Source organism: Ambystoma mexicanum, chromosome 3p (assembly GCF_040938575.1).
Source record: "Ambystoma mexicanum isolate Mex_15411 chromosome 3p, UKY_AmexF1_1, whole genome shotgun sequence".
In the NCBI taxonomy this organism is placed as follows: Eukaryota; Metazoa; Chordata; class Amphibia; order Caudata; family Ambystomatidae; genus Ambystoma; species Ambystoma mexicanum.
Window position 1 is genome coordinate 1045491355 of NC_090925.1, and position 144179 is coordinate 1045635533.

At 44.3% G+C, this 144179-nt stretch overlaps 1 protein-coding gene across 1 annotated transcript; it reads right to left on the reverse strand.

Annotated features, from left to right (window-relative positions):
- Positions 1–10889: 10889 nt before the first annotated feature.
- LOC138579689 (BPI fold-containing family C protein-like) lies at positions 10890–66966 on the reverse strand. Its single transcript, XM_069649929.1, has 16 exons — positions 66900–66966; positions 52488–52635; positions 51537–51645; positions 49960–50088; positions 37826–37981; positions 34896–34959; positions 28441–28501; positions 24864–24955; positions 23734–23907; positions 23593–23643; positions 18326–18487; positions 17136–17224; positions 14255–14321; positions 12873–12936; positions 12173–12249; positions 10890–11405 (listed from the first exon to the last, which is right to left on the reverse strand). The coding sequence occupies exons 2-16, from the start codon at positions 52591–52593 to the stop codon at positions 11349–11351; spliced, it is 1458 nt and encodes a 485-aa protein (XP_069506030.1). The 5' UTR covers positions 52594–52635; positions 66900–66966; the 3' UTR covers positions 10890–11348.
- Between the last annotated feature and the right edge of the window lie 77213 nt (positions 66967–144179).

Genomic DNA, 144179 nt, shown 5'->3' on the forward strand with positions numbered 1-144179 from the left:
CCTTAAACTAACCCTAGTCTGGCAGATGTGCAAACCAGAAAGAAAGAACATTTGCGAAACTGCAATTTCGGACCGACCCTGTGTCGGTGTAGGATGTACGACTCCTTTAGCTGCCACACTCCTTCATTTACCATGGCTCTATTGCCAATCGCTTCGTCATTGACAAGTTAATGGTTCCATTGCAACTTGTTCAATGGGCCCATAAAAGCCTTCAGTAAAGTTGCTCAGTAAAGAGTTACTCAGTAAAAAGCCTGATATCCTCTACAAAGTGCAACAAAGCTCATAAAAAGACATAGCCCTGCTTACCTTGGCACAGAGACCTTGAATTTTCATATCTACAATGCAAATGTCACTCACTGGCCTCAACCTTCATCTTGTCTGTGTCTCATATGAGCATCTGTCGCTACCGAAGCAGTGACAAATCTGTGCCCATCAGTTTCTCCTTGTGTGTGTCTCCATAGTTCTGACATGCGCATGCATGTGTTATTAGTGTGCACACATATTCTTGTTGATGCATTTATGCATTCGGCATTATTATAATTATTGATTTTGCGGGGTGGGTTGTATGTATCCACCACTCCAAGTTAATTGCTTGAGTGAAGGGATCGTGCTGTTATTGGTCCGGCCAGTCCGGCCAGTCCGGCCCCACCATGATGAGGTTCTCTGCGAGGCAGAGCGGCCTGTCTGGCACCATCTCGCATGCTGCCCCCAGCACGGCCGCAATGATGTAAATAGATAGAGAGTTGGAAGGCAACTGGCGAGTGAGAAGCCACTCGCCGCTTTTATTAGCAGCATACATGCGACCACAGCATGCATATTAGTGGTGATGTACTGTAGTCACAACATCCCATGCAAAGGGTAATAACTCTGAAACACCTATGACATACATCATCACTGAGCCCATGTTAAGCTTTAGACGACCTGCAGGATTTCAGTGTCAGACACACCTCACTGTTCATCAGTCCGGGATCTTAGGACACACACATTTGGCGTTTGCTTTACTAGTTCATTGTCACAAGTTGATGGTACAGACAGGCAAAGATGCACCCGGGTACGCAGGGGGCCACATCTGCTGCGTAGGCACTGGTGGTGAGGTTCATCGTGCTGCAGGGCTACTTGGGGTTGTCACAGGCAGCACTGATGATGACAGGGACTTTCACAGGGTTCACTTTAAGCATCAGAAAAGATGCAGGAGAGGAGTTTCAAGTATCCATCATTGTTCAGCCTGCTCTTGCGCATAGTTTGGTCCATGCAACACCTTCTTACTCTGCAGTTGGACGGTTTTAGCTAGGCCGCACTTCAGGAGAGACCCTACAGCCACAAGAGCTTTGCAGCTCATGCCCGTGAAGCATGGAGCCTCTTCGGGCAGGCCGACTGTGTGGAGGGCACTGGAGCCCTGGGTGCTGCTACAGCTCTGGCAGGAGCAAGCTTTGCCAGGTGTTGGGGAAACCGGCCCCATAGCAGGGGTAAGGCTGCATCCAATTTGGCCGTGTACAAACTTTGCTCTGGGGAGCGAGCTCTGCCATGCTTGTGCCTTGGTGGGACAAGCAAGCCCCTTGATGTGATGGATCGCAGGGGGCACATCCCATCCTTGTTGCTAGTTGTTATAGGGGCCGTCCTGTCCAGCCCCACTATGATGAGGTGTTCTGGGTGGCAGAGCAGCCTGTAGGGCAACATCGCGCATGCTGCGTTCAGCAACGCTGCAATGATGCAAATAGGGAGTTAGGAGGCAACTAGTGAGCACGAAGGCGCTCCCGGTTTACATGTGACTGCAGCATGCACCCAAGTGGTGACATGCTGTAGTCACAACAGGCACTATCTATGTTGGCGACCTCTTTCTGTGGGATATATTGACCTACTCAGATGTGCCTTACCACATCACTTGTTGCATTGGTTCAAGAAACAGCAAACTGGCCGTGCTGACTCCTGTGCGCGCCAGGATCTCAAAACTGCATTTTTGCAACCACCATAAAAATGGCTGCACCACCCTGCCACACACATTTCAGTTGGGGTGGAACAGAGTACTCACTGCAGGAATGTGCCAGTGTGCTCTGCAACATTTAACATGGAGTGAAGTGAAAGAGGCAGCATTAGTTTGCTGAAAATCCAAAATGCCTTATTACAATGACACCTTTTTCAACCTTTAAAAGTGCTCATTGGCGCTAAACTCATCCAGTCCTTATGAACCACTGTGATTAAAAAGGCCCAGCAATGCCCAGGATCATCCATTGTGCCTCAGCAGAACCAGCCTAATTCTTGAATGACAGCTCTTGTCAAAAGTATCTTTGAAAAATCAACCAGGGGCTTTGTTTTCATTTTATAGAGGAAACGCGTCTATATTGCAAAAGTATCTAAAAATCAGCTGTTCAGAGAAAGACTTTAAATAGATGCCTGTTTAAATGTATCCATGCTGCAAAACCACTCCAGCACCCAAGAAAAGAACTATAGCTGCATAAAGTGTGTATTTGCTGGAGATGAAAACCAAATTTAAAGAAATAGTAAAATGTGCTTTTTCTGACTGAAGAGAAAAAATGGCCTATTTAAAAGTAAATTGTTGTGTGAAGGCCTGCTTACTTAGCAATGCAGAAAGATTTGTTGCTGGTAAAAGTACATCTATAAACTGTTTTGATTCCACAGGTTTTGTTAAGTCAAGATTTAAAATGAGGAAATGAAGGTTAAAACTCATAAGCTAAATTGGCAAGCTATAAAAAAACTTTCTCTGCCAGTTGCTAGCCTTGAGAAAGGGTGGCACCTCATAGACTTCTGGCAGAGGAAAGAGCTAATTGCCAGCTTGAAAGACTTTGAATGCACCAGGACAAAGAAACTTCACAAGCTCATCAGACATTCGTCTTTGCTCCAAGCTGGGACAATAGCAGGCTGAGACGCTCACCTGTCAAATGTGAGGGGAAATAAAACCTTCGATCAAGAGAGAGGCCCCTCATCCTGCTTCAAAGAAACTGACAATTGACAGCAGTTGGGGGAAAGAAAGGAAAAAACGGATCAAGTGACAATGGACTTCCTTTTGGCTTTAAAGGCTTTTTTGTAACTGAACTTTAAAGGCATTTAACTTTGAAGCAAGAATTAGGAAAAATATGAAATGTTCGTAGTTCTAAATCTAATTTCATGCTCTCTCTTTGAAAACTTGGTAGAACTCATTGCTGCATAAGGAACAGAATTTAGAAATAATGACAGAATACGGGGAAAGTATTGATGTTGCAAACATAACATTTTGTACATACATCCCTGGGGTAAATGTGCATCTGTATACAAAATTGAGGAATTTTAGGCCAAATCTTTCATGTTTAAAATTAACAAAATGTGTCAGCAAGGCGAAACCAGGTCCCCCAGACTTGGGGTTTGGATTGAAAGATGACGCTTGAAATATGTAACCTGTGTATCTGATTTTCTCAGAGGTTGCAACTGCATAAATATGTGTTTATGGAAAAATTAGATTTTGGTTCCAGTAGGTAGGGGAGGTTTCTAAACACTGTAAAAATCACCCCATAAACATGACATCCCTTTTCTGTGATCCAATTAGCAAAGAGCTAGGAGGAGACTTCTACCTTGCCTAATCCTGTTATTAGAGGCAGGAGTGGTAAGCCTGCCCCTGCCATGTGCTGTAGTGATGTCTCCTCGCATGATAAATAAAGGTCCCTGACAGCACACAGGACACACACTGATTCCTGACTTTCTTCCTGAATTCCTACGTGGCATCCGGTTCCTGATTTCTTCATCCTGTTTGATCCTGATTCCAGATTTTCATTGCAAAGCTAAGGCCTATGCATTGCTCACCCCATTTTCAGCTAGGGCTCAAATTCTAAAAAAATGCCAAACCCCAAGGGAAGCATCCTGATCCAGCCTGGCTTGCTTCTACTAGATGCATGTCTGCTGCAAACTTGCTACCCCGCTGATCTGTAGTATCCAGTAACCAGAAGTGTCAGTCCAGTGCAATCCAGTGACCAGATTTACCCAGCTGTCCTGTGTTAGACCAGATCCGTGTGGTGACCAGAACCCTTGATGGTCCAAAATTCTTAATTAAAGTGGACTGTAGGTATTTATAGGAATCATAGAAAACCAAGGCATACCTTGCCTTGCCTTGTCCTATCCCAATCTCTAAACCATCCTATCAACTTAATAACTTGTCATTGTCAGAATCCTTTCTGTCATCCTGTCCTTGATTTATCTTGCTAAGAGCCATTTCTTTGGTCATTTTTATCTTGTGTAAATCCTAAACAATCAATCCTATTTCGAGTGATCCGACTGGTTCCGCCAGGGCGGGTGCTGGCGATCTGGGGTTGGAGTCATGAATCAACTGTAGAGCTTACTGTGTCCCTCTTTGTTATTCTAGCCGGAATGCTCTAGTATAGAGTAAAACTTAGAGTAAAACTATTCTTCTCCAAACTGAGTTTCTTTTCTGTTTTCACTACCCGATTTATCTAAAAACGCCTCTTATTTTACATTGCATATCTCCCTCAGTTTAATAGCTAGAGACCTCTTTTCAAACCGCACTCAAAATCAGTGAATTTCACCAATTTTTATAAAAAAAAACGTTTGGTTAATTTCAGGCGGGTATCTACATTTTTGCAAAGTTTTACACGTGTTATTTTTATTCTAAACCTTCCATTCAAATGCGAATTGTTTACTTTTGCTGAAACTATTGCTTATGACTGCTAGTATCTTTCCAATGTTTCTCCCATAGAAATGTGTACTGATTTAGGGATTTTTGCACACTTTCAGTGTTTATTCAGCCATTTCCGAGTGTCACTTTAACATTGCAAAGGTTCAAATCCGTTTTTCTCGCTTGTTTGTGGAGGGAAGGTTGGATTCGAATTCTGTTTCTGATTCCTCATTCCTGAATACTTGCGGCTTCCTTGCATCTATTTAGAATTGCTTATTTGTCTGTTGAGGAATATTGCAGGGGGAAATCCTAACTTAAGTGCTATCTTTCCAAACAAGCCAAAAGTTTTCTATTCCCTGGTGTTTTTCATCTGTGTTGCTAAAGGGTTAAATGTTTGATTTGAATTTTAAATAAGTAAATAAATAAATATTACCTTTACCAACCAGCCTGATACCTGGTCCATCGTGAACCGGGGTATTTGAAAAGGGGTGTGATATGAGGGGTTTATCTCTCAAATATTGAACCTACATAAGTAACAAAATAAGCATTTTGGTTGTGTGCTGCATACTAGGCTGAGACCAGGGTGTATCGCCTGATTGAAATCCTTAACATTTCCATTCAGGTACATGCCTCACCCACAGAACATTTTTCAATTAACATTCATCTTAATCATAAACTTTGAGCGGTTATTAATGAACACCAAAGATTGAGGAAAAGCTAATGGATGGTATGGCCTACAAATATAATGTGTAAGGATCTTGGGAGGTGGGAAGGAATCAATTTGAGCCCATTTTAGGATGGATGGCGCAGACAGGGAAGCAGAGGCATAAGGGAGAAAATTGAGCCCTTTGATAGAGTGTGTGGCATTGATGGAGAGGAGAAAGATGTGAGGGTACATGACAAAGAAGTACTGGTGGGGGTGAGGCAGAGCAACAGTGGGACCATTGGTAGAAAAATTGTTGAGGTAGAAAAGGGCAGCAAGCAATGTAGGAAGCCGCTCAGTAGGCATAGAATACGGGAACATACTTAAGGTATCACTCTATGTTTGGGACAAGGACCTTGATGATTTCTCAGGTAATTACTAGTCCCCTCTGACCCCCCAAAAAGGCGGTTATAGCTATTAGCATTTCACAAACTTTTTCTTGAGTGTTTATAGTATTTTTTTAATAAGGGAAAAAGGTCAGTGTGATTCGCAAATACCCCTTTTCCTTCAGGAAGCATAACATTTAACATGACCAGCACTAGAAACAGCAAATGATCTTAGTCCTTCTGCTGTTCTAGGGCCATGATGCAAATGGCCTGTTAGGCGAACACTGAGAGACAGCAGGATAGGTAAGGGAGGATATGGGGTCAGGGGGAGTATGGTCACCGGTACTGAAACTAAGGGAGAGTTAGACGGGGCGGTTGGCACAGCAACAGGCAGAGCCTAGGAGCAAAGGTCAAACAAAATGGTGGATGGATAATAGGGGCTGAATTAAGGGGTTTAACACGGGAGGTGAATGCAAGTGTACACTTGCATTCCTGGCCTCCTCATTGGGGAGCTCCTCTACACTGCATGCTAATCTCGGATGTTGGCCGATTTCCAAGCCTTCTGATTGGGACAGCTGCACCTCCCAGATGCTAACAAACATTGGTCAGCATATTTCTCTGCTATGACTGCCATCATTGTTACACTTGTCAGCATGAATTTATGAATGTGTAGTTTTCATTCATTGCTGATATAGATCTATATGGTATAGGCCTGCCTACTTTATTTAAAATGTGCCTGCAAACTTCTGCAGTTCTCATCCCTGTGTGCCTGACTTTTAATGGCCACAGCTGTGTGTCGGTGAAAGGTCAGCTAAGAAAGCAGGGCAGGAGGAATTGGGGGTGATGCTGGAGGTACATCCTCCTCTTTAATTCCACAAATTGCCAGAATTACCGCTTGCGACAATTCTTCCCGGATCCCCATGGAGTCTAAAATTGGGACTAACACTAATCTAGCAACTCTTGTAATACTGCGGTAAACCCCTGGGACAAGTGGCGGTAACATTAACAAATGTTGGCAATAATCAGTGGATTTACCACTGAATTACCGCCAAACTCAGAATGAGGCTCCGAATATCTGATTATGCCATGAGCCATAAAGTAAAGTATATTAGCACTCTGCATTCAGGGATTGAACATACAGGGCATTCAGATTATGTGCATTACGAATTGAATGCTACCTGCATGTTGTGTGGCATGTTTAACCTATGTAGATCTCCTCTGTCTTCACCCTGTCTGAAAACATTGCTCTGTTGGCCCCCTCCTACGAGCCTGATACCTGAAGCCACACTCTGCAACATCTCTCCTACCGTAGAAATGGATGACAGAATCCCACGGAGCACCAATTCTCCATTGCTGTTACGTTACACATATTTTGTGTTATTTGTAAAGTTCATCATAGGCCACCATTGACTTCTTGGAGCTTGAGGAGTAGACCAGTGAGGGTACCAAAGTAATGTCTAGTTGTAAACTGATTATGCGAGTATCTCTTTTTGGAGAGCATCACAAATTACCGTAGAGTCTTAATAGTGAGACGAATATTTTAGAGTGAGGGCATTAACTAAGCAGTCATGTTTTTAATTGTTTACTGAAGATGATTGAGTTATCTTTAGTTCAAAGAGCTATTGGTAGGCAATCACATTAGCATGTCTCCAAATAAGAGAAGAACCGGCCACCAGAATAACTCCTATTGATGGGTCACCTATTTAAGCATTTCACATTTTAGATCTCCAAGGCCAATACAATAATGTATAATTAATCATGAGGAGAAAAAGGAGAGGACCGGTTTTATGGGCCAAACAGAGTACCTTGAACTGAACCCATTTTTCCACAAGTAGAGACTGTAATTCACTAAGCACAAGACTGGTGTGCTCTCTGAGGGCAGCCTTCATCATTAGCATTCTGAAATCTCTGAAGTTTAAAAAATAAATACATTGTGGTGTGCCTGCATAAACGTCATTTGAATAATTCAAACACGATAGGACTGGAGATGTAATTGCTTTAATTTAAAAGGGCCATTCCAACTATAGGAGTACTCCCCTCAGCATGCAGGTGAGAATAAAAAACACATTTTATGACATGATTGACCTGCGGTTCTAAGGATAATTTCTCTTCTACATTCATACCAACACTTTTGACTGATGTGGGCAGAATGGTGTAGGTGCCCAATGATGGGGACCAGAATGTGTAAAAGTTCAGTTTTGATGCATCTGTATTCAATTAATTGGTCTTAGTGGAATTGAGCTGTAAGAAATTTTGGCTCATCCATTTCTCGACCCAAAGAACATAGATAATAAAGGTTTTCTTCAGTCCTGTTTTAGGAGTGTGGGTGTCCATTTCAAGATGATTTGTGTGCCATCTGCCTATTTACAGTACTTAAAGCTGAAAGTGTGAATTAAGGGTGAAGGAATATACTAAATATGAGTGGCGACAATGCCAACCTCTGCAGTATTCCACAGGTAACACATGTATAATTCGAGGAAGGTAGGGATGTGATTACCATCTTCTAATGATCTGCCAAAAGGGAGACTAGAGAGTAGAAAAGACGCTGATGGATTCTAGCTAGTTAAAAGGATGCAGTATGACACAATTTGGGGGACAAGAATCTATATACATTCCTGTTATGAGGGGTGACCATATATACATTAATTTGAAAGAGTGACACTGCAACCGGAGCCCTCCTGATTCTCAATCAGGCACAAAGTCTGTCATCCAACCTGGCTCTCTTCTCACTCTTTTTGTTGGCATTGGGCCGTCTCCTCATCACCTTCATTGGTTCCTACTGACACCCCTTCACCCTCCTCTTCTAACGACAGTACACTGCCCTAGCTGTTTCCTTCACCACAAGGGACTAACATGCCTTCCTCAACAATTACAACTCCATTCCTAACAGCAGAAATTCTCTTCGGGTCCAGGAATTTGCTTTCCAAACACTTGTAAGTAGATCTAGGATTACAAATCAACACCCAATCTCCTACCTTCCACACGCAATCCTTCACGCTTTTTCCATAATCAAACACCTCCTTGCCATACCTTTGACTCTTCTTGATCAGGTCCATTATGGACTCCTGTCTACTGCATCAGAATTGTCTGAACCCAGCAAACCCGGACACACGTTGTTCGTGGGCTCCCTTCCTTTCAATGAAACAAATGGTGCTACTTTGGTCACTGAGTGTGGCCTGGTGAGATAGCCCCCCAACATGTGATTCAGAATCACTTTTCATGGTACGCTTGATATTAAGGTCAATTGGATTCTGCCCTTGATGAACCTGTTAACTCTTTCCACCAAACCATTTGCCCTGGGATGATAAAGGGCGGTGCAAGTGTGATTAATGGCATAACTATTCAAGAATTTCTTTATGAAATCAGAACAGAACTGCACCCGATTATTTCCTGCTTTCCACTCCCTCCACCACTCACAACCCCCACTCTCCGATCTCCCAAGCCTTCCACGTTCCATTGGTAGCAAGGCTCGGGAGATGGAATGCAACAAGAGTATAAGCCAGTTCCCTCATTGCCTAATTCAATCAGACTCGGTATGAGGCTAGGGGTCCTTATGGTGTCAAATGATGCAGATAAAACCAGCAGCACCAGGACTCCTAAACATTCTCTATCTTTAACGTTTATAATTAACACACTGGCCTTTGTAAGTACCTGAAAGGGCATGCATTGCTGAAATCTTGCCCTGGCTGTCCTATTTGCTGGCTTGGCTTTGGGTTCTGTTTTTTTCACATTACAGAATATTTGAGTACAAATTAAACCAAGAGTGTTGTATTCGACTACACTTCATGTTTTTCTGTTTGTTCTTGAAGTCCTTTAAATAACTATTAAGATTTTTCGACTGAATTCGTTTTTTGAAACCTTTGGTCAGTGAGGGTTAATTTGTAAATAGTGGTGCCAGCATATGTCAGTGTTTGATGACATTAGGGCCCTGCAAAGCTTCATGTCCTTGAAAACTCCATGCATAGACCTTTTTTAGGATAAACATTGAGTATTTAAAAGGCACCCATCGAGATATGTTGTATTGAACTGCATTTTCTAAGGCTATGAAGTAGCACATGTTGTTGGTTCAGCTGTTACAAATCGGACATGGAAATAGCTCAGTTTATATTGTCCTCATTGTTGGCATGTGTCGTGAGCAGCCAATGCAAGATAGAGCAGGTCGTGGACCATTGAACAATCTCTACTACATTGTAGAAGGTCCTCTGGGAAAGGGCAGTCAAGCAAGAGCATGAGAAGTCATGGGAGCACAAATAGCCAAACAGAAGTTACAGACTGAAAATGGCATGGGAAAGAAAACATGATGAGGGGATTGTAAGGAGCCAACCATTTCTGAAAACATGCATGGCACATGGATATGATATAATTGCATTCTTGTCCAAAACAGCAGAAGCGTTACACACATTCACCATGTCTGAAAACCTCTATGTACCCTCTTAATGTAGATATGTTTCTTTTAGATAATAAGACAGAGTAAACAATTGCACGCAAACAGCCATGCACATCACCCCCACACACACAGTTTAGGTTAAAAACATAGATACATTCCATCATCCCACACAAAGCTTGATGTGAGTCCTTCCTAATAAAAAGAGAAAATAAGTAATCTTTTCTCTCCAGACCCTATAATTTAAAATGTAAACACGGCGTCACACTTAACTGAAGTCAATTGGGAGTACGCAGGGGTTAGGGGATGCAAATTAAACTTAGATTTCTATCAGGATTCTGTCACCTCGACTCTAATTACACTTATACCCTAAACTATCTTGATGAAAGTTGAAATTGATCTATGGAAGGGAATCAAAATGACACTGAACCATTACAATGAAGAATGAGGTACTGAAGGGGCTGGAAGCATGGTCAATCAGGCATATGGTACTGAATGACACAGTGTTATAAACAACCAAGAATGGGATACCGAAGACCACTACTGGATATGGAACCATTGGAAAAAAAAAACTTTAATGACGAGGGTCATTCAGAAACGAGCTTTCCGGATTATGAGGCTGAAGCAATGCATCAGGGCTATGACATCTGCATGGACTTCCCAGGACTGCTGCACTCTGATACATATCCATATAATACATTTGACATAGCCAGCAAGAGGTAGAACAGAACCTAATAAAGTGAGCTCGACTCGATAGGACTACATCCTCTCTCTACAGTTTAAAAGACCAATATACTATTATTTGTTTATTTTATTTTGTGTTTTTCTTCCCCATATTATAGAGATGATTCTTACACATTGTGATATTCGAACATCCAACTTTAATTTTAACAATTTAGATCATACAAACATTGAAGTGTGACATCTTCTCCATATTATAGAGAACATTCCTACAAATTGTGATATTAGAAAGTCCAACTTTAATTTTAACAATTTAGATCATACAAACATGAAAGGGTGACATCGCCTGAGATTGTGGGTGCCCTTCTTCTGCAAAGCACATCATTTTTGTGATCTAGAATCCTGGCTGAACCATCAGTAATTCTTGCATCTTTCAGGATTTCCCAATTCAATACAAAACCACTTGTTTTCAGCGGCACATGCATGTTTCCAATGACCCTCTCCATGACGCAGGATCACACTTTGACGCCATATCTCGGGCTGACGTCCAGTTTCAGAGTTTTCTCCATAAAAGTGTTTTTAAATACACTATGTAACATTCTTGAACAGGCGTTAGTGAAATGGCGGCAGCATTAGTTATATTTTGGGTGTTGGTGGTATAAATTGAACATCTCCACACAGGCTGCAGAAGCCCTAATAAAGACAAAGAAAGAATAATATTATTATTTAAAACAAGCCCATCTTGTTGCGAATATGTCTGCATCAGTGATAAGAGTGGGGGTCTGGATAATCAAGTACAACCAAGCATTAACTACATCGTAGTGTCTTATGGTGGCATTTGTGTGCCCAGTGGTTACTTAAGGACTGGCTCTCAGAATCGTAGCTGGAGAATTATGCAAGGACACACCTCCCCCACCTCTCAGACCTTAGCTGTCGCTGATAGCTGAGACCAGTAGTAATGAGCAATGCATGACACTGTGTTTGTATTGGAAGAAATGGCAGCAGTCACATGTCAACAGAGAGGAGAGGATGAGGAATGAGGCCTGTACTGTAGCCCACTGCTTCTTCAATGTGCCTTTTATTAAAAACCTGTTTACCAAAGTTGAACGTTTTAAATATCATCCTCACTTTAGTTCGTGGCAGCCTTGACCTGTCACTTGTGTAGTTCAAAATATATAAGAAACATTATTATAATAAAAATGCATACAAATGATCACACGTTAATATATCACATTTGCATGTAGCACGCCATGGTGTATCCTAGCATCTTCAGAGCACAGTAAAAATAGCTGTTACTAACACCCAAATGATTGACATCGGAAGCATGCAGGGCTGATTTGTCCCTGCCAGGATTTGAAATTTGATTGGACGGCTGGCTCCAAGTCCGATGTGAGCACTTAACACATTTGCTATCTCCCACAAGACATACACAAATACAAAAATGCAAATGTGGGTCTCACCTGGTTGATCTTAAAGGAAGGATCGATTACTGGAAAGTAAGGCAGGTTTGGGATTGAAATTCCATGCCCCAAGCGGTCTATTAAAAAAAAAAAAAAGTCACATGGTATTACACTTTCTAGGTAGGTATTCTTTTGGTATATGTATAGCTCCATCGCATGCAGCCAGCCCTTGCAGCGCTTGAAAACATCTTTACGGCATTCTAAATGTGCACTTCTATTTTTAGCAAACAATATTAAGTTTGGTACTTTAATATGGAGAGAAACAAATCAACAGTTCTTGACGTTTAGCAAAAAAGTTCAAAAACAATATAGCAAAGGTTCTAGCAAAGAGCACTTTTAGATATTGTCTAATGCAAAGGCAGGCTTAATGGCAATTTCGTCTTTAGTACTTGTTTTTGTTTTAAACATTAAATAAATTATTAAAACAACCACAGATCCCAACAGACGTTTGGGAATATTTTTCTAATTATTTGTACCTGGACATCTATAAAGGGCCCTCCTCTTGCAAGTGCCTTCTTTAAATGGCTGAGGAAAGAAAACCCCACCCCTTCACTCCACCACACCATCAGCACCAGAGCCAGGAACTGATAGTTCCGGCAACCTTTACATACCACAACACATAACAGTACATGTTGAGTATGAAGTGGAGATCTTGAGCACTTCTACACATCTCTCTATGCAGTCATTGAGCAAATCTCACCATTTATCATATCCAGCACTCTCCCTTCAGCCAAGGTTTTGATCGAATTCTCAAGTTTGGAAGTCTAGAAAATAGAGATAACATTATTATATGAAATGTATTCCACAAGTGTTTCATTTGGCGATAGTTTTGCATTTCTACCCCCTGCATCCCTCTCCCCTATCGTACTTCACCAGGAAACGGGTGTTGCAAGGTCTGATTTAATTTGTGTCATGTTACTCGTTGTTGTGTTTGCACCTACGCCATAAAAATGTTCTTAAACAATTGCTCTATTGTTTTTTGTAAATGGAGAGTTTAGTTTGATGCAGAAGTAATTGCATTCTAATCAACTGGATTGATACCTGTGGTGATAGATAATCATCAATGAAATATGAAACTGGTTGCCAGCAAACACTTCCCATACATAATTGTTCTTTTCTCAGGTGAGCTTCATAATGTCGCCAGATCGCACTGCGCCCTCTGCCTGCACCATGACCAAAGAATGACCCAAGATCTAAGTTTGAAGCTGTAGTTTTAAGAGTATTCCCCCATATAAACTGCACTGTGTCGGATGCATTACATCGTGCACCCAGAAATACAGCATGCATCCACCAGAGTGCCAAATATTCATACCAGCACCACACTCCAAAACGAATGTGTGCCTCTCTTGTAGGTGAGTCATTTGCAACAGTAATTCAGACTCTACACTTGTTCTACATTTGTCGATCCAATAAACCATGGGTCTGCAACTTCCAGCTCCCCATATGTTTTGAACTACATATCCCATGATCCCTCTCCTTTGACTATGCCTGTTAGGGTTGATGTGAGTTGTAGACAAAACCATCTGGCGAGCCAAAGGTTGAATACGCCTGCAATAAGCAGACAACCACCAAAAGCGGAGGGATTGTGGCTGAGGGCTTGGCACAGGTCTGGGTATTCTCACAGCACCCAAACCCATGTCTATGCCCCGTGATCCGGTGGTGTGGCAAACCCAGGTAACAGTTCTGTGAAAACGTGCACTTCCAGTGTCATTTATGCATCATTGATTAAGCTGATAAGCTGATAGTTTGCTTTGTGTTTGCGTGTGCCCTGGTAACCGTATACCAGCACATGTAGCATGTGTACAGAGTTGTGATGCAGCTGGACTACACACGTATCTTTGGAAATGGAATGGCCCTGACATAAAAGACACCTGATGGTCCAGAAACAGTGCAGTGAAAGCAAATGCATGATCCCCATTTCAACACATGGATTGACATTGTCATTGCTTGTTAAGTCTGTTGACTAGGCTTCCAGGGGCTGCCAGCCTACCCATGTCTGCTATACGCCACCTATGCCAATTTAGCAATGCCCCTGCAGACTATTGGTCCTCTTCACCCTGCACACCATCGCACGACACTTACCTCTGAGACTTTGCCCTTGGCAACAGATTGCTTTTGTTTTGTGGAGACAGAAGGCTGGATCTGGAATCTAAACCGAACACAAACAGGGGAACAAACACATATATCTAATGTAAAATATCAGGGATATGAGAGATCTCCAAAGCCAAAACATAAACCCACTTTAATAAGGCCCTCTTGCCAGTACAGTTTCAGACTTCTGGCATGACTCCATACACATGCTTGGCAATATGCCCATTTTCACTGGGTGCCATTATTTTGAATGTAGCGGTCTGATGCCCTAGTGAAAATGCAGCCTTAATGGTTGGTGCTCCACAATGGATTCTCATTCTGTAGAAGCCTTGTAAACCCTAGCATGCACCCTCAATTACCGGGGACGCTATTTTAGATTTAGACTTTCTTGATGAATTATAAATAGAGACATAACCCAGTACCAGTGTGTTCATTGGGAGAAACAAAGATATAAGCTGATTCATGGAATTTGTGCGCCGAAAAACGTGGCTTTGTGCGCCATTCTGCCCGCAAATCCCTATTTAACAAATGGGGATTTGTGGGCAGAATGGCGCACAAATCCCTGTATAGCAATATGGTGTTATTGAAATGTGTGTCGCCCTAATTACGTAAAACACTATGGGTTGCTGTTCATTTAAAGAGTGCACACTTATTTTTTCCCCCTGAAATTGACCATCATAAAACAAAGCTAAAGATTCAATGAACCCCCCTCCAAGTTGCTGGGTTTTGTAAGTACTTTTAAATAGGCCATGTCAGACCTACCTCAGTGATTAGGGATCTCTACCCTCTTCAACCAAACCTATGTTTGAAGCAACAGAAAACTAAACAAGAGAGATGGATGATAATAGGATACAATGATAGGAACACACATGGAAGGCTAGACTATTTAGGGTAAAGTAAGATGGATATGTAGAGAGAGGATAACTAATATCTTCCGCCGCACCAGTGATTCCCTCCGTCGCCTTGTTCTGCTATGAGAGATGGCCCCAAGGTATTTGTCTACAATGTTCTCCGAAGTCCCTAAATAGGCCACATCATTAAGCACCTTCTCCCACATTTTCATTGATCTTCTCTGCTACAAAGGTTCCTGCTTAAAACATTCAATGCTGTCATTCTATACTGTCATTATCATGATATAATGATATCATGATATCTGAATTATCCTATGGGGCAGATTTTATAAAAAGTTCAATTTGCAGGCGCAGGACCGCCAACGGTAGCGCATGCGTACTGCTGGTACACCCGCATGTAATCTTCTTCCTTAGCAAAATATGATGCAGACGCAAAGAGTGCAAGCTGGTGGAGTGGCCTGTACGCCTTACTTTTCCCTTCCATTTTGCTAAATATGTGTATGCTGCCTGCCAATTATGCTTGGCAGGCAGCATTTACAATGGATTTCTATGGAACCCGCACGCTTTTAGCAGGTCCTAAATGGAGGCCGATTCCATGGGAATACGGTCGTTTTACTCCGAGATACTCCGGCCTGAAAATCTCATGCGGACATAAAACAAAGTGCACCTTGAAGACAGGAGGAAAGCACAGCAGAAACATGAATTCCGCCTCATGCCCCTACTCCGCCTTCAAAGGGGAGGAAAATGCCATGGAACAGTAAAGTAAAGCGTAAACAAATTTACGCCTTGTTTTTAAGCTCAGGGGAAGGTTGAAGGCGGACATACAGCCAAAATATTTCATGGAATTTGAAATTGTGAGTTGTTTTTTGTTAACTGAGCGTATAGCATCTCCATGTTGGTCATATCAGCTAACAGAGGTCATGATTACCACTTGTTTGTAAACTTTCATTCAAAATTTTGGGGATATTTTTTTGGGGAGAGGAATTCCATACACAATACAGTATTGTTCTACTCCAAATCTACCATGTATTACAGTTGTGTCTAACAAAATGATTCTGACCAATTTATGTATATGTGCACACGCCTGACAAAACGTTATTTGATGTGCAACAAAAGGCAATGAAAATGTTTGCTTTCGAAAAGAAACTAATCTTGTAAGATTTCCCATACATACTAGCAGTGCTCTGTGGGCCTCTGGACAAAAATTCCACTGGGCTATTAAAAGCCAAACTACATGTTTAAAGTGAATGTCCCTTCTCTATTACTTAGGCCCAGCCAAGAAAATCTTAAAAAGCCTTAGAACAGTGTATCGCTAGATGTATATGGGTCGCCTATATACCAGTGTTTTGAAGAGTTTCCGAAGAGCTGACGGAAATGCATGTGATATTTAAAAGTCAAACAAAATTCAATAAACAGAAAGAAAATACTGACTCAAAAAGAGATCCTGCCTCAACCTATGCTAATCGTATGTTCACCGTCTTGTCTTATTTAGTAATGTAAAGGAAAGAAAGCTGATTTGAACAGAGATATACGAGATGCTTAAGATGTAGATCCCCCTCTAGTTTTTGGGTCCTCTAATTTCTTATTCCAGATGTTTTCTTCTTTTACTATTCTGGATCTTTCTTTCTTTTTTGCTACTCTAGACGTCTTCTTTCCTACTTCTTTGAATTTTTCCCGTTTTCTTTTTAGTTACTTTTAGCAAATGGTTTTCCTTTTGTAAAAACTCACTGTATTCTTATGTGTTCTCCTTTATTCTTTTAAGAGTTATGATAATATGTATCTTGAAGCTTTTCGATCTTTTTATGGTGTAACACAAAACAAACTATTTTTTTTCTTTCTAGGTGAATGTAGTCTAAATAATGTATTCTGTGGTGCTGTATATGTTTTATGGTAATGTGTGTAGAAAGTCAAGATTTTGTTTTGGCTAAGACACAATAACATTTTTACAAAATTAAAATGAGTAATGTTTTCATACTGAAAGAAACTGCAGAGGATTGGCTGCATAAGAATTGGATAATCACCTGTTTAGAGTCACATAGCCAGTCATATTTAGCTTGGTGTACGAGGACCGTATGCTTGAGACAGAGAAGTTTCCGCTGATGCCGATGTTCTGGAGGAAAGCAAAGGACACTGTGAGAAATCAAACATTTGGCTGATACAACCTGCTGTTTCATAGTTGTGAGCTATGCCATTATTTGTATACCCTGGGGAGTGACATGGCACTCCCTCATTGGCACATTTCCAGGCCATACGAACCGAGCAGCTCAGCAATTCAATCAAGGTCATGGAAATTGGCCTATGGGGGACCTGCATGGTTCCCCCAGTCACCGAGGCTGGCAGAGCTGTCAGCATTGTGCTCCTGAGATGAGAAGGAGCACCACGCTTATAACCCTGCTGCTGGTGAGGGCTGCCAGCATGAATTTCCCTCTCATCATGGGATTGCGTTTGAGAGCTGTGCCTCTGGGCCACACCGTTTATTCTGCCCGGGCCTCACCTGTCAGATACAGCCAGAGCAGAGTGAATCCCAATGTCTCCCATGTCCTCCTTGTTATGTTATAAAGGTTCAGGTGGATGGCTCTGACCCCTTACCAAATGTACGCCGTTCCACACCAGACATAGGTGGCCCACCTTCTCCTTTACCACGGCACCACCACCACTCACTCACCTTGCTGCCCACACCTCGCAGATGTGCCTCTGCAGCAATCGTAGTCCAGCCCCTCCCTCTCGCTTTCCTTAACATGCTGTAGATAGTTCCCTTCACCCCAAAAGATTAAAATAGCTTTTTAGACCACGCCATCTGGCCATATTTGGTGTTATGGGACTGTAAACCTGGTTAAACGCCCTCTCTGAGCTTGAGCCTTTAACTCAGTCTTGAGGGCCCATAACTCCCAGTACGGCCCTCGGGCCAGGTCTATGAAGCTTAAATATTGCTTACTTTGGAAAGGGTCACAAGGGAAGACACTAAAGTAATGAATGCCAGAGGTCACACTGTTACTGGAATGAGAAAGAGTATTTCCCTGTGCTACACAGGTGAGCAAATACAAATTACCGATGGACACTGCAATCTAGCCAATGGAGAACTGGGGCGGGGCGGACTGCTATGCTGTGGTGTCTTGGTTCGGTGGGCCACTCTGATCAGCATTGAAAATATACAACCTGCACTAAAACCTTCATTTTCTCCAGTTCACCACAGATGTACTCGTTCACTTACCATGTCTTGTTTGACGAGTAGTTTTGTGACCTGGTTTGGCAGGATGGCAGAGAGCTCCACGGTGAGAGAGGCTTCTAAAGACAGGTTGCCCGGCGTTAGGGTGATGAGCGGGGCTTTTGTGGCTCGTAATATCCCAGTCAATTGGCACTTCTGATTTGAAATCTGATTTTGTATCACACAAAAAAAGAATGCATGAGGACAATGATTTTGTCGGCCATCTTGTATAACCCTTGAGTAATTTTTCATAAATACATGGCATCTATCAGAGGCTCCTGGCTCTCTCTAGTAACTGTGTATAGTTACATAACTGTATAGTTATGGACACATGCTGCCATGTCGTCTCTCATGGAAACCTCGTATTTACTATTGCATAGTGCTCTCCTGCTGCCTGACTTGGTTTGCCCTTGAGGAATCCAAACATACGTGATGACATACTACAGCTGCTGAAACAGTGCTGTACATCCTAACTGTTATATAACCAGTAATAACGTGTTGTAAAGTGATTGCTGCCAAGGTCTTGCCTTTTCAGATAACCGTAAACGACAAGCTCTACTATTTCTCACTTACTGACTCCTGAACCATGGGATGCTCCCTAACCACACAGAATGTAAGCTTTAGAGGAACCTGGTGCACACAGATCTCTACAACCTGTGCATTGTCCTGCTGGGCTACCTACCTGGCATCTATGTAGCCTGCAGATCAAGTAAAGGTGCCACCAAAATGTTGTATCATTTCCCTAGCCACCACTAACACTGAATTCTAGGACACTGGTGCAGTATCCTAGAATTCAGTATTACCAAATAGCTGTATTGATCAGGAATTGAATGCTCAAATACTTGCATCTATACGAGCGGCTCAAATTCCGGTTTGAAATTGTGCCACCATTTCGAGCATCAGCTCCAAATAGTTTGAATCTTTTGAGCCGCGTTGAATCGCTGTTGTTTCTTTAGGCTATCATCTTTTTCGAGCCGGTAAACTCACCCTTAGCACACACATTTGGGCATATGAAGGGTGACATATTTAGTTAGGAAAGCATGCATTCTTTTCATGACATTTAAATCCAATCATAATTGAAAAGAATTCTCGATGTCAGGCCAACACAAACAGATTTTAGAATTTCAAGAAATTAGGGTGAATTGAATGAGACTCTGTTCTGAAGTTTACTAGTTTAATTTAAAAAACAACACCTTGGCTCTTGGTAGTCAGGCTCAGAGTGGTCTACATGGTAACAAAGAAAGTTCAGGTGTCTGCAGCCTGAGGCTCTCCAGATGTTTTGGACTGTCATTTGCATGACTACTCACTATTCACTATGCTAGCTAGGGATGATGGACATTGTAGCTCAAAACATCTGGAGAGCAAAAGGTTGCAGACCCTTGGCACTAGGAGTCAGTCCTAGCAGGCATTTAGGGTCATTGGGTCTCATTATGAGTGAGCCGGTCCGGAAATAAAGGTGCTGGTAAAAGCCTTTTCCAGGCCGGCTCGCTCTGTGTTTGCCAGTAAGGGCTCTGAGCTACTGGCAGGCCTGACCGGGCGGGAGTTCAGGACCCTCGCGGCATATGTTTCACTAACGCTAAATGCTTCAGGATAACCATTCCCATGGGAATGGAAACTTACTGTACCTCTGCCACTTGCGATATCCCGGTAGCACCAGGATGTCAGGCGTCGGCAACGGTAATACGGGGATGGTGGTAAGCCGCCGGTAGCGCCGGCGGGTTACCACCTACCTCGTAATAATGGCCATTGTGAGCTAATGGAGACACTTTTTTATTTTATTTTTATAAAATGTAAGAAAGAAAATGAGAGTGTTTAGGCATGATCTGTCATAACATGACGAATGACACTGGAGAAATGATTGCCTATTGAAAGTAAATAAAAACAACATTAAGATAATTGTGCAGTGTGCCCTTGCAGGTGATCTGGAAGCAAGAAGTTGCCAGCCAGTGTTCAACTTTGGTGGTACACAGCACGGTTCATCACAATGCATAAGAGGTTAATTTAATAAAATATGTTGCCTTATCTCTGAGATTCCATATTGTCCCTGGTGTTCCTGGGCAGGCCAAAGCCATCAAAACAAGGTTCTAGCATCCATTTGGAATTTCCTCCCTAAAATCCACTTATCATTAATGAATTCCTTGTACAGGGCTGCTACACCGGATCAAAGACATTAGACAAATGTGTGTTCATGAGGCCTACTCCTGATCCAATCAGGTCGCCTAACACTATTACAAACCTATCAGTGGGGGTTGGATACTGTTTTCAACTTTTCAAATGGTGTACCACTAGCGAACCTGACCAGCACCCCCTTACATAAGTAAATAGGACAAATAACTAGTGTCCAATACCTGAACCTTCTACTTTATCTTGTTATATTCATTAGCACACTAATGTGTTTCTAGCAGTATTGCCATGTTAATGCTGTGATTGCGTAAGAAAAAAAACACACTATGCCTCTTTGTGCGATTATTCAAACTGCAGATCTTCCAGGACATGATGGTAGCACCACCCATCTTCCAGCCATGCTGCCTGCCCCCTCGCCATCAAAGGCACTGCACAAGGACCACCAACATCAGGTGAAACAGAAATGGTCTAACCGTCCTAAATCTGCCCCCTTCCCCTCAGACTAGTGTAGAATGCATAACTTGTCCCCTATTGATAATCTATGGGGCACCATTCCGCACCCCATTTTTAAAGACCATATGAGAGCTGAACTTTTTAAGAAGTGATAATGTGTTGTACTAGGCTGGACTCGCGTTTCATTGTTTGTCTTGCAAGACTGGGCATGAGCTTGCAGTCGTCAAAAATACCTTAATTTGGCGAAACCTCAGGCATTAGTGAAATCAACGATAACTCCTAAGGGAGCAGATAAAACTGACTGAAGCCCCTTAATTCTGCCAGCATGCAATTGTCCCAATGGTTCATAGCCCAGCAAAGAGTAGACAGGAATTGTGCAGAGCATTGCCTGAATTCACATTGACAGTTGTAATCTGATGTGCACCAAGATAGCTTCTTTATTTATTTATTTATGGTTCTTATATAGCACACACAGGGGTATCTAGGCGATTTCGTTTAAGGGCATGGTTACAGAAAGTGTTAATAGGATACAGTTACAAGGTTACAAAGCAGGCAGACAGGGTGCCTGGATGTGCATAAGATACATACTTAGGGAAAACTCGCCTCTTGTGGCGGGGAGCTACATCAGAGTACATAAGTGACATATCAGGTGCTTGAGATACATACTTAGGGAAAACTCGCCTCTTGTAGCGGGGAGCTACATCGGAGTACATAAGTGACATATCAGGTGCTTGAGATACATACTTAGGGAAAACTCGCCTCTTGTGGCGGGGAGCTACATCAGAGTACATAAGTGACATATCAGGTGCTTGAGATACATACTTAGGGAAAACTCGCCTCTTGTGGCGGGGAGCTACATCGGAGTACATAAGTGACATATCAGGTGCATGAGATACATACTTAGGGAAAACTCGCCTCTTGTGGCGGGGAGCTACATCGGAGTACATAAGTGACATATCAGGTGCATGAGATACATACTTAGGGAAAACTCGCCTCTTGTGGCGAGGAGCTACATCAGAGTACATAAGTGACATATCAGGTGCATGAGATACATACTTAGGGAAAACTCGCCTCTTGTGGCGGGGAGCTACATCAGAGTACATAAGTGACATATCAGGTGCTTGAGATACATACTTAGGGAAAACTCGCCTCTTGTGGCGGGGAGCTACATCAGAGTACATAAGTGACATATCAGGTGCTTGAGATACATACTTAGGGAAAACTCGCCTCTTGTGGCGGGGAGCTACATCAGAGTACATAAGTGACATATCAGGTGCTTGAGATACATACTTAGGGAAAACTCGCCTCTTGTGGCGGGGAGCTACATCAGAGTACATAAGTGACATATCAGGCGCATGAGATACATACTTAGGGAAAACTCGCCTGATGTTGCAGGGAGCAGCATCACGTACAAACGAAAACATAGTAGGTAAGTTACATACGCATTTGAGAAGGTACCACACTCATACCACAGGAAAGAGGCTGGAATGCCATCAGGATGCCAGTTGAATGTACATAAAGGAGGGCATAGTCTGGACAGGGAGCCGACCCAATGTGCGCCAAGAATATGGGGTGAGCTAAATAATAAGGTATGTTTGTTATACAGGTTATTACAATCTAGACAGAGCAATGACTGTAGGAGCTACCTTTGATAAGCCATGATGTTCTAATGTTTGAATGCCAAATATGATGGTGAAGTAGGAAAGCTATGTCAAAGGGCTCACAAGGCAAGACAATGCAGACAATGACAGTGCAGAAATTGTAAGGATCGCTGTCTCTTATTTGGGTGTGCGAACCAGGATGAGGGTGTGGAGCACATTAGATAACTCGATGTGGAATGGAGCAACAGAGCCATAGACACAGAATCATCTAACACAACAAAATGGCAGGAGAAACAGTAGATCTGAAGGGTCCCTGCTGGGCTATAGTGGTTGTGGTGGTCTGCACTTCTGGCAAAGAGGACCTGCAACCCCCAGCAAGAGTGCATGTGGCTCCTGCCACATTAACACAACCAGGGGTTGGGGGGCACATCCGCTCCAGTCAGGAACCCACTCAATAACGGGCTACGCAAGAAGTCCACATCAAGCATGTTGCTCTGGACGCATTGTGGGGATCACGCGAAAGGGAGGCCCAGGCCCCGCTAACAGTCTTCGTTTACTTCGCCCATGCATCACCAAACACCTCAGCCATGACTCTCCACTGCACTTCCCCTTTAGGCCTTTAGTACCAACTTCACTCAGACAGATGACCCGCGCAGTCCTGCGGCAGCGCCCTTCACCTTAGGATCTACAGCGAACTCGTCGGTAGGGAAAAAGGATTACGCTGCAGCACAGGACCACATGCACTATTTTGGATGACACGTTCCAAGCAGCTGCCTCTCCAGTTAATAATGTAACACATCCTTAGAGGAGAAATCTTGCCACCGATAGGTAAAGCACAGCTTCCAAGCACAGCAGTACCAGTCACAATATTGGGAAGATGAACCGTGACGTCTTTTCTTTCAGACAGCCCCCTGCTACTCCCGTCTATGATGTGAGTGGACATCAAACATGCCCATGAAATAGATGCATTGTCATTTGTAACATTACCTTGAAGGTGATGGCACACATCATCTTGTCGATGATGTAGAAATAAAAGAGAGACGTTGTGCAATCTTGCATGTATGTACATACTGGAGAATACGTGTCAGAACTCACCTCTGGGAAGGATTTAGAGAGTCCAGTGCTGTTTATCACGACTTCAGAGAGCTGGGAAGAAAAAGCACAAGTTCAGAAGGCGGAAGTCAATCTGGAGGACCGCAAAAGGAGGTCTCGAACACGGAATATATGGGAACTCACCAAAGAGTCCAAGCTGAGAGTGAAAGCACCAGATCTGAAGTAGGCTTCGCTTGCCGAGTTTAAGACACATTCGGAGACCCCTACACACACCATGCGCTCGTTTTGGACTGGCAGGGAGAACGGCATTGGGGAAAACGGGGCATTTTCTTTTGTTTTCTTTAAGAAGAACTGGCCCTGAAGAAGGACAAGCAGAAAACACATATTTATCGTTTCACAGTTACTCTTTGAATGACATAATAATATACAGCCACCCCCACAATCTCATTGTTACACCACAAACTCTGATTCATTTGACTGATGACCAAAATGCACTAGCGTGTGCGGTCTGCACCATGAGCTGACTCAGGTGAACAGAGGGAAACACTGCTATTGTAAAGGCCAATCAAATGTCCCTAAGGACCTGCTGTGCAAAATGCCAGGCATAACAGCTTGGTAAATAAAACGTGTGAAGCTGTTCGCCTAGTTGTGGCTCTCTCCCCTCTGGTGGCTGAAGACCCGCCAAGGCTAAGGCGTCTTGGATTCCTCCCACTCCATCTCTGCCTTGAACCGGATTGGATGAAGTTCAGACTGGCATTGAGAAGGACCAACCTCTCCTCAGCTTGCATTGAAGACCGGTTTGCCAGAACAACCTGGTGACGCTAGCCGGCATTTCTTTAACATCACCCCCACACACATGCATACTCAATTCAAGTCAGATTTTCTTTGTGGGGTAACCAAAGGAATGCATTTCTAAAAGAACATAAATAAAATGAAGAAAACCAGTTGCTAGCCTCTTCCCCACATCTCTCTCCCATTTCACTTCTCTCGCCCTCTTTCCCCCATTTTACCAGACCGGTAGTTTTGCACAGACCTACCACAATTTAAATTCTGAGATGAATCTTCTCTCAGAAGGATTGGTGGGATGTTGACACCCTAAAAACCTCTCCCTATCAACAAGCTTCCAGTGGCCCGAATCCAGTATTACTGTGCCATTGAGTGAGATGGAGTAGGTAACTAGTGGCACTCAAGTCGGGGCATAGCCTTTGGCACCATTGAAAAGGAGATTCGTAAATGCCACCCGAACTTCCATGCAGGCACTTTAAGATTAGCATCTTGGGCACATTGTGAATGAGATGATGTTAATAATTTACCTTTGAAGGGATTGTTAGGCACTGCTCAGTGGTTTCAGGATTCCCCACCAAAGAAAAATCAATTCCAATATCTTCATTTATGTCAACAATGACTGGAAAGGAAGTAGAGAAGTATTGATTAAAAACACAGCCCTTATATCTATTGGAAAAAATCAAAGAGCACATGTTCCATTCTCCTTGGTGAGAAATGGAGGAATCACCCAGAAAATACATTGATACATAAACGAATAAATAAATAAATAAATAAATGCAAAACAGTCCAGGAAGCCTTGTGTGGCAACATCACAGTGAGTGTGCTTACATTTCTTTATTTGAGCAACGTTAATGCTTCCTCATTGCACTGGACCAGAGTACCTGGAACCAACTGTTTTACACTGCTTTGCAAGCAGTGTATCTTTCAGTGGCATAATGGCACTGCTATGCAGTCACACTTGTCCTGCATTGGAGTACCCTGTTTATTCTTCCCCTGCACTTCCCCCCTCCCCTGCACTTGCGCGATCTCAATGTCACCTGGCCTAGTAAGATGGCTGTCTTCGTCTTCCCTCTGTTCTCCCTCCCTTGCCTCGTCGCACCGTGAAGCATTTGTATATAGGCGCGTTATAAATGCCATATCATATCATTGGGCAGGCCTGACTTAGTCTTTCATCTTTTCAAGGTTGATACATTGAGTACTATTATATTAGGTAATAATGTCACCTATCAATATAGTTCTTAGACAAAGGGAAATTCAGCCTCAAGCTCTCCCACCTATTGCCAATTGAGAGCTCTTCCACTCTTCTCCTCACGATCTCAACCACTGACCTGTGGTGTCTCCCAATGCTCTGCCCCCTCTCCACTTTTCTTTAATTATGGTATGGTGGTTGCAGCCCTATATTTAGGGTGTGACCTTGAATCATAGGAAATCCCAAAGTTCTATTGCTAATAACCTTTGGCTTGCATGACGTAATTAGATGAAATTTTCTAAACAAAAGGTTTGTCACGCTCCCACCAAGACTGGAAATGCTGGGGTAGATTCATTAAGAAATGAAAAAGTTATTAAGAAAGCAATAAAACACTGTTTTCGGCCTAATCCCATTCATTTTTTCCATACAGAAAAAGTTCAAATTTTGTAATGCAAAGCGCAAAAACTACCTGGCGGATTTAGACCAAATAAGAAACAACTTGAACACGAAGCATTAACTTTACTTCGGGGACATATTTGGGGCTAATTCGTCCAGTAGTTTTTAAAATATTTCACAGGGAAGGGGGTGCCCATGGCTCCCAAAAATATAGCTACATCTCCCATGGTGCTTTGCATCAGTGAGGCATTTCAGAAATGAAAAGCCACCTTTTAATTTTTTCAAAGGAGGAGTAGTCCTGCATTGGAATGACAGAAGCAGGGATCCACTCCAGGAAAATCAAGGCTACACCGCCACCGGGCGGTTGGTTCTGGGTTCGGGGAGGATCTTGTAAGCATTAGGAAGGAGAGTGTCAAACCTCGTGACAGAGCAGACTGTGAACCAAGTCTCTGTGGAACCGAGTACATCCAAATAAAGGTCTTCCAGGAGACGGCAGATGTCAGAGGAATGTTTGACAGCTGAGCGAGAGTTGAGAGTAGCGATGTGGAGCAGCTTGACACATTTGAAGGGCTTTTGTGGAGGAGAACAGGCCAGAGGTATGCCCTGCAGAAGTGTTGCAAGTGTCTGAGGATTGGCAGAGGAGGAAGGAAGAGAAGACAGGGTAGTCAGAGGGGAAGAAGAGAGTGCCAGAGAGGTGGCGGAGGAAGGATACAACAGGGTGGCCGGAGAAGCAGCAGGGGCTGACGAAGAGGTGTTATAGGAAGGAGCCAGCAGAGGAGCCAGAGAGAGGTAAGTAGCCCTCTTAGACAAAGACAATTTCCTGGAGAAAAAGGTTTGCGTTTGAGCTAATTTGCATATCCACAATGCCTTGCTGTTGTGGCTCAGAACTTGGGGTGCACTTCCAGCGATGGCTACGAGGTGGCATTGTGGAATATGTGACTTGGAACAAATGGACTCTATAATATGTCATGGTGATTTATCAGGTCACACACAGAATAATGACATCGATTTTCACTGCATGTCTTTCAGACATTGACCACTAGATGACAGAGAAACACCACCTCCTTTGAAGGTCAAAACCTGTGAGTTATATTAGTTGACAACTCACAAGTTTCCAAAGGTCGTACTTCTATTTTGAATCTCCCAGAGTAAATGATGTCCAAAGGATTTAATCTGCTGTAGTTCAAACACTCCTTAAGATGCACAATAGGTTCCTGTGGCTCTGATGATACAAACAATTGCGTTGTGTATGAACCATTGAGGAATCATTTGCAAACTGGATCCCTGAACAATACCTTCATTCCACCAACACATTGCTATTGTCTGTCAGTATGAACAAATCAAAACATATGTTACAGCAGACACTGCACATGTAGGCACACCTGTTAGCAATTTACTACCAACACCCACTCAGAACCATTTCCCCTCAACTGAGATTCAAGAAACACATAAGCACTGTCCTCACCAATTCTGTAATCCAGTATGATTAATACACAGCAATACCAAGTTGTTGATCGAACTGCATACTTTGTAACATAACTAATATTCATTGAGTGTAGGCAGCATTACCACTTAGAGGCAAATTTACAAAGAGGTTGCCAGTAATGCCTGCGAGTAAATTTTGAGTTAGAGAGAGAGCGAGAGAGAGAGAGACTACTCCAACAAGTTACCTTTAGTGTCTCTGACTTACTACTGACTTACATCTAGAAGAGGAAGAGCAAGTCAAATGTAAGTCAGAATTACTACCACTAACTTTTTGAGTTGAAGAGTCCCTCACTTGAAGGAGCTCAAGGGTTATTCCTGTGAATCTGCACCCTTGTCTACTACACACTGGCCGTGTCTAACTTATCAGGGTGTAAAGTGCTTAGAGTTACTTAGTCAGAATGTCTGGAACTAGAGCACTCTCACAGTCTGTCAGGCAGTAATCCTAATACACGAGTCTGCACAGTCAGAAATCTATCAATAGATCAGCCTGCATGTCACTCAGCTTTTTTCGCGTGACTGAAACAGCGCAGCATTTACTATATCATAGGGATTGTTGACATCAGGGTCTAGAAAATGTAATTTCTCCCAAAGTGATTTAGAATTGAGACAGTTGTCCTAAAATGTGCTTTGCTATGATGTGTGAATCATTTCCATTTGGATTATCCTTTCAAAGTTTACAAACACAAATCAATTCCTTATATAAAAGTTTTTTTTAAATGTATTTATTTGATTTTGGTTACATATACATAACCATCAAATAAGAAAAACAATTTAAATTACACTACAATCAATTCCTTATATAAAAGGTTTTTTGTTTTAAGTGATTTTTTGGACAAAGTCATTCTTCCCAATTTGCCTTGTATAAAGAAAGAAACAAGCTTTCATCCACCATGTTTTGTATGCACCATACTGAGCACTAAGTACCAGAGCCAAATACATTCATTTTGTTTACAGCAACAGTAAACATAACCAACTCAATTAGGTTTAAGTTCACTCTCACAATTGAAAGCATATATATTTTGTTTTTGACTCACAGCTTTGCTTGTTAAGACCAGTTGTCCAGTTCTTAATGTACTCCTTCATCATTGGGCATAACTGCAGAGACAAAAAAGTTAATGAAGAGAACCATAAACATGAAAGAAGTCATTTCTCCCTACATTCCAAAATGGCGTCATTCCATGTCCCTCTGCATCTCACTTCATGTACCTGAACTTCCGTCCACCTTCGTCTCTTTAACACCTTCCTTATTCCACTCTAGGTGATACACCATGGAAGCAATGTTGATCCTTAAATATTCTCCAGATGTGTATTGTTTTTGCAAGGAGGTGTTTTAGCAAAATGGAGGAGGGTCAGTGAGACAATATGGTATTTTGGCGTAACTAGAATAGTGATTCTACAATAAGAATGAGACAGGTTCTTAGGGCTACATATCATAACTTAGACTACCACATTATGCGCATCTCCACCACAGGCTGTCTCCTTGTTACTATGTGTGTCAATTACATATCATTCAACCTCCAGAACATGGTTAACTTACTTAACTGTTCTCTTATGACAGGCTCACTGCAAGGTTGTGATGAACTGACTACTCCCCTGCAGCACTACAAGAATGACTATTGAACCTCCTGCTCAGTCCTCACACTTCTACAAAGCAACAGTGATCCCATTCATAAAGATGAAACAGGCGGAGACAAGAGATATACCGCCTTCACCTTTTGTAATGAGTGCCGAGGGCAGGTTATACTGTTAAGAGCGGTGTAAATGTGAGAGAGAAGCAACCCAAGCAGCACTACTACAACATGCAAAAGAAAGGAATGTTCAATCTATGTTCTAAAGGAATGTCCCATCAAGGTTCTATAAAAATATATATATACTTTAATTAAGCACACTAATATGCAATATGTATTAGAAAACACTAACATAAACCCACCCCTGTAGAATAAGACAGACACGTGCAGAATGTAATGATGGAAACAATCTGGACACCAAATATGGAGGAAAGGGCAATACAGTCACCACAATGTCCAAAAAGCATGTTTCCTTTGGCAAAGGGTGCAAAAGGGGCTTAACCAGTTTCTAGCATCCTGCTATTGGTGGTTCGATGATGTCAAACCAGGCTTCAAGATGCAACGATTGTGGGTTGAACGGGTATGAATTTGCCGAGTCGCATTCATCTCATCGATGAGTCTGCTTCAAGTCAGATACCAGCAGTGTTCAAAGGTAGCATCGGATGATGCAGTTTACCAGGTCACCAGAATAGATTTGATGATTGAGTGTGGTTCTAAACGATGAGTACCGCATTTGGGTCAGCAAGTGACGAGATGCTCTAGTGATTTGAGTCAAGCTGTGATGAAAATCCCTGCAGTTTGATGTTTCGTTCAGTGACGTGGTTCGTTCAAAGTCATCTTCACGGTGTGATGATGCTTGAGCAGACAGGTGATGGCGTCTGCTAAGGCGACTCAGCATCGAACGGGTTCCAATATGCGAGGGGTGGCTAAAAGGTTGAAGGCTAGTACCAAAGGCAACAATGCGGGTACTAATGGTTCAAAAGCAGAAAACACAGAGATTCCTTGTTACTTTGCTTCTCTAAATGCTATGAGTGCCCAATCCAGGGGATCATAGACAAGATGTGTCCCTGTTCTCAAGGGGACGCTGGCTAACACCTACAGGAGTCCTTCACCTGCGGTGATATCCTGGGTGCCAGTGTAGAGTGCAAAGAGTCAGGTCTTGCACCAGCCACAGTTAACCCACAATGTGCCCCGGATATGAGTACTGACCAGAGGTTGCCTTTGCCTTCGAACACTCCTTATTCACTTCTCTCGTGGAGGATTTTGGAAAGGTCTGCTCTACCAAAAGAGGTCCACATGAATTTTGGAATGCATCGAAGGAAGTTGGGGAGGCCACTTCCTTATAAAGGCATCAAGGCACAGGGGATTTAATAAAAACAAGCCTGATTTAACTGGTCCAATCTTCTGTAAGGTAAGAAGTGACTTGTGCCTTTTTGCATCATATCCAAAGTGCTTTGCTTGTGTAAGGAGAAAGGAGACGCCCAAAAACAAAAAACAGTTCATGCCTCCTTTTTGTAGTGCTCTGCCTGCCTGTCTGAACCCTCCCCCTTCTTCAGCCCTGCACTTCAAAGACCCTTTGGTCTGCAACCCCCTATTGTAAGACATGCCTTTGTTACAGACTTGCCTCTTTGGAGCTAGGCTCCCAGGAGATCTCCTGTTGTGAGCTAATGGGCCAGGCAGCAACAGCTACCTAATGTCGCAGAGGCAGTCATACTGTATTTTGTTGCATTCAATGAGTGCAGAAAGTCAGGTGCCTGGAATCCACATTACTTCTTACAGCTGGTCTGAGCTCACAAGGTTGACATCAGTATGCTACACATCAGATGTGACTTTAATAATTATTCTAGTTACCAGCCACCATACCAAAACCTAGGTATGTTTTATATTTTCAGATTGTCCTGCCACCAGGTCATAGTTTGTCATAATTATCATGGTTTTATAACCGGTGCAGATTTAAATGCAACGGCTGCACTGCAGTGATGTTACTGTCAAAGCAGCTGCCAAACAGGACACCTATGACATCTGAACCTCCTTGGTGCGGCAGGAGAGCAGGAGCTGAAGATCAGGATACTGATGCAGCAGGGCACAGGTGCACACTATGCTTTCGGCTACCATTCCCATCCGGCCTGTACAGCATAGTCAATGTCAGGAGATCATGGGAGTTGTAGTCCGAAACATCTGGAGAGCCACAGGTTGCAGACCCCTGGAGGAGTTTAATAAAATGGAGGTCTGCTTAGTAAACATCAAAAAGGCTAGGACATCCTCAACCTTGCCAGAGGGCAATCCTTCCCAAAGGGTTGATAACATGTATGTGTATTGTCATATATTCATGACTGAATGACAGTTCTTACTGACCACTGTCATGATGAGGTGCAGCTCCCTCGCCATTGAGTTTTAGAAGGTTCCATCCCATCCACGACTCAATAACAGGCAAACAGGTTTCTTATGAACTGTTATTGGTTTTGCCCATTCATGCTGCATTGCAAGGGCTATATACAACCAGCAACCTTCTAGAGAGGTCAGAGGTAGCTGTTGGATAGGGCGGGTCAGGGTGAGACACAGGAGCTCGAGGGATCTGGAGAGGAATAGGCCAAGTCTGAGTCAATGAGATCAGCTGACGAAAAATAACACAAACCGGGGAAGGAAGCATTAGAGATTCTGATTACATCAAAAAGGTGATAGGGCAGAATGTTGAGCTCTACCGAGAGATGCTGAGATTTAGAATTACAAGCTGGTCTATGTGCTTTCATCAGCAGATTTCAGTGGCTCATTACAGACATTGGAGATGGCTATATCTGATGCTAAGAAGTGAGGAATGGAAGCATCTCTCAGCATCATTAGACACCAGCAGTGAGTTGGAGTGAGCTGTGCCATTACATAAGGGAAAAACTGGATGCACATAAATCCACATTAATCCCACCCAACAGTGGCAATCCTTCCCAACCTATAAGGTCTACTTCCTTCAGCACAGGCCCAAGAGCAATGGAAGACCTGCCTCTGATCCTAAATGACAGTGTATCAAGAGCAAATCTGCTTCATTGAGATGGGCATCATTATGCCCTGTTCCGACGCATGGCATGGAAAGATGTTGGCAAGTAAAATGAACACTCAGGCGCAGAAACATCGTTCTGGTTCAGTTTTATTCGTGATTTCGGGTTTCACCTCCAACCAGAAAACCCTAGTATATATATGGGGCTTCTGGGAGATCTGCTTAGCGACTCCAGCATCCCCGTCCACAACTATGCAGATGAAACTAAAATGTCTTCTCCTGCAGATGTTCTTTGTCTACATTCTTGCCTGGTTGTCGCAGTGGATTGGATGTATTTATTTTCATTAATGTAAAACGCATTAAAACTGATTTTTTTGTTGATCTCTTTTCCTTCTACCTCACGCCAGTAAAGAACTGGCTTGGGTTTCTGTCCACCTTTGGAATGGCACCGTCTTTGGTCTCTGTTCCTTGGCTTTCTTTCTCCCACTGTTCTTTTTTTACTCTCTTTCATTAATGAAATTTGTTAACTACTCTTGATTTTCGAACTACAGTCCAAAGTATGGTTATTTTCAGAGTGGAGGATGGGAATGTTTTTGTATCTGGTCTAGAGGATATTACTTTATTTCTGCTTAAATATCATCTTCACTCCAAAGCCAGATTGGTAGTTGGAGCATGGAAAAATGTAAATACGATCATATTGCTCCTAACCTTGTTGAATATCATTGGCTTCCCCTTACGAAAGGGGAAGGGGCTAAACAAATGATTTGGTGTAAGCGTTATTGCTTAACACACAAGGCTGTTATCGTAGGAACGCCAACGTATGTGGCACGTAAACTGCTTATCTCCTGGTGCTCAAGAGCTATCAGGAGTCGGAAAGTATACAAGTTTTATATTCCAAAATGCAAACACACTGAACACACTAGATATGCAAGCCAAGCATGTTTCTGTGGTGCCTGCATGGGTGTGGGCCGCCTGACCCATTGAGATACACTGAGCTCCTTCACTGTTCTGTTTCAGAACATCTCTCAAAGCTTATCTCTTTAAACTGGCTCTTCCTGACTATGCGTTTGAGTATCTTATTTTTTGTTGTATTTTTAAACGTACGTTTCAATTATTTCATGCTTTTTTTTGTAAACTGCTGTTACATTTTTGATAACTTGTTTTTACAGCATCTTGATGTCCTTGGGTCTGTGGCAGCTTTTAAAATAAAATAAAGTAAGTATGGATTCTAATACATTAAGTTGTAGGAAGGATATATTGCTATATAGCACACACCACAATTGGAGTTGCTTCCTGGCAATCTCTAAGGCATGGCTTCACAGATCTGTGCTACTCATTGTATCTATTTCACAATGATGGAACACTGAAAGGGGGCCATGCTGGCTATCCAGCTGGAGGGATTCCAGAATTCCATCTTTCTGCCCACCCTTAGCACTTCTGAATACCTGGGATCAGCTTCAGACAGAGACTACCCATCCATCTTCCAATGCCCCAATGCCATCATTAAACTGAGAGATGATATTAGTGAAACCCTGGTCCGGACACAGGCGGATCTGAGTGCCACCTGTAAGGTAGTAAGGGCCGAAGGAGAGAATACGATTACCAAGGACGTGACAAGATGAAGATGTTACATGAGATAAAGGGCAAGGCAGTACCTTGAGGGAATCCATACAAACTTGGAATATCTGAGATTTTGTAGTTGTAATTAGTTATTTATAATGCGAGTAATACCCAGAGGATTCTAAGCACGGTCCCAGGGATCGAACCTGTGCTGCCTCTGCATCGTCTTGCTTCCAAGGTGAGCACGTTGCCCCTGAGCTATCCTCCCGAGACGTAAACATAGAAAAGGGAACTGTGTGGGTTTGATGATCCATATCAGGCAATGGCACCATCATTGATTCCTAACTTAACAAAGTGACTGAGTACAGTATCCGCAGCTACTGGGAGATCTACAATGATCCGATAGATATCGTTTTTGTAAGGATGTCTGTGTATAAGGGAAGTTGCATGTGCACAGCCCCAACCAGGCAGACATTGTAATTCTAAAACCCAGCCCCTCCTCTTTAGAAATTCTGGGAGTATCCTTAAAGAAGTTAGGCTCTATGCCCCACATGGAGCGATAGACCTTTCACCCACACATCCAAATGCTGTGGCTGTCTGAATGAGTATATATTGTTAATGATTACAAACACTTTAATGTCCAAGGGGGTGTTGTGAAAAATAAAAGGAGCACCAAGCCCAGTGTGCATTATGTTCTTATAATAAGGGTATTTTGAAAGAGTACCATAGGAGTGTGAGTATAACACTTTCAAAAATAGCAAAAGAAGATTGTGGAACCTGCAGTCTGGTCACCTGGTCCCATACAAGTCTGCTGGAATCCCAGGACATCCAAAGAAGCTATGTGTGCCTCCCATTCACCTCCCCTGTATCTGAGATGAGCCCTCAGTGTGATGTTCATATTCCTGCAGGACAGATGCAATGACAATCAATATTTCCAAATCCCAGGCTGGTCCCCGTTGCAGAGGTGACTTTGTTGAGGATGTGCTCATTCTACTGTCAATCACAAAGAACACATCACCCTGCTTCAGGAGAGCTGTGTTCTTTTTCTCTTCACACTGCTGTCAGCAACAGCAGGAGTAGCTCTAACAAACGTGCACCTGACAACATGAACCTTATTCACAGAAAGAGACAGAGACATAGAGTGAGACGGTGGGATAGAAAATAGACAGAGATTGAGAGTGGAGAAAGAAAGAGGCTCCGATCTCAGGGAGAGATAGAGAGAAAGCACTACATCGCCATATTGCATGCCCGGTGCAGCTTGTGATAATTATGATTAGCTTTGTTATCATCATTATGTCTATTTTAATTATTATTGATTGTTTAAACTCCCCAAGTGGTACCCTGGACACCACTGTTCTGGCCTTTGTTTTACCTCTTGCTTCATCTTCTCTCTGGTGACCTTCTTCATAGGTTCAATCATCAGGCTCTGGATCATTCTGCAGAGAAAAGCAATCACTTTTAGCATGACATCGGCCAATGAATGTTCAGGTAGCTTAGCAACAGCAGGTCCGAAGACTCTGAATTGGTAAACAAATGCATGTTATGCTATAGTGCATAAATATCATAGGGGGAATGAGTAGTAATGGCAATTGTTTTTGTACAGTTCTCTGGTGCAGCAATTGTGTATGTGGTCGAATTCATAATGCGTGCATGACAACCTCTAGACAAGAGCCTTCTTCTGATATGTTCTACATTTAGCCGTGACCCTACACAAGAGATAAGGACAGGAATCCGAGTGCCAAAAAGTCAATGCAACATCCCAAAGCAACACAAGAGGTCAATTTATTAGAAAGATATGCCTGCATCGTTTGCGGATGGCGTGCTAATCTGTTATAGGACGCACACCCCACAGTCAATGCAATAATGTGGTTTGATGCATGTTTACAGGATGGGGGTTGAAGATGGCATCTAATGTTCAAACGGGGCAAGTACAAAGTCTTACAGGTAGGAGGAGCAATGAACATGATGTCTAAATGTTGAGGGGCCGGAAGGGTAATCTTAGGTCAGCATATACCATGCCTTGGTGTGATTAAATAATGTGGCAAGGCAGTGGGAGGAGCAAAGGTAATGCTCGGGTGCGTAAGCAACTTAAAGCGCAACTTTGCAGCCTGCGCGGCACAAGAGATCCCACATAAATAAAGGGCCAAAGCTGGCCACAGACCTGCGTATATCTCTTTTTAGAGGCTCTGCACAACCTTTTGCTTTAGACTCCTTGCATGGTGTGTCACGAGAGTGTGTTTATAGAAAGTACTGAACCAGAACTGGGCAAAATGCCCTAAAGGATAAAGCGGAGGACTATGGGGGGTAACACCTGGATTGTGCACTTCTCCCCATTCTTGCCAACATCCTTGCCATTCTGCACAGCCCTGTCATTCTGCCTGGGAACCTATGAGGACACTGACTGCTATAACATGATGCTACAGATCTATACGGGTCTTAGGGTTTATGGATTCATGAAGCTGAGGTTTAAAAATATCATTTTAACAAATTCGTTTTTTCGCCTGATATTTCCTTGTATGGAGATCCCTGAAAATCCCCCCTTAAATTCCCTTTGCAATCCACATTACCTTTTCTTCACCCCCTCTTTTGTTTCTTTTTTTGTTTATGTCTCTTCATTACATTTTTATGAACATGTGTTACAAGCACACATTTCATTAGCATACATTTGTTAAAAACAGTCTCCTGATAATCATTCTCTTCGTTGAGTGACTTGAATACATCTTCACGAATCTCTTACCTTTAACTGAGTATCTCTATTATTGATAGCCAAATTGTTTTTGGACAATCTGAATTTTGGACACAATCTGATTATTGTGCATTTTCAGAACACACTCAGTTTTGTAAAACTGCCTATAAAGTGACTTGTAAACACACATCTTTAAACACTGAATTGTTTAATGTCCAAAAGGAATTGGATGCATATACTAAACCACTGCCTGGTAAAACACATAAATTCACTATCTACATGTTAAAATCTTCTAAAAAATACTTTACCAATTTGCAGTGTGAAAAATGATATGAGCATTTGTAAAGCACTCAACCGTATAAATTGTAAGTGTAATTGGTTATTTATAACATGCTTAATACCCAGAGGTTTTCTAAGCATGGACCCGGGGATCGAACTTGTGTTGCTCAAAATCGTCTTGCTTCCAAGGCGAGCGTGTTTCCCCTGAGCCATCCTCCCTAAAGGTGCAGTTGATACACAGAATGAAAAATCAACAGAGGACAGTGCAGGGATCAAATTCAACAGAAAGTAGGGGAAATATTGGGTCCCTAATGCCCCCACCTTCCCCTTATTTTTTTTTTAAAATGTGTAGTTTTTGAGGACTTTCTGAAACTGATGAAGAGAGTCAAAGGCTCTAATTTCTCAAGGAAGGCTGTTTTAAAGTCTGGGCCCATAAACGGCAAACCTTCTATGGCCCCTGAAAATACAGGCGGAGGATGGAATTATCAACAGCAGTTGGTGCCCTGAATCTAGCTTCCTTGTTGGTTGATACCAGCTGATGTTGTCCCCCAAATAAGACGGGGCAAGTCTGTTACAATATTTCTATATCAGACAGGCCACTTGGAAATCGATTCTATCCTCCGCAGCCTGCAAATGAAGGGTCCGGCGGGAGGTGGAAACATGGGAGGACTTACCCAGCCTGCAGACCAATTTTATGGTGGCATGTTGTGCTTTTTGCAACCTTTGCTGCTGTTTGGCCGGAATACCAGCAATAAGGCTGTTGCAATAATCCAGGTTTGAACTCACCAATTCTCCAACTACAACCACATGGTCATAACCTGGAACAAGCGGCAGGACTTGCCATAGTAGAGGCAGTGAATTGACAAGACTTAGAAATCAGAGGGTCAACTGTGAGGGTCGCTAAATAAAACGAGGCAATCATATGGTATTCTACTGATGTCACTGTGTCATACATCTCTCTGCAAAAAAGTACAACCTTAGCAACACACATAGTTACTCAATAAACAACTCCAGTCCATTTTACAATGAACCTATGGAAATATTCAGAGTAGCTGAGCTATCCTCCCTGTTGTCCCGGGAGGATAGCTCAGCGGCAGCGTGCGCATCTTGGAAGCAAGGCGACACGAAGCAACACAGGTTCGATCCCCGGGTCCGCGCTTAGAAACCTCTTGGTGTTTAAGCGCGTTATAAATACGTAACCAAGACAAAAAAATAAAACATAATTAGCAACTAAGAAAAACAAACAATTCTTGTAACAGCGCCTCGATGCCTGCGGGCTGTGTGAGCGCTTTATAAATGTAAAAATAAATAAATAGCTGCGATGTTCTGCTACTTACTGCATTCTGCCATTCAGCTCGACCCCAACGTCTCTGACATCTGATTGGCATTTGCCAATGGTGATGGATGGGACCCCGGTGCTGCTCTGTGTGACATTGAGATCCGCTCTGACGGAAATTCCCTGCAGCGTCATAATGCTGGATCCTTCGTCCTTGCTGCAGAGAGAGAGAGAGAGAGAGAGAGAGAGAGAGAGAGAGAGAGAGAGAGAGAGAGAGAGAGAGAGAGAGAGAGAGAGAGAGAGAAGACACATCACTGGTTGAAACACACAGCAGCAGTGGAACTTTGATTCCTTTTGGGGTCGACCCCACCATGCTTGAGCTCTGTTGCAGCTGTTGACCTAATGAACTGCTTGGGCCTGAAATGCATTGTTCGTGAAAGTTTGATCCATCTGTTTATACACATCGCTTTTGGGTTCAAAGGGATTTTACAATGTCTTATAAGGAATTGAAATGCATAGGAGTATGCTCGTCCTATTTGCATAGTCTCGACAAAAATGACAATCTAGGTGTCTCCCGGAACAAACTTCGAGAGTTACTTCTTGTACTACAAGGGCCTTGGACAGAGGCAGACTAATCGGGGCAGGGAGTTTTGCAAAAATAACTTTTTTTTTATTCTTTATACACATCATAATTTCAAATACAGATGAAAAAATACTAATAATCAAAAACTCATTTTGATCATACTTACTTTGACACATAGAACAAGTAAAGGATCAGTGGAAAGGGTCCACTACCAGAAATAAAGTGCAAGGTGCAGTGCACTATCCACTGATAAGTTGGTAGTAGAGTTTATATCCATTTATACTACCCAACAACGTTTATCCACGACATTTAAACCTTAAAAATGCCGATAAGTGTTTCCAAGTTCATGCAATACTCTACCATGTAAATGTATAAAAAAATACTCATCATTCATCATTGTGTATACAATCATTTGTCAAAAAAAAGACATGCAACACAGTCATTTGGCATGCATGCATAACATGCATCCCTAACTTTAAAGGTCCAACCCGAAGTTCACTGAGGCCTTGTGCCCTGAAAGTTCACAAAGTTTCAGGTAGTTTTGTAAGGCAGGAAAAAGTTAGGAGGAGGGTCTTGAGGATGGGAAAACAGTTCCAGAAGTTAGATAAGTGTCTATTTTAATGAATAAAACTGTCCCCAGTTTGCGCAAACAATCAAAATATTGAACAAGTTTTAAAAGTTAGGAAAACTTTTAAAGGGGGAGATAAGGTTCAGGTAAGTACAACTGTAACTCAACCCCCATACTCCGGTTTCTCTTGGGACTTGGCAGGTCTTCAGAGGGTCATCAGAGGTCATGTTTACCTCTGTTTCCTCTGGACCTTGGTGCCCAGGAGTTGCACAATCAAGCGAATCCCCGCTCAGCCACAGATGCTGCTCCAATGTGCTCCATTTTAAGAATGCAGCTCAATTGGGTGCAGGCCTCCTCTCAGCACACGACTGGATGTGGGAAGGCAGTTTCTGGCGATTGTCAACATTACTCAGTGAGAGGAGAGGACACAGTTGTTGTGGTCAGAGTCAGCCTCCTATCTTGGGGCCCTTAGATTCTGGAACGCCAACATTTCACAGAGGTAAACCCTCTTCGAGAAGCGGTGGATCCTCAAAGCAAAAACCTTGTGGCCATAGTTAATAGCCAAATGCGGTAAATGCGATAGGGCTAACAAAATGTATTGCAGAAATAGTCAAAATGCAACTGCTACCACCAGCACGTCTTTTAGGCACACCCAAAGTAACCAAACACTGCTTTGTAAGATGCATTATGCAATGATAAAGTGTTACCCACAAAATAGATAACATGTCACAAGAAAAATTAAACATAGTTTCGCCAGTGCTGACAGCCTTCAGGACTGGTCAGTTTCCCCATAACAATGAGCAAAAGTGCAGTGGAGTGCATCTGAAGGCTTCACTTCACTGTAAAAAGTTAGGACAGAGTTCAAAAATCAAAGCAAAAAGTTTGGGGCTTGATAGAATATGGAGGGAAAGTTGCTAAAAGAGAAATCTTTCCTGACAGAGTGCTCATACGTTCAGTAATGGAGTTTGAAATATTTATTGCAGACTTAAGGAAATCACAGCCAGCAAATTCCAAGGTTTTAAGTATATTAGACTATAATATAATGGCGAAGGATCAAGTACTGCACCGTCTGGACTTTAAGCAATATCATTTTAAAATATCCATATAATTGAGATCATTAATCTGTTTAATTGGAAACTAGTCCAAATTCCTTCGGTTTGAATACAGGCAACATGACGGTATTTCCACTTGATGCTACCAATTATTGGGCCCTTGTGGGGTCGAATAAGGTAATGTCCCCGCACCTCTGTCACAAAACCCCTGTAAACTAGTCCTGCTAAACAATGGCGCCTGCAGAAGCTGGCCCAATCATGCATGATCGAAGATGTTTGCCGCAACCATGGGTTTGAACAAAAAAAAGCACCCTCACCCCAAAATGTCAATGGCGGAAAATATGAGCTTCTTTATAAACGCTGTACTAACAACTCTCATTCGTTCAAGGACTCCCAGCATCCCGACTGAACGTGCAGACAGAAGATATGAGGTAGGACTCTTTGCGATATAAACAAACAGGTTAGCTTTAATGCAGATTGTAGAGATTTCACGGCTTAGGGATTGACTCGCCGGCTTACCACACTTCATGGTTTACCTTTTACAGGTATGGTATGATATGATATGATATGATATGGCATTTGTAACGCGCCTATACACAAGTGTTTCAAGGCGCGACGAGGCAGGGGGGGAACAAGGGGAGACAGACAACGATCCTACTAGGCCAGGTGTCATTCAGATCGCGCAAGTGCAAGGGTAGAGGGGTGCTGTACATGGTTAGTAGAATACAAGATAAATAATAGGGCCAGCTGGTGGCAAGTGCAAGGAAAGTGCAGTACATGGTTAGTAGAATACAAGATAAATAATAGGGCCAGCTGGTGGCAAGTGCAAGGTAAGTGCCGGGAGAAGGGGCTGTAGGATACAGAGACAGTCCTGTAGTGCAGGTAGGTAGTGCAGGGAAGAGTGGCTGGGCCAAGGACCGAGATCGGTGAGTGCTCCAGTAGCAGATTCAGTGCAGGTTCAGTGATTCTAGCAGGGGAGAGAGGGAGAGAAAGCGGAGGCAAAGAGGAGGGTTTTGAGGTGCTTCCGGAACCGGAGATGGTTCTCCTCAAGTTTCAGGGAGGCAGGAAGGCTGTTCCAGAGGGAGGCCCCTGCTGCAGAGAGAGATCTACCCCAAGCTCGTTGCTTGGAGAAGCGGCTGACCCTGAGGTAGTTGGAGGTGGACGAGCGAAGAGCTCGAGAAGGAAGATATTTCGGAAGAGAGAGTTGAAGGTATTTTGGCCCAAGGCCCCAGAAGGCCCTGTGGACAATGCAGAGGGTTTTTAACTTAATCCTCGCAGCCACTGGGAGCCAGTGTAGTGAACTATGCAGCCTCGCTAAGTAGTGGCGCACACCCCAAGTGTGAAAAGAAGCAATCACCCACTTGGTGACTAAAATGATTTGTACAGATAGTATGACAATGGGAAAATGTAGTGGGTGGTGACTAATGGGGGGGCTTGGATTTAAAATGTATTCCCTCTTTTCCATGTCTGCTTATGTTTCTCTATACAGGTTACATTATGTTACTGCCAGATTGATTCTCCTAGACTCTTAAGTTAAGTAATGGACTATAGGTAGCTGGTCAACCAATTCATTTTTGTAACTAACCGATTCATTTTTTTGCCTGACCATATTGTTGTTAGTAAGAATGTTGTGCACTTCATGGCTCCTGAAGAAAGTGTGAGTAATCTCTTATAGAAGCCACTGAAACCGGGCAACCGCTGGCAAACAGGATCTCCATTAGTGAGTGGTACAACTGCACAAATACATGTTTTTAGACCTGTTTTTAACTACAGCTAAATTAACAGATGTGAAGGAGGAGTAAAGTTGTTAGTGGTGACCCCTTCCATGCTCAACCTCTTGCTTTTTAGAAGGAGTATTTTATCTATGTGTGTATTTTGAAGTTGGCTTGAGTAAGAATGTAGAGTTAGTCCCCTGTCTATTTCCTCACACTAGATAGGCGGCGCATCATTGCATCCTAGGGCAAGACAACCTTTGAGGTTCTGTTGGAGGGATATGAGAGCTAGTTAATAGCTGACTTAAAGTAAAGGACCACTTCCCTTTTTGTGGGAAATAACATGATGTCAATCATTCTACCTGTCCGTGAAAATATTTGTGCATGTGAAAGCACCACATCTACTAGAATGCTCGACGATAGTGCAGCTGATTGTATTTGGCAAAAATTCCTTGGCCGCGTATCGCTGGCTGGTGGACTCTTACCTTTCTTGTTTTAGCATGGGAGAGGGGACCCCCTTGCCTACCCCATAGACAGTGGTGCTGCAGGGTGGGCCCTCAGGGTGGGCCGGTGCCTGTATTGGAGGTAGCTGCTGGTGTGTGTGTGTGTCGCTGCCTAGACGCTCCAGCATTCAGCATGTGAGCAGGCAAAGGTACCGGTCCCTCTCGAGAAGGAGGGAAAAAAGCAGGGGCCATGGGAGGTCCAGGAGTAGGTCCCCTTCCTACAGTTGGCATTGCTTCCCCCTTCTCCAACGGTTGTGGCAAAGGATCCACCTGGGCCTGTAACCTCCTCCACAGCTACGGTCTCCATCACTTTGTCAGCAGCTGAGCTTAAGTCTTTTACCACTGACCCTGTGAACGCTGCTATTGATGCTCGTTTCCAACTGCCTCGCCCCCACTGCCTTTGTACCCAGCCCCTGTGACACAGCCCAACCTGTGGACCCTCCAATTGCTTCTGAGTGGGATATGGGCAGGCCATTTCTCAGGAAGGAGATGGTGGAGGAAGTCATGGTCCATCTCCTCCTGAATTTAGAACTCAAGGATTCCAAGGCCCTGGCTGCGGGAGATGACGTCCAGGATGCCTACAGTATATACTTTGTGTCACCCCCCATCTGGTCTGCACTTCCTTCAGAGCATGAGAAATATTATTCTGCATGTGTTGAAGGAGCCTTAGAGGGCTGACATCCCCCATGGCTGGACCAGATTGTTTCCTTTTCAGGGGTTCAGCGCAGACTTCCCGATACTCTGAAGGTAGAATCCTTATGCCTTCTTTCTCTGGACATATCTCTGTGGCTACCCAGGATGCCTCTCCTGCTGACCCCACTGATAGGAGGGTGGAGACAGCCCTCAAGCAGGTGTAGGCAGCCTTTAACTGTGTCCCCCCGGCCAACACGTACCTCAGCTACACCTCTCAATCTCTCCTTAAGGATGTCCACCTGCTCGTCTCTCTGCCGGAGGGTGCCGACTGTGCAGACATTTTGGAAAATGCAGAAAAGGAGATTATTTTATTCTCAGAGACTTCCCATGATCTCTTCAGAGCTCTTGCACTCCAGAGTTTGTCAGAGGTACCTGTTGGGTTTCTCACAATGAATCCTCTTACTTCGCCTCTATCTCTTGGCACAGCTGCTATTTGGTTCCCTTTTGGGGGAACTGGTTAAGAAGGTACAAGATAGGAATAAAACGTCAGCTTATTTGTGACCAAAAGACTGGGCCCTGCATAGGGGGGCTACTGGTACCATTCCAGATGTGGTCTTCAGACACCCAGGTGTCTTAGAGGGATAGCTTCCAGGGCAGGGGTAACTTTAAACCAATCTCTGCCAATACTAAGGTTGTTCCTGTCCCACCACCATTCTGACTGCAGGCCAGCCCCCAGCCCAGCACTCTCCAACTCCCATTGGGGGTCACCTGTGGGCATTTGGCAGGGAGAACTATCCGACGGCTGGGTACTGGACATCGTCAGGTGGGGTTATTGCATTGAATTCCTTACATCCCCCCAGAGTTAGGACTGGTTATGACACCTTGGCCCGTGGGCCCTTTGAAAAAGCAGGCCCTTCAGAAGGGCATCAGGCAACTGCTAGCAAAGGTGGCTGTGGTCGCAGTCGCACCCTTGGAAAGAGACTTGATTGTGGTTGTGATTGTTGTTCTGGTCCAGAAGCCCTCAGGTGCATGGAGACCCATTATAGACCTCATGAGGGTGAATGTGTCAAGAACATCCCCTTTCAGATGGAGACTCTTCTGACCATCATTTCCTTTGTGGCACCAGGGGACTTTTTAACATTGGTGGACCTCGAGGACGCATGCTTCCATCTGCCTCTCCATCTGGGGCATCAGAAGTTCCTCCGCTTTGCAGTGGAAAGCCTCCTGCTGCAGTTCCATGTGCTTCCTTTGGGTTTGCGGTCGGTGCCCGGGGTGTTTACAACGGTGCTGGCCCCACATGTGGTCTTTTGCACCAGAAGGATATTTCCCTCCACCCATGCCAGGATGACTGGTTGATCCATGCTCCTTCCCAGGAATTATGTGCCCAACACACAGAGGAGGTATGCTACACCCTGGCTCAGCTGGTTTTGGCTACTAAACCTCGAACAGTTGTCTCTTTTCCCTTCTGAGGAGTTCAGGTTTTTGGGAGGTCTCTTTAGCATGGATGTGGGGTTGGCATCCATCCTCCGTCAACTCCTTCAAGCTCCAGGCTCACCGTTTGGCAATATTGAAATCCAGATGTGATCCTGCTCGTCAACGGTTGACAGTGCAGTGATACCTGGCTGCTATGGTCTTTGTCATCCCCTGGGTGAGACATCTCCTCAGACCCCTGCTAAATCACCTGTTAAACCGTTAGCAGGTGTGCTCCTACAATTACACCTACTGGGTTTGGATGTACATGCGTCTGGCCAGTCAGATGGGTTGGTGGCTGTCTGACTCAAACATCCTGACTGGGTTCCCCCTGGCTCCTTGGCTCCCGATCATTCTCATGACGGACGCCAGCCAGAAAGGCTGGGGAGCCAATTGTAACCAACATCCCAGGGTAGATGCCAATCATGGGACATCTTCAGGTCCTTCAACTGAAGGAAGCTTTCTGCGGTATGGGAAGCACTCATGTCATGGCTCCCTATCTCCAGGGGAAGGCAGTGCTGGAGCTGATGGATGCTCAGATGACCATGTCTTACATCAAGAGACAGGGGGATTCGGCCTCGATCCCTGCAAGAAGTGGCATTCCGAATCATGGACTGGACAGAATGAAAGATTCTTTCACTGAAAGCAACATACATCCCAGGAACATTGAACATCAGAGCAGAGGTTCTCAACCGCCAGTAGACCTTCTCGGTGGACTTCTCACTGCCAGTTTGAATGTTCTATGTGGTCTGCTGCCGCCTGGGCTTTCCTTCTGTCGACCTCTTTGCCACCAGCATGGACGCTATGCTCCTGTAGTACTTTTCCCTGTCATGGAGCGCGACAGCCGTAGGGGTGGATGTCATGTCAGCACCTTGCCCCTGCCTCTATGACTTCCCTTGTTTCTCTGTCCTTCAGAGGCTCATGATTCAGATAGACAGGGAATGCCCATGGATCATTCTTACTGCACCTCACCTGCTGAAGAAGGCCTGGTTTCCTCTCCTGCTGCGTTTATCGGTGTCCAGTGTCCCTCTTCCCCTCAGTCCTATCCCCCTGTGGTGGCCGTCTCTTCCAATGTCAACCCTCAAGCAACTCCATCTGATGGCCTGGCTCTTTAATGGTTAGGGCTCAAAGGGGGGACCTGTCCACCAAACAATCCTTGGTTGGCCAAGGGTCCAAGCATTCCTTCGCTCTGTTTTTCTATTCAAGACATTGGAAATCTTTCTTTAACAGGTGCAGAGAAGGATCCAGTGTAATAGGATTACCAGTAAGTAATCATAACATTACCCCCTGGTTGGTAAAGAGCAGCTCATAACCCTGCTTGGAACACCGTCTGAATTCAGTGGTAAAGACACATGTTCTGAGCAAGCTGTTGTTTCCCTGTAGCTAGCACCCACTTATTCTTTCAGATTAAAAAAGGACAAGCAAAAGTTCCTACTTGGCTGCTACCTCCTAATTTCTTGGCCACCATGAGCCCTGCTAGCTCCGCCCAACACCCAGCTGGGTCAAGGGTGGCTGTTTGGAGCCATGGCTGTGGCGTAGCATAGAGGAGCAGATTAGGTCACGCCCCTTCCACTACATCACCTGGTGGAAGACCCCCCCGAGTGGTGAAGCCCGGCTGGGTCAATGGTGGCTGTTTGGAGCCGGTTGTGCCATAGCACACAGGAGTAGATAGGGCCACGCCCCCCACCACTACATCACCTGGTGGAAGGGCCCAGAGTGGTGAAACCTGGCTGGGTCAAGAGTGGCTGTTTGGAGCCATGGCTGTGGCGTAGCACAGAGGAGCAGATTAGGTCACGCCCCTTCCAATACATCACCTGGTGGAATGCAGTGGAGTGGTGAAACCTGGCTGGGTCAAGAGTGGCTGTTTGGAGCCATGGCTGTGGCGTAGCACAGAGGAGCAGATTAGGTCACGCCCCTTCCAATACATCACCTGGTGGAAGGCAGTGGAGTGGTGAAACCTGGCTGGGTCAAGAGTGGCTGTTTGGAGCCATGGCTGTGGCGTAGCACAGAGGAGCAGATTAGGTCACGCCCCTTCCAATACATCACCTGGTGGAAGGCAGTGGAGTGGTGAAACCCGGCTGGGTCAATGGTGGCTGTTTGAAGCCGTCAGCTGTTAGGAGCCGGAGCCTGTACTGGAAGATTGAATATCCGAGTCCCGATACGAAAGATAACCGCATAATCGGAGTTAAAATCGGTTACAGCTTTACTTGTCTCATCCAGCACCGGCTCTCGCTGGAATTCCAGCTGGAACTGTGAGCAGCTGTGTGCGTGGCAGAGTGCAGGGCGAGCCCTGTTTGCTTTCTCATAGTGGTTGCTATGCTAACTGTTGCTACTTCTCACACTGAGGCCCTTTACAAATGAAGTAATTGATGTGCTTCTAATTATTTTATTTTTAATTGTTCTATTTTATTAATACTTTTAATTGTACTTGTTATTATTGCTTATATTCTGTTCTTTTGATATTTTCTTTGCAAATAATGTGTGTATAATGTTATTTTTCCCTATTTGATTGATGTGCTTAACGTTTTGTATTAAACTAAATGCACAATGAAAAAAAAATAAAAAATAAAATAAAAAATGTAGTAAAAACGAAGGACCGAATGTGTTAAAGGGACTTTTCTGGCAAATTCCATTCGTATTTGCCTTCCTTTCATTTTGGTTGCAGGTTGTTGTTCTATCTATAAACGTTGTGTGCAGTCCACAACAAGCATTTTGTCACGAAAAAAGAAACCATCAGAACCCTGTTCATTATGCTTGGTAGCCAATGGGAATAATAATGACGTAAGCGGTGGGCCCTATTCAGTGGTAACAGCCTCTCAGCCTGTGTTAATGGCCCTTTGCTTTGCAGGAGCATGTTAACTTTGGCTACTGGTTACTAACACATGGTACAGTCCACCACTTCCGGTATTATTGCCAAATTACAGATGTGTGTCTTGTTGAAACAGGAAGGAAGGCATTTTAAAACAGGCTGGACCACAATAAAGGCGTAACACCGTGTAATGCCTGTATGCCCTCATTTTGCACTCCACCCAATGCACTTCCTCTCCTAACACGTAAGTGGGACACGAAGCAGAGTTTGCAACCCTTTTGTGCTTTCCTCCTCTGTGTTGGAAGAGCACTGCACTTTACACATGCCTGAAATTTTCAATTGTAAAACGAAAGGATTTCTGTGGAATCCACCTTGAGTTAGCACCTGCTAAAGAGCAGGAGGATTGCATCGGAATCAATTAGTAAATGCCATCAACAAACGGTCATTTGCAGGCAGTGTTTATTTTGTAGTTATTCTAACCAATTATTTTCTATGCCCCATGTGGATAAATAACCGCTGCGTGTTTTTTCATACAAGTATTGCACTCACTATCCCCATTGCACTTTATAACCAGCACTGGCATTGCCAACAGTTTTGGCTTTTGTGTAGCCATGCGAAAGGCATTTGCTAAGCACTGCCACAGTGGTAGTAATTGACCATTGATGGTAGCAGCTTCAAATTGACGAGTGTAGCTGGGCATATAATAGCAGTGCCTGGCAAATGCCTAATACACAAGGTAATACTGTTAACTTGGCCAGAGCTTGATTTTAAGAGGACTTCAATTAAGGACATGCTAGTGCTTATAAATCAAGTGGCAGACTATGATATCACAGACCTGGTTACAACATTGTTATTACACCAGTACTACCTTTACAGCTCCAATTAAGTCATTAGCCTTCAGAAGCCTGCTTTAAAAGAAACTTAGCAGACACTTCCAGTGCAAAGTTTGATGGTAGGGATTGAGAAACCTTGCTCAAAGAGATCCCAGGGGGATGTGTTTTGTACAGGGATAGGTAGGAAGTTGGTGGGAATGACCATAGGGATTAGCATGGCCATGGCCATCAATGGGTGGGTAAATAACTCAACAGCACTTACAAGCTTTGTGTCCTTCCTCAAATGCCATTTCCACCTTCGTGTACTCTAATGCAATAGTTTTGGCATACAGGTGGTGCTTTGGCGCCGCATAATAGCCAAAACTCAAAATTGAGACTGAAATGTTTTGTACTGTAAAAATATTATGTAGGATTTTTAACGTAGGTGTTTTATGATTGTATAATGAAGCAATGTTGTGATAAGGACACAGGAGTCAATACTCCTATGAAAAAACCCAGATGGGGCTCATTTTGCAAGTCCCAATAAATCGTCGGCAGGGACCCGTTATGTTTAAACTTTCATGGACGTGGAACCCGGCCACCGAATGTTCCTCATTTGCATGGTAGAATGCAAAAGAGGAGAGCAAAAAGTACACACTTGCATGCTGCCGTTTGGCGTTCCGCTGTGCAAATGAAGTAAACATCACTTGCCATGTACGCATGGCAGGCAGGGTTTACAATGGATTCCTATGGATTCCGCCTGCTTTTTGCTGGTGAAAAATGGAGGCACACCATTGGAATCCACAGCATTTGTGTCGGCATGAAAACCCATGCCGGACCAAATGCTGTAGTATTTGTACAGGAGAGAGGAAGGGACCGTCAGAATCATAGGTTACGATCTGCCCCTGCTCTCTGCCATGCAAATAAAAGAAATTGAGCCACGATGCCAATCTAGTGCGTATAATCCTTATGCCAGGCTTTTATGCATTAGATTCCCATTGCAGGCTCATGGAAAATAACCTCCGTACACATCCACAGGGGCACAGAACATTAGTTGATCAGATTAAGTAAAAAGATTGTAGAACTTTTTCAGAAAAAATGCAAAAATCTGGCTCTCCACACAAGAGAATTAACAACCTGTCCTTCGGATGACTGTCTTTCCTATATTCTGCACTGAATTGAAACCGATTCACCTCATCAACCTGTACCGCCATGTAACCTGCATGTTATGCAACCTCTTGTAAACTTCCTGTAATTTAATGTATGTATTGCTGTAACCCCTCATTGTATACAACCTCTTGTAATTTATTGTAACATGTAACCAATTCTTATGCAAGCAATGAGCCTAGATGCCTCAGGGCTTGGTGCGCTCTATAAATGAACTAAATACAAAAATACAGCATCCCTCTCTTGTTTTTGGTGTTTGATGAGTAGGCTCCCATGATGAGGGGGCAAGTTGTCCCGGTGACCGCTGATATTTTGTATTGTTTACTTTTTTATCGGTGGAGTGTAAACGTAAAAGGTAACGACAATTTCTTCTGGTTTTACTGTTTTGTTTTGTGCTCTGCCTTGCAAATGTTGAAAGTGTCATGCAGGTGAGACAACAACACATTAATTGTAATCTGGCCGCCCTCTGCTTTCTATTTGCATTTAATTTCGAATGATCGCAAAATGTCTACTTCTCATCAAGAATTTTAAAAAATGCCACTATAACGGTGGATATTCAAATGATTTACTAGCAATAATTACATTTCAACAAATATCTTTGCTAATACTGCAGTTTTGAGCTAGCAGGGCATTGCTAGAAGAAAGGCAGTGTGCCTTGAGGGGTCTCCTGTAGCCACCTGAAAAGATTCCCATCTCCGAACTAAGACCAATGATTTGATTTGATTTGATTTGATTTGATTTGAACCGCGCACCACTGACCCTGAGGCTTAAGGGTGCCGACAAACAATCAACATTTAATAGATAGCCCAGATACTAGCACAACATCTAAAAGACACAGGTAAATAGAAAACATTGAGAAAGAAACAAAATCGATGGCGATACATACATTAACGAGCTGCTTATCTTCCAGTTGCAGTTAACGACCGCCATGCTGTTGCTGATGGATACTTGAATCCCTGTCCCAGGGCAAAAGGTGAGATCCACGCCAGAAGCATTGAACTGTGACATTTTTATGCTACAACAAAACAGAAACAGAACCATTAAATTAGATGGCTTTTCCGTAATGCAGGTGCATGTGACAAAAAGACCCATACCTGCAACCTATGTGTTTAGATTGATCCCAGTTTACTGATGATTAAAATAACTAGAATTAAAATGTTGAATAAACTTTGTCAGGGGATCACAGAAAATTGTCTCTATGATATATACAACACAGATTTTGTGTAGAACTATTTTGGTTTTAAACAAATTAATTATCAAATAGCACCTGGGGCGCAGCCAATCCGGTTCCGTGGATTGCGGGCTGAAACCTCTAATCTCAGCACACATTCCACGGAATCCGCCGGCTGCCTCCCATGCCGCGCAGCTGTTGTGGCGGCGGGTGCCACGGACTCACCGCCTCTCGCTTTTCCAGTCCGTCATGGTAATGAGGGCCATTACAATGGCGGCCATCTTAGCAAGGGATTTTCATTCATTGAACAGGACGCGTGCGGCTTCCTGTTCAATGAATGAAAATCCTTTTTTTTTAACACCCCGGTTTACCGCTTTGGTAACCCACGGTGCTAATGGCATTATCATCCCATTCCAAGGGCTTGAACGGGGGTAACGTCCCGGTGCCCTCGTTATAAGCTCTTGCTTCGCTCTGACCTATAACTTGGGCTACCAGACTTTTACTACCCACTCCGCTGTTTAAGCCCTTGGAACGGGGTGATTGCACCATATTGAAAAACTTTAGGCTAGTCATTGTTTTTGAATTTCCATCTTTTCACTTGCAGAACAGTTCTAGGAACAAAAGAAAATATCAAGACATGAAAAGCAGCTACACAGGGGCCATTTTGCACTGGGTGTAGTGCAAAATGGAATCTTCAAAGTGCATTTATGCTTTCATTTTGCACTCCACATATTTTTTGTCCCTTCCCAAGGCACGGGTGAACAGCAAAGCAGAGATGTCCTCTTGCGCTTTGGAAGAGCACTTGGTTTTAGGCCGACACGACCTTTTCAGGCAGGCGGGAAATCAAAAGATTCATATGGAATACACCTTGCATTTACACCTGTGGTATAGCAAGCAGATTCCATAGGAATGCATTATAAAATGCCACCTGCAAAGCATATATATTTCTCATTACGGGAAGAGCAAATGTGAAGAATATAGGTAACTAATTCTTCATATGCTCTTCACGATTACTTAATTTGCTTTTCACGATTACACTCCTCTTTCTGAGTGTTGAAAATTGCATGCAAGAGACCAGCAACAAGCAAGTGCAATTGTTGGCGGTCCCATGCGTGCAATTAGTGCTTACAGTGTGTGAACCAAATAGCGAATAAGTCAATCATAACCAGGAGACGACTCAGGTGGTGATAGTGCATGGTATACATGTCCTTTAACATTAACATGCCACCTAAACGAACATATACTGCATGGTGATTGTTTGGCAAAGGTTGTCTAGTGGCAATATTACTCACTCTGTGATATCGTAGTCCACGTCTACCGACATGGAAGTCTTGCCATGAACATCCTCAATTGGAACTGATGTCAGCCATTGCGCGAGGTGGTTATCTAAAACCACTTTAACTGTAAAAAGAACAAGCATGAATAAAACAAAATCAGCCAAACAGCCAAAGCTTCTGGATGAAGCGGATAGATTAGCTGTGTTGGTTAATAGAAGCAAAAACTGTGATTTTTCAGGCCTTAGCAAGTGGTACCAGAGCACCACCCAAGTTGACAAGGGTCCCCCCCACACACCCACTTACCTTAGTACGGTGGCGGCTAGTACCGCCGTGGCATCCGCTCCTTCCCTTTGTTTCCCACAGGCCACCATGCAAAGGGAAGAGGGGCTAACGGTATACTCAACGTATGATATAGCAATTGCATTTTATGGTAAGTGTACAGTTTTATCAGGCATAGTTTCTTCCAGCTTACCACCTATAGCAAAATCACCACTGGCGGTAAATGCATTATTGAACCCATTCATTTTGTTCTCACCATGATACACTTTGCAGAATAAAATGTTCCCAAGAACACTAGCTATTGCCGCCACACTTGATCATCTATACGCTAAGCTAAAAAGAGTACATCCATGAGTCTTTTCTTCATTTTACGTGTACCTTTAGCACTCACTATCCTTGCACATATACATAGTGTTCGTGGTTATTCAATAATTGTAATGTATCCAAGATTATACCATCCAGTAGTGGTAAAATTTTAAGTTTGCTAATTTACTTCTTTTATTAATTAGTATAGCACAACGGCTGGCTGCAGTGTATTGGACCTAATATATTGTTTTTTCTTTAATCAATTGTTTCACGTGGAGACTCCTAAGGGTGCATAATCACAGACGGCAATTACAATGCAGCTTTCAGAGTGTCGCTCTCCCGCGCATAGTGCAATAACTTGAGCAGGAAGGTTGCGCTTACCATAGGCTAGAGCTTTAGGGGAGAACTTCGCCTGCAGTCCTGGGTTGGCGTCCATGGACCATGTTGCTTGGCAACACAGGAGAGTGACGCAGAATCGGAGCAGCATCTTTCACTGTGTACGCTGTTTTTCCCTGTAAAATATAAGTCACTGACAGAAAAGAAGCATATATAAGTAATTCAGTGAAAAAATCATATCTGCAATGATTTTACCCTTCAATCAGAAGCAAGCAGAAGGCAGTTGCCTTAAGACTTAAGAAATAGGCGACGTTCATACTTGCCGGACTACTAACTTCATGACAAGCATCTTACCCCTCTATAAAGGGATCTCATTAATGGGGTATATTGGACAAATCCTAAAACAATCCATGAAATCTTTAATAGACACCTAACAACTAGGGAAAACAAAGTGGCTTTGGGATTAAGACATTCAAGCCCCCTGAGCTTTTTCCTACCAAAGACAGCCATTTTGTTTAGCTTTGTGTTTACTTGCTAATCATTCCTCACATGCACACAATATAGAATGAAAGCTGTAGGGCTGTCAAGGCCAAAGGATTTCTAACTGTATGCTTTCATAGAATGTTCCCTAATTCTTCGAATGTATACTTCATGAGCCTGTCTGTGGCCGGCAAGTCAATACTTTTTCTAGAGGTTGTGTGTTACTCGAAGAACCTTATTCTGTGTATGTTGAAATCTATATCAGACATTATAAACATCTTAGACATTTTAGACAGTGCTTGTTATTGTGACTTGTCAAGTGCATTCCTCGCAATGCCATGGGCTGATGTTGTATGATAGAAAAGCAACAAGCAGAGCACTGAGATGAATATGTTCTACCTTCGCTGTCATTTTGATATTCTGACTGAATGGCAATTTTGAGGGAAATGTCAACTCCTGAAGTTGAATTATGGACTCAAGAACTCCGGCTGCACAAAAATTATCCGTCCTAGGTTCAGTCGTTAAAGGCAAGCATTTGTGCCTTATTTCCATCACAATAGACACCCGCTTGACCGTGCAAGAAACTCCTTCATAAAAGATCTGCTCCCAGAATAATGGTGCACGTTGCAAAGAGGCTGGGTAACAACTTAGGGTCAGATTCATGGAATTTCTTGCACAGTTCAAAGTGACTTGGCACTGCCGGCACACACCCCGATACATGGAACTGTGCAAAGTGTATTTGCGCAGTGCAAAGTCAGTACAAAGTCGTTTTAGCAGTACAAATTTGCAGACCCCAAACTCTCACAAATCCTGCTCTCGTAACCTACCCACATGTTCCGCAGCCTCTACTCGAGCTATGTCTGGGGTGGTTGCTTGCCACTGTACCCCCTAAACATACCATTTTAAGAATGTATTAGTTTTATGATCCCTACTGCATTCATTGTTTCTCTTTATGTATTATTTAATTGTTGTATTCTCAAAAAAACTTCAGTACACATTTTATTTTCACTAAGCACCTTTTTGTGACATGGTGTAGTTTATAACAAGGCCACTGATCATCTTTGATATGTTGTAAATTACACTTTAACTGCTACAGACCTTCCATTTACATTGTAACACAGTAATAATATCATATGTGATGTCATTTCTGATGTCATCTTTGATGTCCTGGGTGTTAGTGGTGCATGGCGGTGGCATGAGTTATGATTGCATAGCTTACCATAACTGGCAAATTTCTTGGTTTTTTCGATTTTACTTGTAACCAAAACGTCCCTTTAACAACAATGTTTCACTGCATCTATATATGCACAGAAACTCAATGCAGTAATCACTGTATGATAAACTCAGTGTTTCATCTAATATGTGATCTAATGCTCTTTGTAGTCTTTGTAGTACAACTGAAGATCCACTTCTGGCCGATTCCCTAAAAGGGTTAGGAAGCAACTTCAGGGCTTCTCGCCACAGCTTCCATGGGTAGGAAGAATCGCCAGGCCTTACACATTGGTGAGTGTCGGGGACCCATCCATATCCCCCATCCAGGGCTTCCCAAACACTTCCACATTGTTTGCTGTGTCCTTCCTTCCCCTGCCCTTGAGCCTCCCTCGCGCCCTCACTCTGTCCACTCCCATGCCTCATGATTGGTTGTTAGAGTCGATTAGCTAACCCAGGTCCATAACCTCTCAGACCATGCCAGGGAAATCCTTCCTTCCCTCGCTGGAGCTGCCAGGGCTAGGATGCATCTCCAGGCCTTCACCCCTCAGCTTCCATGGGTAGAAAGCATCGCCAGGCCTTCACCCCTCAGCTTCCATGGGTAGAAAGCATCGCCAGGCCTGATACTTTGGTGAGTGTCAGGGACCCGTCCTTCTGCCACCACCCAGAGCTTTCCAAATGCTTCTGCTTTGTTTGCCATGCCCTGCCTTCCCCTCCCCTTGGGCCACCCTCGCTGCCTCCTTCTGCCCTCCCTCCTGACTCATGATTGGCTTTTAGAAATAGTCAGCTGATACAGGTCCACAATCTCTTAAGTGAATCCCCAGGGCAGCCTTAGCAAAGGGCTCAGGCAAAGGGCGCCTTAATTTGGGCGCGTACCATCCCTGTTTGCCTGTGCACCCTACCCCCACCTGCCACCACGCCTTCTGCACCACGCTAATTCCAGGTAAGGGACGTCTTCAAAGATTCTTTCCACTGGGGTTGCTGCTACACTGGTATTATGGTTCTCAGAGGGTTCCAGGTTTAGCTTTGATTAACTCAAGCTGGCTATTGTTTATATCCGGCCACCCATACATCATCCCGCAGAATTCAAGAATTGTAAGTCTGCTACTCTAATCCACCTATTGTTGTGTTCTGGTCAGACTTTGTGGTGTTGGATTTGCATTCTCTTCCCATAGGTTCAGGGGTGTGGGTTTCCCACTTGAACGTTGCTACTGTTTTACATTGCCTTATTTTTTCTTCCAATAGGGTCCAGGGTGTAGGTTTTGCACTGGAACTCTGCTATTGGCTTGCATTAGCACACTTGCATTTTTTTCTTCCAATAGAGTCCAGGGCGTGCATTTCCTGCTTTGAATATTGCCCCTGCATTGCATTGTCACACTTGCATTTTCTTCCCACAGGTGTGTGTTTCCCATTTGAATCTTGATACTGTTTTGCAGTATCAGGCCTGCACTTGGCCTCCGATAGGTTTCGAGGAGTGGGTCTCCAGCTTTGATGTTTGCGACTGTTTTGCATTACTGCACTTGCATATCTTCCAACTAAAGTTTTCCGGGTATGATTTTGTTGTTGTGAATTGCATATCTAACTATGTGTCAGTCTTTCTTAACCGGAACATCATGCACTACATCACACGGAATAAAGCTCGTCCACCCACCTCCATTAATCTGCAACAGACACTGCTCGACCACACCCACCCAAAACACACATCACCACCGCTGAGTCGCATGCTAATTTAAGTCCTGCCATTGCCATAATCTAACTCTTTTGACTCTCCTGTCTTACTTGTCATTTTGTAAGAGCACCTGTTCTCTCAACTGATAATTATGGGCTGCCGTTAAGGAGACACTCCCTGCCTATCTTTGTGCTGCCAAAGAATGACAGACATGCATTTGGAACTCCTTTCACCACCTCTCAAATATCTGACTAAGGTCTTTCCGAAGTACGGTCATCCCCACAACACTTCAAGTCCATACCTATGGCAGTAGGCGCTATACAAATGCCATGTAACATAAGATTTTATCTCATGCCGGGGAAAGACCTGTTGATATAAATGTAATGGAGCATCAAACCTGGCATTCCTTCTCTTGAAGAAACGTATAAATAGGTTGGCTTAGAATGTGAAAATCTGAACCCCCAATAAACTGTGGGTCAAACATAAATAGAATCTGCCAAGAAATTAACGAAGCCATCTCAATCATCTCAGCCACGTTCCAAGGGTGCTAATGATACTTTTTAAGTATGGCTTGTATCTAGTACAGTCGTTTTGCGACTGAGTCCTAAAAAACAATAGCAGGTGGGCAGGCAGGTGGGATAGATTTGATAAAGTGTAGAAATGGGAACTGTTTCATATTTGTTTCTAAAATGATGACGTTAAAAGATTTCTAGTGGAAGGGAATTCCATGTGTGGGCCCGTCGGTAGGAAAGGGGGTCAGTTAAATTGTTTGAGTTCACAGCATTGTGGGCAGGGCGGCCATTTTGCAGTCAGTCGATGAAGTAAGAACTTGGACATTGGTTGCTCTGTTTATTAAGTGGCCTCCAATACATGTCTCTAGGTGCGGGGTAACCAATAAAGAGACCACAACGCTTCATTAGCTGTGCAGTATCCTGAATGGTTATTTTATTTATTTGTATTCATTAATAATAAATATAATCCAGCTGACTAAGGCTTTTTATACACGAGTAAAAGCAATACACACCAGTGACACAACATACACTTTCAAATATACACATCTTATCATGAGTCCTCTACATAACATACAAGTTAGAATACATCTATTTTCCTAACAGAGAGAGAACTCCATGATGGCAATTCTAACTGATTACAGCCCAAAACGTATCATCCTAGCCACCCATTCAGCTTAAGGGCAGATGCAACTGAGGTTCACATAGAAGTACCACATATTCCTTCTCTTTGAGTAGTATATCCGTGGCATATTTACTAAGCTTTCTATTTAGGTCTAACCATTCACTAAAACAAGTATTCATTTAGTTTAAAGATTAAAGGGAACCTGTTCAGACTGCAAAACGGTGACACGGGGTTTTATAGATTCTCCATTCGGCGATTCATGTCTTGTTCCAACTTGCCGAACGTGCCCATCCCCGTTACCAACCCTGCTACAAGTCTAGCAGCACGCAACATTGGTTGGAATATAATGAGGTAATAACCGGTGAGCCCTAATTGTGATGTTTTTAATTGTATCCTCCTGTTGGGTTCAGTAACAGATCATAATGCACAATAAGACATGCACATTCAAAGTCCTATGTCCATTCAAGGCATAAATAACATTTAGGACAAACTGTAAGATTGCATAGCATCTATGGTTTTACATATGTAAAGCATACTAAGACTGTTCTTTAGCAGACCTGCTATGCATTAAGCGCACCATGTGTGCGCTTCATGGAAAATACATGTGGGTTTTTTTTTTGGGGGGGGGCATAAGTTTATTGCCAAAGTGGGTGGGAGTAGAGAGTATAAACTCTCCACTAATCTCAATGTGACAAGAGCGTGACATGCGTTGGCAGTAACTGTTTATACTCAGTCCCAGAACTTGGACGACAAATATAGACAGGGAGGAGTCCGAAAAGAGAAACCAGCTCACACCTGTCACAATTGTGCTGCTGGGAATCTGTCTCGGTGGAGGATATGCACAACACTGCAGGACCCCATCAACGCAAACACAATGTGGCAGGCAGAACCAACAAATACTATAAGCCTTTTAAACATTTCCCACATGAAATGATGGTCTCGACTTCCAGTCTAACTAAGAAATGACAGTATAACCTGCAACTTCCTGCAGACTTACATTGCAACCTGACTTAATTCTAAACTGACACATCCGTCAATATCAGAATGGGGCATTCATATCGTGTGTGTGTGGTGTCAGTTTCTATGAAAGTCAAAGGCTTCTCCATCAGTCTTGCTAAACAACACCGTGGAAGGCTTAAAGTCTGCATGCTGACATTGATATCAGGGTGACAGCAGCGTAGTCCCTGAGGCGGTTGGAAGTCGTTAAGCCTTCCAGCAGCCAGAGAGAACGGTGCCTGCTTTCCTGGAGAAAAATGGGGAAGCTCCTGCTTCTCCAATGCCAAGTGGAATTGGTGGAATTACCACACAGGCGAAGAAGGATCTTTTGGCCTATTTTAATGAAAGGAGGCAGAGCAATTTGGGGACTGTTATGAGCACCAGTCTAGAACCTTCACAGACACCGTGAAAAATAGGCTCCTTCAACCACACATATTGTTACGTCTTCTCCTTGCATTACTGCCTTCCTTGTAGTATAGCTGTTTGTGTTAACCGACACCTTACAGACAGTAGCTCTAGTAGGACCTGGTGTACAATAGCAGTATTGCCTATATCAGAGGGACTTTCGAAGACAGGAGTAGGGTATGAACTCGGCCAGGGCTCCAGGACCATCCCACCTTGTTCCCCTCTTAGAAAATACCTGGGATCCCTCCTAAACAATTATTACATATGTAGCAATGTCTAGACAGGAAGAGATCTACCAAGAGGAAGAAGAAGAAACACTCAGCGAATCTTGAATTGTTGAAGCATAGCGCAATGTTGACATTGATCTGCGTAGTCAAAAAGAAATCCACTAAGTCAAAAGAAGTTGAACTATTCCTGAATCCTGAAGGATTGAGGTATACATAATTGCAGAATACCTACCATGATTCCTCGTGTCACATATTGGGATGAGCACCAACAAGCAATGATGAATTACATGCATACCTTGAGTCATGAGCAATTCCATACATTGCATCGAGAGTTGATAAACATTCATTGAATTTTTTAAAAGGAGTAACAAATATGTAGGCACATTTTTGCTTGATGCCTTAAGTCGCTGTACGTGTTGCAAGAACACCAAATTAAGCGGAAGTCGAAGGGCTTCAGGGAAGAAGCACAATATTTGAGCTTTTTATCCACTTCCCTATCTTCTATTGAGATAGAATCGGAAAATGTTTACCATTGGTGGAAGGTCTCAGATCTTTTGATTAAATATTTTATTGTCATACTTACATTAAAAAATGACCTAAATTCTTATTGAAGCTAATTATTTAGCTCAGGAAAGCAGTTATATCCACGTATTAATTTATTTTGGAGTAGAAAAGTTAGGAATCTAGGAATGGGATTCATTGAAAAGCTGTCATTTTGGAAGTTTGTCTTACTTCAGTTATTATCAATAACTGTGTATTGCCTATTCAGTATCTGGATTGCTCTATACTGAAGTAATTCAGTTCATTTTGTACTGCAAAAATGACTTTGCACTGCAAAAATACTCTTTGCACAGTTCCATAAATCAGGGTTTGTGTCGGCAGTGCAAAGTCACTTTTCAGCAGTGCAAAAAAAAAAACTCCATGAAACGGGCCCTAAGTCTAACTTGCTGTATTAGAAAGAAACACATTCCCAACTCATCCACATTTTCTTAAGGTTGCGGGTTGACTATGTTTCCCAATGTTTTAACCAGACAAACATGACACTTCTTTACTGGTTCCATGTCTTAAAATCGTGACAAAAATGACTGTGGATACAAAATATAGCGGTAAAAATGGAGGACACCTCAGCAACCCCGTTCCCCTTAAATGGTAAAATGGGGACACCTTTACCGGGTCAAACCACAATTTATTTTACCGGCAACATTTTTGCCACGATTTTATTACCTGATACCTTCTTTATCATATGCTATTTGGTACCCGAGTAAAAATACTTGACAAATAAGGTTCAAAGTCCACTCTTTTCCCCAGACAATGGCCCTACACACATGTAATAAACAGGTACTTCCCTCTGAATTAATTTGACATACAAGACATTATACTTGTCTCACTGTTTTTAACAGGCACGTTGATCTTTCAAACAGGGGTGTTGCTAGGTCTGGAAAAGATCTGGGGCTACGCTAATGTCGGAACTCGGGGCTAGGTAGCCTTTTGGTTGTAGCCCCTGAGATTCTATCTGGGGCTACAACCAAAAGACCTGGGGCTATAGCCCCCTAAGCCAGCCCCTAGCAACGCCTCTGCTTTCAAAGTTACTTTGCCTGTGTCTTTCTCACTTGCCCTTCTGTAAGCAGCATTCAATGTATAGGACCAGTCCCACCAATATCTAAAAGGATGCAGGTCATACGATTCTTGCAGGATCCGCTCTATTGCAACTTCTCATAAGCAGGGTCTATTGAGCTCACCGTTCCCATGTATTGGCAGAACCCAGCTGCGAGGCCTGCAAAGGCCTAGCAATGATGTGATGATGTGATATCCAAACTAAAAGACGTTTGAAAGACTCTAAATATATGCATATCAGCACCCGGGTCCACGATAAGGCGGTCCTTGATAGATTACATACTGTAAACCCAACTTTCACACAATGTGAAAAAGAAATGTGGGGGATAAAGGTATATTCAGCCACACGTGTCCAGGATTTGTTTGGAATTTCTTAAGTCCCCAGGTATATAGCAAAATGTAAACCAGCCAGGGCTTCCTCCACTGAAAGTCTCAGTCAGTTGCCCAAAGAGGTTCTTCATTGAATCTCTCACACCAAACCATGAACCCTGATTTGATGATCCCTATAGCTGATCAATGGAAAGTCACCTTTCTGTTTGTTATGGGTAGAATACACGGGGATGCAGAGGGAAATGTCACCACTGGGAGAATCTGGCAGAAGACAAAAGCAAGGACTTGAACATCTCTGCCAACCAGACACTGTCACCACCAAGTGCCAAAACGTTGCGATGCAGCCTTTGACAAGCTGCTTACATAGTGAGTGATGGCTAACAACGGCAAAGCACATATATGAAAGGAGAATGTCTGAGTAGTACTATTCCTTCGCACCATACAAGGACATGAACATAAAAAAGCAGACATCTTGGAAATAGCAGGGGACGCAATCACTAATGATTAGCACAATTCCTTAGATTGGGGCACATTTAAAATAGTGGCCAATGCGTTGGCATAGCAACAGATGGACATAGTGCTGACCTAGAATCACAGCCTAACACAGACAAACCCATGGCACTCTCTTACCCAATACCGACATTGACCCACAATGCATGCGGAAGTGACACTGCGCCCAACACCGCAAAATGCTGGAACGCCCCGTCCAATCTTGGAGATCATTGGGCCCTGAGCTCACAGCATGGTAATGTATGTGGTCAGGCCAAACATTTACTCACAATACTAATGAAGCAAAGCCTTCATTTCATTCCCAATATTGCCCATGTTTGTTTGCCTAGTATTTGCATTATTGTATGCTGTGCTTCAGAGCAGCCGTGCCTGAATTGTGCAAATCCTTTCCACTGTGGAAATGGGTTTGCTCTATTCGGCATCCATGCACACGCTGCATCAATAGCCTACACATTGGTAGTCCGGATAATGTTGCAGCATTTTACAATCATGTCTCTGAAGTCTGCTCTCTTTTTTTGCCCTGCTGCCACTGTTTATGTCTCTTTTCCTGGCTACTCACCAGTTTCTAAGTACATGTTGGCTTCACGCCAAACCTATTTTTTCCCAGCAAGACTCCTGTATGTTGACATCTTAGACTGGTGCCAAGTATTGAGAAAGCAAGGTAACTCCTCCATGATGCAATACATTACTTTTTGCAATGATCTTCCTACTGAAATATGATGAATATTACTTTATTTTGACTGCTATCATTTATTTTTTATTTTTTATTGTTTAAAGCGCAGATCTAGCTCGAGAGCAGCGGAGCTCCGTGCAGAGTGTGGGTAGCCAGCTTTTAAAAGTTGCACAGTACTTTAAGGTCTGTGCTTCAGTATGTGCGGCAGTGGAATTCGTCCTTGGTCATCTGTTGTTGAAAGAGCCATGTTTTGAGAGATTTGCGAAAATGGAGTATTGTGGGGGCATCCCGAGTCGACACGAGGATTAAACATGAATGCACTTTAAGGAGCATGTTTTCCCCCTCTGAACCCAGTGAAAACCATTTCATTCAGCATAGCAGACTGCCATAATACAAAAATTAGATAACATAGTGCAAATTGAAAAAGGAGCAAATTAAGTGCAACATGAAACACTGTGGTGGCCAGCTAGCTCAAAACATCCTAAAATGGAGCACGTAAGTGAATGAAGGGGTCAAGTGGTCAATCCATATTGAAGCATTTGAAAGCAGTTCCAATCGATGTACTCTGCCCAATGGATCCCGTTGACAATCTACTCAAAATATTTTCAAAGCTTAGGATAACGATATGCACATGTAGGCTACATCTGCCATTCAGGAAACACAATTGGAAAAATCAAATGGATAGATGTTCTTATAGATCACATATTGAAAATTATTTGAAAGAGTAAAAAAGCTCTGCACTGTAAAGAATAAAAAACACAAAGTGCTCCCTTTCTGGAATAAAATCTCCCCTTTCCAAAGTGCGATGACAGGAAAGAGGTACTAATAAGAAGTCCATTCACGTGTTTGGCCCGTGCACAGATAATGTTTTTTGTGATATGTATATCACATACTTCAGATGAAAATAATTCCAAGAAGTAATAATCCCCTTTTAAGATATTTCCACTCTAGGGAAATAGTCTTTATTGATTTGATTCTCCTTTGAACCCGCCAACCTGCGAAAATCGAAGATTTCTTGTGCACACTACCTCATCTCCACTGAAGAAGAAGTGTTGCAGTAATCGATAGGAAAATCATTAAGTAAGAGCATATCAAACATGAATACTCACAATCTAAGACCAATCTGAAGAGCTTCTGAGAGAGATAACTATTGAGTTACTTTCTTGATGAAGAAAAGGAATGATCCCAAAATGAAAATCATTAGGTCTCTAATGGGGTGTCAAGATACTCTCCTCCAACTCTTGCACCCCTACTTTCAGGAATACTGTAGAAGACCCAGTATAATACAAGGAGAGGTTTCTTCAACTAGTCCGAAAAGATAAACGCACTCTTAATCAAGAAAAAGATTGTCTAATTTATTGCACTACAGACTCAATCGCCATTTCTGTCTTTTACCAGCATAACTGTTGAGTAGAATAATTGAAATGGGCCAGTGCAAAATGGAAAAAATCTAAATATTGGTAAATGCTATTTTCTAACTAGTTTGAGAGCTGACATTGGATCTACACCTAACAGTTACAGTTTGGGATCCCCATTCATTCTTTGTCTCATTACTTTAATTATGCTGGGGTGGTAGTTCACCCACCTCCGCTCCCGGCTACCTTGAATAAACCTTATTATTGGCTGACAAAACTACAGAAATTCTTACTGTGATTCTTTCAAGGAATGGACTTTCCTATTCCACTCTCTTATCTTTAGTCTCCAATGTCAAATGAAAAATATATTTACAAATGAAAACATAAGGATGCATGGAATGGTCAAACCATTTTGATCTGGCATCCCAATATTAGTTTAGACTTTGATGTCAATTGAGTAGACTGATATGCACAACTTCAAGATATAGTCACATGGGGATGGTGGTAGTGTGTTGTATGATCCTCAAAGCAAGTCAATGCAACACTATGCCCTGTGTCCATATGCCTCCAATCTGCCTTTTTAAATCAGAAAATCTCCTACTCAAGTTTCTAATACACATCTTTGCAGATGGTTTGAATGGACACTGATACTCTCTGGTACAGACACCTCTATATTGGGTTCCTATTCTGCCATAACCATCTACGACTCATAAAACGAGAGGGGCCTTCATAATGAACTTATAAAACATTATACCAAAAATTATTAAATAGAGCTGTTGAAACCAGCAACATGTGAGTCTCCAGGTAGTTCTGAAAATCCTTAATGCTCCTCCTTAGTGTTCATGAGGATTTAGAAGTGATGGCAGTAATAGACTTGAGTAGTAAGACCCTTTACACATGACTTAACAACATATCTTTGAATCTTAATAGATGCTCAGGAATGTAGTTTACTTCTACACCATGTTCGCTGTTACAAGTTACATACTTCTTCAAGACTGGGGCCAGGTGAATTGCTTTATTTCCGTCCTTATGGGAAATCAGTTGAGAAGCAATGCTTATTCTGCCATTTCAATGATGCGCAGGTTTATGTTTTTTGTTCTGGCATTTGTAAAAGGTGAAAGATGCATTTTACATAAGGTTGACACTTTCGTCATTCACGTGTACCTTGCAGTTTGTGAATTGTTATCTGAAAGGGTATGTGATGAAAATGTAACATCAAATCAATACATTTTCACAAAACCCCCACACATTGTTTGTTATCAATAACAACATTGATTGCCATACTCAAGCCATGAATGCATTATTTTGTGATGATTACAGTTCAAGGAAAGTGGAAGAGCTACTAAGGATCCTAAGATTTAAGCATGTTTCCAGAGCACGATCACGCCAAAAGAGGTCACAGTGAAGTGTGTTGGGTTTTTGTTAAAGATTGTTGCAAAGGGCTTCAAGGTTCTTCTGTTAAATGTTTTGATGACTTTTCCTTCGGTTTCGCCAGATTTTATTCATCTCTGCACTTTCAAAGTCTAGGCATGAGGAAGGTTGATGCTGACCAAAACATAAGCAGGTGCTGCTCGTCAATGAACCCCAGGGAGCATATCCATTGCAACAATGCAACATGCAGGGCCTGAGGAGTCTTCCCAGCCTTTTGTGGCTTATTGGGGATGCAGGTGTGCTGCCTGTAGGCTTGAATGTGCCAACTGGGTGCTCCTGCACATCCCTGCACATTCAGGGCCCATGCAGCAGTGCAAAGGAAGCGCTCTGACTCTACCATGCATGCCCTTGGGATCCAGGAAACTCTCTCTCTGCTTATTGGTTACCATTGCATTGTGACAGGCGGAGACAGGACTGGGGCTGCAGGTGAGAAAAAGAATGTGCGTACTTACATATACAGGTCTGCATCTGTAAGTGTGCACAAGTGAATTAAAGAGAGCATGTTTTTGGATGTGCCTGTAAATGAGAGTGTATGAATGCTGCATGGTTGCGTGTGTGAATGTATATTAATATGGTATGGGTGTCATCTGAATGAGAGAGTGAATGTGTTTGCATGAATGCTGTGAGAATGTATTTGTACTTGGCTGGGAGTGGGCATCTGTTTGGGTGAGGGGGGGTCTACACAACATGTTGTCTTACTGCGCCATGGCATTTTCTACTGGGCATAAAATATCAAGCCAACATGATGAGTGGTTTTGTGCGTGTGTGTGTGTGTGTGTGGAGGGTTCATGTGATAGCATGGCATTTCTTACTGGGCATCTCTGGTAAAGCAAACATGATACGTGTTATTACTTGTCTTGATTAGCCTGCATTGGTTGCAGACATTCTAAATAAATATTCCTAATATGGCATGGCATTGTTTACTGGGCATCAAGGGTAAAGCAAACATGGTAAGAGTTATTATTTGGCTAGACTGACCTACATGGTGCAGTCAATCAAAATATATATCTATTGTGGCATGGCATGTTCACTGAGCATTATGGTTAAAGCAAACATGATAAGTGTTATTGTGTGACTAGACTGGCCTATATTGCTGCTACAGCCACTTGGGATGCAGATGTATTAAGATATGGCATTTTTACTGGGCATCAAAGGTAAACCCAGCATGTTCAGTGTTATTACTTGACTAGACTAATTGATATGGTGTAGCCAGTCAAAGTATATATTTTAAATGGCATGACATTTTCACTAGGCATCAAGGGTAAAGCCAGCATGATAAGTGTTATTACTTGGCTAGACTGGCATATCGTGGTGCAACCAATCTGGATGTATATTCACTATGGTATTTCATTTTGTACTGGGCCAGGAGGCTAAATACAGAATTAAAAGAGTTATAATGTGGCTAGATTGTGCTTATTAGTACAGCAAGTCTGTATATATGTTTTCTACTGAGGCATGTTATTTTATAATGGTCACCAAGGTCAAAGCTAGGATAATGAGTGGTATTATATCACTAGACAGTCCTACAGTGGTGCAGCCAGTCTGGATATATTTTCTTATTGTGGCATGACATTGTTTGATCAACTGCAATGGTAACACAAACATAAGTGTTATTAAATGACTACACTGGCCTATACTGGTGCATCCAGTCTGAATATAGTTGTTTACTAGGCAGGGTATTTTTCACTGAGCAACAAGTGTTCACTCAGCATGATTAATGTTATTATGTGGCTAGTCTAGCCTAGACTGGTGTAGCTAGTGTGGATACTTGTTCTCACTGTGGCATTGCCTTATTTACTTGTAAAGTCAAAAGGAGTATGTTCTTTTATGGTAATATGGGCATATCATGGTGTAGCTTGCGTGAACATATTTTTATACTGGCATATATTTGGACAAAAGCATCATGAAAATGTGTTGAAAAATGTTCACGCACTTGGATCAATTGGATTATTTATATGCGTTACCCAACAAAACCATGTGGCTTTTTATCCAGTTTTTCACAAAAAGTGTGTTCTAAAATTCACCATGTCAAACAATTATTTTTTAAATTGTCCAAGGTGTGAGATCTTACTAACACCCCCAAAAAAACTTGCCTCTTCAGCTCCTTGCTGCAGTTAGTTGCTCCTGCATATTTGGATGAAACCTTTATGCCCCTCCAATTAAAAAAATTCACCAGCCGCCTCTGACCTTGTGTAGTCTATCATATTGTAAAACACATTTTTAGCAGTAGACATCAAAAATACATATCCATGTACTTCTCCTTTTGCTAAAGGAAGCTTTGGTTTCTCGTAAGAACTATACGCAATAAATGACGTTTTAGCTGGATCAAGCACTCACTCCCAAACTTGGACAAAAGACCGGTACATCACTATAAGAATCACAGAGAGGAGGGAAGACATCAGTGCCCTGCATTGCTCCACGTACCTGAGAAAATGCCCCGGCCCACAGTCCTTCCCGCAACAGCTTCAGGTTCCCTCAGCTGCCTTTGAGTGAGAAATGAACCAGGGAGCTTGCTAGATATACAGGTCATCAGAGACTATAATTATGCTAATGACAATTATTGCTCTTAGACTGCAGGGTGTGGAGATGGATGAGCAGGTAGGAGAGATGAGGAATCGTGAGCTGGGGAGGTCAATTGCGGCAAAGGGTGAGTGCAGAAAAATGCAATTGACATGATTGAGATTGTCAGAGAATGCAGACTAGGATGCTATATAACTGGGATTGTGTAATATTACTGGGATTCTGCGTGTTAAACATCCTAAATAAAAGTAGCGCGCGTGTGTGCGCGTGTGTGTGTGTGTATATATGTTAAATGTATCTGATGCTTTTTGATAGACTGTCTACAAAAGCTTTGCAAATGAAGTTGTGAAAATGAAGTGACATGATTTACACAATTTGAAAAAAATAAAATACTCGTGTTTCTAGAAAATGGACACAGTGACACCAAGGTAGTTCTTCATAAGAAAGAATCCTGTAAAATGTTTGTTAACATTTTTACTTTCTTTTAACACATGTTTTTACATATATGGCAACTACCCTGATTCATCAACAGGCAAATAGCCTATTCACTAAAAAGCATAAGGACATCCACCAATCCCAGGTCATGCAGAGAGAAATATGAACAATTCTACAGAAATACTGAAACACAAAGAAATATTTGGAAAAAGGCCTTTCACCACGTAAATTCATAGTAGGGAGTTGACAATTCCTCTTTGCATCCTACCAGGAAGAGGCCCAAGGGCTCAAATCAAACATGAAACCAAAGGATCCCTGCAAAACACGCATCCACGGCAAGGACATGGCATGCTTACACATGCACACACATGAGTAATCCACTGTCAGCAAGTAAAACCTCTAAAGGCAGCTAATTTGCAATACTCGATATGCACTAATCATTGTCTCTCAATGGGCCTCATTATGACCCCGGCGCTAAACCATTGTGCTATTAGCACCATGGTCCATGCCGGGGTCTGCCATGGTGAATGGCGGAATTACCGCCCCATTCCAAGGTTGGCGGGGCGGTAATTCCCCATTCACCATGGGCCCTTCCCCATTCCCATTTTTGCCCCATAGGGCTCAATGGGAATGGGGAAGGCGCTAAGTACGGTGCCGCAAATTGCGGCACTGTACTTAGCACCAAGGTCCCTTTGCAGCACCCTACTTTAACGGCTGGTAAAACCAGCCGTTAAGGTAGGGTCCCACAAAGGGACCTCGCAATCAGGCGGTAAGTGTTTAACGGGCCGTAGCCTTTTACGGCGCCGTTAATCACTTACCGCCAGGGTCGTAATGAGGCCCAATGTGTCCCTGTGTCCTTACATCCAGCAGCCAGCGGTCAGAAATGATAGCACTGTGTCCTAAGCTTCTCGGTATGAAAATCAACACAGAAGACATGGTGCCCTATGTGCTGAGAGGAAACTACAGTGAGCCTCTAATCACAGCTGCTGTGTATCCAAGAGCATGTTGGTGGATCAGGGAGCAAAGGTGAGTGGAACTCACTCCCCATCAGGCCTTTAAAAAGTCCAACTGTCACATGTTGACATATATCACATTGTCCCATACCTTTACCCACTTGATTTATGGCACGTCTAAGTCACAGTGGTCACAGCACAAGATGCCATTTTATCAACTGCATGGAGGCAACATTATGTGTGGGCCCACCAAAAACTTCAGGAAAATGTCTGGCTCAAAAATCACACACCGAATGTAAAAACAATCTACATTTTATGAAACTTATCAGTGTACTTTGGTAATTACAATTTTACAAATCCAGCAGTCATAGTAATCTATACCATAAAGTACAGTATATTATGTAATACATACAAAAACAATCAAAAAAGGACAAGAAACTCGGCTCCTATAAATTACACCCATAATGAAAACCTTATACATGTACTCATTTCTAACACTCATACGGCTACCACAATTAAGAAGTGAACGGAAAATAATTGAAAAAACAATAATTTACATGGGTATCAATATCTCATTTCAATTGCTCATGCAAAAATCATAAGTAATTGTAAATGAAATGACTGATCACAACAACAATCTATAATGTATTTATGATAAGATATGATATGATGTTTTATTTATATCGCGCCCATACACAAGTGTTTCAGGGCGCGATGAGGCAAGGCAAGGATACAGAGGAGGACAAAACAACGATCTTACTAGGTCGAGTGACATTGAGAACGCAAAAGTGCAGGGGAGAAGGAAGGGGAAAGTGCAAGGGGAAGGGTAGTAGTGGCAAGTGCTGAACAACTGAACAAAACAAGTAGTGCTTCCAGAAGGTGGCAAGTGCAGGAATAAGGCAGAGACAACGGGTGTCAAATAAGAGTCGGAAGGGGCTCTAGGGTTGCAGATAAAGACCCAAGTGCAAGGGTTGCCAGGAGGTAGTCCGGGTATGCGGCTGGGTGGGCAGGGATCGGGGCCTGAAATCAGAAGGTAGCCCGGTGCCCAGTGGCGAAGCAGGCAGAGATCAGCAGGAGAGAGGGAGAGCGAAGGCAGAAGCAAAGAGGAATGTCTTTAGGTGCTTCCGGAACGGAAGATGGTTCTCCTCAAGTTTCAGAGAGACAGGGAGGCTGTTCCAGAGGGATGCCCCAGCTGAAGAAAGAGATCTACCACCAACTCATTGCTTGGAGAAGCGACTGACCCTGAGGTAGTTGGAGGTGGAGGAGCAAAGAGCTCAAGTAGGAAGGTATTTCTGAAGGGAGAGTTGCAGGTATTGCGGAACCAGGCCCCAGAAGGCCTTGTGGACAATGCAAAGGGTCTTGAACTTAATCCTTGCAACCACTAGGAGCCAATGCAGAGATTTCAGGGCTGGAGAGATATGATCCCTGGGCTTGAGGCCAAGGACAAGTCTTGCAGTCTTGTTCTGGATGAATTGCAAAGGGCGGAGAGTAGATGCAGGCAGATTTAGAAAGAGGCTGTTGCAATAGTCCAGCCTGGAGAGAACCAGAGCTCTAGAGACAGTGAGCTTCTGGGGGAAGGAGAGGAAATGAAGAATACCTCTGAGGAGGTGCAGTTGGTAGTTTGACTTCTTAGCGACGTCGGAGAGGTGTGGAAAAAAGGAAAGCGTGGAGTCGAAGATGGGAGCAGGGAGAGGGCTAAGGGAGGCTGGCAAGAGAGTGACAGGAAAGGAAGGTGCAGGTGTGCCGATGAGGAGGATCTCTGTCTTACTGGCATTAAGGCAGAGGTCATTGGCGGCACACCACTCCTGGATGGCAGACAGACAGTCAGAGATGAGGGAGGGAGAGGATGGTTCAGAGGGGAGCCTAAAAACAAGCTGAGTGTCATCCACATAGCACTGAATATTGGAGCAGAGAGAAGCAATGTGGTGGGTGAGGAGTGCCAGGTATTGATTAAAAAGCCATGGAGAGTGGTTAGACCCCTGGGGAACACTACAGGTAGGGAGTGAGATAGAGGAGAGGAAGGACCCAAGTTGGACCTGGGAGGCTCGGTTGGAGAGGAAGGAGGTCAACCATGCCAGGATCTGATCAGTGATACTATCACGGAGACGGTTGAGCCGGATGGTATGGTTGACCATGTCGAAGGCAGAAGAGAGATCGAGTAGGATGAGGACAGAAAGGAGATTAGAATCAAGGTTGGAGAGCAGGTCTTCATGGATGTTCAGGAGAGCAGTTTTTGTGCTTCTGGCTGCTCTGTAAGCCAACCTGATGGTCATGGAGACAACCACCAGAATCAGTGTGAAGATTTAGCTGGGAGATAGCCAGCTTTTCCCGGAGTTTGCCCAGGAAAGGAGTGATAGAGATGTGGCGATAGTTAGCCAGGCAGGAAGGGTTGGCAGTGCGTTTCTTGAGAAGAGGGTGCACAAGAGAGTGCTTCAGAGGGGAGGGGAAAGCTCCAGAGGTGAAGGAGTGGTTGCAGAAGTCAGCCAGGGCAGGAGCGAGGGTGTCAATGTGGTCCTTGATGGTTTTGGACAAACAGGGAAGAACCTGTTTTGACAAGACTTTCATAGATCAGACTTGTCTGGAAATCTCGTCTGGGGAGAAAAGAGGAAAGGAAGAGAAAGAGGGAGGAGGTGCGGCTGCAGGGGGGCCAGGGGTAGTGGGGAGAGAAGAGGGAGGAGGAGGATTGCAAATTGAAACAAGGGGTCAAGAACACAATTTATGAAACACAAAAGCAGTCAACTAGGTACAAGTTTGTGTCAAATAACCTAAGGTCACATGTTCTTCTAGACAACTAATTCCGAGGACACGACCCACACACATCATTTCTTTGTCTACTTCAGGACCAATGTGTAATTGCGCAAAAAAATTCAAAACACTAATGTAACCAAAGTGCACCAATGGTTAGATCTAATTAAAAATGTTCTTCGGTCACCAAAGTGCACCAATGGTTAAATCTAATTTAAAATGTTCTTCCGTCATAATTAATTAAATCGCTAAGTAGGACAATTCTCAGTCGGAGCAGGAAAACCCCTCCCGGTAACCATGATGATTAAACCTATTAATCACCCTGGTTGAAAACTGAATTTAAACAAACACACACTTTATCACAGCGTCCGAGCAGCAACATTACTTCATGTTCAAATTGTTTTGTGATAGAAAATTAGGCAGAGCCACATCAATAGATTGAACAGAGTCACGAGTGTGTAAAAATATCCGTAAAACATACAGAGAGCCACTTCAGGCAAAGACATGACTGCCATCAACTCAGCAGACAACTGAGTGACCGTATGACCCAGCAGCAGGGACTGTGATCCATGAAACAAAGGCCTCTGACAATGTGAGCTTGACACCGTTTGGTAGCACGCACATGCAATCCATGCAGACATGAGTGAGCACCAAGCCCGCAGAAGTCGCAGCTACCTCTGCAGCAAATGAAACGTTGCAGATGGCTGATTTCACAGGATCAATTCTACGCTACACCGTTTTTTAACATCCATGCTTGCAAGACAAACCATCACATAGCAGCACTTCCACCCAACACGCTTGTCACATTGACAGTAAGCATGCATAGGAAAGTCTTCCTTTCCTGGTCAGGATGCTACACATTGTAGCACTATTATTAACGTTATAACCACGAAATAACGCAGACTATGGCTGCAAATCCAAAAGTGTCGAATTTGTAAACCCCCATTTCATCGCATCTATGTGGGGGAACGGGTAAGTTGATAATCAAGTTGGGCAGTATAGGAGGGGTTGTGAGGGCCCCCCCCGTCCCCCGCATATATATGTGGTGCAATGGGGTAAAAGAAAAAAAAAGACAGTTTGGGATTCACAGTAAACAATGCGCAGAGATCACACAGAGTCGGATTAACAGACATGTGCATTGCCGTGGTCGGCAAACTCGGTAATTTCACGCAGATCCCAGATGACATATACAGGAAGTGCAAATTGAAAAGTGAGAAGCCCTCGAAACAGAAGCCAAACTCCGGAGAGCCCGAAGGCTATGGCAGCCCATTCATGAAGCCATCACACACTCCAGCACCACAAATCATCAGTGGGTGAGCCCATACCATTAAGGATGGCATCCATGCAACTTGGCGAAGATGTCTTTGTCTGCAAGTTTCCTCTTGGAACACACTGCAATAGACCCAGCTCTCAATCTAATGTCGCGCTTGGTTGAGTTCCATTGATGTTTTCCTTGCCACAACTGTAGGCCTATCGCTCTGTATATCATTGTGTCTTATCATAGGGCAGTTTGTGATTTAAACAGCAGCCACATTTTTACAAATCACAGACAGTGGTTGCCAGTGGAGAACATGGCTAGGCATGGAAGCTTGTCAACCTATATTGTAGCACATCTGCGAATATAAGGATGCCCTGAAAGTAAAACTGGAGCATGGATGTTAAGGTGGCTCACAGGCGTGCACAGTGTAACTGCAATCCATAGTGGACATGAGTTAGAGACTTGAAATGGGCTGGAGGACTCATGCAAATGTAAAAATCATAGAGTAAAATGTAGAGTACATTGAAACAGAGCATTGTAAGATACAATGAGACTTACTTACTATTTCTTGTATGATATTATTCAACAGGTTTGTGATGCTTGCGTCCTATACAGTACTTGTGTTTATTCCCAAATTTTAACCACTAGATTGGTTAGAGATGGTGCTTTGCTTAGTAAAACGTGGACAATCACATGATCCAAATGCGGGACAACAAGAACCTAATCGGTCATGGAGGCATAAACAAGTGATCATTATTGGGAAAATCGTGTACTGCATTCATTTTCCATAATCTAAGCCTCGATTCATTTTTTATTTCATCTGAATATATACAAAAACTCATTATTTGAGCTAAAATAACAATCCAGAAAAGAAAAGAACATTCCATGTCCCCATTAGTAAGTCATGCTCTACTGTCAATCATAGCACCCCTACAGTATGAACACACATTTTCTTCTTCCCTATAAGAATACTTGCCATTCCAATTGATCATTCCACCCAACCTAATGGGTCGTAAGGTTATAAATCCAGAATTGCGCGTGTTGGGATAATTTCAGTTCAACTGAACTACCTCTTATGTCTAAAGTCACTTTTTTCCACAAATCATCATTTGATATCATCCTGGTCATGTTTATAATCTTGATAATGTGGTACCAGATGTGCTGTTACAACCTAGTTCTGAATTCTTGAACAATGTTCTATGATTTTTAAATGTACAGGATATCAAGTCTTTCCGATATAGTGCTTACTGCATAGATAATTAATCAAGTCACATTTGCTGATTTAGAATTAGTGTGATTATTTAGTTGCCATTCCTTCTTTCCTACCTTAAACTCTGATGTTCTCAGAAGGCAGGCACACAGAACCATTTACACATGGGAAATGCTCTTTCATGGGTTCTTAGCCTATATAAGTCTGGATATTCATAGCCTTCTGTTCTTCATTACATAAGGAATGCACTAGAGATTGTCTTAGATTCACACCCCTTCAAAAGGCAGACAATGGTTTCAAACAAGTATGATCATATGCCTGAAAGATGATCCTATTTTGTAGAATCAGGTTACATACTTTATTGCTGTATGGGCAAAAAGTAGTCTCACACCCTAATGGGTTATGTTTATTTTTTGTTTAGACTCCATGTGGCTACTGTGTTCATAAAACCGTGTCCGTTCCATAAATCGTTCAAGAAATTGTTGGGCGCAAGTTTGAAGGTTGTGATGCAGCAGTGAAACTGTTTCATGCATGGCTTCAATAATTATGCTAATTACTAGTCACCATGCACTAGCCAGATTCATGGTTTAAATTCCACGTTTACAACTACCACCAGGATAGTACCTCTCAAAGTTATGTGGTTTGAGAAACAAGGTGCAAGATATTTTGGTTCAGCCAAAAGGCTGCTTGAAATGTGTGGACCATAGCCACCCATTTTACTTTCCTAGTATGTTGTTTGCCTGCCTAACAGATGCCTTAAACCTCACTCTAATATGCTCATGTGCTGTGCTCAGAGGCCTGCTGTGAATTTTTCTTGGCAGGGCAGGGCCCGCGGGAGTGCATTGCAAGGGTGGAGCCATTCATTGGGTCAGAAGTCAGGGCTTGTTTCTCCCAATGATCTACCGCAAGCCCTAAACTCTCCTGACATAGGGCTCACAGCCACAACCCAAAATTCAATTACCCCTCCCGAAAAAGTCATACCTCACAAGGCTTTCAGACTGCACCAGGTCTTTGGTTTCAGAATGATGTTTCAACCCTGCAAGGGGTTCCTCACAATGAAAGGAAGAGCATAAAATATAGAAGGTATTGTGTGTACCTCACAGTACCTCCCAGAGTCACACCTCTCTGAAGAGCCCCTTTCAACCATCCTCACTCCAAAAGCATAGTGTACATCTGTGCCCTGATACATCAGTATCCTGATCTGCAACGCCTGCTCGCCACTGGCACAGAACAGGGGAGACAGTGGCAATGTGAGCTAGTTAATTGAGACCTGTCTCCAAGAGGCCAGCGTGAGGTGTGAAGGACTTCTGTTGGAATTCATGTACAGCTCCTAAGCATGGATAACCGAATCAGGCTAAAAGAAATCTATTAGCACATGAGAAAGTGAAGGTGCGTGGCGATAGAGGGGTGGGAAGCACATTTGGGAACAACACATGTATTCTTAATGCAGTTATAGAGGCTTAGGTAGGCCCAGCTACAGGACATGGGTGATTTTGTCTAATAGTAGTGAAATATAATGTCTAACGATGATGATGTAGACACTGGGCCAGGGTGCAGGAAATACTGAAGTATCACAATATTGTAAGTGAGGCCTAGCATTTTGTATTCCCTGTTGCAGGTGTTCAAATAATTTCCCCTTTCCTAAGCCCCAGGAGTGAAGCTGAGGATAGTGGCATTGTTTAATTTCATCAAGCCTGTGAAACCAGAATGGAATGTTGATGGTTAGAGGTCTCGAGCTGCCAACATGCTCAGTTTAGATGTAGGACACTAGCAGCCCCGGTACAATGGCCATCCTATTAGCTGCCAGGCTGGAAAATAGAGTACATAAGAATTGGGCTGATTAATGTAGTCCAGGAGAGAGAAAGTAAGTGTACAGTGGGTGGGCAACTGATAAGGGGGGAGCGAGGAACAGAACATCCCATGATTTGTGATATGAAGAGCAAGAGGTGATGCCAACAAATCTAGTGCAGAGCTGGAGAGGCATGGCTAGGGCACCTGCTGTCTGGTGTCAAGAGGTGTGCACTATATTTTAAAGGGCCTATTTGCCCGCTGAGTTGTCCACTGAGCTCAAGCTAATGCCCAGGTGCACACTATGTGACTAGGCAGATGGGGCGGTTAACATTCCAGGAAATCTCGCCAATCCAATAGCTGGGAACCAAAGTAGCAGAATAGGGCTACCACGTGTTAGAGAGTAGGGGTAGATTAAGATGTGGCCAATTAGTATGGGAATTTCAGGGGACTGGTAATATGGATACAGGGAGTAGCCAATGAGAGTGGGGGGAAAACACTGTATATTGTTCACGTCATGAGTGACAATTTCTTTGCTTAAAAACCTTGTACTTGCTTTGAACTAACTGAGAGCTCGGTGTCATTTTGGACCTTCTGATACCTTTTTCCTTTTTGTAAACCAAAGAAAAGTGTTTTCCTTGCAAAGCGTGCACCAAGCCTTTTTCCCTAGAGGAGTGCTTTTCATTGTGTGATTATCTGGTGGTCTTGCCTTACACTTGTATGGTCTATTCCTTCCTTCCCTCCCCTAACGTAACTCCTTCTAAGATGCAGCCACAGGCTTAGCCATTATCACATTAATACCAATCAAACCATGACTAAGCTTGCCTTTTAAGCCCTATGCCTTTCACCAAAATCAGAAACTAAACAAGCTCAAAGCTATTTAGTTAATCAGATTTTGGCATCTTCCCTATGGAGAACATACTACAAAATGTCTCTGTTAAACCCATAGGAACCAGATTGGCAAACAAGAACGGGGCTCTTCTCACCTGCATCCATCAACACCAGAGGATTCAGATCTACTTCTCCCACTCTTTCACTAATGACATCTCCTTATTTCTTTCTGAGCCATGCACAACAAAGCCACAAATGTGGGAGAATGGGGGCGTACAAGACCACTCACATTACCCATGTGCAGCTAGTCACATTTCCTTGTAAGTGTTACAGCAGGGGTGCACAAATGATTTTGACAGAGGGCCGAAAGTACCTTACATGATGGCTATAGTGGGCCGAAAAGTAAATGTGGGTAGGGCGGTAGGCACGGTGGGGCGTGGCATCGCAGGAGGCTTTTTCATCCCCCAATTCTTATTAAAACACATGGAAAAAGGATGTTTTTGAGGTGTAATGACTTTTATTTGTATTTCAAACTTATTTTGTACTACACATTTTCCATTGTTATTTTATTTCTATTTAGTTATTGCATATTGTCTGTTTAATTAAATGATAAATTTTATTGACACTTGATTGGACATTCCATTATTTTGGACTGCTATACTTTGCTGTTTGGATTGCCCAAGAGGAGTATGGCCTTCGTTAAGTCATGTTTCCACAAAAAGCAAAGGATGTACATCTCCTAACTGTGCCTGTTTTAGCTTTATTTTTGGGTTCACTCTTGGAGTGCGACACTATGCCCCATAGCCCCCACCCCTCAAGCAAACACTATGCCCCATGGCTCCCACCCCTCAACCAAACACCATGCCCCAAGACACCCACCCCTCAAGCAAACACTATGCCCCAAGACACCCACCCCTCAACCAAACACTATGCCCCATGGCCCCCACCCCTCAACCAAACACTATGCCCCATGACACCCACCCCTCATGCAAACACTATGCCCCAAGGCACCCACCCCTCAAGCAAACACTATGCCCCAAGACACCCACGCCTCAAGCAAACACTATGCCCCATGGCCCCCACCCCTCAACCAAACACTATGCCCCATGACAACACCCCTCAAGCAAACACTATGCCCCAAGACACCCACCCCTCAAGCAAACACTATGCCCCAAGTAGAAGGCTCTAAAGTAGAAGGCTATCAGGGTATCTCAGCAGGTTGACAGACTGTTGCTAAGATTAAGTTCCTGTTAATAGTATGACTTTTTGCAATTCCTTATGAATAGTGCTTTAAAATATGTTTGGCCAGGGCATGGGTTGGGCTGCTCGCTCATTTATAATCAGGCAGAGGTGGGGGGTATCTCTGCCCCTGTAGTGAAAATCAAATGTTCACACAGTCATCAGAGGCAAGAGCTCATCTCACTAAGCGAGCCAAACGAAAAGCTGCACACCGATGCCAGAGACAGGCGCTTAACTCGCTGAGCTATCATACTGACTGAAGGAATCCAATGACAACTAAGCGTTTATTGTTATTTATAGCCCTGTCTTAGTGTGCCCAGCATTGCGGAATGACTGCTTTCAGCAGTGATGTCCCCCCCACCCCTTAAGGACAGAAGAATGAAACACGCGGCTGTTTGGGGAAAGGAGCAACGAGCCCAGGGCACAGGGGAGCCGACATATGAATTTCCCGGGGGGGGCCCAAATACAGGAAGTGACATCACTGGCAGTTATAGGACCGCGAATCCCTGGATCACATGCTCACTTCTTCAGTGTGAAACTCTGGCCATGGCTCTTTGGGCAAGCATTCATGATGGGTCTCACACCTTTAAACAGTGTGATATATTGAGTGGGCACCTCACTCCTTCGAGCATAGTATCAACCGTTGCTGGTAATCTCACAACTAAATGTACAGTTTCACTCTTGGTCATCTCAGTGACCCCATGTATATTAATGGAGTCAGTCTCCCATCTGGGAAGACAATTATATTTCTGTTGAAACACTCTGAATTGTCACTCCAGTTTCTCGATCTATAGATCCATACCATATTCATTCAATGTGTGTGCAGGGTTGATAACTTGTGTCTGAAAGAGTTTATTCTTTCATTCAGCTTATCGACAGCAGGCAGCTCTGGACATGCCTGTTGCCAATTTAATGTAGACAGATCGACTATTTAGACACTGGGAGAGAGCCATGAATCCACATTGGTTGTGAAGAAGCACTCAACATACAGAACACAATGGTATAGTGTTGCAGTCCTGCTGAGAAATTACAATTCTGAGCATGTGAGCAGTAGGCTGGATCAGTGCTGCCCCATAAAAGGTGTAGAAGCCTCTGTGAGAAGTGGCAGTACTGTCCCAACGGTGAGAAGTGTAGTATTTTCACACTATGCTTAACAACTTTGGGTTATTGAATAGGGCTGCTACATTCTGAGTAATTCCATCCCTTTAAATATATGAGCTCTTGTATAACCACGACAGTGTTGAGTTATTCTGATGACAGACTTGACCAATAGTTCTGGTTCTGTATCATTAAATGTACTTCAGATCTTTAGAGTATCAGAAGGATAGTTCAGGGGCAACGTGCTCACGTTGGAAGCAAGACGACACAGAGCAGAAAAGGTTCGATTCCCTCGGTCCATGCAACACAGGTTCACTCCCTCGGTCCGCGCAACACAGGTTCGCTCCCTCGGTCCGCGCAACACAGGTTCGCTCCTGCAGTCCGTGCAACACAGGTTCGCTCCCTTGGACCACGCAACACAGGTTCGCTCCCTCAGTCCGCGCTTAGAAAACTCTGGGTAGTACATGCATTATAATTAACCAATTAAAATAAAAGGAAATACATCTGTTGAGAAGTGCTGGGGCCTTGTCAATAAGAGTGTAGCAGCTGAACTGAGAGATGCTTATGTTGTCCCATCAAAGGTTGGGTGTACCTCTACATCTGTGCACCCCTCTTGCCAACAGGGGTGCACAGATGTACAAATACACCCAATCCAAAACGATTTTTAGAAATTGAGGGACAGACTTGTTTTGCATCTGTGCCTCCATTTCTAAAAATCGTTTTGGGTTGGGTGTACCTCTACATCTGTGCACCCCTCTTGCCAACAGGGGTGCACAGATGTACAAATACACCAAACCCAAAACGATTTTTAGAAATTGAGGGACAAACTTGTTTTGCATCTGTGCCTCCATTTCTAAAAATCGTTTTGGGTTGGGTGTACCTCTACATCTGTGCACCTCTCCAATGTTCATCAACCTAGTGTGAGAGTGGAATTGTTATATAAGTGCAGGCTTTAAAAGACGCAGTTCTCAGGAGATATCCTGAGGAAAGTTCCTGCGCCATGAGGGAAGGTGTTGCTCAGCCTGCACAGGGATCAAATAGGCAGTGGTCCGGCCATTATTCCACAAAGCAGCTGTGACCAAACACCAATAAACATCATTCTGTCATAGCTGCAGTGATGCTCACAGAGCCAATATTATTGTGATATCAAATTCCTGTGTATTCCAATTGTGTGATTCTAGCAGCCACCATGCCAAACCAAGAATTGCTTATATTTACAGATTTGCATGCCACCAAACTTATTGAATTACACAATTATTATAATTTAAATCAGAGCTGCATGTATTTAGAAAGTCACCTCTCCCTGCAGGGGCTTTGTGGTCCAGCAGCAATCATGGATGCATATGTATATTTTAACCTGCTCTGTTCCACTGCGGAGCTGGTGCTGTTGATGCCAGGAGACTTGTTACAGCAAAGGAACATGTGTGCACTATAATTTCACATGGATAATTTATGAAAGGGGTGTCTGATTAGCAGACCTATCTTTCAGAAACAGAATTACCTGCATCTTTCAGTATTAAAAATAAAAAAGCTCAGGCTAGAAACCCCTCACCAGATGGTATTCTGTAACACAGAGTGACTGACTCATCCTAAAATGGCTGATGTACAGAGAGTGCACATGCTAGTTGTGTTGTGTGCGGCTTAACACACCTATGTTCTGTCACTTCTCTCAAATGACCAATCATCCCTGTTATCTTCTGTCTTGGATTCAACAGCCCATCTCTCCTTACCAGCCCTATCTCTCTGGGGGGGGCAACAGTTGCCTGGCCTGTCTTCACAATACCATAAACAGTGTCCCTGACTATATCCCTGATGACATTCACTGTGTACCTGTATATGTCCAAAATGCACTCAAAATTGCCTAAGGCCAAAGAAAACTCACTTGTAACATCATACATGCCACTCTAGATAGACCTGATCAAAGGTGGAAAAGACTCAACGTCACCATGTTGTGTGCCTGACTCGAGCATCAGGCCCCAGGCCAGCAGTAGTAGTGGTGGCAATGGAACATGCCACTGCTTCATGAGAGTGATAGTCACAGGTTTATATACAGGAAATCATGGATCAGATCTACCCTTCAGAACACCCACCACCAGAAAGGACACTAATGGCCATGCACTTGCAGCACACAGTGAGTAAAGTGAGCTTGTGTGTGTGGTTGGGGGCTGTAGGGCATTGCAGCATCCACGTGGCTCTCTAGTTATGATAAAGGCTCCTCCAACAGCAGTGCATACATGTTTCCTCTCCTGGTGTGATTTGGGGAATTGTGTTTGAAGTCCTTGCCAGCCAGGTGTCAAGGGTGGGCCACTGGGGCAGAAGCCATTGTCTGACCAGAAGCTGAAATGTACAACAAATGGAACAGCCAACACATGCAGCCAATGCAACACACATATGAGCATCATGTTGTCCATCATGAACTCTACATCACCTGGTGAAACACAAAACCTCCTAACGACAACTAATTCACCCTTAGATGACGTGCACACATTACCCATACTACACCGCCTTAGCATCTGGATAACACAGGCCCACATAATGTCAGAAACACTGACTTTCCTGTTTGTCATGTGACCTCCTGTTGCCAGATGTCCATACTGGCTTTGGTGGCATCAGCAGTGTCATGTAAGACTCACATTATATGTTGACAAGGACAATGAATACATGATTTACAGTCGAATCAAAATGAAGACCCAAGGGAAGATCTCAGGGACTCAGATTCAGTCTGCACACACATTCTTACAAATATGTGCGGAGTCACAGCAGAGTCAATACCAGTCTCTGCAGGAAGGACTCTTTCTCACTGTTCCTGAAGCACTGAGTCTGCTTTCACTGCCCATTAGGAGGCGGATACTAATACTCACCAGAACCGCGGAGCGGCCGCAGAGTCACAGCAGATTCAAGAGCAGTCTCTTCAGGAAGGACTCTTTCTCACTGTTCCTGAAGCACTGAGTCTGCTTTCACTGCCCATTAGGAGGTGGATACTAATACTCACCAGAACCGCGGAGCGGCCGCAGAGTCACAGCAGAGTCAATAGCAGTCTCTGCAGGAAGGACTCTTTCTCACTGTTCCTGAAGCACTGAGTCTGCTTTCACTGCCCATTAGGAGGTGGATACTAATACTCACCAGAACCGCAGAGCGGCCGCGGAGTCACAGCAGAGTCAATAGCAGTCTCTGCAGGAAGGACTCTTTCTCACTGTTCTTGAAGCACTGAGTCTGCTTTCACTGCCCATTAGGAGGTGGATACTAATACTCACCAGAACCACGGAGCGGACTCGGAGTCACAGCAGAGTCAATAGCAGTCTCTGCAGTCCCTGTCAGGACTGGCAGGGACATGGCGGGAGAACTAGCCCACCATCAACAACAGCTCCAGGAAGAAATACCAAACAAGGGAGCCTATGATGAAAAAAGGCACCTAAGAAGCTCAGGGCACGCTCAATTACCATCCAGCCTCGTGTTTCCCCCAAAAACAATCCATCAAACTAAGACCGCAAGCTCTCCTAGCTACCACCTACACCCTGCCAGAAGTCTGTTCAAACAACATGCCTTGTGCTCCTTATCACCCCACGAAAATGGAGCTGAATTTTTGAAAAACCTCCAAGAAGGGGGCCCAACTATCGGCGGAAAATTCCACCCCTCCAAAGGGAACCACAAACACACAGAAGGACGCCACAGCGGGTCTAGCACTCAGCCCGGGAGTCCTCAACAATAATGCTTTGAAAGCCACAGAAAAAGAACCTGGAGCCAACCCAAACATCCGGCCTGATCCTCATTTTGAAGGCCTCCCAGTGCTGCCAGTCGGAAGACTGGCCGCGAGGGACTCGCCACAACCCGAGCCAGGCAGCGAAGCGGAAATATATGAAGCCCTGCAAGCATTGATAGAACAAAAACAAACCCCAAGATCAACTTGGGCTCCGGTCTTACCTCAGGCGACGGGGCCTTTCTGGAGGTTCCTGGCGTCCCGCCGAGCTCCCGCGACGAGCGTGTGCCCCTGGCCGCAAAGACAGCAGCCGATGCCTTGCCAAGGGAGTCCTCTCTGCATCTGGGAGGCGCGGGGGCTCCGGTGCCTCTCGCGATCGTGGCACAGGTGCACGCCGGACGGAATGACGGCATAGGAGTCTTCCGTGAACCCTGCCCGCGGGACACGGAGCCGAGCAGCTCTCACCAGGCTGCAGAGCACTGCCACTTCAGGACTTGAGAGCTCCCCCTGTGGTCAGCTCCACAACCCCACGGACATTAATGGAAAAAGGGAAAAAATTGAGTGATCTCCCCTTATCGGCCAGTACAACAGAGGAATGGGAAAATGTATACAACTCCCAACCTCTGCCTCAGACAAAGAAAAAAGGGTCAAACACAAAACGCAATCACAGCAAAGTGAAAAATCAGGACTCCATTGGAGACACAAACACCAACAAAAAAATAATTAAAAAACCCTGCACCAAGAACGGCAAAAGACCTAGGCAATCCAAAAAGGGGCCCCAAGTGGCAACAAATGGACTAACCCCAAAAACAGTTCTCTGCAACTCATTAAAAGAACGTTTCACGAGACAAGGGAAAAGAAACCACAAGGTTCTCTCAGAACGCACGGACGATAAAATCCTCGAGGCTCTAACTGAACTACCACCAGCCATAAAAACACGTAAAACAGCCTGTGCGCCTTCCATCTGCAAAACTGGATCGGATTTCGCATCACAAGAAAATCCACCTGTGAATCCCTCTCAAGAGCACTCTCCCAGCAGACCGAAAGCCCTGGAGGGGTTGGCCACATTAGACATTTCGCAAACATTTCCAGTTACAAACCCAACACCTCCAGCCTCTACAACAGAGAGGCCAGATGCCTCAAACACGGTCCTGCCCCCTGCCGCAGAACATCAAAAGGATGCCCTGCCGCAGAACATCAAAAGGAAGTGTTCCTTGATGAGGCCCTTAAAGATTCCATCCCAAGAGACCTACGGCATCTACGCCAGGCAAGCACGATGATCCTCAAAAGCCCAATGCCTCACCAACTGAACACCCCTGTATAGCAGCTGAGGCTGACTGGTTTATCTCAGGGACCCAAAGACCGGCAAGAAGATCCTCTCTCCCACACTTCCCACGGGACTCCCGGTCCACTCACCACCGGCAGGAGCTCAGGGCATCTCACGATGCACAATTCGGGACGCCAACCAGAAAGAAAACTTACCCCTCTACAACACCCAAAGAAACGCCAACTAAAAAAAAGGACAGGATGACAATAATGTCGCCAATCACGATTGCACTGGCACCATTTGGGAAATTATACGAATCTCTCAATGAGACGCTAAAAGACCATACCACACTCATCGCCTTGATGCACACTAAATTGATTTATATTGAGGGGTACATCACCGCAAAAGAAAACAGCACGAAAGTCTGGCACGACTGCTCAATTCTACAAAAATGCAGACAAACTTCTGAAAACAATAAAACAGAAACACCCAAGATGAAAGGCACCTGTGCTCAAACACAAACCTATTTTCAGCAAGGACTAGCGTCTTTTGTATTCTCAGGCATTCAACGGGAAAACCCACATCGAAACAAACTAAACTGAATATATGAGGAAAAAAAGCTCAACACAAAACGCAGTGTCAAGCAACGAGGCCTGTATCATTATTGACCAGCCCAACCTTTCAATCAGTGCTTCTGAAAGTGAAACTCTTCGCAAACAAAACTATCTGGTTTTCAAACAGCAGAAAACCAAAACTCTGAATCCTTGTAAAATGCCTGCGATTCAAACACAAAAATCACCAAGGACCATCGAGGTCTTCATGGCTGACAAAAGTGCAATGAACATCACCCTCCACTCCTCCCCGGAGGCAGGGTTGAGGACGCTTTCGAAGACATGCGAACCAATCGCGGTGTGCATTTTTGAAAAGATAACCCCGCCAAAAAAACGCAGACAAAATAGTTCGGCAAATCTTTCCACGAATCTACTTATCGAAGCCCGACGTCAGAAAGAACATCACCAACCAAAACAATCAGACTCTAATATCCACAAATATAGAAGTACAAATGACAGACATGGCCCACAAGGGCTCGCCGCTATGAAGAAACTCAGGGAACAAACAAACTCAGATTACAAAGCAAAGAGAAGCGCTCAAAGCAAAGTCCAAGCGGCCAAAGGTTCTCTGAAAATAACACAAAAAAGGATCATCCTAAAATTAGGACAGACGAAAAAAAAGAACGAACCAATAACTCTGAACAAAGGAACCATCATGAGATCCTGAGAAGCACAACAGATCTCAAACGTTTAAGCCCCTGCGACATCATCCTTGTAGAACCATATCACAAAGCTGGGAAAGTGAAAGCTTACATCCATATAAAGGAATTATCAAGACCAACACTGTCCAGAGAAGACCAGGAACTTCTACTTAAAAAGGGGCTCTTCTTAACTGAACATCAAGACAACAATCGCGCTTCGGCTAAAGACACACAAGACAAAACGCTGGGCAGCCGAAGGACGTATCTCAGGACAAAAACCATATCCGACCACTGCAAAGATACAAACAATGACACTCCATCAAATCAACGCCCCTTAATGCAGACTCGTGACGTATCAAGAGCAGAAGAAAAAAGGAATGCCAATCCACCATGCATTGAGAACTAGTCGCATGACAAGGTACCTATTTCGACAAATAAATCGGGATAAAACTATTACTCAAATCCCAGTCTGAAAACAGCGAAAGCTACAAGTTCTTTCGAAACCCTCAAACTCCATGGCAAACAAATAGCAACCAGCTGTGAGGCCAATAAGACAAGAAACCCCAAGCTCCGAAAAAGAGAATAGATCACACAGCAGCCTCACTAAAACTAGGATCATGGAACACAAGGGGTTTCAAACCCCTAACAACTCAGGGAGACATCAATCTGGGAGTGTATGACATCCTAGCACTCTAAGAGACGTGGATGTCTGATGCGCCAGCAATGGATGGATACTCATTGGAAATCGTGCCAGCAAAAAGAGCCCTGATAGGACGTCCATCAGCCGGCCTCCTAATTGCAGTCCGAACTGGCTGTGGTCTGGAAATCACAAAGCCCAAAGCCACCTTTCGGTACAAGTGGGCCCGACCCTACGAGCAAGAAGATCCAGAAATCCTCAATGGCTATAATAACTGTCTACTGGAATCCCACAGCAACAACAGACGAGAGATTCCTACAGACACTGGAATCTGAAATTGACGACATCCAAGCCAATATAGAAATCACGCTGATCGTCATATGCGGAGATCTAAACGCGTCCTGCCCAAACTCAAAAGACCCACCTACCACTCTCAACGGCAAACGGCGGGGCAACTCAAGAGGAAAAAAATGGATGAAATTGATGGACTCCAGACGGATCCGCAACACAGACCAAATCTCCTCCAAGACACCCCAAATACCAACATGGGAAAGAGGCAGTCAAACTGCCACTATAGACTACATCTTCGCCTCAGAAGCTATGCTAAACCTTCTAACATCTTTTGACATCATACGAGCCAAAGCAAGCGACCACAACATCATGGAAATCTCATGGTGGTCACACAGTCCCCAAAGACAACAATGAACAAAACTGTGGAAGCTAATAACCAAGGCAACTGGCTGCGCCTGACAGATGAAAGAATCCAGGAACTATCCGGCTACTACAAACAAAAATTGAGCTCTGCGGACAACACCAAAAGCTCCCCTCAAATCGACTACAAAACACTTCTGATCGCATACCAAGCGGATGCTTCTAAAAATACTGGAATTGCTCCACAAGGCACGCATCATTATAACAAACCTTTGGAAGAGAAACGCCGCGGTTTTAGGAAACTCAAACGGCATGCAAACAAATCAAACTCACCAACAATCAAGAAACGTTATCAAGAGGAAGCAAAAAGATACAGTGGCTGGTTAAAATTCTACCGAGCTACTCTCTACCAAAAATACTCGGAGGTGATGTTAAGAAAGGTCAATGATAAAAATGCCCGCGAATTCTGGGACCTTATAAAAGGGACAGGAAAACCTACAAAGCCATCCACAACCAACGCCATGAGTGCGGAAAGCTGGACAAAACACTTTAACACTCTGTTCCAGAAGCCAACTAACAAGACTGACCTAAACTACCTACGGAGCGAAACACCATGGGAAGACTACTCCAACAAAGCAGACATATGAAGAGCAATCTAGAAACTTAAACCTTCGAGCGTTCCAGGCCCGGACGGGATAACGAACATCGACCTGAAAAATTATCACCAACCACTTCTGATCACATACCAAGTGGATGCTTCTAAAAATGCTGGAATTGCTCCACAAGGCACGCATCATTATAACAAACTTTTGGTAGAGAAACGCTGCGGTTTTAGGAAACTCAAACGGCATGCAAACAAATCAAACTCACCAACAATCAAGAAACGTTACCAAGAGGAAGCAAAAAGATACAGTGGCTGGTTAAAATTCTACCGAGCTACTCTCTACCAACAAGACTCGGAGGTGATGTTAAGAAAGGTCAATGGCAAAAATGCCATCGAATTCTGGGACCTTATAAAAGGGACAGGAAAATCTACTAAGCCATCCACAACCAACGCTGTGAGTGCGGAAAGCTGGACAAAACACTTTAACACTCTGTTCCAGAAGCCAACTCACAAGCCTGACCTAAACCACCTACGGAGCGAAACACCATGGGAAGACTACTCCAACAAAGCAGACATATAAAGAGCAATCCAGAAACTTAAACCTTCGAGAGCTCCAGGCCCGGACGGGATAACGAACATCGACCTGAAAAATTATCAAGACTAATGGCATCATTCATCAGCATCGTGTTCAAAGAGATCAGTCTCTCAAAGACAATTCCCAGTTCTTGGTCCTCAGCAATAGTTGTGGCAATCTTTAAGAAGGGTGACAGATCCGATACGTCAAACTACCGCCCCATAGCCCTGCTAGACACAATAGGTAAAATCTACGGCTCCTGTCTCCTTGAAAGCTTCCAATGCTGGGCCAAACACTCTCCATGCAATGACCCACTGCGACCGGGCTTCACTAAGAACATTGGGACTTCAATGAATATCATGCTTTTGAGCATAATAAAATGCATCGCAAGAGAAAAACGAAAAAAGGTTTTTCTGGCCTTCGTCGATTTGACCCACGCTTTCTACAAAATTGATCGAGGACTTCTCTGGTCGAAGCTGAGTGCATGGCAATGCCCTGACCAGACCCTGGAACCTATCATCGCTCTACACTCAAAAACAACAATAAGAGTAAAACTCAATCAAAAAGGCATCCTGTCTGAAGAAATCCAGACAAACAGAGGAGTGAAGCAGGGATGTCCCCTGGCACCAGCGCTCTTTACAGCTTTTCTGGGTGACTTCAAAGATTCCTGCAAAACCCTAAGAACTTTTACACCAAAAATAGGTCGGACTGAAATCCCAATGCTTTTATACGCAGACGACATCATCTTGATTAACCAGACGCCGATAGGACTCCAACGCCAACTTGACAACCTGGACACTTATATAACGGAAAATAATATAGAGATCAACAAAGAAAAACACAAAATCCTGGTGCTCGAAAAATCCACAAAAACAAACAGAAAACCTGATAAATGGACAATAGAAGCCATCAAAATTGACCAAGTAAAAGAATTCAAGTACCTAGGGGTCATGATCGACAGTTCTGGCGACGAGTCAAGTATGCAGATAAACCTCTGGGAAAAAACTCGAAAACTTACCTCCCAGGTGAAGGCTGTGGACAGGAAATTCAGCCACTTCTCACTGATGCCGGTAATAAAATACTACAAAGGGAAAGTAATCCAGTCCCTGGCTTATGGAGGAGAAGGTATGCCAACAATCCCCCCTCTCTCTGGCCCAAACTCGAAGCCCACTTCTGCCAAAGTCAACATCATTACCAGCTATCAGGAGAGAACTGGGCCTACTCTAGTTAAAATCATCAGTCGACTGGAACGAAATGGCTCTCTTCAGAAAAGTGATTATGTCAGAGACAGCCTCGCAATACAAACTGATAAAACAAGAATCAACTGACGGAAAATGCAAAATGCTCTCAACCTGGGCTCTCAAGAAGAAACCCCAACTGGAGCAAACTGGCTGCAATGAGGAGGACCTTATCCAAAATCCGACACGAGTCAAGAAAAAGCTAAATGAACTCGACTGGACAGAAACCCAAGACAAGGCCGCCTCAAACAAACTTCTGGGCCATCTTCCAAATCCATCCAAAAAACTCAATGAAATTGACCAAGTGTTCACCTGCTTTCCTGATAAACGCAGAATACAAACCTTTCTAAGGGCCAGACTTAACCTTCTGCCCACTAACAAAATCAGAGCTCTAAGAGGCCTATCCACATCTAACATCTGCCGACTATGCAAGAATGTCTCTGAAATTTAATCAGTAAAACACCTTTTGATGACGTGCCCAGAAACAGCCACCTTAAGGAAAGCATACCTAACACCTCTCCTCGAATCATTGTTACTGAGAGAGGAAGATACTTGGTGGTCCCATCTGCTGAGTGGAAAAAAAAACAGCTGGTCGATAGAAGCTACAAAAATCTTGGAAGCCGGCCTAGCGGAGTGCTCTAAAACAGAAAACTCCTCATCGTAAAGAAACCCACAGAGAGAAGAAAGAATCAATAACAACTCACAGAACACACACTTTTTGTAAAATCAATACATTTTGATAAAACAAACAACAACAAAAATATGTGCAAGAGGGTCACATATGAACATAGATGACTAGTCCTTTGTCATGATCAGAAGATATAAATATGTTGCATGAACTGTATCATGATGAATACACATGCATACTGTTGTATGGTTCTGCCACATCAACTGAATCAGACAACATGTGCAAAGTCTTGCCATGGAAAATTCTTAACAAGGCACCAAAGATATAACTCTGAGGGAACTGGGGCACATCACAAGGAAAGACCAAGGGCTGTGGCCACCACATCTGTCAACTCAGTTATGTACATACTGCTCTTCTTCAGAATGGCGTGCTTGCCACATGCACATCATTCATAGTAGCTGCGTTGAGGCAGGGGGGTATCCGTTCATTGCATCTAAAACAAATCATCGAATGCAAAAGCATCGAATGCAAAAGCCTCGAAAAAGTTTAAAAAAAAATGAAAATGGATTTTAAGGGACCCCCCCCCCATTTTAAAAAAAATGGAAAGAAAAATGCATTTTTTCGATGCATTTTTTTCGAGGCTTTTGCATTCTATGCTTTTGCATCCGATGCTAACATTAGGAACCAGTTCGGCGGCAGTGACATCATGGGAAGAGTCATTATAGGTACCTAACTCTTGTCAACCACTTGTTAGGCTTTATTTTTCTAAGGACCTTGGGCTGTTCGTCAGAATTGCTATGTAATGGATGGTATGGTGACTATAATTCTTTGCCCCTGGAATGGCTGTGTAGCGCCTTCTAGGTCATTGCATTGCCAGGCCACATTGCAATATCATGGCTGGGCTTGCTGGTTTTCCCATACACATGCAACATGCCTGAGCACATACAAGACAGGCCAGTGTAATGAGACAGAAATTAATAATTCCATATGGGTTGTCACCTAAACTAATGGTTTAATCGGCTTTCACATCATGGCATGTTAGACAGGATGTTGCTATGATAGGCTTCTGTTTCGTTTCTGTGCTGGGTACCCTTTACTCACTGATAACAATCTGCTGGTGCACCCCCAGGGGCAAAGAACATGTGTCATATGTCATGAGATCAGCTATCCATCAGACGCTGAACACATGGTCCTATTCATTTTGATACCCTCACTAAGGGAATCCAGAAGCTGCAATGACCTGTGTGCACATTGTATGTCACGAATTGCTATCCTGGGAGACGTTTGATGGCATTCCTAGCTTCCGAAGCAGCTGAAATCAGTGGCTCAGAGTTCACTCTTTGTCACCTATTTTCCTGCAAACAGAACTGGTGTGGATCGTCTTCCTTAAGGGAGCCTTCCATTTCCCCCCCAACAGGCACACATTGGAGCAGGAGGCAACTCTACATGTATTGCGAGTCCTGAGAGAGGGAGTGACTCTAAAGAAATATTTGTGTGATGGGAGGCATTGTGTATTGGCTATTTATCTTGAATGTTCCTTTCACAGTCTGGGGTAATGTCTTAAGCATTTGTACCCACTCAACTGTCATGTAATTACCATGCCTCACAAACAATGTTGACAAAAGCAATGGGCAGGCAAAGGTAGATGAACAGAATTTGTTCTACCCTAAGAGACATTCACATTGTACTGTATGGAAAAGGCAATCTTCAATATGCCAACTGCCCTGTCAGAGAGTGCTGAAATAGATGCCTCAATCACAGGCATCCTTTGGAGAGTTCTTTGTCCATTCTCTATCACATAATGGAGTATGCTACAGCACAGGGTCCTCTACTCTATAGTAGGAACTGCATACTGCATGCATATGTAGTTGGCACACTTCTGTGTTGGAGCTAGGATGTGGCGAGGCAGGTCTGGTCCCCAAAAATGCTGTATATTCTATATTGCGATTGCTGAATAGCATGTTTTTAAGCAGTTTACTGTTAGGCAACTGTGATTTATTGTGATAATACTAAAATTATAATGCATGCTGTAATTCATATATCCCTGTACCTCTACCTGTACCTTGCATGTACCATAGAGAAATATGATGTTGGAAATCGTGTCCCACTGTATTGGCCATGTGTCTGAGCCAGCCCTCTCACCCCCACATGAATTCATTTTGATCTCCTCAACAGTTAGTATCCCAACACCGAACACCCATCTTTCTGGGTCTTCGCACAGTTTTTCTGCTGTTGCCAGGATGTCCCAAGCTAAAACGTGTAGGGGTGAGTGCTCGTTGTGACTGTCATTTATCTATTTATTTCTTTATATATTTATTTATTATAAAGCCAGGGAGAGGCCCAATGGGTGAGCGTTCACATTACAAATATCACTACAAATATAAGCACATCAAAACTGGCACAATATCAATAAAACATATATCACGGAAGCAATCAAATACAAGATATTCTTCATGGATTTTATAAGGCTTCTTATTACATGAAGAGTGTAAATTAGTTAGGTGTGGTTCTGCGTCAGTGTAAATTAGAGTCAATCAAGCGTGTATAAACCAAAAGGATTTTTATTTAAAAAGACCTTTGTCCTTCGGTACAATCCTAAGTCATCTAAGGCCTTAAATGACCTGCCTAAGCCAACATTATCCAAATGGTGGCACGTGCTAATGTTTCACCCGTTGCCGGGCTTTGTCAAGGCATAGTCATAAACTTCCAGCAGTTAAAACAAATGACTGTGTGCACCAAATTACAGTGTTGTGTGTTAGTAGCAGTGTGATTAACATTCCATTAGTTGTCACTATATCCCGATATTGTTATTTGACAATTTCTGGATGTTAGCAAACATAAGTCAAAACCTGTTCCAAAATATAAACTTTTCCTTACGTTAGTACTACCTTATCGCACTAGTGGCAAATTAGTTAGTGGTAACATTCCTTGTGTATAGTCATAGATTACATTTACAGTGGGCCATTGCACGTTATAAATCATCTTTAAGAATTCCATGTGAAACCGTGTATAAGGTTAAGTCCTAGTTGCACTGAGAGCGCTTCCATCTTAGTGCATTGGTATGTCTTAAGTTATCCACTGTTCATGTTCTTGTGTTGATGTTTCCTCTTTTATAATCTGAGGAGGCTCCTAATATATATATCCTGGTTAGGAGTTGCAGCAGATCTTCTAGTACGATGGCGGTGCTGCCCTTGTGTGAAAGCAATCTTATTACAGGCATATTACAGAAGGTAAGACGATAATACAGTACCGTAGCCACTGCACAATGACACTCTATTGTGTGTTGCAACACATGGGGCCTCATTATGAGTTTGGAGGCAGCCATGCCCTTATAAGGGCATGGCTGCCTCCAAACTTGGGTCCGGGTTCCCTGAATGGGGAAATACCGGGCCATTCCGACCTTGGAGGGCCCGGTATTTCCCCATCCAGGGAACCCGGACCCGGTCCATCCCCATTTGAGCCCCCATAGGGCTCAATGGGAATGGGGAGCATGCTAACAACAGGCCTGTTAATGATGGGCCCATTGCTAGCATGCTGGGCCCCTCGCAGGACCCGCTAGTCCTTAGCGGGTCCCTCGAGAGGACCTTGTAATGCGGCGGTATGGGTTTAACGGCACCGGCAGCTCTACCAGCGCCGTTAAAACCATACCGCCAGGGTCCCAATGAAGCCCATGGTGTCGACCAGGTGATGGTGCTCGGAGCAATCCGACTGTATTTTATCTTATAGCGAGAACAGCACCTGTACAAGATGGGTTTCCACCATCTGCTAGAAACATGATGACAGTGGCTCTTATTGATATCTGAAACACTGACACTTGCAGTAAAAAGTCCCCGTTCGGAAATTGGATATTGCAGCAAAAGGGCATCAAATACCTACAGCAGGGCACTGCAACCTGCGGCCCGCCAATAGATTTGGTCTATGATTCCCATGATTCCTGACCATTTATTCTTATGCTATCTTGGAATGGTGGCAGTCCAAAATATCTGGAGAGCCAATGATTGCAGACCCCTGACCTACAGTATGGTCATCAGAAATCCTGCAACAGTTTTAGCCTTCAATGACTGTTGTTTGGGAGTTTCGATTGCAGTCAATACCCTTACAGTACATCCCAGAACCCTCACCAACACTTTGCTGTCTCAGACTAGCACAAATGGCCTCCTGCTACTGCCACTCAGCAGGGTGTCTAATTGCCACAGACATACTTCTACAGTACCACACAGTAGACTCATTCAATGGAATGGAATGTGTTAATATAGCGGCTGATCAATCCACCCGGTTGCAACAACTCCCCAGATCCAGGCATCACAATAGACTGTGATGCATTCATCATTACTCTAATGGCCCACTAACCTGCCTGGCTTTAATAATGGTGTGACCAAATCTCTTCTGCCCTGCAGGAGTACAATGATGAGTAGTAGCTAAACCACAATATTCACAAGGATGATCTCAATCAAAAAGGTGAAACAGGGACAAGAGATAAACATCCCTCACCTTTTCTGGTAATGCGAGCGGAGGGTGTGGGAGTGTGGGAGTGAATCAGTAGCAACCCAAACAGCAAAGTACTAATATAAAGGTTCTATAAAAATAAATATACTTTAATTAAACACGCCATATGCAAAAATAACTAAGTAAAAAAAATAACTAAGTAGAAAAAAACTACACAAACCCAACTGGGTTGAAAGAACACAGAATATGCAAATGATTGAAAGATGCAGCACTGTGGGTAATTAAGCACCAGTGAAAGGCAATCAATAACCACAATGTTTGTAAAATGATGTGTATTGCGCCACAAGAGGGATGAATAGTGCCCTAACCAGTCTCTTACCCAAAGATGGACAAGGTGGGCATGAATCAATAATACTTTCTTGCTGTTCTTGGCAATTCAACAGTGTGAAACCTGGCTTTTTGGCAGTGTGCAAGCGTTTTGAACCAGGTTTGAATGGGACGGCTGCAGGTTTCTAAATGGAGAACAAGTGTTGAGCCAGGATCGAGCAGAGGTTTGTTTGAGGTTTTTAAGCTATGCTCGAGGAATGCAGATCACTGAGTGTGTCCCAGGTGAATTTGCAGTTGATATGTGGATCAATGATTCAATGCTGGTGACAGGATGAGCAGTTCTGGAAGAGACAGTCTGATGGATCTTTTGAAGAGTGTGGATCCTGAGGCTCACCAGAGTAGGTCTGGTGGTCGATGGATAATTCAGCAATGGAGAGGCAGGTGACTGGATGCACAGTTAGAAATGAGACAGTTGGATGCTGCATTCAAAAACTTCGGCTCATGAGTGCCATTAGGATCAGTTTGGAAGTAGATGGAGGGTTTAATGGCAAAGATATTGGTGACTGGATGCACAGTTTGAGAAAACGGTGGCTTGGTGCAGTGTTCGAAGGTCGTGGTTCGATGAATACACCAGGATCAATTTGACAGTCTGTTAGGCAGAAACCTGTGCAGGTCCCTTAGGGACCACTGCAAAAGATTTAAGACTACAGGTGGTTGCCAGTAAACCCAATTGGTAGCAGTCTGTACCACCCAGATTTACCTGGTAGCTGTGGCTGAGCAGTCAGACTTCTCTCAAGATGAGTTAGGCAGTATATAGAGTATACACAATAGGTACAGAGATACGATAGCACAAGCAAACACTGACCAGAGCTTTGGTGTAAAAGTATATAATTATTTATTTAAAGACACACTTGTAAATTACACTAGCACCCAAGAGCTAAATAAATTCAACACACAGTCACTATTATATATATACAATCCTAATTACTTATTAGACAAGTCTTAATGAGAAACACCACTTATTTTCAGACAGAGGTGAGCGCTTAACATAAGATGCCACTCTAATAAGTTATTAAAAAGGGAGGGAAAAAGGCAGGGTTATGCAAGCACACAAATTTCAATACTTTTCAAAGAACCACAGTGAGGCAGGTTAGGCAAAGTCTACTGGAGAGCAAGGAAGTTCAAATGCCATGCCTACTCTTAGAGAGAGCAAGCGCAATTTGTCCAGGATCACACAGTGGGGTTATGCCCAAAGAGTCTTTGTAGAAAGTTCACAAAAGATTGAGATCAAGTCAGGAAAAGTTAGTTAACAGGTCCCATGCTAGCCCAGGTTAGAAAGTCGAGGATTTACTGTCACCCCGAACGATCTGTCGCAAGGGAAGCCAGGCAGGACACAGTACCTGAACGTGGGAAGAACACTCCAGCAGGGGCAGTTGTTCCTGGCAGCGGTTGCAAGTCGGTGTTTCGTCCAGAGGAAGAGGAGGTCTCGACGTGGAGGAAAGCTGAAGGTCGTTGCACTGCCAGGGAAGAAACCAGCCACGGAGTTTCCCGGTTACAAGGTACCACCCTTTTCTTCGCGGTAGTGGTAAACTGTGGTATTCCGGTTGCCGTGGTGCTTGGCATGGGCAAGGCAGCCACGAGATGGTCCAGGAAGTCGAAAAGACGGGCAAACTGGTTATCCCCACCAGTCAAAGGAAGAAGACTCTCCGGGCTGGAGATTTCTGTCGTCGGGAAAAGTGGTGAGACGGTTCAGCAGGGTTCCACCGGTGGTGTCGTTGTTGCAGGTCGGCTCGGCTTCTCTCTCCTCGGATTCTTTAGGTCCTGTGGTGACTTCTCAAGTTCCAGTCCCCAAAGCCCTGCTTTTATGCAGAAAACCCCCATTCATTCAGCCTAGCTGTCACTCAAACATGCTAAGTGGTGAGCCGGGCGGCTCACCACTTGGGCCAATCACACAAGAGTGCGACTTGAGTTGCCGAGGCAACTCAGTCCAGGGTGCCTAAACCCCCTCCCACACCCCCTGTGGCACCCAGACAGAGTGGCACCACTTTTGGAGGATTCTGTGGAGAAGCCCACCAAAAAGTGGAACAAAGGGCCCGACTTGGGTTGGAGTCACAGAAGCGAACACAAACGCCATTTTAGAACCAAATGTAGGCAAAAAAATACCAACCGGTGAATTTATATTAATTTAATAAACCGGCGGTATGTTCGAGGCTATCTTAAAAAGTGGTAGCCTCGAACAATGGGAAAATCCCATAGGAATATATTTGCGGTCGAATATAAAAAGTAGTATCCACTGCCAAAACTCGGTCGGGGGGAACTGGACAGTGCCCCCTCGAACAACAGACTCCGGGGCAATCGAATTTCCCCAACCAGTACGTCCACAATATGATGGTTTGTACTGGTTCTGTTCACAATTTAAGACTAGTAAAGCCAATGGTGACTTTACATGCCTGGGAGACAGTAATCAGTCCCAGGGTATGGAGTCTATGTTGGGGGGTCGCTACGACACCCCTGGGTTACTGCACGGAGGGTGCTGTGTAACCCACATATCAAAAACACATGAAACCCTAGGGGGTAAAGGACCCCATAGCCCATAGAACACATACAAAGTCAAAGGAACACCTCAAATCATGTCTAAGAGTGGGAGGAAAAGAGTCTCACTCTTAGCAGGAGAAAGAAATAAACCCCAAAAATCAAGCAAAGCTGCTGGGGGACTCACTAGGTTTGGGAAATTAGCCTTTACAGAGAATTCTCCCTAACACTCGCCCCCCCCCCAGACTAAGGGACAGGAGGATTTAATCCACTCCTGGATGAATCTCATACCTCTAGTCGATGACATACATCCTAGAGAGACCATCAGCATTTTGGTGGTGACACCCTGACCTGTGCTCAATGGTGAAATCAAACCCTTGCAGGCAGATTGACCATCTCAATAGTTTTGGATTTTCCCCTTTCATTAGCATCAACCATCTCAAGGGTTGGTGGTCCGTCCGAATGACAAAACTAGAACCATACAAGTATGGCCTAAACTTCTTCAGTGCTCACACAATAGCAAAACATTCTCTTTCGATAGTTGCCCACCTTGTCTCAGGATCCTTCAGCTTTCTGCTGATGAAGCAAATGGGGTGCTCCCTACCTTTCTCATCCAGTTGGCTAAGGACTGTACCTATACCTACATTAGAAGCATCTGTCTGCACAATGAAAGTTTGGTGGTAGTCAGGAGCTCTCAATACTGGTGCATGGCAAAGAGCTTTCTTCAGGTTTTCAAAGGCCTGATTGCATTCCTCATTCCATTTGACCTTCTTACGGAATTTTGGAGAGGAGATTACATTCAGTGGAGAAGCTATGGTCCCATAGTTCTCTATGAAATTCCTGTAATACACAGTGAGGCCTAGGAAGGCTCTCACCTGAGTTTGAGTAGTAGGTGTTGTCCAATTTTGCACAGCTTCAATCTTACTGAGCAAAGGCCTTATTTCTCCACCTCCTACCTCATGCCCAAGGTAGACCACCTTACTCTGTCCAATCTGGCATTTACTTGCCTTTATGGTCAGATTGGCTTGTCCAAGAGCCTGCAAAATATGTCCTAAGTGGTTCCCATCTTCTTCCCAGGTTTGGCTGAATACTGCAATGTCATCCAAGTATGCCATGCAGAAGTCCTCCATCCCATTCAGAACTTGGTTCACCATCCTTTGGAATGTAGCAGGTGCATTTTTCAGTCCAAAAGGCATAACCTTAAATTGGTATAGGCCAACTGAGGTGGAAAATGCAGTTTTCTCTTTGGCATGGTCTGTCAGGGCTATTTGCCAATAGCCTGACGTAAGGTCAAATGTGCTGAGGAACTTGGCTGACCCAAGTCTATCCACCAACTATTCTGTCCTTGGCAAAGGGTGGGCATCAGTCTTGGTGACTGCATTCAGAGCTCTATAGTCCACACAGAATCTCAATTCTTTGGATCCTGCCTTTGGTACTAACACAACTGGGCTAGACCATGGGCTAGTAGAGGGCTCTATTACCCCGTGATCAAGCATCTTCTTGACCGCCCCTTTGATGTGGGTCCTTACATTCTCTGACATTCTATATCGTCTGCTTTTGACTCGCAGCCAGTCACCAGTGAGTATATCATGCTGTCCCCAAGGGGTCAAGCCTGGTGAAAGTGAGAACAGAGAGGCAAACTGATTTAACATAGCTTTGCACTCTTCTTGTTGCTCAGGTGTCAGATTTGAAGAGAGATTTACTCCTTCAATCTTTTCGTCCAAGGGTAAGCCTCTGAGGAGATTAGGGGGAGCTTCACTCTCTTCTTCCTCTTCTGTTGAAGCTAGAAGCAAGGCTCCTACTTCAGGCCTGGAGACATACGCCTTTAGTCGGTTGGTGTGGAAGACTCTGGGAGCCTCCTTGGGATTGCCCAAGTTCACCAGATAGTTTACCTCTCCAAGTTTACCCACAACCTTAAAGGGTCCCATCCATTTATCTTGCAAGGCCCTCTGCCTTGTTGGGATCATAACTAGAACTAGCTGGTCTTGAGTGAACTCAACCATGTTAGCCTTTTGGTCATGCCAATGTTTGACCAAAGCTTGCCCAGCTTTCAGGTTATCACTTGCTTCTGCCATCATTTGTGACATTCTCCTCCGGAGACCTATCACATAGTCAGTCACTCTGACTGGCTTGGGGGAAGGAGCACTCTCAAACCCCTCCTTATTCAGGGCCAATGGACCTCTGACTGGATGGCCATAAAGAAGTTCAAAGGGAGAATAACCTACTCCCTCCTGAGGGACTTCTCTATAAGCAAAGAGAAGGCATGGCAATAGAAGGTCCCACTTTCTTTTAAGGGGATCTTCTAAAGCACCTATCATGCTCTTCATGGTTCTGTTGAACCTTTCTACCAACCCATTTGTCTGAGGGTGGTAGGCGGTAGAGAACTTGTATGTAACTCCACAGGTTTTCCACATGGCTTTCATGTAGTGGGACATAAAATTTGACCCCCTGTCAGAGATTACTTCATTAGGAAATCCAACCCTGGTAAAAATACCAAGGAGGGCCTTAGCCACAGCCCGAGCTATAACAGTCCTCATAGGAATTGCCTCAGGGTACCTAGTAGCATGGTCTACTACAACAAGGATAAACCTGTTGCCTGAGGAGGTTGGGGGATTAAGGGGCCCAACAATGTCAATCCCTACCCTCTCAAATGGGACTCCCACAACTGGGAGAGGCACTAAAGGTGCCACATTCTTGGATCCAACCTTACCAGAAGTCTGGCAGGTATGGCAGCTCTTGCAAAACTTATCTACCTCAGCCCCCATCTTTGGCCAATAAAAGTAGAGTGAGAGCCTTTCCTTGGTCTTCTTGAAACTCAAGTGGCCAGCCAAAGGAATCTCTTGGGCCAGTTGCAAGAGCTGTTGTCTGTTTTCTTGAGGTACTACAAGCCGCTTGTAGTCTCCAGGTGCAGACTCAGTTTGTTCACAGTGGAAGAGGCCATGTTCACAGTGCAACCTATACTTTCCAGGCTCTTGCCCATCAGCCTGAGAAGTTGCCTGTTGGCGAAGACCTTCCAGAGTTGGACACTCTCTCTGTCCCTTACTGAAGTCTGCCCTGTTGGGTCCACCTTCTGCCAGTAAAGACTACAGCTCAGGATGGTCAACAGGATCCAGATCTCCAATGAGTTCTTGGCCTTCCACTAGCTCTTCTTCAGAGTCTAACTCCACCATACAGGGCTGTACCTCCCTCTCAGCCTCAGCTGGAGGTGGGGTTACAGGTATAACTTTGGACAACCTAGGGTAAGTCCTTGTTGGAAGCAATGGGGTGCTTGCTGTTGGCTGTTTCTTGGAAGTCTTGGGTTTCCCCTTTGCTTCTTTTTGTTCAGTGATAGCAAGTTGTAGCTCCAGTGGAGTAGGAGTGATATCTTTCTTCATCATCTCCTTGGGAGTACCTCTCATGGTTCGCTCCCTTGCAGGTCTGGGGAGCTCCTGTAACCTTTTATTAGGAGGTCTGGGGGTATGTGACACTACTCCAAGAGTTTTCAGGTCGTTACCCAACAGCACTCTTCATGGTACCTCACTTTGTATGCTGACAGGTATCTTCACAGTCATGTCATTACACTGGATGAGAACTGGTAATTGGTGAAGCATCTGCACAGGCCCTCCAGCTAACTTGGTGAGGCGTTTGGGTGCCATAGCAACATCCTCAGCCTGAAAAAAAGATTTATCCACCACAGTTATGCTGGCTCCAGTGTACCTAATGGCAGGAGTCTCCTGACCATTCACCTGGACACTGTCCTTATAATACTCTTTAGTATTATCTGGGATAGAGTTATAGACATCTAAATTCTGTTGTTCCCACAGACCCAGAGACACTAAAGAAACACTGGCTGAGACTCCAATGGGTTCATCAGCCAGCAGTAGAATGTTTCCACTTGCCATTTGTACTTCCTCCTCTGGAGCGAAGGCTAAGGAGACAAGTTGGACCCCTGAAGGTTTACCCTTACATCTGGGATCTCCTTTCACATGGTCAGGCGAACCACAAACATAGAATTTACCAAATGCTTTCTGGAATGGTGACTTGCTCTGACCTCCTTCTGGTTTACCACCAGAGGGTGCACTACTCTGATTTGGTTTCCCTTGTGGCTTACCCTTATTGTTCTGTTTGGGGCCCTCTTTGGGATTGGAATTATTCGAATTCTCTTTGGAGTCCTTTTTTGGCTGTTTCCCCTCATCCTTTTTCTGAGTTACCCCAGAGTCCTTGTGAGTAGCCCTGTTTGCAACCCACAAGTCAGCAGCCTTAGCTAGTTTCCTTGAATCTAATTCCTTTGAATCAGCCAAGTGCTGTCTGAGCTCAGGAGAGCAGGCATCATAAATTGACTCCAACATCACAAGATTCGTCATCCGCTCATAAGTGTTCACTTTGTAACCCTTAATCCATCCCTCTAAGTTCTTCAAACCTTCACTCACACAGGTAGCCCAAGGGGTACCATCATGCTTTTTGAGGGTCCTAAACCTCTTAAGGTACTGGGAAGGGGTCTTCCCAAATCTAGCTATCAAAGCTAGTTTCACACATTCATAATCCTTCTTATCCTCCTCCCCCAACTCCATTACCACATCAGTTGCAACAGGGGGGAGCCTAGAGAACAACCCGGAAAGTAACTCATTTCCTGTAATGTTCTGGAGCCCATGATTATATTCAAACAAACTCAACCAATCCAACACATCCAACTTAGGCTCATACATACCCACCAACTCCTTAGGCATCCGGGGTCTTTTGGGACTGGAACTCCTAGAGGATTCGGAGAGAGAAGCACTTTCCACTGACAATTTTTTCATTTCTAGCTCATGGTTGAGCTCCATTTCTCTGAGCCTTAGTTCTTGGTGCCGTTGTTCTGTTTGAGCATTATTTCTTTTGAATTCTAATTCAAGCTTCATTTTTTCTAGTTCCATATATTGAGGATTAAGTGTGGGACCTGGTAAAGGTCCAGTAGGTACAGCTGGCAGGGCAGGTAGAGGCCCAGGGGAGACAACTCTAACATCTTCCCCCTCCTCTTCTGCTTCTGACTCAAAGTTATCAATACTAACATTCATATCAATATCATTGCTGTTATCTACAGTTGCTGGAGTGGTAGGTTCCTCTGAACCACCATCCAGACTTTGGTTTGCTAACAACCTTTCTATTAGCTCAATTTTCCTGCCTTTAGTCAGGAGATTCTTATGCTTACAGAGAACTCTTAAACAATCAGCAGTTTTTGTAGCAAGGGAGTCTTGACTATAACTTTCCATAGTTGACATGTTTTAGAAAATAACTTCTTTAGTGCTAGGCTTTGTGGTTAGTTGCACTAAGGTATCTATAAGCACACTAAAATGTATACTCAATACAAATCCCACCGCTGTACACCAGTGTTAGGCAGAAACCTGTGCAGTTCCCATAGGGACCACTGCAAAAGATTTAGGACTACAGGTGGTTGGCAGTAAACCCAATTGGTAGCAGTCAGTACCACCCAGATTTACCTGGTAGCTGTGGCTGAGCAGTCAGACTTCTCTCAAGATGAGTTAGGCAGTATATAGAGTATACACAATAGGTACAGAGATACAGTAGCACAAGCAAACACTGACCAGAGCTTTGGTGTAAAAGTATATAATTATTTATTTAAAGACATACTTGTAAATTACACTAGCACCCAAGAGGTAAATAAATTCAACACACAGTCACTATTATATATATACAACCCTAATTACTTATTAGACAAGTCTTAACGAGAAACACCACTTATTTTCAGACAGAGGTGAGTGTTTAACATAAGATGGCACTCTAATAAGTTATTAAAAAGTGAGGGAAAAGGCAGGGTTATGCAAGCACACACATTTCAATACTTTTCAAAGAACCACAGTGAGGCAGGTTAGGCAAAGTCTACTGGAGAGCAAGGAAGTTCAAATGCCACGCCCACTCTTAGAGAGAGCAAGCGAAATGTGTCCAGGATCACACAGTGGGGTTATGCCCAAAGAGTCTTTGTAGAAAGTTCACAAAAGATTGAGATCAAGTCAGGAAAAGTTAGTTAACAGGTCCCATGCTAGCCCAGGTTAGAAAGTCGAGGATTTACTGTCACCCCGAACGATCTGTCGCAAGGAAAGCCAGGCGGGACACAGTACCTGAAAGTGGGAAGAACGCTCCAGCGGGGGCAGTTGTTCCTGGCAGCGGTTGCAAGTTGGTGTTTCGTCTAGAGGAAGAGGAGGTCTCGACGTGGAGGAAAGCTGAAGGTCGTTGCGCTGCCAGGGAAGAAACCAGCCGCGGTGTTTCCCAGTTACAAGGTACCACCCTTTTATTCGCGGTAGTGGTAAACCGTGGTATTCCGGTTGCCGGGGTGCTTGGCACGGGCAAGGCGGCCACGAGATGATCCAGGAAGGCGAAAAGACGGGCAAACTGGTTATCCCCACCAGTCAAAGGAAGAAGACTCTCCAGGCTGGAGATCTCCTCTGTCGTCGGGGAAAAGTGGTGAGACGGTTCAGCAGGGCTCCACCGGTGGTGTCGTCGTTGCAGGTCGGCTTGGCTTCTCCCTCCTCTGATTCTTTAGGTCCTGTGACGACTTCTCAAGTTCCAATCCCCAAGGCCCTGCTTTTATGCAGAAAACCCCCATTCATTCAGCCTAGCTGTCACTCAAACATGCTAAGTGGTGAGCCGGGCGGCTCACCACTTGGGCCAATCACACAAGAGTGCGACTTGAGTTGCCGAGGCAACTCAGTCCAGGGTGCCTAAACCCCCTCCCACACCCCCTGTGGTACCCAGACAGAGTGGCACCACTTTTGGAGGATTCTGTGGAGAAGCCCACCAAAAAGTGGAACAAAGGGCCCGACTTGGGTTGGAGTCACAGAAGCGAACACAAACGCCATTTTAGAACCAAATGTAGGCAAAAAAATACCAACCGGTGAATTTATATTAATTTAATAAACCGGCGGTATGTTCGAGGCTATCTTAAAAAGTGGTAGCCTCGAACAATGGGAAAATCCCACAGGAATATATTCGCGGTCGAATATAAAAAGTAGTATCCACTGCCACCAGCCAAAACTCGGTCGGGGGGGACTGGACAGTGCCCCCTCGAACATCAGACCCCGGGACAATCGAATTTCCCCGACCAGTACGTCCACAATATGATGGTTTGTACTGGTTCTGTTCACAATTTAAGACTAGTAAAGCCAATGGTGACTTTGCATGCCCTGGGAGACAGTAATCAGTCCCAGGGTATGGAGTCTATGTTGGGGGGTCGCTACGACACCCCTGGGTTACTGCACGGAGGGTGCTGTGTAACCCACATATCAAAAACACATGAAACCCTATGGGGTAAAGGACCCCATAGCCCATAGAACACATACAAAGTCAAAGGAACACCTCAAATCATGTCTAAGAGTGGGAAGAAAAGAGTCTCACTCTTAGCAGGAGAAAAAAATAAACCCCAAAAATCCAGCAAAGCTGCTGGGCGGCTCACTAGGTTTGGGAAGTTAGCCTTTACAGAGAAATCTCCCTAACACCGTCGATGGGTGGCTTGGCAGCAAAGATGCTGGTGCCTGGATGTGCAAACCAAGGTAAGATGGTTCAAAGCAGCATTGAAAGAGTGCAGATCATATGGATCACCAGGTCGGTTTGGTGGTCGATTGATGGTTCTATAGGAAGATGCTGGTGACTGAATGCACAACTTGGGAAAGCTGTGGTTTGGTGCAGCATTTGAGGGCTGTGGTTTGATGAAGCCACCAGGGTTGGTTTGACTGTCTTTTTCGATCAGCATCAAAGATACTTGCAGCCCGAAAAGCAGTTTGAATATGGTATTTGTAGGGATGAACTTCTGTGCTCAAGCTTGAGTGGTGATATGGTCAGTTGGTCCAATTCAGCGATGAGCTGGTTTGTTGGGAAATACAGTGGTTTAATAAGGAAGTGTATGCTCAAAGCAGCACCAGCGTGTCCTGTTGGCTTGAACGGCACTCTAAGACTGTTCCATGCAGTTCAATGCAGAAACACAGGGATGCTCGCTGTTCTGGCTCTCAGGATACTGTCAGTCCCAAGCCAGAGGCTAATGGAGAAGATAGGTCCTGGTTCTTGTTCTCCCAAACATGGAGGAGGCAGGAAAACACCTGGTGGGGTCTTACACACCCAATGAGGTTCTGATTACCAGTGTAGCTGGCACAGAGACAGTTCTTTCTCCTGCAGCAGGTCATCCCCATTGTCACCTGGGAATGGTTATGGAGCAAAGCTAGCTTCTGCCTAAGAATACTTGCTCTGACTTCACAACTGGAGGACTCTAGAAAGGACTTCTCTATCAGCAGTGTTGTGAAGTCCAATGATGATTCAATGAAGGAGTGGGAGATGCTCTCCTTTATAGGCACACATTCCTGGGTGATATGACAAAAGCAAACCTGCTTTAAAGCGTCCCATTCCTGTCTCTGTAACAAGTGGACCAGGCCTTCTTGCACCACCCCCAAAGTGCTTTTTGCTATAGGAAGTGTGTAAGAGAATGGAAGGAACGAGAGGTACAGGGAGAAAAATGATGGTTGAACCCTTCTCCACTTATGCTGAGCTCCTTCTAGCAACACTAAGGGCTCAACTCATGGACCTTTTAGCACAGTGCAAAATTACTTTAAAACACCCTGATTCACAGAATGGTGCAAAGTGTATTTTTGCATTGACAAATTATTTTGCACTGCAAAAATACAGTTTGCACCGCTCTTTGAATCAGGGTGTTTGTTGGCCGTGCAAAGTCACTTTGCACCACACTAAAAGTTCCATTAATTGTGCCTTAAGGGTGCCCTCTTCTCAAACCTATAGCATCAATGGCCCTTTGGTATGCAACATCCCGGTCTTAGACTAGTCCCTGTGTGTAGGGTGTGCCCTTCGATTCCTGTTTCCCAGACAGTTCCTGATGAGTAGCTGTGTTTCTGGAGAGAGGTGTACCTGTTCTCATAATTCAGCAAAGGAGATGCACAGTTTTTCAGTCTCTTGTCCAAAATACACACAATCCTTCCACAGCTGACCTGGGCTCTCAGTGTTGGCACTTGTATGATATACAACAACCTACCATATCTGTTTCTTTTTGGGCCAAAGAAAAAGACCAGAAGAGGACAAAAGAAACATCAGATGGAAATTCAAGAGGTAGGTTCTATTGTGAAAAATATTTCAACTAGGAAACTTACTACTTACTAGAGACCAATTAAACATATTAGGAAAGGGTCTGTCATTTGTACATACTTGCAACATTGATCGTTTTGACCAAGAGTTAATATTTATAATCAAATAAGGAAAATGACATTTAAAGTGTTTTTTATTCACAGTCTTTTGAACTTGATGAAATAGAATCTCAAGAGTATCTAGAAATGAAGTCGAAAAGTTAATTCAATCCTCAAGTTGCCAATGCTGCAATTGATATATTTGAATCTAAAGTCATTTGTTATCTACGCTAGATTAACTACCTGAATAGATCACATACTAATACCAAGTATCAACAACTAAATATCTATTAAAGGATCCTCAGATAATCGTCAAACCTGCAAACAAAGGTGGAACTATTGTAGTGAGATACTATTAGGAATGCTTTTTGAAACTTTTGAGGGATTAATCTACATACATAGAATTTAACACAGACCCAACAAATGAGCTAAGGACACTTATTAATAGTGTTTTAGAAAAGCCTAAAACACATGAATGAACATCCACCTACACAAAAGATTTCTTGATTAATACATTTCACATACTTTCGATATTGTATGGCTTACAAAGAATACATTAACATCCAAAAACACCTCCATTCAGACCAATTATAGCAGGGACTGCATCATCTTTAACCCACTTGTGATTTATTTAGACTAGATTATTACAGCCTTTGGTACAAAAAAAAATACCTACATGGGAGACACCTCCCGCTTTCTTGATCTTGGTCTTATTAACAGACTGGATATTACTCCAGATGAGCAAACATTACTATTTCCTCTTGATGTACCAAGACCTTATACAGCAATTCCTCATAATGAATGCCTGGAAGTCCTGGAGCGGCTTTTACTCCAAGAGGTAAACTTAACAGCAAATAAGGTTTTTGTTCTAGAATTGACTCAACATATCCTAGATAATAACTACTAGCAATTAGATGAAAACTACTACCTACAAGTATCTGGTACATCTAGGGGATCGGTTTCATTTTGAAACAGCAAGAGTATTGGACTGCGAGCTATGGACCTCAAAACTCATTCAATGGAAGCAATATATAGACGATATTTGGAAAGGCGCAGAAACAGAACTCTCTGAATTTGTGACTGAACTTAATATGATACATCCTAGAATCAAATTTACATTGGAAATGGGCAAACTATCACTCAATTTTCTTGATACTGAAACTACGTTGACAAACAGATGTTTTAATGCAAAAATGTATTGCAAACCAACAGATGTTAACAACATTTTACATTGCACAAGTTTACTTCCACGAAATATGATTAAAAGAAATTGGAAGATTTTAGACTCAATTACAATGGTTAGTCCGCCGAACGCCAATAATGGCATACGAACGCGGCAGATATTTTCGTGACTACTTAATAAAAGCAGAGTGTATCATGGGAGGAAAACAACTAACACTTAAAACAAAGAAATTAGGAACTTTCCCATGTGCCACTTGCCGTAGTTGCAGTAATATCATGAAAGGAAACCATATACAACACCCCGCTATCTGGGAAAAAGATGAAACTAAAATGTTACACAACATGCAATACCAAAAATGTTATTTATGGGATGTGTTGTCCACGTAGATACGTTTATATTGGATATACTATGAGAAAAGCCAGAGAAAGGTGGTTGAAACACAAGGTAAATATCTGCACCCACAATTTTAAATCCCCTGTGGGACGACACTACATTGAGAATACACACAGCATAGCACATATGAGATTTGTGATATTGTAGACAATACAACCATCCCCTGGTGGAGGGAATTTAATGAAAACATTATTAATATTTTTTTGGGATAATATACACATGGCTGTCAAGCATTTTATATACAACATAAAACATATGCATTGTAAAAGCAATATAAAAGTTATACAAGTGCAGATTGAAAGACATAACATATTGTATGCACAGAGCGCATTAGACACACATCATCATTACAAATAGATATAAAACACAATATATATCACGATTTATCTCTCTAAAAATACTGCCTAAAATTCAATACAATAAAATAATTACTAATAAAACAATTTACAATAAAATACTCATATTATCCTTAAAATGACAGTAAACGTCCACTAAAATTTGATCGTAAAATAAATCAGGTTTGCATCATTGCCTTCCATAAATAATGGTCACAAATTTGATAGCTCAATACAGTCGAGTTAGTTATTATACATTTTCATATAGTTATTTCGCATTGGTTTAAGGGCTCCGCAAGATAACAAAATGTGTTTTAAAGTTTCGATTTCATCAGTACCACAAAGTCGATAGTATTGATTATCATGGGAGGGACGCATTTGGCCACCCATTGCTTCTAATGTATCACACATTGAATTTCAAAAGAAGATATTGGCGCAGAATACCACTGTTAGGGTATGCAGTGATATAGTCAGGTCTATGGCAGCGTGAGTAGAGGTTGTCAATAAAACAACCCGTATTTCTGTTGGATGCTAGTTGTACAATTCGACTCTCATAAAAGAAGATGTTCAATTTCTGTTTTAGCAAGAATTCAGTAGATGACACAGAAATGGCACTAGACGAGGGGACAGTTTCAGGCAACCATCAGTCATGCACTTGAATTATTTTATCAATTGTGCCCAATTTCTTAAAATTATCGAGTCGAAGAACGGTTTGAATATAGTTAAGAATACATGTACCATTTGTTAATCTGAGCAATTTCACCCAATTCATACACATTCTTTGAATCACAACAGATGTTATTCCTGTGAGTTCAAATTCAAGATATAGGAAATCAATACATACTGTAGATGGCATGTGATGGAGTTTATGTAGCATCTTGGCCTAAAATTTAATGAGTTCTGCCCCAAAGTTGTGGCCCCAAATGTCAATACCATAAGCCATTACAGGTACAATGTTTGCAGTGTCACCCGCACTGCCTCCTGCCAATCCCTTGCACCTCGGTCATATCTTTAACCCTACAGACCCCCTCTTTTTTTCTGCACTTATCAGACACACCCTGTCTGTTGCCTTAATCCTAGCACTTGCCACTTGCTCGCTGCACTACCACTGTTTGCTGTTTTATTATTTATTTATGTTTTATTTATTTGTATTCCTTTTGCTCTGCACTTTCCACTTCTCCCCCCTCCCATGCACTTTCCCCTTTCCCTCTTCCATGCACTTGTGCATTCTCAATGTCACTGGGCCTAGTAAGATTGTTGTTTTGTTCTCCCTTGTTCCCCTCCCTTGCCTCGTCACGCTCTGAAACACTTGTGTACGATCGTGTTACAAATAAAATATCAATATCAATACATCCATTCTAGTTGAATGGTAACAGGTAGCCTCCTAATTGACTCGAGGGGATTCTTAGAGGGTAGACAACCTATTAGCTAGGTGAATGTTAAAGTGTAGTCAATGCATTATATCTGTGGAACATAGCCATTGCAGGGAATCTAGGTGAATGTACAATGTTGCCATGTATTGAGTCTAGGTGAATGTAGAATGCAGTCATTATACTGAATCCAGGATAATGTAGAATGCAGACACTGTATTAAATCCCGATGCATGTAGAATGTAGCTAAAGTGTTGAATCTAGGAATGTAGCCACTGTGTTGAATCTATGTGTATGTACACGGTAACCATTGTATTGAATCTGGGTGAATATAGAAAGTACTCATTGTTTGGAATCTAGATGAATGTAGAATGTAACCAGTTTATTGAAACCTGTTGAATGTAGTATGTAGCCAGTGTATTGAATCTAGGCAAATACTGAACGTGGCCATTGTATTGAGTATAGGTGGATGCAGAATGTAGCCATTGCACTCATGCTAGGTGCATGTAGAATATAGCCATGGTATCTAAACTGGGTGCATGTAGAATGTAGCCATTGAATTAAATCTAGGTGATTCTAGAGTGTGGCGAAGGTTTTAAATCTAGGTAATTTCTATAGCGTAGCCAATGTATTGAACCTATGACAAGGAAATGTAGCCAAAGGCACGGCCACTGACTCACATGTCTCTGCTATCATACACTACTCTAAGATACTTTGCAGAGCACATCTGCCTGAAGAATGCAGTTACCCATCACAACATAAAACCGATAGGTAGCTACACACATAAAGACTATCCTGCTCTTGCATACCCTCTCTAGACTACCTCTCACCACCGCTCCACATGCCAACTAGACATGGGTGGCTAGCAGGGAAGCTGGCCATACCTTCATATCCTCGTATTGGCAAAAATGCACACACGCATACTAGCACTTCCTTGAATTTCCCATACCTGGACTTCGGTTCCTCCGAGGGCGTTCAGCCTACAGTGTGTTGTGACCATACCAATGGTGCATTACATTACATTACATACACATTCAGATACATATATTAATATACAAATTCTTAACATCCATATGCATATTCACACCATTCACACAAGCAGCCACACACTCATACAGCTTCTTTTAATCATTCACACGGCACCCACCAGAACTCTTACTAACACAGATACATACATTTGTGGCCAGATGGCAATCTCCATGTAAAATAAGAAAGGTATCAATCAATTACACTTGTCCTATTTGCTCTATATTCTGATCTATATAACTAAGCACCGAATAAGGAGCAAATAAGAAAAGTGTCTTTCCATCATGGAATGACAACTTTCTTATTTTGCACAGAGGTAGGAGGGTTGAGGGGGATGTGTGTGGGGGGGGGGCGTTTTAACTGTGATGGAGGTAAGTAGGTCCGGCAGGGTATACATTGGAGCAACCTGATCACTATTGTGATCATTTGAGGTTGCATCGGTAAGGATGGTCAGTGCTGTAGTATGTGCAGTGGGAGCATCACCAGGGAGGTGACTGAAGCAAGTGGCCACAAGTGGGGTTCAGTATATATTGGCGGTGGAGGGGGGCTTGTTACCAGGTAAGACATTTATTACATGAAACGTGTTAGGTTATCATTCTGAGCAGCAAACATAGCAGAATTATTCTGTTGGGTACACCCAGCATTAACATCATTAGGCAAGGCATGCATCATGGTTATAGTGTCAATGGTTGCGGTGCACACAATGGCATGTAGTTGGGTGCACACAGCCTTAGCAACATTAGGCAAGGCATGCATCATGGTTATAGTGTCAATGGTTGCGGTGCACACAATGGCATGTAGTTGGGTGCACACAGCATTAGCAACATTAGGCAAGGCAAGCATCATGGTTGTAGCGGCAATGGTTGCGGTGCACACAATGGCATATAATTGGGTGCACACAGCATTAGCATCGTTAGGCAAGGCATGCATCATGGTTGTAGCGGCAATGGTTGCGGTGCACACAATGGCATATAGTTGGGTACACACAGCATTAGCATCGTTAGGCAAGGCATGCATCATGGTTGTAGCGGCAATGGTTGCGGTGCACACAATGGCATGTGATCGGGAGCACACAGCATTAGCAACATTAGGCAAGGCAAGCATCATGGTTGTGGTGCACACAATGGCATGTAGTCGGGTGCACACAGCATTAGCAACATTAGGCAAGGCAAGCATCATGGTTGTAGCGGCAATGGTTGCGGTGCACACAATGGCATATAATTGGGTGCACACAGCATTAGCATCGTTAGGCAAGGCATGCATCATGGTTGTAGCGGCAATGGTTGCGGTGCACACAATGGCATGTGATCGGGAGCACACAGCATTAGCAACATTAGGCAAGGCAAGCATCATGGTTGTGGTGCACACAATGGCATGTAGTCGGGTGCACACAGCATTAGCAACATTAGGCAAGGCAAGCATCATGGTTGTAGCGGCAATGGTTGCGGTGCACACAATGGCATATAATTGGGTGCACACAGCATTAGCATCGTTAGGCAAGGCATGCATCATGGTTGTAGCGGCAATGGTTGCGGTGCACACAATGGCATATAGTTGGGTGCACACAGCATTAGCATCGTTAGGCAAGGCATGCATCATGGTTGTAGCGGCAATGGTTGCGGTGCACACAATGGCATGTGATCGGGAGCACACAGCATTAGCAACATTAGGCAAGGCATGCACCATGTTGTAGTGTCAATTGTTGTGGTGCACACAATGGCATATAGTTGGGTGCACACAGCATTAGCATCGTTAGGCGAGGCACACCTCAAAAAATAAGTTACATCAGGTGTATTTGGTGCACCAAATGAAATGCATGGGTAGAGGAGATAACGCGGGGGAGCTAACGCGTGTTTTGGTGAGGGTAAGTTGGGGTCGGTGGGCCAAGATGCTCTTCACAGGCCGTAGGGGTAGGGCATCTGGCGGGTGGAGCGAGGGGTAAATAGGGTTGATTGCCCATGAGCTGAGTGGGATTGAGTTTGCTTTCCACGGTCGAGCCTTGATATTAATCTCTGAGCACACGTGGGGCCGCCGAGCGAAATGTAGTGAAGGCAGCTCGGTCTATGGGAAAGGTTTATTACTGCAGCAACGCACCATGTGTGAGAGCTGGTGGGCTCCACAAGTAAGGCGGTGAGCCCGGGTGGTACTGAGGGGGTGAGGCGGAGAATATAGCAGCACGGCGGGCAGCACGGTCATAACTGACAGGGAGATGCGTGCATAAAGCCCTTTTGGACTTATCTTTTTCGGGGACTGTAGTCTGGCTGCCACAAGGCAGGGGATTCTGGAGGTCAACAATGCACCCTGGGCAAGAGGTGCAGAGTTTTGTGTACAGGCCCAGACAGGCTCCAACAGGCAGCAGCATTACTTCGACACTACTGTGCCTTTTTTCGTCTTTCCTGCTGGCAGCGGCTGCTGGCTCTGGAAGTCGGGTACTGATAGGATGCCTGCAGGCCAATCAGGAGTCAGTGGAGGCTTCTGTGAGGCAGTGGTGGGCATCTCGGCCCGCAAAACGGCATCTTATCCTTTGCTGGGGCTGCATTCACCATAGTGGAGCTATGGTTGCAGGAGGCAGCACAAAATCGAATCTAGGCAGCTCCATAAAGGCAATATTCGTTTTCTTTGTGATGCAGTCATCATGTGGGCTATTCTTCACTGTTAATTGAAGGCACCCGCTTTGGTCGACGATACCGCTGTATTTGAGTCCACAAACCGTGCAGTGTAGAATCCTGATGGGAGGCAGCGTGGTATCCACGAGGGGGCATCCAAGGAGATGATTTTCAGCTGAGGCTCCGACAGGCAGCAGCTTTACTTCTGTAAAAAAAAAAAGAACATTCACTTCAAAGATGTCCAAGAACAAAATGGACATTTTACATTTCCATTACACAGGGACAAGCGCAGTAGAATTGCACAGTTCCTGCCTCAGCTTCATCCCACAAAGACACGGCAGTTGAATAAATAAATAGATAAATAAATCTAGCCAAAGAGTAACCCGTCCGCCAGATTACAGCTGGTGTAATCGAGGCTTGGAATTTCCAAATTTGACCCTGAATGATACTGCTGATATTGTAACATAGCTTGTTTTTGGTCGGCGCTTGTTAAAAACGAAAATGAAAAGAATGATCAATTGTATACCGGACTGTATACTGAATCAAGTGAAATACCTGTGACTGACAGCCTATTGTAGTGTGAGTACTACAGTATATTTGTTCAGCAACTCAAATTCATCTCCTGTCACAGATGCAAAACGGTAATGTTTCCTTGTTGCAGGACACCTCTGCATAGCACAATAGTCTGCATCTGGACCCGTGTGGATAAATACTGGTTAGCCTGCCTCGGTCGCTTCCGGCACTAAAATGGAGAGTGTGGTGATAGAGCTGCTTACATTTTCGCCACAGGCCTTTCATTGATAGGTATATGCTGGACATGAGTTTCTTGTTATTTGCTTAGTTGGGCATTTATACTTCAAACGTAGTTAGGCTCAACTTGGGCATTGCGAGGAACATTTTTAAATTCCACAGTGTGTTTTTTTGTGGGTAATTTTTCATTGTGTATTATATGTGTTTTATTCCTGCAATTTATATGGCTTTTATCGAAATAAAATGTTCTATGTATCTTTTTTTAAAAAGACTATTGGTGTAATTTTGAGATTTGCTGCTAGGGCCCATGGTCTTATGGCACATTCTTTGTTACAGTGCCATTCTACATTGTTTTCCTTTCAATTCCCCATGATTGAACTACAACGCTATTGCATTACATCAGCACTCTTAGTGGCGTGGGAGAAGCATGTCATCAGGTAGAGCCCGACAGGCCTTACAAGCTTGTGTCTGCGCAAACTACTAATGCAAAGCCTATTAGTTCCTATTTGCCTAGGAAACCACTGACCGCGCGGCCCTGCTTCAGATTTCACTTACTGGTTTAAATCGGATTCACCCAAGTAAGTATAAATTGGGACTCATTACCAGGTAGGAGGTAAGGGAAAAACGATGCCGGTAAAGGATTACCTGCATCGCTAACCGCTCCAGTCTATTACGACCCGCCTACCCGCTATTAGCGGCACCGCAAAGAACGGTGCCTCTAATAGCGGCATGGGCGCGGGCACGTTACCCCTCATGCCGGCAATAGCGGCATGGCGGAAATAGGAGTACATCACAAGTCAGGCGGACATGCAAATAGCGGCATGAATCAGGCCCAACAAGCGTATACCGGCATGGCGGATATATCGCCATCGCGAACCACCCGTAAAGGTCCATGTGCAGTGTTCCCAACTGCCACAGGTGCACACAATCAGCACAGGTGGAGGCAATGTAGACTGGGCCAGCACAAAAGGAGCACACCACACCCCTTCCCACTCACACACCAAAATGATTCCAATACTAGTAGCAATCCTGGGGCTGGAGGACATGATTGCATTGCAACAGCAACAACAACAACTGGCAGCAGGAGGAGAAGGCGCGCGAGACAGGCACAGCATGCCCCACCAGTGCAGGCAGTTGTACCACAGAGGCAGCCACCAATCCCCAGAATCAGAGCCAGTCCATTCAACCTAACCCCTGAGCAGATCCACACTCTGTACGGTCTGGACCGGGATGCCAACACCACCATTGTGGACATGATACACAACGACATTGTTAGCCTCATAGACATCCGTACTGCCATCCCCCCTCTACTGAAGGTGGTCTCTGTGCTCCACTTCCTGGCCACAGGCACCTACCAGCATACGGTAGGGTAGATGCATGGCATATCACAACCAGTATTCTCACGCACGCTGAACCAGGTGCTCAATGCCCTCCTGAAGCACACAAGTGAACACATATCCCTGCCACAGACTGCTCAAGAGATCTCTAACACCAAAGTTGGCTTCCATTCACTGGCAGGCATCCCAAGTTGCATCGGGGCCCTCGACTGCTCCCATGTGGAATTGGTGGCCCCACATGCCATGGAGGCAGTGATCCGAAACCGAAAGCAATACCACTCCATCAACATGCAAATGGTATGTGACTCTAACAAGATCATCACACATTGTTGTGCCCGATATCCCGGTTCAACCCTTGATTCAATGGTCCTGCGGAACTCAATGATACCACGCTACATGGAGCGACATGCCGGACAACGTTCCTGGCTACTCGGTGAGTAGCATGGCAAGCACATGGCAGTGTGATGTGGGGAGTAGACTTGGGGGCGGGAGAGATGCATTCTCCAACTGGGTGTGATTGCGGGGAGGAGAGATGCATACTCCAACTGGGTGAGATTGGGTGGGGGGGAGATGCATACTCCAACTGGGTGTGATTGGGGGAGAGATGCATACTCCAACTGGGTGTGATTGGGGGGAGGGGGAGATGCATACTCCAACTGGGTGAGATCAGTTGACAGACTAAACAATGCCCATACTGAAATACACCACTGTCCCCCAAGGCAGGCCAGACTGAACCTGACACATGAAAACAACATGCAAGACATACGCTGCACAACAATGACAATAAGCCATTACTGCAACCATGCCATATCCATCCACATGTACACTGCACATCATCAGACCGTACCCTCTACAACACAATGCAGCACCATGCTGCCAATATGGCCAATGCAAATGTCCGCTGAACAGCATCACTACAGGAATGCAACCTTGAGTGCATACAAAGGGATCACCTGAAGCTAATATGCGGAATCTCACCCGTACACCACAACGGAAGTGCTGCATGCCAGCATGGGGACATCAAGTTTGGAATGGCAGATCACTAGGAGTCTGGTTCCAACAGTGATCGGACCAAAGGATATGAATGACTACACATCACCTAGTTCATGGCAACAACTGTCGTAGGCATGCACAGTGCATGAACACTTGCAAGGACTAGATCACCTTCCCACATTGCAATTACTTTGATTACCTCCATGCATGTAGGGATATGTGGATGTCATCCACAAATCAAAGTTGACTTGTGTGTGATAGGTACTAGTTCCATTTGATGTAATCACTTACACATATCAATTGTTGCACCCATGCAGGTGATGCTGGCTAGCCCTTGAAGAGGTGGCTCCTTACCTCTGTCCGGAACCCACAGAACAGGCACGAAGAGGACTACAATTGTGCACATACCTGTACCTGTGTGGTGATTGAGCATACATTTGGCCTTTTGAAGACACGGTTTCACTGCCTCAGCAGGTCGGGTGGGGCACTCCTGTACGGGCATGAGAAGGTGGCCAAGATCACCATGGCATGTGTCATGCTGCACAATATGTGCATCAGACAGAATGTGCCTCTGCCCCCTGACATTGAACTGCAACCACCTGGTGAGGATGAGGAGGGAGAAGATGGGGCTGCACGTCATGCAGGTGGCGATGCACAGGAGGGACGTGCTGTGCGCCAGCATCTGATAGACCAATATTTCTAATACACATGGATGAAGAGGGTGCAATGGATGTGGGACTCAGGGCACTGGGTGTTGTGGGGAAAAGCACACTGTGCACTGTCCGGGCAATAAAGCACACATACACAATGAAGAATGTCCGCTCATGTGATTTTTCATGACACAATGGGTGTATTAAGTTTTATAAGATTATGAAGTGAATGGACCCTCCACGCCAAACACCCTTTCCCCTCTTCCCCCACAACTCACCCAAACACCCACTCCCCCCTCCCCCCACAACTCCCCCAAACACCCTCTCCCCCCTCCCCCCACAACTCCCCCAAACACCCTCTCCCCTCTCCCCCCACAATTCACCCAAACATGGCTTGCACTTCAGTGCAGCATTAGTGTACACGAGTCACCAACATCAGGCTGCCCCTACTTCCCACCTCCTCTACCAGCTTTGGGTGGTTGCAGGTTTGTGCCCCACATGGCCCGCACAGACCTGCGCAGGGGGCTGGTATGCCTTGAGCTGGCAGAGGAGGAGGTGCTCGGTTGATCCAGTCCATGTGCGGGACGCTGGCTCTCCATAGCATCTGCGATGCGGGTGAGGACCTGCCTCACAGCTGATAATTCATCACAAATGCGGTTGGTGCTGGCTTCAATACCTTGTTTAATGCCCTTGGCATGTTCCCTGCACTCCTCCCTTGCCAGGGCACCATCACCCACATGCTGGCCAACCAGCGCAGTCAGCTCCTCCTGGCGCTGTCGTATGATGCTGATGCCATGGTCTCTGGGCCTGCGTTTGGTGGTTCTCGACGCAGCTTGTGGCATGTGTCCGCCATCAGGTGATGACTCCATGGGACTCCAGCTCCCTGCCACAAACTCACCACCAGACAGCTCATGGCTGCTGGCATTTGATGTGGGGCGTGGGCTGACTGCTGCGGGCTGGGTGTGTGGTATTCCACGGGTGCAATGCACGTTTCCTCGACATCTGACATGGGTGCCGTGGCAGCTTCCTCGCCAATCGAGCTGTTTGCGGCGGACAATGATCATTCTGCAACTGGCTCCTGCCTGTTGGGAATGGCTAGTGTGGGTGCTACCACATTGTCGGACGGCCTTTCATGCCTTGGTGACGTGGGTACATGTGCAGCTTTGGCCCTCTGGGACAGTCCAGATTTCCCAGTGCCCCTCGATGTGCTGGGCCTGTTGCCTACTTCCATGCCCTTGGCCTGCTTCTTTGGTAGTGGGTCCTGCGTCGCAGAGTCCTGCTCCTCACTGTCGGATTGTGAGCCTGTGGGGGACCAAGAGAGGGATAGCATCAGTGATGGGTCAACGTGCATCATGCATATGTTGTTGTTGCTGCAGTTCTATGCATTTGGACTTCAGGTTTGGCCATACAGGTTGTTAGCCAGAGGGGATGTGCACAGCATATGGGCAGGGTTGTGTACATGTGTGTGTGATGCCCCTTCCATTAACTAATTTCCAGGTCATATTTGTGGGAGTACCTCATGCTTTGCATTGCATTGTTTTGTGTGGACACTCACCTCCATCTGACGATGACGGCACACAGTGCTCCATTTCACCCACTCCCTCAATGGATTTGATGCCAATGGTGCTGGCACATGTCTCCTCCCACTCTTGCATCTTGATTGGGGATCCTCCTGCGCCTCCTGTACCCATGGCCAGGCTCCTGTTGGCTGCTAGTATACTCTGTCCACAGAGGCGAAGATCGTCCCACCGCTTGTGTACGTCCTTCACAGTGCGGGGGGTGGAGCCCACCGCACTGACTTTCCGTGCCACCTCTGCCCAGATCTCCTTTTTTTTTATCAGTGCGGGAAGCACCATGTCGTTTGCAAAAACAACCTCTGCGTTAGCAGCTAGTGTGTCTGCTAACATTGTCAGTTCCTCATTGGAGAAGCGCTCCTTGCGCTGGCGCGCTGCACCTTTATTTAGGGCCTTGGGCATTCTCAGGTGTTGTAGGAATAAGTTTGGCCAGCTGTAGTGTTGCTGCAGGTCCTGGGGGCAGAGGATGGCAATGGATTGTGTTTTTAAAGATGGCCGCCATGCTCTTTCCCGTTCCTGTGCGATGACTCTACTTCCGGATCCGCTTATTTACAGTCACCGCTTTTAGAGGTTACCGCTAATGCCGGATTCATGGATGGTGCAAGTGCTATCAGCGCTTTCATTGATGCCGCTAAGGGACTTTTTGGGGCCTTTAACGGCATGGCGTTAGTGTCCTTACCGGCATGGCGCAAAGCTCGTGCCCACATACTCGTAATGGCACGCAATTAGTGGGCTGGTTACTACACGCACACGTTATTTGCGCCATGCCGGTAAGAACCGTTACTTACCGCCTACCGCGTAATGAGGCCCATAGTCTTTCATTATTGTAACATGTTCTCATTCCTTGGTTACTTAGAAATAGATGTACAATTCATATTTCTAGGGTTGCTTGCTTCCTTAATAGAGAAATACCTCGAGATTGCGGATGTGGTTGCCACCCAGACTATAATATTGAGACCTTTGTTAGCCATAATCCACCTAAACAGTAGTGTCACTCTTAAAGACATGAGATCAACTCAACCACAAAGTGATAATAACAAAACCACACATTTCACCCTTTATAGGGATACGCTATTAAGATTGGAAGTTTCTTCAGACACAGTGGAAAACCTGTTTATCCACTGAGGGTCTGTAGAAGCAACAAAAACTGAAGTGACTCTGAAGAACACTCATGAATATAACCTTTCTATACCAATTCCATTCACTTACAAATTAGAACATTTTAATAGGCTCCCTACCCCAACAGGTTTTTGGACTCACTACGATCCGATACATGCCAACTGGCTGTCAATTATGCAGGGTTCTGCTGACACTCCACCATTTAACCATCTATTCCAATACAGTCTGGAAATGAGCAATCTCCTGACACTCCATATATTCAGAATAATGTTATTCATGGGGCATTGCTTAATGCTGAATCAGCAGTTAAAAATCACATCCAGAAATTATTTTCTGATTTTAGATCTACAGTTGGACCTGCTCTTACTTTCTGAAACTTGGCTAATGGAACACTCTTTGGGCCTCACCACGAGTTGGGCGGTATCCCAGCGGTATTATCGCTGGGATACCACCCGGACTAATAGCTTTACCGCCATCCGGTCTGGCGCTATTAGTGCTGGATCAAGGGTTGAGTGGTAATGGGTATTTCCCATTCCCCATTGGGTCCATTGGACCCAATACAGCCTTTGTGGCACACTTAGGGCACGCTAATAGCGCTGTGCTAATTGCGCCTGAAAATGTTGACGCATTTACTCCCAGATTGGCGGAGGGAGTAAATGCTGACAGACTTGTGATTGGGCGGACCATTATAAGCTGCGGTAAAAGCATTACCACCACATTTAAGGGCTACCGTCCAACTCGTGATGAGGCCAGCACTTAAAGAAATGTGTCCTAAAGGCCACTCTGTTTTTACAGAATTGAGAATGAAAACATGAACAGGTAGTTGGTTTGATTTAAAAAAAACAGCATAAACATGATAAAGAAAATCATTTAAATTCCAGATGATGTTGTTGTGCATCTTAAATGCATGATAAATCCTAACACTTCAATTAATTTTGTAGTCATCTACCATCCTCCTTTTCTGCTCGAGGTTTATCATTCTTGGTTACCTACATTTCTAGATGGAATCAACTAACAGACTCCTAAAACTCTGATAGATCTTTTGAATGATTTCGGATTTGATCAGAGTGTGTCTTGTCCCACTCATGTGGCTGGTTACACATTGGGTTGTGTTTTCGCAAAGTTAATGAAAGGGGCTGTGTTTAGCCATTTCCCTTTCCCATGGTCTCATCATTTTCTGATTCTTTGTGTAAGGTTCGCATATTGTCCCTAACAGCTTAGTCAAAGCAAAGAAATTAGTCTGTAAATTGGACAACGTTTTCTCAGATCATTTCCATAGGCTGTTTTCTAATGATCAACTCCGTCATGGGATGATCCCCAGAATTCAGATACATCTTCTGTACTGTATGTTTCTATGTCAATATGTCCTCGGTAGTCAATTATCTGGGGCAAGCAAAGCTGGGGTCAGTAAAGTCCTCAAACAAGAAAGGCAATGCCTGGTATGAAAAACAAATCTGGGCAGCTAAAGAGACAACTAGCTAGCTCGAACCTCAGTGGAGGAAAAATCCTCACTACCACACAGCTTTATTTGAGACATGTTCATTCATACCAAGTACCATGGGACCTCTCCAAAAAAGTAATCACAGGGAAGAAAAAGTAATAAAAAAGGAGCGTGCAGCAGCAAAAAGTAATGCAGATTTATTGACCCACACAATGGTTCGGACAGCGCAAGGGAATTGAACAAAATGAAATGAGCTTGACGCCACCCACTGTGGCTATACTTTGTATACATAAATTACAAAATTACCATACAACATTTAGTTACATTTTTGGGACAGGTCACAGGAGCTGATTGGTGGAACTATGTCAGACCCCTATTGTGAGCCATACCTTAGTTAACCCTCATTGAAGCAAACATTTCTTGGGCCAAAATCACTTTGACACCCCTAGTGACAGGAACATCCTCTTTTGAACCACACATCTTTCTCCTGCTGTGGCGCTTGTGCCAGTATTTGAATAACCTGTGTCAGGGGAACTGCATTGTAGGAAATTGTCAGCTGCACCCGCTGGAATGCTATGTCAGGAGATGCTGATAGTATTTCCTGGTGTCCATGATAATTAGGGCTCCACCCTTGTCTGCTGTTTTTAAAATGATGTCAGGATTATTCCAGAGATGGGATGGGAGGGTACTTGTTGTTCACGATTCAAAACATTTCCACATTGTCTTTTCTTAAAAGACATTTTCTTAAATGTGTTAAATGCTTGTTTTTGAAACACATCTAGGATAGAATTCTGAACTGGAGGTACGAAGCTACTTTTAAGCCTAACTTCTAAAAATGCATGTTCCTCTTGGACTTCTGCTGGATCTATGGTGTCAAAAACACCTTTGGTTTCATTTTCCTGACAAGGTGAAATAAATCAATGTTCTCCTTCAGTTAGGTGCTGCTGTGATGTGGTAGGTAAACATTCAGACAATTGCTATGAAGAAATATTGACTACTAGGTCTTCTTAGTTAGAAATGTGACCTTCCTGGATGAATACTACTGGTACCGCACAGACCACTGCTTCTCCTTCCTAGGTTCAGCCCGCCATCTCTATCTCCGATTTCTGGCTTGCAAAAGCACTTAACTCCATCTCGCCCATCAGATCCTTCTCAAACAGAATATGCCATTCTTGAAGATGGCTCACTCCAGTCCTCAAAATATTGAAAAACAGAACCACAACCTGGAGCGTAGATGGCACTCAGACGCATCTTCACCCAACAGACTTGCCTACACCTCCCAGCTCACACTCTTTCAAGCGGAAGTCTGGAAAGTGATACAAATAAAAAATATCATAAAGTAAAAAACCCTAATGCATGAACAGAATATCCAATACCTCACACCAAACCAGGGAACTCCTTATTCTCAGTGCTGAATTCCAGGCGAGGAATGCTCCACCAACTCACTCTGTCACACGCAACCCTTTTGTGACTCTCTTTCAGACCACTTCCACAACAAAGCCCTAGAGAGACAGCTCTCAGCTCTCTATAAAATCTCGGCCCTCCATGCCATCTTATTCCAGGTAACAGAACCACCTTCAACCCTTCCTGTTTTCGCCTCCGTCTCACTGCTACCCTACCCAGAATTCCTCAAACTGCAACTGTTTAGTTGCCCATCAGGCTTTCCATTAGGCTCCTGCCTCCCCTCCCATCTAAAATAAATCTTGATATCCACCTTTGCTGGCCCCCTCGCACAATCTTTCATTAACTCTTCTCTCACATCCGGTATCTTCCCAGCAGAATTTATGACCTCTACATTAAGCCCCACCATGAAAAGGACTCGCTCAACCCTCTTGACTCGACGATCAACAGACCCATCTCGAATAATCACTATATAGCCAAATTAGCTGACCAAGTGGCTTATTCACAACTATGCCTTCTCTCAGAATAAAACAAGATCCTGCATGCTGTTCAATCAGGCTTCCGACCAATATGAAGAACATAGTCCTGCTTAGTTTCAATCTGGGATGATCTAAATCATCTAAAAAGACACACATACTCAGATGGAAGCACTGCCCTAATCCTGCTCTACCTCTCGTCTCGGTAGCGTTCGATATCAGCGGGCACTCCATTCTCACTGAGAGACTACACACACTAGGTATCAGGAGCACAGCACTGAAATGGATATCCTCCTTCCTCTCCAGCAGATCACACACTGTACATTTGCCTCCTTTCTCTCTGGCATCACACCCAGTCCTTCATGGGGTGCTGCAAGTTGCCTCTCTATTCCCTCTCCTCTTTAACCTCTAACCACCATCATTTGAGCTCACCGTTTAGCCTGCTACCACTACGCCTACAAAACCCAATTCATCTTCAAATTGCTATTAGACCTTCCTCTATCTCTCCCGATCTCGCAACCTGCTTCTCAAAGATCGAACACTGGATGAAGGCCTTTCACCTTCTACTCAACCCAGACAAAAACAAGAGATCATACTATGTGGGAAAACTGACCTCTTCCCATAACCCACCTCTGGCCCCATCACTAGGCCCCTCACTCCCCTCCAACCCCCTCCACATCTCCAACACAGTAAAACATCTCTGTTGCATTATGGACTCTGGCCTGGCCCAGTCACATCACATCAACTCATTGGTAAAAAGTTGTTTCCTCCACATATGCATCCTTTGCCTCATCGTTTCTTTTCTAACCTTTCCACACAGAGTCACTGCTATTTTTGCAATCATCCTTTCATACCTAGACTATGCCAATGCACTATACATAGGAGCTCTGCTTCACAGCTGAGAAAACGCTAATGAGCATAAAACACAGTGCCACCAGACTCCGACTAACTTCCAAGCGAACACATCTCTCCTGCCCTCCGAGTCCTCCACCGGCTTCCAATTGGTCAGCGAGTTTCCTTCAAGGCGATGTGTATCACTCACAAAGCCTTCTACAACAATGGCATGAATACCTGCAGCAAAAATTAATTTGCTACAGGCCAAACAGAACCCTCAGATCTGGCTCAGCACTCGTAATTCCAGCAAACAAATCAATCCATATGGGGGCACCTCCTTCTCAGTACAAGCACCTATGATCATGAACTCTATCCCTCTAACCATCTGCCGCATAGAGGGCCACCTCACCTTCAGGAAAGCACTAAAAACGTGTTTCTTCCCATATGCACTCTTGCATACTTATCCTGGGTCACTTGCCCAACCTGACAATGAGCCCCCTACCATCCTCTTCCACCCTACTCATTTCTGATTCCCCCATTGCCTCCTCACACCACCTACACAACCTTATTCATCAGCCTCCTACCTGCACCCTGCATACACAAGCTGAACCACTTCCCAGCATGACAAACAACTCCCTCATCAGCCTCATCCACCCTATAATCTCTCAGTGCCCCATTCCCCCCTCACTCTGCCCTCTCAACCCTTTGATCAGCCCCACTACCCACTTATTCCAGACCCAGCAGCCTGATAAATGCTAGCAAATAGGATTGAATGGAATCAGGTGTTCAAAACCATCTGTAGCCCCACCCAGAGCCCTCCCGCTTGCAGGGTATAAACGACTATGGGCTCTGCTAACTAAAGGTTTCCGAGAACCTCATCGAGCCCTCTCATTCCAGCATTTTATAAAGATGGCCCTCTTAAATGTAATCCCCACTTTCCCCGATGGACCCTCCAGACATTGAAGCCTTTCTACGACATCTCACTCCCTAGAATACACCCATTGGCACTCTGCCTCTCCATCAGTTTCCCTACCTCGCCAAACAATATGGACAAGGCAGTCAGAATTCTACAGTGCAGCGAATCAGACACCCAGGGGAGTCAGGTAGGTGGGTGATCGAGAGGGGTTTAGCAAATAATTTCTCTCTAGAGTGCCGGATACTCCAGGAGCCTGATAATGGTACGGACAATGAGCTTGATTTTCCAATTTGACTATGCATTATCACCTCCACGCCTGAAGCCAACTCAGTATGGCCTACTCAACAAAATTGATGGCTTCAGACAAGGGGACCGTTTTGCACCATTTCATGACTTGCCGCATTTGGCCCCGTTACCGCATAGGGGGAATCTAAGAGTCCATCACACATTTTTCTCACTTAGCGGTCTAGTTTCGCACCACTCGTGGATGTAGGGCTTTTTAGTCACGCCTGCTTCGTCCGCGTCGCGTTGCAACCGCTTTGTCAGTTACCCAGTCTGGTGCTGCCCTGTGATGCTGTATGCTCTTCTCTGTATTTTTTCTCCTTTTCAGCCATCGGGCTTATTTTTCTCCTGAGTTCCTATTTTCCCTGTTTCTCGTTGTTATTTTTGGTGTCGCTTCGGACCATTTCCTTCAGCTCCATTCAGTTTCCGGAGTGGATCTCTAAACCCCACTCCTCCTCTCAGTATGGACGCCGCCACTTGGTTGTTCCGTTCTACTTAGCCTTTCTAGGTCCATCTCGGACTTCTCTTCTCTTTCTCTCTCTAGTTTTCTTCCTTATCTTTTTTTTTCCTTTTTACTCCACTTTGATGCTGCTTCGTGCTGTTCCCTTAATTTCTGGATACAGTCTGGTTCTTAGAAGATCTGCATTACGAACCTCACGGAGCCCACTTGCCAACCGGAAGTCTACCGCAGAACGCATCCTTGGGTTTTGTTTAGTCACTCCAGGCTTTTTCTCCATTCTTATCCCTCTCGTGAGGGGGTCACCATGAGCGCTCATTGGCTAAGCTTTCGCTGTGGCTTACACTCGACGGAGGTGTAAACCTTGGATAAAAAAGGAAAAGCATTACAGAGCAAGAAGATCCCTGAGACCTGTGGATCCAGACGACCGCCTAACAGGTGAGGAGGAGGAGGGAAACTGGGAGACTCAGGAACTACAACGTTCGGAATTTGACAGTTTGCAACGCCAGAACCCACAAACCTTAGAAATGGCCACCTCAAACAGCTGCAAGAGCTAGTAGCAGCAGTACAAAACCTCTCTGTGGAGATGCAGAATATTAAGGCTGAAAATAACCTCTTAAAACAAATGGTGGCAGCTAGAGAGCCTCCGTCCACTGATCTGCCTCCCATGGCACTTTCCTCCGGAAAGTTTGAAGGGGCCCCAAAGAGGCTTAAGGAGTTTCTAGACGCCTGCAGAGTGTATTTCACTTTCAGAAAGCGCATCTATGCTACGGATCACACCAAAGTGGGCTTTCTGATATCAAATATGTCTGGTAATGCCTTAGCTTGGGCTACTCCCTTAGTTACTGGAGCAGATCCGGTACTCCAAGATTTTGGGGCTTTTGTAGATCTCTTGAAACGCACGTTTGAAAGACCAGAGATTGCCCTAGCTGCATGTGAAGATCTTCTAGACGTACGTCAGGGACAAGCTGACGTTCTGTCCTATATCTCCTCATTCAAGACATTGGCCACTGAGACAGGGTGGTCAGAACAGACTCAGTTTGTGTTATTCAGACGCGGTCTTCGAGAAGATCTTAAAGACGAACATGCTCGGGCCCCACGTCCAGCGTCTCTTGCAGAATTGATGTCGGCTGCTCTTCGCATCGAATTTCAGATGAAGACAAGAAAAGCGCAGAATCCGTCCCACTTTTTCTAGGAACCCTTCACCTCCTCCTCCCATACCTGTATCCAAATGGACAGACAAACCTATGTAATAGGAACTGCACGTCGTTCACTTACTCTGGAAGAACGCAGGAGAAGGAGAGAACAAGGCCTCTGTGCCTACTGTGGTTCAGACCAACATCGGATTCGGAACTGTCCTGAACTACCTATTAGACAGCTGGAAAACGACATCCCTCGGTCCTAGATGGGACGGGAAACCGAGGGAATGGTTCCAGTCCCTATGTGTCAATGTCCATTGGTTCCACTAACAACTCAGAAGATTCACGACTAATGGTGTTAGAAGTTACTGTGATGGTGGAAGGCCGTTCCGTGGAAGCACTAGCCTTGTTGGATTGTGGAGCCGCAGGGAATTTTGTCGACACCTTATGGGTGGATAATATGGGTCTACGGCGTGTGGATCACAAGGAGGATCAAAAGGTTGGGGTTGTCAATGGAAAACCTTTGAGTTCAGGACCCATCATGCAGACCACAGAAATACTTCAAAGCACCATCCAACAACACACAGAACAGATCAGATTTGACATTATTCGCACAACCCATTTTCCCTTTATATTGTGTATCACATGGTTGCGCCAACATAACCCACGTATCGATTAGTCTTCCAAAAGATTGGGGTTTGATTCTACTTATTGTCTAAAGCATTGCCTACAGGCCGTACACTACCAGGAAGCAACAATGTTGCCCAGCATCTTAAATACGGCAATGGGAGTCCACTCTATTTCAGGACTTTTGGAGAGGTATGAAGCAGTGTTTGTTGAAACGACCCCATTGGCACTACCACCTCATAGGCCTGAAGATTGCAACATAGACCTGGTACCCAATGCTCTGGTGTCTTTTGGCAGAATGTTTGCATAATCACACAAAGAGAAAGAGGTACTCAGAAAGTATCTGGATGACAATCTACACAATGGATTGATAAGACCTTCTAAATCTCCAGAAGGAGTTCCTCTGTTTTTCATTCCTAAATGGGACTCTACAGACCTTCGGCCATGTATTGGCTTTTGAGGTTTGAATAAGGTCACAGTAAGGGATCGTTATCCCATGCCCCTCATTCCCCATATTTTGGAAGCCATGCAAGGTGCCTCAATCTTTTCCAAACTAAACTTATGTAGCACCTATCATTTACTAAGAATTCGATCCAGGGACAAGTAGAAGACGACATTTCGGACCCCCTTCGGTCTATATGAATACCATGTGATGCCTTTTGGATTGGTCAATGCACCAGCCACATTTCAGCGATTCATGGACCGCATTTTTTCTGATCTCCTGTTCATTACAGTAGTGGTGTATCTCAACGATATTTTAGTGTTTTCCCGCACTTGGCAAGAACATCTGGAACACCTCCCGGAAATTTTGGAACATCTCAAATAAAACCGGCTCCTAGTCAAGAAGGAGAAATGCGTTTTTGGTGCCTCATCGGTTCCCTATCTGGGGTTTATTTTGTCTCCGGAAGGCGTACAGATGGACCAAAAGAAGACAGAAGCTATTATACGTTAGCTGGCCCCAACCTCAGTCAAAGAGGTGCAAAGATTTTTGGGCTTAGCTCATTTCTACCAGCATTTTATCGCCAGGTTTTCTGAAACAGTTCTACCCATCACTAATCTGTTAAAAAATTCCTCTGGTCCTTTTCAATGCAGCCTCAAAGCAGAGGATAGTTTTCAGATACTGAAACACCTTTTCTGCAGCGCTCCCATCTTGCAACATCAAGATCAAAAGAAACCATTCATTCTGGAAACAGATGCCTCTACAGCCGGCATAGGCGCAGTTCTTCTACAAGAACACAACGCCAAAGAACACCCCATTGTGTATCTATCGAAAACACTTACGGACAGCCAACGGAATTATTCAGTCATTGAAAGGGAACTTCTTTCAATGAAGATGGCCTGTAGCGAATGGAGACATCTGTTACAAGGGGGTACTCATCCATTTACGATACGGACGGACCATAAGAATCTACAGGTCCTGCAAAACATGGAGTGCATAAATTCACGGCAAGCCCGCTGGGCACATTTCTTTGCCCAGTACGACTTCCACGTCACTTACATTCCGGGAAGCCAAAACACAATAGCCAATGCTCTCTCCAGAAAAGCAGGCGATACTGGTCCTTATTCCATTCCTCCTGAGAGATTTTTTCCCAGAAACAAGATAATCAGCAACATCACATCTTTTTTGCAACAAGTTAAAGAAGCAGTAGTCAATCATAGGGCCTCATTACACGGATGGCGGTAGGGATTTACCGGTACCGGTAAAATACTGGTACCGGTAAATCCTTACCGCCTTACTACGAGGTCCCTTTGCGGGTTGGGGGATTTAACACCTGCTTTTTGCAGGAGTTAAAATCCAACCCGCTAAGGGACCTCGGAGCTAATTACGGCACCGCAAAATTGCGGTGCCGTAATTAGCACCTTCCCCATTCCCATAGAGCCCTATGGGGCAGAAATGGGAATGGGGAAGGGCAATGGTGGAAGGGGGATTTACCGCCCCTCCAACCTTGGAATGGGGTGGTAAATCCCCTTTCCGCCAAGGTGGTGCCGGTATTTTACCGGCATGAGCCATGGCGCTATTGGCTCACCGCCTACCGAGTAATGAGGCCCATAGTGTTCAATCCCATGAAAAAGAGTTAACTGAGAAGGACTTTTATTGTTTCACAAAAGACGTTTGTTTCTTCCGTTTGCAGCCCTCCGTAAAAAAACCCTGTCCTGGTGTCATGACCACAAGACAGCCGGGCATAGGGGTCAGAAGACTACTTTAGAACTAGTACAAAGGGCTTTTTACTGGCCTGGCCTAACTTCTGACATACAACGCCATGTAAGAACCTGCGATATATGCAACCGACGCAAATACAGAACCTCAAAACCTGTGGCTTTTTTGGAACAGAGTTCGATTCCTGACCGTCCTTGGAGTCACATCTCTATGGACTTTATAGTGGATTTGCCTGTGTCACAAGGATGTTCTTGCATTATAGTGACGGTGCATACTCTTTCTAAAATGGCACACTTTTCTCCACTTCCTGAGTTACCTACAGTGAAAGAAATGGCAGAGACATTTGTCAAAGATATATTTAGACTCCATGGTCTTCCAGATAAAATAACGTCTGATCGATGGAGTCAATATATCTCTACATTTTGGAAATCCCTATGTCAGAATTTGGGAATCGAAAGTGCGTTGTCTTCTGGATACCATCCGCAGACCAATGGAGAGATGGAGAGACTAAATGGTACCCTAGAAAAATACCTGCGCTGTTACACCAACAATGAGTAAAACAACTGGGTATCATTATTACCAACAGCAGAGTTCTCTCATAACAATGCTAAACATTCGGTAATTGGAGTGTCACCTTTCTATTGCACGTACGGGTTTCACCCCTGTTCTATTCTTCCATTGTCTCCAATACAGTCCTCCTTGCCTGTGGTGGAAGATGGCCTATCCAGGATACAAGATGCACATAAGGCTGCTAAACTCAGCCTAGCAGACAGCGTCCTCACATCTAAGGCTCATGCTGACAAGCATTGCCAAGATGTTCCGGACTGGAAAGTGGGCTCCAAGGTGTGGCTTTGCACAAAATACTTGCCAAGATGGATACATCCATCCAAACTATCCCCACGATATATTGGCCCGTATCCTATTACAGCTAGAATAAACCCTGTTGCTTTTTGTCTCAAACTACCTCCTAGTATGCAGCACTTGCATCCAGTTTTTCACTGCTCCATGTTAAAAAGTGCTGAACTGACGCATTCTTTCAGACCTGCTTCTGTTCCGCCCCTTTGACTGTGGACGGGAAATATGAGGTCCCTCAATTAAGGGATTCTCGCTACAGAAGAGGTCATTTGGAATACCGTGTACATTGGAAAGGTTTTCCCAGTTCAGAGGACTCTTGGGAGCCTCTCTCCCTTATTCGGGCTCCCATTCTCCTTAGGTGGTTTCAAGGTGCCCATCCCGGTATGCCAGGGGGTTTGCGGCTTGGAGGGGGGCATACTGTTATGCACCATTTCAGGACTTGCCGCATTTGGCCCCGTTACCGCATGGGGGGATGCTAAGAGTCCATCACGCATTTTTCTCACCTAGCGGTCTAGTTTTGCACCGCTCGCAGATGTAGGGCTTTTTAGCCATACCCCCCTTCATCCGCGTCGCGTTGCAACCGCTTTGCCAGTTACCCTGTCTGGTGCTGACCTGTGTTGCTGTACGTTCTTCTCCGTATTTTCTCTCCTTTTCAGCCCTCAGGCTTATTTTTCTCCACAGTTCCTATTTTCCCTGTTTCTCGTTGTTATTTTTGGTGTCGCTTCAGACCATTTCCTCCAGCTCCATTCAGTTTCCCGGAGCGGATCTCTCAGCCCCACTCCTCCTCTCTCTATATGGACGCCGCCGCTTGGTTGTTCCGTTCTACTTAGCCTTTCTAGGTCCATCTCGGACGTCTCTTCTCTTTCTCTCTCCAGTTTTCTTCCTTACCTTTTTTTTCCTTTTTACTCCACTTTGACGCTGCGTCATGCTGTTCCCTTAATTTCTGGATACAGTCTGGTTCTTAGAAGATCTGCATTACGAACCTCACAGAGCCCACTTGCCAACCGGAAGTCTTCCGCAGAACGCATCCTTGGTTTTTTTAGCCATTCCAGGCTTTTTCCCCTTTCTTATCCCTCTCGCGAGGGGGTCACCATGAGCGCTCATTGGCTAAGCTTTCGCTGTGGCTTCCACTCGAGGGAGGTGTAAACCTCGCATAAAAAAGGAAAAGCATTACAGAGCAAGAAGATCCCTGAGTCCTGTGGATCCAGACAACCGCCTAACAGGTGAGGAGGAGGAGGGAAACTGGGAGACTCAGGAACTACAAAGTTCGGATTTTGACAAGGACACACGCTGGTGGTATCTGCGTCTTATGTTACAACAATGCATGTACATTGCATGTCGAATGGATGACAGCTATCATGGCAGGTTGCCTTGCATATAATCTACAGCAGAGCCCTCAGCTGTAGACTTTTGCACTGGGGACTAACAGGATTCTTGCATCACCCTCACCCTCTCACATGCTGCAACCCATAGATTACAGCTGAGTCCCACTACAAATTCAATCCAGCTATTACATAGCCACGGACAGAACACTCTTCTTTGTGGCTTGCAGAAGGAACCACATGACTAAAAACATTTGCTTTAGCCTAGTCATCTCTGATTATCACTGATGTGTCAATAAATGGACGTACACATTATTCTGCTCCTTTCATTTACATGTCTGCTCTGCCTATGGTCATCCAAAGGGAGTTCACCCACCACAGCACTTTGAGGCCATACCAATGCCAGTAGGAGCTATACAAATATCAAATAACATACCAGTAACATAACTGCTTGGCTGTGGCAGCTGACCGGCTACCAGCCTGGTGTGGAAGGCCAGAACCCATCACAGGGACAAGCCTTTAGAGCAGTGGGTACACACCACAAGCTAAAGTGCAAGCCTCCAACGATAATTAGAGTATACTGCAGTAGGGAAGGCTGAAGAAGCTGTCTGCGCTTATCAGAGCTGAAAATCAGAGCTGAAAATCAATGCATGTAATGCACAGCCATGTCGGGATCGGACACACAATCCAACTTAGGTCAGAAGTGTGTGATACCCCCTGCTCTCCGAGCTCTGTTGACATTGTTATGCAGTCACGGATACAATTGGAGTGGTGAACATTTAGCACACAAGCAACTCTTGTGTGGAGACCACATAGTCCCAGGAATGAGTAAATGAGTGCCCCAGGCAGCGGTATCAGGTAATATTATCTCCACCAATAATATTGCCATATATATTGTCGTGGGGTAAGGCCATAGGCGATTTTATTGGTGGGGATAATTTACGGGGTAAATGGGTGTAGGGTTGCAGTGGTTTCCCCCGCTCCCTTTAAAAAAAATATAGGGGGTGCAGCGGTGTCCCCCGCAGGTTCCATGGCTTAATATCGCCCCAAAAATATATGGCAATATTTTTGTATGGCGATATTTTTTCGGGAATATTAACAAAGGGAACCCAGGCAGCATAATACATGTGTGTACATTATCCCTCTTAAGGTGCTGCCTCACCATATTGTCAGTCTAGAAATCTAATTCGAGACCGCAAACGTATTTTGGTGGCCGTGGGCCAACCGTCTCATGCACGATACAACAGAATATAGGTTTTCGAGTGTTCTAATGAACAGCCATTTTGATGTAACAAGAATCGCAGTTTTGTTTTCTAACCATTGCTCATTGTTTTCTGTTCCTATTGCTTCGCAGTATGTTTTTTGCTTACACTGCTTGACTGATGAACAATGCTGTCTGTATATGAAAAGGACAAGGCCACAGGGCTGAGAGGATAACAAGAGTTTCACTGAAACACAAACGTAGGCAGCGCCAGGAAGATTGCCCAGCTCCCTCCTTAATGTAGCCTTGAAGCAGAGCCACAGGGCATTTAATCATTTCACAGCTGCCAGCCAGTCTCGTTATATGGTAGAATATGTTAGAATAATACAACTAAAGGCTTGAATAATGCTTTTCTAACGGCCCCCTTTGCTAAGCCCGCTAAGAGCATGTCGGCTCCCAGGACGCGAATAGCACCTGATAGATAGCAAGGTCCGGAATGTAACCCCCTCTGCATGTAGCTCGATTCCAAGAACAGAAGCGCCATGTTCTATTCAATAACCAAAAGATGCCTACGCACTCACAAAATGCAAATTGTTACTAGAATAGATGTTTGAAGGTGTCATAGTGGCTGGAGATGTCCATCATCACACCAAGTTCAAAGAAACCCAATGAAGAGGGGTGTTAACCATGACATAGCTGATTGTTTGATATGCATTTTGTATATATGTAACTGATGTACGTAATTCGCTCTCTTGCGTCCCACGAAGTCTAGAGATACACGTCGCGGGGCGTCGAGACCGAGTTGGCCAACTGAGACTTTTGCTTTGCAATAAAACCCTAGCTTTGGGAATACAACCTCGTGTCTGGCGTCTCTATCGTGTGTGGTGACTCGCCTTGTTTCCATAGACGTCAGGGTCCCCTATGGGCCCCTTTCAAGATGGCACCTGAATAGGGACCCGCCCCCACTTGTTCCTTCGCGTAACGTTGTAATTGAGAAGGGCAGAGAACGGCGAGGACGGGACGATCGAGCCGGGATCAAGAGGTGTTCGGGGCGCCCTGTAAAAGTGATGAGAGACTCCTTTGCAGATCTGCACACATCTGATCCCTGATCGACGCGCCTGGCTAGAGAACAAGGAGGTGAGGGTCCCAAAACGAGGCGGAAGCCAAGAAACGCAGACACGACGTCCTTTGGTGCGTCAGTATACAGACGACTTGATTTATCAGGTGAGTCATTCCCCGATTCATAGTATCCTGATATTGGTTGAGAGTTGACTTTGCAAAATCAAACGCCCTAGGTAAGGTTGACTAACCAAGGGGAAGGTTGAAACATGCCTGGGGTATTGTCCACCGTAGCAGGGTTTTTCCGCTGTGATAGACAACCGTTGGAAGATGGCCAAATTGTACCACCTGGGGGAATGCCGGCGTATGAGATGTATGTGAAGTATGGAGTGGGTGCGATAATATTCTGTGAGACTTGGCATAGGCAAACCAGAAAGCAACAAGACCACCAGTGGCCGATTAATGGTAGTTTTGAGATGGCGAGGATAGATAACTTGGAAAGGGCGTTGATAAGAAAGAAAGCGCGCCCTGCGGCATTTGAAACTATTAAAGACTGGAGAAAGGAAGCAATGCTCCAATTTAAAAGCAGAGCAAAGCATGCGCGCAGGCATAAATCAAAAGGTGAGGTAGCGGAAGAAAAAGAAGAGGAGGAGTTGACTGAGAGTCTAAGAAGGGCAGGCAGGCGTGACCAGTTGAATATAGAAAAGATATACCCACAACCAGAATTACACATGACAGATGAATTGATAGAAAATATATTGACTCATACAAAACAAGGCCCAAGATCAGAAGAAAGACCAGATACGTTAGTAACTATTGCCCAGACCCCGCCCGTAGCTCAAGCTCCCCCTCCCATAGCTCAAGCCCTCCCACAGCCACAGACCGTGCACATAACACTTCCTACTAGCCAACCAGGCCCACAACAGACACTCGCTGTTCCCATTGTCCCATCCGCACCTTCCGCCTTAGACACAGACTCGTTACCGTCCGTTCCTCCCGGGGTTGAAGTTGAAACCGCGGGGGCAAGAGGTGGGACTGACCAACGGCAGTGCACAAGGGTAACCCGCAGCGCAATCAGCAAGGAGAGGAAGGTGGAATTGCAGCAACAGGCAGAGATGTATATAGACGGGAATTATGGGACGGCAACATTGGCTTCGTTATATGACTTTCGTAGAAGCAATGAAAGACAGGTAGTGTTGGAATGCATGGGTGAATATTTGGTGGAGAGATAGAAACAGCTAATTGGGAAATTACCACCGCAGCGATTGTTAGATCTGAATGCATTAGCACGCTGTAGGAAGAGGGATGAAGAAGTAAGGGAACATGTCTATAGACTTTTTGAGCTTAAGGATGAATTAGATAATGACTATGCCGAAATGTCTCCTTCACCATGATATAGGAGTAAAGATATTGGGAGAAATAGAAAGGAAACTGTAGAGCCATATATACAGCGACGACATTCGATGTCATCAGTACAAAGGGGCGACAAGTTAAGAGTATATAAGCGAGAAGCGTCTAGATGGATGTCAGATCCTAGTATTCCCACAATGGAGATACACAAGATATTTGATGAATATTCCATGCCTATGAAAAGAAAAGTGCTACAATCGATGGTTGAACACTTATTAGATAAAGATATAAAAAACGATAAGGCCAGCCCGCCTGAAATAATGGCAGTATATAGGAGAGCATTACAAAGAGGAATAGGAGAAACAGCCCTATCATTGGATCTGGGAATATTGTTGCATCTAAGAGAAGGAGGAGGGACGGTAAGTGGGGCATTCCCTATGAGAGAGGTCCCACCTACCTTTGTGCCCAAAGTGGAGGTTCCCGCAGTGGGCAATGTAGCGGCGCAGGTAACACCAGCCCATTACACCGCCCAATAAGTGCATGTCCCCTTTTCCAGACAAGACGTGAACAACATAAAGCAGACGATTCCGGATATAAGAAAGAATCCTGCAGGGTTTTACAAGGAAGTAGAGTCCTGCCTACAGTCATCCGTGCTTACCATGGTGATATAAACCTAATATTCCCGGTGATCTTGCCAGCAGATATATGGAAACAAATAAGGAAGGTAGATGACACAACTGCCTTTGGCGCCACATGGGCGGATTTGATGATAGAGGATAGGAATAAAGCGGTTGGAGGAACACCAGGACCGAACCTGGTGGCATTACCAGCACGCATAGTACAGAAGTTAAAAACAATTGTCCCAGAGAAAAGAATCCAATGGGACAAATTGACTGCATGTGTACAAGGCAAGGATGAGTTGGCTACAGATTATTTTAATAGATTTGGAGAAGTTTTCACAGACTTCAGCGGGCAGAATGTGGGTTCAGAAGCAGGAAAGAGGTTATTTGTTGACAAATATATGAGGGGGTTAAAACTTCCAATTCAGGATCTAATAATGACATCAGAGAGTGCATGGCAAGCAAAAACGTTGGGCGAAGTACTGCATATGGCCCAATATTATGAGCGCAGAGTAACTGCAGGAAAAGAAAAAGAAGAGAGGCATAGGGTAAATCTAAAGACACAAGTATTAATGCAGCAAGTAGTAGGACATAATAGAGGGCGAGGGAACGCACAAGAAAGGAGTAGTTCGAATATGCATGGGGGACAGTGGGGCCGAAACAGTGTTCATATTGTAAAGAGGAAGGACATTGGCGAGCGCAATGCCCGCATCTACAGAACAGAAATGGGTCTGTTCAAAGGAGACAGCATAGAGGACACCCAGGAGCGAATGGACCAAATAGGAATAGTATGCAGCAGCATCATAATAATGGAGGTAATCAAAACCAAGGCCAAAACCAAAATGTCCCAAACCAGAGTCAGGGACAGCAAAATCAAAAATATGGAAATCAGAATGGGGGAAATAGAGGGAAGAGTCAAAATGTTTTCGATACACAGCCAAACATGTATTACAGTAATAGTAATGATTATACATCGGACGATGTGTTATTTCCCCAATAGGACAGCCCAGGACAGGGGTCGAAACCAGTGTCTATTCCCGTAAATCAGAGAGGACCCTACGTAGAAATGAGAGTCGGGAATGAGGAACACCGCTTTCTTGTAGATACAGGAACACAGAAGTGTTCAATAGACCATCACTTGGTTCCGAATATACCACTGTCAGGGCAAAAGAATATTTCTGTAGGGTTCGCAGGTACACCAGTCATAAACCCAGTGTCCAAACCAGTCCCAGTTACCATAGGACCATTCACTGAACATTGTCCTTTCCTTCTAACAGAAAATTGTGGAGAAAATTTGTTGGGATTGAATTTGTTGAAAAAACTAGGTTCTGTTATACATTGCACAGCAGAAGGAGTGTTTCTAACGATATGGCCACACGATGCCCCTGTGTCAGAATTCATGTCTGAAGCATTACCAGTGGAACTAAGTAAAGTACCAACCTGTATATGGGCAATGCATGACAACGATGTGGGATGTTTAAAGATAGAGCCAGTAAAGATTATTTTAAAAGAAGGTGTTACCCTACCACGAATACCCCAATACAAAATTTTGGTTGAAGGTACGAAAGGATTGAAGAGTATTGTTACCGATTTGATGAAATTAGGGGTAATAGAGGAAATCACAGGCAGTACATGTAACAGCCCGATCCTTCCGGTTTATAAAAAAGGAGGTAATGAGGTACCATACCGTTTCAAAATTGATCTACGCGCACTAAACAAGGTAGTACATCCGCAATTTCCTTTAGTGCCAGACGTCACTACAATATTGACAATGATACCTGTTTTAGCAGAATATTTTAGGTAATAGATTTGAAGAACGCATTCTTCAGTATTCCAGTCGACAAGGACAGTAGATACTTGTTCGCGTTCACATTAGGAGGAAGATCATTTACATTTACAAGGATTCCACAAGGTTACACGGAAAGTCCAAGTATTTACAGTAGAGCATTAAAAGAGCAGCTAGACATGCTGGAATTACCCGTGGGTTGTGTACTTTTGCAATACATAGACGATTTATTACTAGCTGCAGACATAGAGGAGATTTGTAAAGAAAGCACTGTATTACTACTGTCACACCTAGCAGCACATGGCCATAAAGCTAGTTTGAAGAAATTTCAGTATAAACGAAAGGAGGTAGTTTATTTGGGCTACCTACTTTCGAAAGGAGGGAGAAGACTAACGCCAGAACGCATAGAAAGTATTTCTTGTATGCCTATTCCAAAGACACAAAAAGAAGTCAGAGCCATAATAGGCATGGCCTCATATTGCCGACAATGGATTGGTAATTTGGCGATGATTGTGAAACCATTAGTGAATTTGACTAGAAAGGATGCGGTTATGCCTTTGCAGTGGGATGAGGAATGTGAGAGAGCATTTGATGGATTGAAAACTGCATTATGCTTGGCTCCAGTTTTGGGTACGCCGAACTATATGAACATTTTCAGATTATTTGTGTGTGAAAGTGAAGGATGTGCATTGGCGGTTTTGGCACAGGAACAAGGTGGAAGAAATAGGCTGTGCGGCTATTTTTCATCTGCGCTGGACCCTGTAGCACGCGCACTACCACGATGTTTGCGATCTGTCGCGGCGGCTGCTGCGTCAGTGAAAGAAACGGAAGGGATGGTATTGGGGCACACATTAATTCTGATGATGCCACATGCCATAGACGTTCTATTAATTAGGACACAGATGCAACACCTCACCTCTGCTAGATTGACAAGATATGAGATTATCTTGTTTGCGTCCCATATCCAAATTATGTGGTGTAGCGCTTTGAATCCTGCAGAATTAATGCCATTAACCATAACAGAAATTGGGAAGAATGAATCACCCCCCCACGATTGCTTAATGGTCACTGAGGAAGAAACCAAGGGGAGAGTTGATTTAAGTGATATTCCACAGAAAGAGCCGGATGAAGAGTTATTTTGTGACGGCTCATGTTTTAAATTACCAGATGGCACGACAACTGCCGCATATGCTATCACTACCCTAGAGAGTGTTGTAGAAAGCAAAAGAATCCCCTATAATTCAGCACAAGCTGTGGAAATAATAGCAGTAACCAGAGCCTGCGAGATTTCTGAAAATTTGAACGTGAATATATATACTGACAGTCAGTACACGTTTAGAGTGGTTCATAACTTTGGACGACTCTGGGCTGAAAGAGGGTTTCTGACATCACATGGTGCCAGAATTCAACATGGCCCTTTGATTGTACGATTGCTGTCTGCACTCACGTTTCCAAAGCGCCTAGAAATAGTGATATGCGAGGCACATAAAAAAGTAACATGCAAAATAGGAGAGGGAAACGCGTTTGCAGACAGGATTGCGAAACAAACTGCCACTGATTTAAATACCAAGATGATGACGGTTCAGACAGCGGAAGTACCCTGTATGATAGAAGATGGAGTTGCGACTGTTAAAGACATGCAGGCCGAGGCTACGACCAATGAAATACAGGGATGGGCAGAGGGATCTGCTGAGTTGGATTTGGAGGGTTGTTGGGTGGACAAGTGAACTAGAAACTGGATTTTGCCAAATTCATATGTGACTGCAATGGTCACAATGGCCCACAGTCCTACGCACATCTGTGCCAAGAAAATGATCAGCACCTTTCTACAGTATGGCAGAATGCAAACATAAAAAAGAATGCAGAAAGGTTGGTGCCGAACTGTATCACGTGTTTACAACACAATGTAGGAAAGGGAACAGTGACACCAACAGGAAGTTTTGGTCCGCCCTCCATGCCGTTTGAGGTACTTCATTTTGATTTCATAGAGATGGAAAAGTGCCAAAACTTAAAATACGTCTTGGTGGTAATCTGTGCATTCAGTAAGTGGGTGGAGGCATATCCTTTAAAAGACTGCACAGCGATGACTACGGCAAAAGTAATGTTGAAGGAGTATTTTTCCAGATTTGGCTTGCCCCGTGTCCTATGGTCCGATAATGGACCACATTTTGTGGGTGCAGTAGTGTTACAGATATGTGCAGGTCTCCAGATTGACAAGAGATTCCACAGTTCAAGGCATCCGAGTTCTGCCGGTCTTGTGGAGAGGCACAACGGGATACTTAAATCAAAGATAAGCAAGATTTGTGCTGGAAGCAAGTTGAGTTGGGTGGATGCATTACCAATAGCACTATTATGCATGCGTACGTCTGTACAGGCTAAAACTGGGCTCTCCCCATATGAGATCATAATGGGGAGGCTGGCAAATGTATGGTGCGCACCTCAGCCAAAACGACTCAGTGAGATAGAACATCCTGTGCTTAGTACTTATTGTGGCCTTTTAATGCAGAAATTGCGTTTGATTCATCAGCAGGCGCAGGAGGAATTACCCGTGCGGTATACCGGTCTGGGGCACGCGCTGGAGCCAGGAGACTGGGTGCTGCTAAAAAACTTCGAAAGAAAGTCATCATTAGCACCCAGGTGGCACGGGTCCTATCAAGTACTTTTGGCGACTCAAACGGCAATCAGGGTGGATGGAAGGAAGTCTTGGATCCATGCCACCCATGCCAAGAAGATTGCAACTACACTGAAAGTCTTGCCTGACACTGATGACTGAAAAGAGACAGCGGTCACAGAGACAAAAGAAACTGTTGCCAGTGTGCAGCCACCTGATCTGCCAAAACATGAAGTGAAACTCAAAACAAAGCCTGAGATGATTGCCAAAGAGGGGGAAGGGCAAAGAGTGCCCCAACGTTGCCCAGCAGAATCGACATCACTGCTGACCGACGTGAAATCTGCCTAGCAAATACCAGCAGAAACAAATCGTGTACCCCTTTGGCGCCCACCAGCACTTGCCAGCACGCCAAAGACCGAATTTGCATCATTGGCACGGCGCACACCAGCACCTGCAGAAGCGCCGCAGGCTGACTTCAAGCCTGAATCTGAAAGTGCACCGGCACTGTTCACGGATCATACAATACCAGGAGCAAGGCGAAACAACCTGCGGCCTCGGAAGAAAAAGTGATCCGCACTCTTTTTCTTTTGGTGTTTATGTCAACCTGTGGTTCAGCTCATGGACGGAGCAGGAAGCAGGGGTGTAGATGAGAGAAGCGTGAGAATTGTGCAAGTCGGACAATTCAAGACTCGCGGCTCCTCGGTGCGATCATAAAAGTACATGTGTCCGGAATCAGAGCGGACAAGCTGGGCGCACATGGTACTATGGCAAGTGAAATAATTGATTAACAGTACATGCGTCCGGAACCAGAGCGGACAAGCTGGGCGCGCATGATACTGAGGTAAAAACTGATCAAAGGTCCTCTGAGCAGTGAAAGAGGGGACAAGTGATCTCGCCTAAAAACGAATAATCGAATCCAAGCTGAAAAAAAAAGGACAGGCAAAACTGAACTGGGAGAATTTCATTGAATTTATAGACATCAGAGCAAACGTGACGAAGAGAGATATCCACAACGAACTGTGATAAGGAAGAAGAAGGACGACGAGAAACATGCCGGGACCGGTTCCAGCCTCCTCCTGCACCAGCACTGCTGAAAATGAGTCAGTTATAAAGACTATAACTTTAAGAAAAACGCATGGTAAAACAAATTGTATGTTTACACTAATGATAATGATGTGCTTTATGAGCGTGGTAGCACCGATCTCAACAGCCCTAATATTATGGTGTGTAGAAACAATACACCCATTAGAAATGTTTTTACCAATAATCAATATATCCACTACTGAAAGCCTGGTTCAGGTGATCACTTATACCCTACCCCCAACCCCCAATGGAAGAAAAACAAAGGGAAGGTTTTGGGAATAATACATTATTATTAATCATGACACATGCAGTCCTGAAGAAGACAAACTGCTGGGTATGTGCCCATTTACCACAGCATGCTGGGAAAGGAATAGGGTGGTATGTGCAGCCGTTACCATTAAGTTCTGCATGTAGTGCATCTTTAGGTGCAATGTTCTATGGGAAATGGAATGAGAGTAGTACGGGTCAGTTAGACAGAACCAACATGAATGAGTTTGAGGAGATAATAATGAAGCCTGTGGGTTGTTCCATTTTCCATAAAGCACAAGTAATAGCCCCAGAGCCCATGAGGAAAAGCACATGTAAAATAACACGACAAAATAGACAAGATAAATTGTCCCCGCCAGAAAAAACATCTGTAATGACGTTTCGTTTAAGAACAGAAGGGAACAAAGATGCAATTCCCCCAGTTTACACGGTGAATATAGCCCAAGAACTGTCCCGTTTTGCCTGAAAAAGAAAGGATCTTATTCAGTCGGAACATATACTGGTTGCATGAATACGGTGGTTCTAAAATGGGCAATAGAACCAGTATACCTAGGTGATCCAGTTTATTTTATATGCGGAGAGAAAGCATACCCTTGGTTGCCCAGAAACTGGGGAGGTACATGTTATCTGGGGCTATTGTTCCCAGGAGTATTCCTCTTGGAAACAGCAGACATGGCCAAATTATCCAGAACAAGAGTCAAAAGGACTGACGACAGTGTTTTAATAGCAACTGATGTAGCAAAATCATTTGTTCCGTTCTTAGGACAGATAGTGAACTCCTATAATATAAGGCAATTGTCCAGAATCCTAAAGAATACAATAAACACAACAACAGATATATTATTCAACATGACGTTGGAAGAAAGAGGAATCAGGTTAATGACGCTGCAAAATAGAATGGCTCTCGATGTAATCCTGGTTGATCATGGGGGAATTTGCAAAATAGTGGGATCAGCATGTTGTGTTTATGTCGATGACTATTCCCCACGATCTTTGAAGCAATAAAGAAAATGCACGTTCTAAGCTCTGAACTCCCCACGGCAGAAGGGAACTGGGAAATAGGATTTTGGTTTTGGGGAATACTACGATCTTGGGGATGGAAGCTGATCTCGATACTAGCAGTGGTGTTCGGAATATTCCTAACGTGTTGTTGTTGTATACATTGTTTAACCATAGTTTGTGCAGAGGTAACTGAGGGATGTACAGAAGGATGCATGCAAATGATAACAAAGAAAAAACCACCTCATGATCGAACTAGCCCAGACCCAAATGAGATGAGAGTAATAAAGGAGTTGATGGCCATAGATATTACTGAAGGCAATGATGACCACAATAGCATGCAAGATTCAGACATAAGTACTTCAGATTCATCATCACTAGAGGAGGTTTCAATAAATAGATGAGACGTTTGGCATACGGCCAAAGGAGGGTTTGTCAGTCTAGAAATCTAATTCGAGACCGGAAACGTATTTTGGTGGCTGTGGGCCAACCGTCTCATGCACGATACGACAGAATATAGGTTTTCGAGTGTTCTAATGAACAGCCATTTTGATGTAACATGAATCGCCATTTTGTTTTCTAACCATTGCTCCACAGTATATTTTTCGCTTACACTGCTTGACTGATGAACAATGCTGTCTGTATATGAAAAGCACAAGGTCACAGGGCCGAGAGGATAACAACAGTTTCGCTGAAACACAAACGTAGGCAGCCCCAGGAGGAGTGCCCGGCTCTCTCCTTAATGTAGCCTTGAAGCAGAGCCGCAGGGCATTTAATCATTTCACAGCTGCCAGCCAGTCTCGTTTTATGGTAGAATATGTTAGAATAATACAACTAAAGGCTTGAATTATGCTTTTCTAACGGCCCCCCTTTGCTGAGCCCGCTAAGAGCATGTCGGCTCCCAGGACGCGAATAGCACCTGATAGATAGCAAGGTCCGGAATGTAACCCCCTCTGCATGTAGCTCGCTTCCAAGAACAGAAGCGCCATGTTCTATTCAATAACCAAAAGATGCCTACGCACTCACAAATTGCAAATTGTTACTAGAATAGATGTTTGAAGGTGTCATAGTGGCCGGAGATGTCCATCGTCACACCAAGTTCAAAGAAACCCAATGAAGAGGGGTGTTAACCATGACATAGCTGATTGTTTGATATGCATTTTGTATATATGTAACTGATGTACGTAATTCGCTCTCTTGCGTCCCACGAGGTCTAGAGATACACGTCGCGGGGCGTCGAGACCGAGTTGGCCAACTGAGTCTTTTGCTTTGCAATAAAACCCTAGCTTTGGGAATACAACCTCGTGTCTGGCGTCTCTATCGTGTGTGGTGACTCGCCTTGTTTCCATAGACGTCAGGGTCCCTTAGGGGCCCCTTTCAATATAATCAATGCGAGTTCTGACCCACTCACTCCAGCTACAACATTCGACGGAGGGTGCTTTTCCTTTTGTGTTCATGATCCAAGATTAACAGGGTTTATGCATTTTTGGGACCCTACCAGACAAAGAATGACATTTTTACACCGAGGAGCATGAATGAATTCGGAGTTAGTGGTGCTGCAAGTCTGGTAGTGTATGTCAGTAATGCAATCGTGCCTGCTTCTGACTCAATGGGGCTCAATTAACATAGGTCATTCCCCAGCAGTAAGCACACCTTGGCACTGCAGGCTGCATAGAATGCTTGTCAGGTTGCCATGAGAGCAGGACTCATGGCAGCAAGCCTTCTTTGTGAAGATTGAGGTTAACTACATCATTGTCAGAGCTGCAGCTACTCCCTTTCAGATGGTAGGTTGCATTGTATTGGTGTGCTGCATTATACCATAGTTGAGCGCCCTTCAGATCAGGGCGGGTAAGCTCAAGGATTGCTGATTGTCCCTCCAAGTCTATGCTAAGACCTATACCCGGTGATCTGAACACCATAATACTGACCGGAAAAGAGGGTGGTGGCGTCATCATCGTGGAAGTGTCCCTCCCATGCTTACCAAGGACACACATATGATGACTCTGAAGTAGGAGGGAAGGAACATCGCCATGATGTTAACTGCAAAATTGGTGTCCGGTAATAATGTCCCCATACATAATGTCATGCTAAAAGCCATTAGCAACTTTATATATGGTGACATTATGTATGGGGACGGGTTGCGGGGATGTCCCCTTCTCCCCTTGTAAAAATAAAAAAAACGGGCGATACAGGGGTGTCCCCCGCATGTTCAATGTTATAATGCCTCTGTAAAAACAGCAACTTTTTTGTCAGGAGACATTTTTGCTGGAACATTATTACATGGAACCGCAAAATCCTGATGAAAATTGGATCTTCCTTGCCTAAGCAGATCTTCACACTGCTGAAATGGGCCCTTCAAAGCTTACATTAACTAAGACGTTTCTACTTCCACCAGAGTG

Excerpts from the sequence above, each read along its gene's own strand:
- LOC138579689 (XM_069649929.1), bottom strand. The coding sequence starts at position 52,593 with ATGCTGCTCCGATTCTGCGTCACTCTCCTGTGTTGCCAAGCAACATGG. Across the intron at positions 51,646-52,487 it reads CCCTAAAGCTCTAGCCTATG|TTAAAGTGGTTTTAGATAAC; the intron begins GTAAGCGCAACC and ends TTCTTTTTACAG. Across the intron at positions 11,406-12,172 it reads CTTCCTTTAAGATCAACCAG|GGCTTCTGCAGCCTGTGTGG; the intron begins GTGAGACCCACA and ends TGTCTTTATTAG.